This window comes from Scomber japonicus, chromosome 18, assembly GCF_027409825.1.
Source record: "Scomber japonicus isolate fScoJap1 chromosome 18, fScoJap1.pri, whole genome shotgun sequence".
NCBI lineage: Eukaryota > Metazoa > Chordata > Actinopteri > Scombriformes > Scombridae > Scomber > Scomber japonicus.
In genome coordinates, this window is record NC_070595.1 from 8,997,747 (window position 1) to 9,099,020 (window position 101,274).

Here is a 101,274-nt window from a genome sequence, read left to right on the forward strand (position 1 = left end):
AACCACCACAGCTTATAAAACCATATTGCACCAGTGTTGCACGTTGTAGGAGGATATTTCAACAAATACACCGGCCATTTTATTACGTAGACTTGTGCAATCTGATGCAATCCAATACAAAAGCTCTGTCATAAATTCTACTTTATACTATATTCATTATTGAGGTCATAGTGGGTGGTGATGGTGATGTACTGGAGTGTATTATATTGAAAAGTGTTCCTAATATTATGTAAAAAGTGAAAGGAATCACATCTCTGACCCCTGAATGTATTTCTTATAAGTATGTAGGCCATGTATAATGTATATAGATATGTTTGAAACAAAACAACAGGGCCACAGAAAATCTTGCAGCAGAGGTGGCGATATCCTAACTGTATATATGGGTCAGTTGCTCCAAAAATGCTGGACGCCATAATCCCATATGGTGACTCTATAGTGTCTTTCATCTAAGCTAATTAACCCTGATGGTATCAGGTTACAGTATTTATTTTTGCTTTTGAAAGCTCCTCCACAGCCATTGATGATGTTATATAACTGTATAACTGCTCTCACAGGCTGAACACACTGAACTTCATGTGTAAAATCTATGGTGTGCCTATTTAACACTGGAAGTATATTTCCATATACTGTTAAAGGAAAACATCAACTCAAGGTCCACTTACTTGCTTGTTTAGAGTCTTTGACTATAGCACCATCTTCATCAGTACATAGAGTTTTCTCAGGTGTCATTGAACTGTAGATGTTCAAGCATTATTCCATTACTTTAATCCACTATTCTGAGCACTTTGAGGACTTGTACCACCATGTATCACCATGTATTCAGCTTGAATGTTCATTCTTTATCTTTCTGTTGACAAAATAACCACATGCAGCTCAAGGCCTTCTTGCTGGTTCTGGGGCTTTACAGCACAATATCAAGCTGAGCTTGTAAGACTACATGGACAAGAAGTCCTAAAAGTGCTCATTATGGAGTCCTTAAATCACATACCACATAACTTTGTGGCCTGTCTCTCTATATTTTCAACTGTCAAATTAAAGCAAAAAATAATCTTAGAGTGATGAAAGGTTTGGACACCTACAGTTCTGTTGTTTTGTCAGCTGCTGCTTGTTAAGTCAAGAATGAACTGCTGTGCTGGACAGAAAACATACATTTTTTTGGCCATTATCCATACTGATTCTGAGTTGTGTGTGGTGTTATTGACAAAGAAAAAAGACAGAATGAAATTGAACAGATGGAATAGGTCAAAGGAGAGTCCGTATCGATCATATTTTGGTGCGTGTGGTTCTCTGCCACATGGGTGCACTGTTGGATTTCACATTTGACCACATCAGGTGAAAATGCCTGAACTCCAGGCTTATACTTCCAGTTAACTGTTTTAATGATTGGGACCATGTCACATGAGAGGCCTTTGAGTGAGTTCTGAATTTGAGGTCCTTGAAGAGGGTCCCTTTAAGAAAATCTAATTTTAAGACATTCATAATTTCCTTCTCGTGCTTATATGCTGTATATTTCCAAATCCATTTGTCCATCCATCAAATTACTACGTAGTAACCGTGGAGGCAGGTAATACCACAGCATAGATAAACTATACACTTACAGACCTCTGAGTGTTTATTTCCATGCCACTCAGAAATAATAAACTTCCAGACCATCTATTACAGCAAGAAAACACAAAGATGAGTTAGTGAAAAATACAAGACATTTCCATTTGTTTACTCACACAAATGTAACTTTCTCTGACAGAGGGCACAGTATTTGTTGTGTTTGATCATGCCCATGATGTGAGTGACTCAGACACAGTGACTCACAGCACAGTAAACAACAGAGATTATAGTTGTTACTCTCACTGCTGATGCACAACCCACTCCTCTGTTTACACTGGCAGAGATGATACAGTCCTGCCCATTACACAAAACCATATGTGGCTTATGTGGGGAGATCATAAAAGAGTCCAAATGCAGGTGGTGGCACAGATGGCATCATTTCCTTCAAGAACATTTTTAATTTTTATTACATGTGAGGTTTTACGCAAAGTGCTATCTGACCAGAGTTCATTGTTCCGTCTTCCTGCACAAATGAGGGTGAGTCAGGTGTCCAGTTCACCTGCAGTTACATTTCTTTCATCATCTATTGAGAAATGGTTGCATATTCATGTATCTTTATTATTATTTTAATATTTATTACGTATAAAAGTTACATGTACTGTGAGGTAGTCCTGCAGCATGGTTGCAACCACTGTGCCTTGTCTGTCTTACCTCAAAGGTTGCTATGCTACTGTAGTAGTGTGATGTGGATATTATTACAGATGCCTGGCATTAATTACTATTATTATTTAGAGGAGTGCATTCCTGGTTATTTTAGTACAAGTGTTAATAGTGTCCATAATAAGTCTTAACTCACAGAGAGAACTTGGACTATTGTTGCTAATGGTTCTCAGTCAAACCTCACTTGACCAACCATCTCAATCCCCATGCCTAAACCTAACCAACACAACCAATGAAGGAAGCAAGTATATTGGGGGGAAAGGCACTCGTGATGTTTGACCTACTGTGTAATGGAATCATGGCTCATTGTGGCTAACCCAAACCAATGGGAAAACGCCATATTTTTAGTGGGGCAGAAGAGTAAACTGGTGCACTGTGTATGGAGGAGATGACCATATATAGAAATCTGTCACGGGCTGATGTCAGTTTGGGCTGAAAGTAGAAAAAACTATCAGAAACCAAGTCTTCAGAGCAGTCTGTAGCCAGTGCTTTTTGTGTACATTTACTTCATTATTTGAGACATTTAATATGAAAATCTGACACTGTAAAATTAAAAGAAAAATATAATAAGAAATTTAAGATATTATCATGTTTATAGTCGAAGTCAAACAGGTATTCATATTATTATTTTGCTATTATCATCTTTTCAGGGGTATCAATAAAAGTATTCTTAGTATCCAATGCACAACATAGGCAGATGTAAATTTTGTGCTGTTGAAATGTCTCAGACATCACTGTCAATTTAATACCAACATCAACTCAGGACATAAATGGATATCTTACTATTCAGAAGCATGTCACTGTCTGACAAATCCTATTCTTTCTTCTGCAGAAAATGAATGAACCAATTTGGCCCGAGCCCTTTGCTGTGAGAGGCTGGAAGACATGTTGATACTACTCATATATGTTTTCAATATAATATTTTATTTTATAATTTGAGTTTGGGTTTTTTTCTGAGGAACCTTCTCATTGAATCATTAATATTGATCCAATTTCTCACTGCAACTACCTAATAAGTCCCCAAAAAGTCAATGATGGCCATTTGAAAGACATTAATGTAAGAGAGTGTGAGTTTGAAATTGCTGTATAAAACAACACTTGTGAAAACCGCTATAGACACCTTGCAGATTTCCTCTCCGCCACCTTTCTGCTTCATTGCCATCCCTCACTTCCTCCCATCCGTGTCAACCTTTTATCACTCTATTTTCTTCCCTTTCACAACTCTCAGTAGCTGACATGTACACACAAAAAGATCTCTCATTTAATATCCCCGGAGTAAATGTCAGAGGCAATTGCCAGGGGTGGGGGGGGGACAAAACATAAACTGCCAGAGGTCTATGCAGCCTTACATACACAGAAAATACCATCATTTGATTGGTCTGCTTCAAAACTGAGTCTGGATTTATTAAAACTTTTCAGAGGAAATGTAGAGTCAAAGCTATTAAAAAAAAAAGAAAGAGAGAAAACTGGCGAGGCATGATATCACCTTTCCAGGGACCATTTAATGTCTCAGCCAACGCTGCATACAAGAACAAGCAGCTTTTTCACAAGCCTCCAATTAGAGTGGGTTGGCAGTAACTTGTCTATATTCACACTATGTAGCCCCCTGATTAGTCTTCTCAGCCTGCAAATTAAATACAGTGCAGAGTGTTGCTAGCCTGTGCACAGGTCTGTTAATCTCAAACCAACTGTGACGGCCTTTATCAGCTGCCATGAGAATGAAACCACAAAACAGACCACATTATTGAAGGAAAAGAGTCTTGGGTAAAAGCAGTGTGGGCTTTCTTTATAGTGAAAGGCAGCAGCACAGCGTGTACACTCATCTACATATATATGATCTGTCAGTGCTCCATTAAACAGAATTTATGAAAAGACTATAAGTATAACTAAATGTCTTTTTTGTGATGAAATAAAAGTGTTTTATATTTAATATTGAAAGAAGCTAAAAACATGCACTAAATTTAGCTTCGTCACATGTGCATATTTTCTATTAAAATGCAGTATTCTATGTAGTATTCTTCAGACAAAATACTCCATCAGGAACATTTATATGACTATGGAAAGATAGTGGTCTTGCTATTGGATGCCAAACACATCTACGTCCACTGTATGAGTCATCTGTGACTGCAGTGTGTATGTGTGTGTGCGTGTGCGTGTGTGTGTGTGAAATATTGTGAGAGGTGGAAGATGGCAGCTGAGGTGACTTATGTAGAGCTGAAACCATCTGGTTTTCTCCTCACCACACTGAACAATTATGACTCCCCTCTCCTCAGCACCATCATCACCACACACACACACACACACACACACACACACACACACACACACACACACACATACACTCCACCAGCTCCTTCCGTTGTCATGGCAGTAACACACAAGATGGTAGCACAAGGCTAAGTCATGGCTTCCTTTCATTTCTGGTGACAAGCTGAGACATACTGTAGTTAAGCATTAAATTGGAAGTAAAAGACCACCTGATGTGGCCGTAGAGCTTACAGGAAATGAAGTTTAACTGTTTTTTAAGTCCTACAAGTTCAAATAAAGCATCTGGTCAATAGAATTTTAATTGTTCCACTTTTATTGTAGAGGTTTCTGAAAGCCTTGGAAGAAAGCTCCCTGGAGACTAATTTTGTGGATCAGCTGGAAGAAAACATCTCTAATTTGAAAAAAAAAACAGCCTCTCCACCACAGTAATGCTGCATGTACGTCATCTGCAGCCAAGTTGACATTCTGACTAAGAAGGTCAGAGAAAAAAAAGGTGAGGAAAAACAACCTCTTTGAACATGAAAATGAACTTGAAAATAAGTAATTATAATTTGAAAATAATGAACTTGAAAATGAGTCATTTAAATGTTTCTAATTGACAATAAAAACAGTGTGTACACCTGGAGGATAATCTCAGCTACAGAGAGCACAAGACCAACATCAGCTGGGAAATGTGAGAGTTACAAGCATTCTGTCAGCGTTGCACAGAAATGGTGGGCATTGCATTTTATTCATAACACTCAGATGTCTCTGAAGTGTGTGTGTGTATGTGTGTGTGTGTGTGTGTGTGTGTGTGTGTGTGTGTGTGCGTGCGTGTGTGCGTGCATGTATTTCTATCTATGAAAGAACCCAGTTGAAAACCAGCATTGTGGGGACATTTAGGCCAGTCCTCAAAACTTCAAAGGGCAACTTGAGTGTTAAGACTTGGTTTTAAATTTCATGTTAGAATTGGGTTTGAGTTCAGTTTAGGCTAATGGTTGGGTTTAGACATTTAGTTATGATGGTTAAGGTTAGGTTAAGGGGCTGGGGAATGCATTATGCCAATGAGGGTCCTCACTAGGATATAAAAACAAACGTGTGTGTGTGTGTGTGTGTGAGAGAGAGAGAGAATTCTTGCAAAACTAATTGCACTGCAAGGTACTACAATGTACTGTGTGCCTGTTATTAGTTAAAGACAAAAAGCACTGAGAAAGGAAGAGCATTAAAAGTCTTTATTATAACTGCAGTGTAAAGATGATCATTTCCATAGTCAGTCACACACAATTATACAACATTGTATGTGTGAAAATGCTTTGTACAAAACACACTATAAGGCATAGTACTAATTACATGCAGCTCACACAAAGACTTTGGTTTAAGTTGTGGACTGATGAATCACTGAGTAGCAGCTAGCAGATGATTTCAATCACATGTACTATATTTGGAACAGGAAAGCAGGATGCAACAAGGATTTCTGCATTTTTCACAAAGTGTCCTGAATATACTGCATCATCTCTTCTACATTTTAAGGCTACTCTTAAACAAACCCCATCTCAAGACTGGCAATATTTCTAGATATCCTTCATATAAATATTAAATAATGATGTGTAGATTCAAATGATGATGGATTAATCATTTACAGTCTTATTAATCAAAATGATCCAATTGTTTTCTCAACTGTGGTGATTTGTTGCTTTTTGCAGGTTTATATTATTGTTTAATTATGTGGGGTAATGGGCTTATGAGCTTTATCAAATGATTGTTGATTGAGTAATAAAAAACAGATTAATCAATAATCAAAATGATCACTAGTTGCACCCCTAAAGTGTTATTATAATAATCATCTCCCCTCAGCAAGTGGCAAAGGAAGATAAACAAGTATAGTTTGTTCTCTGAGGGATGTCTAAACTCACTGTGTCTCATACATCACAAATGGATAATTGTAGTGCCAGAGCAGCTGTTATAATATGTAATTACCTTAATGTGACAGGAAGCATTAGTATATCAACACGCTAGTTAGCTTCCCCACTGCAAGACATACAAACACTGTATTTCACAGTAGCAAATCACATAAAGTATAGTAATACACATCCATTACATGATGAGCACACACACACACACACACACACACACACACACACACACACACACACACACACACACACACACACACACACACACACATTTTCAGGTAGAATCCAGTTTTCGTCTGGGCAGCGTGTTACATGATGGAGCAGGTGAAGCCGCAGCAGTCTTTCAGTAGTGTAAGTCCAGTTTTAGTGATGAATGGAGTTGACATCTGCTGAGATTTGGACGCCGCCTTTTGATCTTGCAAAGCACCTGATTGACAAGGAGACGCAACTGTAAACTCTTATTAATCACAGCATGTTCACAAGCTAGTATGAACCAAGGTTATTATAGTTTTGAAATGTTCTTTAGTTTTTATTTTTATTTAGTTTTTCAGTTTGCTTTTTTTATTTCAGTTTAGTTTTAGTTAGTTCAACAAGTGATTTAGTAGTTTTAGTTTAGTTTTTATTTTGAGGGAATTGACTAGTTTCAGTTTTTATTTAGCTTTAGTCTTAGTCTTAGTTTTTCAGGTATTAAGAGAAAGCCTTGACTTGTAGAAGATGAAAAGGATGAAAGAATGAGTGACACCAAATATGGTTTATCATCAAGTCCTTTTTAATTTCATTCTTTAACCACGAAGCATAGCGGCTGCTGCAGGACAGGAAGTAATCGAAGCTGAATTTATCTGCAATTCAGTTTAGTTTTAGTTAGTTTTACATTGTTCATTGTAGTTTTTATTTAGTTTTCGTTTTTGTTTTAATTGTAGTTTTTATTTTAATTTCAGTTAACTAAATTATTTTTTCATTGCTAGTCTTAGTTTCCGTTAAATATAATAACCCTGGTATGAACAAGACCAGGACCCTGAAACTGAAGCGGCTAAATGGAATTCAGTCATCATTCATTTTATTATTAACATCTGGCCAATATTAAAGTCAAATATTGAAGTTTCAGCTGCAGAAAATATAGTCATTTGCAATGAACTTAAATAAATATCCCTCTGTAAGTTACAGTAGGAATCTCTTCAAGGCGAGTATGGACTAGAGGAACAATTACAGTTACTCATAAACCTCTATGTGAGTATTGTGTTAAGATAGACTTGAAAAATGACCATTTAACTTCACTCATCATCAGGACCTTTGGTTGGAGTACACAGCTAATTCAAGGATGACACCTGAACAACCAGAAGCAGTCGGCTCCATGTCCCAACTGTCTTCATCCTCTTACATACTAATATAAATGTCATGAGTGTTTTCTTGGACTGTTTATTGCAAATGACAGCCTCGTGGTTAGACTCACCTTTCATAGCCGAGGTCTTTGGAAATCTGGACTCTAAGAAGGCTGCCATTTCTCTGTCTTCCTCTCTTTCCCTGAGAAGTAGAAGATTTCCTTATTTTTAAAAATGTGTTAAATGTCAGCAGACAGCAGTGACTAGTCCTCAGAAGAGTATTTTAATCATCTGTGCATGATGTGCGACGTCTCTTCATTCATTTTTCACGTCCACAATGTATAATAAAGGAAGGTGGCCTCTCACATCCCCTGCAGCTTTTTCTGAGAACAATCAAAACGTCAATAATGTGAATTTCTTCATAATAACAAGAGACGAGGCCATTTGTCCAGCTGATCCTGTCACATGGCTGATTCAGACAGCAGAGGTACTGAAAAGTGACTCAAAAGGTGAAGCATCAATAAAGTGTGAGGGGTGTAACATCATGCTAAAAGCTGTAGATTTAAGCCTTTAGAATTAGTCTTAATGAAAACCCATTGTCTTATCAACACACAGCACTGTAATGTCCGCATGGGGCCTGTGAGTCAGTATAATACCACTTAGTCAAAGTAATTTTCCATCAATTGATTTAATGACCTCACCTCAGCCTCTCAAACTCCACGTCATCCACGAGGAAGTCTCTGGTCTCCACCAGCTTGTTGATCTGCTGCAGCACGTCCTCTTCCCTCTCTCTGTCCTCCTTGGACTTGTCTTTGTCTGTTCAAAAAAAATCACATGAAAAGACTTCAAATGTAACCCTGAGTGTTAAAATGATAAATCTTACATTTTAGGACCATAAAACAGTCACTACTATAGCCACAATATACATTCTGTGGTGTTTTGCTGTTGGAAGGTCTTTATATGTCTCTTCAATGAAAATACAGCAAATAAAAACAGTATATATACCAACCAAAAGTCTGCAAAATGTGTGCAGGTTTAACAGCTGGTGACAAACACCACAAAGGAAGGCAGTGACTGCTTTTTATCTTACCTGGAATTGAGACAAGTTTCTGCAGCTCTTTCTTAAGCTTTGTGATTTCTTTGCAGAGCTGAATGTCATCCATCCTACATGCAAAGAAACAAAGGGGGAAAAGTCCTCTAAAACCATGATACTTCACAGGAAATCAGCTTATTCTACTGTAAAAATGATATATTACTGAAGGAATACATTTTTTTCTTGATATAGCTGATTTTCTCTGGAACGTGACATGTTTTTCTCACGCATCAGTGTCTGAAAAATGGGGAAAATATATTTCTACTGTCTTATTTAGTATTTTTATGGATAATTAGGACTAGAGAAGATGCACTTCAAAGGAAAACATACAACATCAATAAATATAACCTACAGTATCAAACTTCCTATGCTTTTGTATTGAGGAGTATTTGAAGCAAAAGCATTCACATTAAATTTACAGCATCTCCATCTGTGTATTTTTTTTTTTACCAGGATCGTGTTGTTCCACTGTCAAAGAAATCCCTCCAGGCAGCAGCAGCATAATCTGATGAATGTTAAGTGGCATCAGTTTGACAGACTGACACTGGTAGCTGTCAGTCATGAGCACAATGACACAAACAACCCTTTGACTGGAGCTGCTTTCCCTGCAAGCAGCCATAGAGTAAGGCATGATTTTCTACCCATCTCACTGTCAAAATGACATAGTAACTTACAATTAAGTGGTCATTAATATAACCTCATTATTAAATAAGGAAAGCACAAAAAGGCTTTCAGATAAGAAAGTTCTGGACAGACAGAGACATTAATGGAAATAAAGATAGTGTCTCTTCAAGAGGCGTAAAAATGTCGACTGTACTTTGCATTATAGTAACAAACTAATTTCCTTTGTACCTTTAGAAATGACAGTGTGAATGTGCTTATCAAACAGAACATCACTGGACTCAGATGTTTGGCTCAGATGACTGTGAGATCCCTGAGTTTATTAGCTGAAATAATGCCGCTACGCTGCCCTCCGTGAATGAATCACACCTGACAGTATCAGATCTCATTTCACCGTCTGACTCTGATGCGGATTTCAAAACATCAGGAGCCTGTCAGACGAGTGTTTGTCTGTGTGTGTGTGTGTGTGTTTAAGTGTGTGGAGGAGCTGCTGTTACAGTGATGGCAAAAAAGAGGAAAATGACTCTGATAGAAATAGATACTCTGAGCTGTTGATTTAATAAAATGTGTTTCACTTGAGTGTACTTCAGCAGTTTAGATTTCAGGATGAGTCATATGCTCCCACCCAGCAGTGTTTATTCCAAATGTGAAAATATGAAAGAAGTTTTGTTCATGTCATAATCAGCTTAAAGGATGGCGCTGCATCAATCACCAAAGTAGGGCTGGTAAATATATTGATATTATATCATAATATGAGAATAGACATCATCTTAGATTTATATATTGTAATAGTAATAGTAAAATAATGTCATTTTCTGAACTCAACAGACTGTTTTTGCTGCTTTTTACCCACTTATTCTTTATATCCACATTACTTATGATTATTTATCCAGAATTCTCATTGTGTAAATATTTAGTGAAAGCACCAGAAACCATCCCTACAATACTGCTGCAATACTGATATCAAGGTATTTGGTCAAAAATATTGCGATATTTGATTTTGTCCATATCATCCAGCCTTATCCTTACAACAGCAGTGGTAGAAAAAAAAAAAAAACACTAATAATTTTTTAACAGTGGAAAAAAAATGAACTCAAATATTTCCCATCATTTCTAAAAAGTATTGTCAAACATGTCTGGAATTGAGTTTTTGAAGTGTTTCGTGCCCAACTCTTCAAAGTCATCAAACTTTTGACCAAAGCAAATAAACGTATTTCCCAAAGTTTCAAACCAATCAGATCTGACTGTAATTATTATTACTATAATTACTATTTCAAATTCTACCTCAGGAATGGAAGAGTCATTAGTTTCCACATTGTAGAGTTTTGTTGTTTTGTTCTTTTATCAAATGCCCCTCACCCCATGATATCTGCAATTACTGTCTGTGCTGCAGAGTTCATATCATACATACCAACACATGCACAGCTGGATCAGGTGGGATCAGGTGGGATTGTGCCTCACCTTTCACCGTCTAGATAAAAGATAAGCTGCTATATGTTGTCATGAACCACAACACTTTGATTTGATTGTAGAGGCTTAGATTAGTCATTTTGAAGGCTTGAGCAGCGATACCCCAAGCAAAAGTCATTATCCTCTACTTCTCCGATTCATCACCACGCTACATTATGCAGTGCTGGTCGCCCCCACCTCCATCCTCACAGAAAGAGTGAAATAATTAAAAGCAAGGATGAGAGAGAAAGAAGAAAAGGGCATCTTTTTAGATCTGAAAAAAAAAAACAGTGGATATGTATGTGTGTGTATGTGTGTGTGTGCAAGAAGACCTTAAATAGCACTCCTTTTTATGTTTTCTTCACACACTTTTTGCCATCATGCACATGGCTGCTCTCAGTCTTGGTGTCTGACAGTTGTGGCGCATCTTCTCATATTCCTGAGGGACTGCTAACAGTATCTCTACGCATTCAGATCCCTGTACAGCAGAGCTTTGCTGTATGTGTGGGTGCAGAGGACCAAACAGTGGAACATCACATGACAGAAGAGGAGCATGTATTATCCCCTTGGGGTCTAATGCCATCACTCAGAATGTGAAAAAAACCCTTCTCAAAAAAAGCCAGCTCCTCCAAAAACACCATTTGGGAACATTTAAAAAAAAAATAAAAAATTGATATGATCTGTAGTTATGTTGTTTGTTGTGTTTTGAGATGCATTTAAATCTTGAAGAAGGACACCTTACATGTATCTCAGCTCTGATTCTCTCCGCACGAGGATGTCTCGTATCCGCTCGATTTTGAACAGCTCTCCTTCAATGTCCCCGATTGTAATTGTGGAGTCGGCCATCGAAATGACATCTTCAGCTGAAAGACAGACACATTCATTGGAGTCTGATGATGGGAAATTTATAATGCTAAATGTAAAGAAACCCATACAGTGTGCAGTAGAGTGATTTCAGATGAAGTTGAGACTGGCAGTTCCTCCTGTCATGTGACCTGCAGCTGTTTTACAAGAACTGTCACTTTATCAATAGCAGAGCGTTTGTAATATCAGCTGTCATCTGTTTAAATCTGTTGCCTGTGACATGCCATAGTAACTCTATCAGAATGTGGCGACTGCACAAACAAATAAATAAAACACCTGTTATCCTCAGGAGTCCTTAGGAGAGCAAAGATACATTTCCATTAAGGGATCAGTGATGGCATGTGAGCAGGGAGGATACCAGGATCAATATAAGCTCCATCTCAACATAATGAACTGCAGAACAACAACAAACACTTGGTCATTGAATCACAGGACAAGCCCAGGTTTAAGTAATAACCTTTATAACGACATTAAATGGTTCAGTTCCAGGCCCTCTTATTTTGCATGTTGGCTCACTAGCATTACATATCAGGCCATTTAAAGGAGCTGAACCATCATTAATCAAATTAGTAACACCTGTGCTTGTGCTGCAACGACAGGTTAAAATGTCTGCTGTTAAAAGGATCTATTGGCCTCTCAGTTCCACCAGCAGCAGTAGCAGCACCACCACCCAGGAGGGTTCTGTACACTTTTTGGTCAAATATCAGTTAATTGCTCTTAAAGAACAGATTTTCAATAATAGGCAGAAAAAAACTGACATTAGTATGTATTACACAGTGGCATAATGATTGAATACAATAGGTCAATATTTTACAGGAGTTCTCATTTCTTGAGTTAGATGAGAAGATTGAAGTAGTATTGATACTCTCATCTAACTGTTAGGAAGAAAGTGAGTGAGTGTATTTCACATAAAGAACTATAGAAAACTAATTTATTGCATTCAATATGTTCAATAAAGCACCTGTGTTGTTTATCAAGGCTCTCAAGAGACTCTTGACATTTTGAAAACTTCCTAAATATCTACAGGTAATCCCAAAATGAATGAAATTCAGAATTTATCAGTCCGATGATCCTTGTTCAGCTCTACACATTAACACTGTGGATCAAATGCACCACCCTGCAATGATTAGATCTGAGCTCTGAGGATACTTCCCCCTCCTATGATTCTTAGAGCATTTCAGCGTCACTGAATAACTGCACTGCCAAACCCCCCTCCTCCCCTCCCCCCTGCAGCCTCCCACTCCTCACCAGGAGCGATGAGTCATCCAGCAGCTCGGATTGGCTTTTAATTACCTGACCTTGTATGAAAAGACATTACAATTATACAAAGTGAATCACTGGAGATATCAGAGCTGCACAAACACACAACCTGCCAAACCCACACAAGTGTCTAGTGATGCCACAACTTTATTTGTCCACATGTGTATTACTACACACCCATTAATTATCGCTGGTTGACTTGGTATTTCTGGCAGTGCTGAAACAGTCTACATGTGTTCCTGTTTGCATTATTCACTCCAAACCTTTCAACAGGCTCTAAGACATTTGTCAAATTTGTCCTTGGCTTTAAATATCATGCTGACACTTATTAATATACTTATTCTACATCAGGTTTGTGTAAATACATAATTCTGTTTTTCACTAGCTGGGTGTTTCACTTTTTAAATGCCTGCGTATCATTTTGACAGAATATAATAATAGTAATACTGTCACACCCTTAAGGCATCCAGCAGTGTGATGTATAACAGAAAACAATTGAATAAAATTAATTTGTGCTTATGTGTATTCTTGTAACTAAATATTGCTCATGTGATATTATAGAGAAGAAGCTTGTTTAATAAACAGGGAATCAAGAATGGAGCCTTGAGGCATCCCAAAAATAAAATCTCACAAAATAGAAATAAGAAGTGTCTCCATTAAGTGTTAGAGACAATCCTGTGACACCATGTTGTTTTTAGATGTCATTCCCTTTGTGCTTCAAGATGTCTCTAAATAACATTAAACTGATGCCAGTATCAGGGACAGTTTAACACTTTGTTGTCTGTGTCTACCATCTCTAGGTTATTTCTTAAATTTTCTTTTTATATTCTCAACTATCTGCATGAATGTTTGTCCATTTTCATTTTAAAGATTGACAGACATGCAATGAGTTTGAGTGGCCAAAATAACCTAAAAATGTACTGTTATATTTTGTATGTAGTGTTATATTTTTGGATAACATGAATACAGTGAGTCACAAAGAGATATAATAATAATAATAATAATAATAATGATAAGTATATATTTTTATAGGATACATTAATATAGATGAGCTCAGGAGAAATTAATGATCAATACACCCTCTATATGTATGTGAGTTATACCCTGATGTTTCCCGTGGATTTTGTAACTTGATTTTAACACCCATGGGTTTAATGTTCCGAAAAGTTTCCTAGTGGTTTTCTGGGGATTATTTATCTGGCACCAATGGTAGGTATATTGAAATATATTAAGAAAAAAAAACTGAATTTTAAATAAATATTCAATTTTTTTTCATTTATTACTAGAATTTTGCTTGCCTTTCGACACATTTCACACTTTTGTATATTCAGCTGACCTGCTGTGCAGTGACTAAAATATTTGAATCTAGCAATTAATTTGAATTAATCAGTCCATTGAACACTATCTCTGATTGTACCAAATAACAAATATTCTCAGAAATCTTCTTCTGGTCTATAATTTAGAAATGATAGACCTGGTTGCCTATTCTGACTCAAATAAGGCAAGAAAAGTAAATTAATTAAAATGATGCCATTATTGCAATTGCATCCCTGACACTGTGAGAGGCCACTAATAGGCTACATATAGATTGTATTGAAGAAAGTCTTTACTTCATAACATATTGGACACACTAGGGGCAACAAGTCTAAACCCCCCAGTGGGATGTGTATAATCCTCCTGACTACAGCCCTGCTGACAGGTGACTTCTACATGGTGACAGTGTAGATCTGCAGGGACCTGCAGCCTTATTGCTCTCTGCTGAAAGTTGGTGCTACGTTATTCAGTAACACTATTAAGCATGCATCCACTTCAATTTATACACAACACATCTGTAGTGGACGCCACTCAAAACTCACCTGGTTTCTCCGTCGCTGCGTCCACTTGGGTATTTTCCAAAGAACCGTATTGTTTAGAGGATTTTCTCTCTTTTTCCATATTTCTTCAGAAAATACTGTCCCTTTCAGACACTCTGCACAAAACAAGTTTAAACTGACTGTTGCCTAAAAATAAATATTACAACGTATTGACTGAGAGTCCATGCAGCATTGTCGTTACATGTGAGGGAGAGCAGGCAGAGCTGCCAGCAGATGCTGAATCAAACCCACAGTGGTGGATCTTATTCTCAGTACTAAGGACCTGATGCAGCTGACCACCGCTCCGAGGCGCCACCTGCTGGCTGACACAGGTTATAACACGCCCGATGATTACTTACAGAAAGTAAGAAACGTGGAAAACTACACTTGAATCCATTAAATCCTACACGAATCCATGAAAACTGCTGACTTCTCATGGCTGAAATGTCTGGGATCAAATCAGTGGATACAAGATTTTGAGTTTGTGAAGCTGACTTTAGTGAGATTAAGTCTGTAATCTGTGAACCTGGAAAACACTCTGTATAAGAATTGTAGTTTGTGAATGTGGAGAATGTTGAGTGTAGAAAAAAATGTGTGCAGATAAAATGTGAGCACAAATCATATCAACAGTGGTTACACAAAGAGAAAAAACATGAAGCACTTTTTGAACATCTGAGTGCAGATTGAAAGAAAAGCAAGAAAGTGCACATGAAATTCAGAAATCAATCATTGTGGACATTTATTCAGTCTCTTCCCCCATATGCTTAACAAACAACATCACGGACAGAATGATTGAAATGACACACATCTGCCATTTTAATGGTCTGCTGCGCTCTAACCACTACAGCAGCACTCTCCACGGGAGAATCAAGGCTGTCTTTCATCATGAGTTTCACATCACGCCTGAGTTTAGCTTTTAACGACATATTGGGGATGACTTGATTTTATGCAGCTGAGCTCCTACAGGGGCCAGACAGATGTTCGGGGAGCGCAGCGTGCATCTGTCTGCATGCGGGGGCTGTCGCTGTGCCACAGGTAGCACTGTCCCACACCTGGGAGAAGCGTTCATTCATTCATTTACTCAACAGCTGTGTGTAAACTGACAGTCAGATAATTCTCACCACTGCCAGAAACTCATATCATTCAAATTATATGACAGAACAATAATATTACAAGATACAGACTCACTATTGTTCCTATATTGGGTGAGCAATGTGTGTTTAAAGCAGAGGGAGGTTCAGGAATGAGGATATCTTTCTGGAATCACATGATTTGGATGGAAAGCAAACATTTATTTTGGCTGCTGGTTGCAATTTCATGTGAAGTCAGCGACCGCTTGATTATCTATTGATTGCAAATATTCAAGGGAGATCATGTTAGAGTCACACACCAACATTTACTAACATCTTTCAGATGTAATACATTTTGATATTTGCAGCAACAAGAACATACATCATTCTTTGAGCATATTAGTTTACTCTTTACAGTATCCATGTTAGCAACAGCTTCAATTCAACCTGTTTTTTAAATAATTCAGTGAACCCTCATTTGAAACTTTATGGGCAAAGGAAAATAACCTGAATAACATTACTACTATATATATTTAACAGAGATACATAGTAATTACAGGTATAACATTTCTAACTCAATACAACTGTGTCAAAAGTGCTATCTTGTTTCCTAACAAGTCAAAATTAACCTATTGACACAAGGTATGTTTAATACTAACTCAAATACAGGTTAGACAAAGCTTTTCTGTCACATATTTGCAAACACTGATGCCCTCTAAATGTTCTACATACAGTACCGGTCAAAAGTTTAGATGCTTTCTAATTCAAGAGAATGGGAAAGGTGTGTCCAACCAACTTTTGACTGGTACTACACATCTGCACACGACTGCATAACACAACAATCTGAACACTCAGATGTCGGTTTGAATGTGCTGCAGGTAAATACACATCATTGAAAGCAAATTGTTTAATCATTTTATTAGGCCACACACGAGTGACTTTAGAGAAAGATAAACCGACTGTGGGTGTGGTGAGGATACCTAGTGTAGTCTAGCCTCACCTTGTGCATACGTCTTGTATTTACACTCCCTGTAAAAGGATTCAGTGTTCTTATTGTCATGATGAGCTGTTGACTTGCCTGGTGGTACTGAGTCCTCCTTCTGCCCACCTATAATCCTACTCCCTTGTTTGCTTTATAAAGAATGACTGCTTATGCAAATGTTAATTTGTAAGAGCTCAGGAGACTCAGGAGGCTCAGAGATGAATCCCAAAATCCATCAGTGAGTCTGTCACTTGCAGGCTGATGAAACACCAAGACAGACGGATGAGATGCCACGACATTTAATTCTAATGTAAAAGATGATGTAATGAGAGTTAAAAGTCAGCATGAACCTGTCAGGGAAAGGAAATCGATTGTCCCACTTTTATTAAGAGTGACATGTCTATAAGTGAGTGAGTGCAAACCTTTCCTGACTCCATGTTGACACAATTTATCTATGAAGTTAAATCCCTTCCATCTACTGTAGTAAATACTGCATAATTTAATGCTGTCACACTGTGGAGTTCAGTGGTTTATCCTCCTTCCATAGTTGTTATTGCTTTTGTCATCTTCCATTGCTTTATCCAGCCAGTCTCTCTCCTGTTCAGACTCAGAGTCGCTGGCTTCACTTGCATCAGCGGCCAAAAGGCGAGAATAGTTAATCCTGCGTTGGCGAGGAGCTTTCCACTGGAGCAGAGGCAGACACACACACCACACCATCAGACCCACTGCAACTCCTCTGAACAGCCACTCCAGCCCAAACCTCTGGACCACGAACCCTCCAGCAAAGCTCCCCAGCCCACTTCCCAGCTCTAGAGAGAGTGTACTATAGACCCTCCTCACACTCCTCTCAGCCCCCGGTGTGGCAACTTCTTCACACTGGATGCTCACAGCCCACCAGAAGGCCCCGCTGCTGAAACAGCTCAAAACCTGAGCAGGCAACGCAGCCCACGGCCCCCACAGGAAGGAGTAATAGAAGCACTGCAACCCCAGACATGCAGCCCCCACTGCGAGCACCCGTCCTGGACTGAGGAGCTTGGACAGTCGGCCCACCAGTAGAGGAAAGGCGGCCTGAGAGAGCAGAGCGACGGCTAAAGACAATCCCATGTGCAGCTCACTGCTCCCATGATCCTGCATCTGCCACAAGAGGAAGTTATCCACGGCCGAGCTTGCCATTCCAGCCAACAGAGTAGTGACGGTACAGAGCAGAGCACGGGGGGAGGCACGCACCAGCTGCACAGCTTTAAGTAGCCCGTTGGCCTTGTCCCGCTTCTTGTTTAGGTAGAGAGGCAGGAAGGTCGCCACAGGCAGAGCCAGAGCTGCCACACCAGCATAGCAGAAGAAATGTACGGTGCTCCTGGAGATCTGACCTGCTATGAGACAGTTTAACTGGCTAACCAGCGACCCCACTCCCACAACCCCACATGCTGCTCCCAGTAAACCCCACACCCTGGTGCTGCTGTATCGGTCCGAGGCATCTGCGAAATCGAGATATTCATACAGGCCGTCATCTGCCGTCCATTCTAGAGGGGCTGAAACAAACTCCCACATGGACACAGTGATGAGTAACAAAAAGAAGAGTTTGTGTTGAGCGTACATCACCTTTAACCTGCTCATAAAGTCAAAATGATTCTCTTTGTCCTGCTCTGGTTGTTCCTCTGATTTGAACTGGGATCGTTTATTCCTCTCTAATGTTGCCAGAGGGCTGGTGGTATGAAACACGACAGAGGTGCTGATGTTTGGCTCTCTAAGACTGTTGTTGACCACCTCAGATAACTGAGGATGAGGCGTTTTATTATCATGCTGTGAAGTTTTGTTCATCACAACAGGAGCAGATTCATTATCACCAGGTGTCTTCGCAGGAAAAGTGACACCAGTGTGAGAATTGGCAGTTGTGTTGATTTTTGGGCTGGTTCCACTGGTTCCAGTCGATAACGTTGTGGGTCCTACACTACTCATGAGCCTGTGATCACCCGCACCTTGAGTTGGACCGTTATTCCGATCAGACACATTGCAGGCGGCGCTTAGTGTGTTTACATCCGCGGGGGGGATGAAAAGCAGAGCCAGAGCGACTGCTGCCGAACACACCAGACAGCCGATGATCACCGCTCGCCTCTTGTTGTAGTGCTTGGACAGCAGGCTCGTCACAGGGCACCACACCAACGTTATGAGGTGCTTGGTCCCCATGACAACGCCGGTCATTGCAGGAGTCAGGCCCTGCTGTCTAAAGTACAGGGTGAGGAAGGGAAGCAGGCAGGCTTTGGCACAGGAGCACAGGAAGGTGAAGGTGCCTGCCAGAGCGAGGGCGCGCTTGACGTCTATCTGCTTGTTCCTCTTCATGATTGTCCTCCTGGTGAGCTCACAGTGTATCCAAATAGGTTTCACATGGAGCGGCTGATTGGATGCAAGCTGAGAGACACACATGGACAGACAAAGAGATACACAGGTAACATTTGGTGTTAATGGCATTAGGCTCAACTTTCTCTAAACTTGAGGGTATTAGTTCAGTAGGGGCAAAGTTCTCAAAGTTTATACTACAGGAAGAATACAATCGACCTAAAACATTTATTTCAGTTCATTTTAAGTGTTAATTATCAAACAGCACTTGATGATACAGATAAATGTCAATGTGAAGTCAAGTGTGAACTCCAAAAATAAAAAGAGACAAACTATACATTTTAAACTCACCCTCCATGAAGGCCTACACACAAATGTAGGAAAAACACCTGTGTGAAACAATATCTGAATGCACCTGGGCCTTCACTCAGTGTTTATACCATAACACACACACACACACACACACACACACACACACACACACACACACACACACACACACACACTCTCTCTCTCTATAAATGCTATGCAGTGCTTAATCCAAGTTAATGGTACACAGGTTTTGCCAACCCAAAATATTTTAGAAATTTGGCAGAAGTACCAGCGAAATGTGTATAATATAATTTTGCCCAAAGCACAATAAGCCTTATTTCCTGCTCTGAGTCGACTATCCAGTGGGAGGAAATTTTCATAATTGATTTACGGTTTGTTTGAAGACTCTTTACTTAACTTCGTGTTACTGTGTGCTTGCCATGTTCTAATAGACTGCCTTTATACATACAGTACCAACTAACATGTGAATACCAAGCTTCAGCATATCACATTTGGAAAAAAACCCCAAAACTGTGAAAGACATTGATTATTTTTTGTTTGTTTTTAGCAGATGTAAAGTAGTTACAGTTATAAAAGTACATTTTGATGCTTTCTGCACTTAATATTGAACTAATGAACAGAGCCTGGTGATGCAGGAGTCCCTGAAGCCCTCCGCTCATATTATTTTGACTTAGTTTGAATTTATCTGTAGGCTATTCGTGTATATATGCATATATAAAGAGTAAAATAAATAAGTAAATTGAACATTGTTTTGTTGACTCATTCTGCATTATTAATTTCTTGATACTCTTCCTTGATTTACTCAGAAGCAGAGTTGAGGACAGAGGAAGTATTGCACCATCAGTTATTTTATTGTCACGTTAGTCCTTAGTATTTGCTTACAGTTATTTGTATCAGCACAGGTGAAACAAACATACAAAGTATACAAATATGCTATACAAATAAAAAGTGCAGTATTATTCTACAGAGACAAACAGATAAAGTAACAGGAACAGCTCAGTTAGTAACACCTGTCAGGCTGGATGTACCTGCTGGATATCAAGATGTAGAGTCCACTAGTCCACGTCACGTCCATTTTTTCCACATAATTAAATAAAAGAGAGACAATGTTTAAGATTTACCTTTTGACCTCGGCCCCAACAAAGTTCCTTAAACTTCCCTACTGGTCATTCTCCATCATTTTCTCGGTTTTCTGCATCAAATATGTAGTCTTTTTTGTGTTTTGAGAGGAGCGCACCTGTCGCCGTCTGGACGGTGAAAGCGCTCAACTGTACGAGTAAGTTTACACCTGGAGAGCAGTTTCCATGACTACAGCGCCTCCTACTGGTGTGGATGCCTCTGCGCCACACAGAGATAGAAAACAGCTTCCAATAATTTCTTGAGGTACTGAAACGCACATTTTAACCATTTGAGATATTCTGGATAGGTTGGGCTCACTAAAGGATATACATTGCTTACACATTCCCAGTAAAGCCCTTAACTTTGCTTTTACATATCAACCAGTAATTTGTTAGACAATGGATCATAGTGTGGGAACCTTGAAATGGAAATCCTTGTTTAACCAGTGGCTTCAATTCAAATGTTTGAAAAGCTCTCAAAAAGTGTACTACATTTTCGTGATGAGTGATAAATTTAGTGTCATATCCCTATATATATTTAATGGTATAAGTGTGCTAAGTGTGATGTTTGAATGAAAAGTTATTAAGCATTAAAAAATATTTTCAGGTGTGAGGGTGTGAAAATGCTACAGGTGTGATGCTGATAAAGAGCATGTTAACTTTCCCTGTGCAAATGAGAGAAGAATTATTTAATGTGAGCGAACTGTAGTCAGCTGAGAGTCAGTTTATTTACCAAATTTTCACATTTGAGAGGAATCAACACACATCATGATTTTATGTCACATGGTTTTGATGTTCTTATTCTCCCAGCGCTCCACAGTAGTTATCCTTTTATTGGAATCATTCAAAGCACATTGTAATTATCATGGGCTGTGTAGTAAAATAAAGGTAACACACAGGTACAAATGAATATAATGAAAACTAATACACTGAATATTATGCAACACACAGTTTGGTTTGACAGAGCATTATGTACAGCAGTATGCGATGTCTGTATACATGGAATACGGGCAGGGGGATGTCCTTCAGTAGGTCATACCAGTGAAGGTGTTGATGGGAAGTGACAGGACTTTGTCTAGATATTTGATCAGTGGTGGCTCCTCCTCATTGCTGGATTGGATGCTGCATCCTGGGTCCAAGCATGGGGAAATCTCTATTCTGTGATTAAAGTGTGACATTAAAGTGTATCAACTTCCTTGTGGTGGAACAGAAAAAACAGTTTAAAAAAAAGAGATGCTGTCTTGCCATAAATTACCTTTGGACATCAGTATATGTCCTGCGAGAGTCCTTGTCCAGACACACAGAGAGTGTTTGTTCCATCGTTTTGATGCTGATTTTTTGGGTTTGGATCTTCCATAGAAAGGTTTAGAACATTTAACAACTTGCATCATAGATTCATGTACATAGATAAATGGTACCACAAATAATAGTAATAATAATTGATGAAATTAGTAGTATCATTTCTTACTGTGTTGCTTTTTGAGTCCACACTGTAAAAACTTACAGCAAGGTAATCCTCACCTAGGCAAGATGAAGAAGATTATTCTTACTAATGGGATGATAAAGGTAATCTTACCAATCTTTGAAGGCTTCTTGTTACATTGAATAAAGTTGTTAACAAAATGTGAATCCATACAAAAGACCAACCTGATGTTACAGCTGCCAGCTCTGATTTCATCACCATGCCACATGTTGTGTGTGCCTCTCCCTTTACAACTTTTCGTTTGCTTAAAGAGATCTGTTGAGGATGTAAAATAAAGATAGCCTTAGTTAGCCCAAGTAAGAATGTTGAAGATAATACTAAAGATGAAACCTTGCACTATTAATTATGGCTTTTTATAAAGAGGAGTGTACCTTTGTGTAACTGATTGAGATGACTGCGCCAAAAACTCCCACTGCTGATTTCCTTCGGCATTGAGATGGTTCTTCTGTCAAAGACAACACCTCACTTTACTGCATGTAACTATCATGTTAACACAGTTATTTCAGTATCCACATCCACACACACAAAAAAGAGAAAGACATTCAGAAACATACTTGAAAACCTTTCTTTAAGGTGTCTGAACTCTGGGATGTCAGCCTCCAGATGGGACGCAAACACCTCCTCCACCACAGAGCTGGAGCAGGTCATCTAAACACATACTGTACTCAGTCAAACTAGAAACTACTTCTGTAGCATCATTAACTTATTTTCACACACACTTTGAAACAAGACCTGTGGCAGTACCCTTTAAGTGATGCTGCAATGTATACTGTGTTTTGTCCAGTAATGGAAAAGATATTTAAATTCTATACTTAATTGACCAGTGTGTATGATTTAGTGATATCTAGTGGTGAGTTTGCAGATTGCATCTAACTGAAAAACAATTCTCTACAGGTTCATCACTACAAGCAGCCCCCTAATTTATACTAATTAGTGGCTATAAGTAAAACTAGCAATAACTCAATAAATAAATATCCCATTACACTAAATGCTTCTAATATTGTACTAATGTGGAACTTCTACTGCTTCTGTTAAAATATGTAAAGATGTCTTTGCTATCTACCTCTGACATTTACATTCACACGACTTTGAATATCTACAGTATACAAATGAGAGCTGAACTGTACCTTAACAGAATAGAGTGGTAGGTTAACTGGCTGGAACCCACAGCGAAGGTAGTAACACAGGGTGTCCAGTAGGAAGAGGTTTCGCTTCAATGACTTGCTGTGATTAGAGTCCTGCAGTAGAGAGATCAAAGAAGAAAGAAGGTATCAGCTGCAACCATGGATGTGGACTGTTGTTTTAATCTATTTCTGCCTCATGTGGTCTTTTGCCTATTTTTGCATCTATTTCATCCTTTAATCCCCAAAGTACACATCAACAATCTGCATGCGGCTAATGAGATATCATTTCTACAACAAGTTACCATTTTGGCAAGTGTCGGGATTGCAGCTCCCAGACTGTTGATGTTGCTGTTGTACCATGGGTCCACTTTTCCCAGTAAGGAGGCAACAGACAATCTGCCTTCATCCTGAAATGGGAGAAATAAGTTGCAGGGTCATATATAGTTTTCTAAATTCACACTGGGCAGTCAGTATTGCTTTCAGTGACTCACAGGGGAACTGAGTGGAGGCTTCATATCAGCAACTGGGATGTAATACAACTGTAGGTTCAGTCTCTTGGTCAAAAGGAGACGTTTTGACTCTCTTTCTCTGTGGGGAAATGTATGCAAACAAGTAGAGAAAAGCTGAATATACTAATGGTAATACAGAAAATGTCTGAAATACATAGACATATGAATATTTTTCCACAGCAATATTTGGAAGAGGGTATTCACCGGATGGAGTGATAAGCCCAGGTAAGCCTTCCCAGCACCCGATCGTCCCCCATTACCACTACCCGTGCTGTGTGACGCCGCTCTTCTTTAAGCATGGGAGAGCTTCCAGGAAATGCTTCTATCTTCTCCCTCATTAGGCTCAGTTGATCTGGCGGCTTTGTGCTCTTTATGGCATTTCTCCGTGTGAATACTGGAAAAGAATTTCTGTCTGTGGGCTGCTCTGTGTCATCAAAGTCACTCTCCTTTAGATCTCTCTCTATCCCGCTGTCTTCAGACTGAACTGAGTCTCTTTTGTCTTTCTCTTCTTCGTCAACACTCAACGTAATGCAGGCACCCAGGGTAAAGTTTGTCAGAAGATTCCCTAAAGGGAAGATACATTGAATTTGCATTTCAACTGCAACAGTCTCTGTGACACTGACATTTATTTACTTGTGGATGTCATATGAACAGAAATATATGGTAATGGAATATTTTGTTTATCTGCTGGACTCACAAAGATCCTCTTCATTGTTCCACAAAAGGAAGTTGATCTCCGGAAAGGGCATTGCAGTGTTGCATACAGAGCTGCAATCTACCTTGGTTAGTTCTAGGAAAATAGGGTAAAGATAGCACAAAAATCCTGTCAAAATGTTATTTTCTCTACTCATAGTAATGCAATAGAGTGCAGAACACACACCTTCATTAGAGGCAGTCAAGATATCTCTGTAAATGTCTTGTAGTCTGTTGAGATAGTCTGCACGACCACCTGCTCCGTGCTTTATGCTCTGCTCCACAGCTAGGACCACTTCCTGGAAATATTTCTCTACCATATGGTCCTCCATAGCCTGGAATACACAAAAGACATTTGCCTGGACAAGGAACAAGGAAATACTGATAACAATACACAAATATGTGCAGGTTGACCCAAAGTCTACACAGCCTTGCTAGCAACTCTGAAGCACTAGTGATTAGGGTTAAATGTGAGGCATGTTAATGGCCTATGTCTATGATGTTCAGCAGGCATACTTTTTAGCCATGTTTGGCATATGTCTTATTCACTTTCTTGCTGAGAGGCAGATGTAAACATTGATAGCTCCACCCAGAAGTAACAACATCTGCCTAGCAGCATTTTTAAAGCTCACTAATTTATATCTTGTTTGCTCAAAAAATGTGTAAAATGACTATTTGTGGAGTAGAATCAACACACATCATAAATTCATATAAATATCTTTCTTATGAATGTATCAACTAAGTCAACTCATTCTTTATAAGAATCATTCCAGTTAATTGTGTAAAATGTGGTAACATTTGCTTATTAGCTGCACTGTGTAGGATTTAAGAGGATCTAGGACTGGGTGAATCCCGGTATAGGTAATTTCATATCCCTGTATTAATACCTATCCCAATATAGAACTTTTTATTTTGATGAATAAATAATTGGTCTAGGGGATTCACCAAAGTTACTACATTCATCCTAAAGGGGGCATGAATGTCTGTACCAAATCCATCCAATAGTTGTTGACATTTTACTTAAAACCACAACTCAAAACCTCTAAGTGAAAATATTTTTGAGATATTTCAGTCTAGACCAAAGTGAATGATGCACATGAGCCATGTCCAAAGTCCATAAGCCTTCCTACCCCAAGAGCCTTAGCCAGTCTGGAGCTTTGGGATGCTGTCTCCAATGCCGTCTGTAATGCACGAAACACCAAATTTTTCTCCTGAGTTAATGTGTCCCTTAGCAGGCCAGATGCCTCCAATTCTGCTCTTACTGTTGCTTCCAGTGGAGCAGAAAACACAGCTGGGTCTGCAAGCACAAACACCCTGGAAGAAACCAGCAAACAGGGAATCAGAATGATTGTAAGAAAGAAAAACTTTATCCGGTCTTAAACTGTGCTTCAAAGTCACTCAAAGTATATATACTCACTTTTCCTGCATAGCGAAATGTTTGCTCTTCAAGTTCTGCTCTGCAATTACTCTCCTCTGATATAAGGAGGCTGTTGAGTGAAGGATTGTCCTGTCAAGAGTGTTTATTTGTATGCATGGTATTGTGTGTGTCTGATGTAAGCTGTCTGAAAATGTGCTCATTCATGCATAATACCTGGTGTGGTTATTTCCATCTTGATGCTCTGCAGAATGCTCAGGGTCACAGCAGCGTAAGGCAATGGGAAGATGAGCAGTTTCATCAAACACTCGGACGCTCGCCGATGAAGCTTGTTAGGAATCATGTCACCTGACTGGAATAAAGAAAAGCAAACTAGTAAAAGAGAAACTACTGATGGTAATACCACATACCATCTACACACTATTTATAACTGTAAAAAGCTCTGCCACCAGAAGTATGAAGCCAAATAAAAAAATACATCCCTCATCTACATAGACAGAAACACTCACATTTTTACAAACTGAGTTTCAAACGTGACCAATCTCAAAGTAGAACTGAGGGATGAACATTGCCTACCCTATGTAGCATCTTCTCCAGCTCTTTGAGCAGCACTTTGATCAGTAAAACGCTGCAGGATGGATGAGTCTCCATCTTCTTCTGAAGATTCCACCTCAGCATTCCTGCAGACAGACAGTTTAATATATATTTGATTTTGCACAACACACAGTGTGTTAAGTGAAACAAGATTGGCCATTAATCTTGAGGCAGTCTAGTGTTGATCATTTTTATTATTACTATAATTCTTTATTACTACAAATCCAACAATATTATCATTTTCATAAAGTGACATCAGTTTGATAATATATAGAGATTTGACCTTGAAACAAGCTGAAGCCAGTTAAGGTTTTACAAGTTCTACACAACATTTTATTTTTTGTCTTATTAATCTGCAAAATCTTGGTTAAATTGTGTTGTTGCTGAGAGTTAGATGAAAATATTGATGCCACTCTTATTTGTTTTTTAGTTGAGCTTAGTTACAGAGTTGAAACAGGTAACCTGGTTCAGTCCTGAGAAAAAAACAAAACCCACCTGGCAGCCGTTCTAAAACACGCTAATTAACACATTATATCCTGTTTATTTATGTAAAAGTGTGTTGTAATAAAATATGTATGTAAGTGGTTTTATGAGGAGATATTTCTTGTCTCTCAGCAGCAGTTACTAGGTAACCAGTGGAATCTTACTGCTCCTACCAAAGAAATGGTTTGGTAGTGGTTGGTAATTCCCTCATAAAACAGTGAATTGTCATTTTCACATTTTGGTTTTTGTAAGAATCAATGAAATTAGACAACATGTTTAAATTAGTGAACCTTAGAGTTTCTGATAGGCACATTTAGTCACATGGACTGAGCCAGACAAGTTTGTCCAGTTTTGCTGTGTGCTGGTGGTAGCTAGACATGAGAAGGGTATCAATCCTCTCATAACTCGCTGCCAGAAAGTTAATAAGAATATTTCCCAAAATACTAAACCTTGTTTTAAAGTATTGGCACCAGTAAATGTTGATAATAAAGTGACAATAAATGATCTATTCTATTCTATTCTAATCAAACTTTTTTTCCTTTAGGTGCCTTATTCAGTTGTTGTTACCTGTCTGGGAAGCACTTCCGCTGTCTGTCTCTCTGAGGAGAGCCTGGACATTGTTGTACAAGCTGGACTTCACAGTTGAGGAGAGAGCCACATCACCTAGAAATGCTATCAATATCATCAACATGGTTAGTACATTCCACCACTCACCAGCTTCAAGCTTTAACCAGCACAACAAGTTTATTGGAACATAATAATGAAAGCACCTACCTGTGGCATCAACCATTGTGTGTTCAGCAACTTGGGCTCCAACCATGAAAACCAAGAAAAGCTGCCATATTCACTTTCAACAGATGTCAGGTATCCCCTGTCAGTAAAAGTTCAACAATGACCATGTTGCATTTGTTGACCAATGATTACAAACACAGCATCTTCGCAAGTCTTAGGCAGACAATAGAAACATCATCTGATACACCACTGTGCAATGTCTGAACACACTTTCTCTTTCAAATGAATGGCAAAGTGTGTCCACATTTTTGACTGGTACTGTATATATGGATATATATGGTATAACCATTTAAGGCAGGAGTGGAAAATGAGATTTAAAAAAAAATGTTATTACTATATATTCCCTCATTATTCCCTGGTCACATACTAGTTTCTAAACTGATTTTTATCATTTCTATCACAGTATAGGCCACATGCTTCAGTTCAGCTCTACCAAATTGTGGCACATACACCTTAACCAACAGAGTGTTAAAGAGTCTCCTGGTGCACATTACCTTTTTAAGGGTTAAATGATACAATGAATAACCAGTCAAATACGCTTTATGTAAGTAATACTGTCTGCAACAGTGCAAACTTACCATTTGAGCTTCTTTCCTTATAATTGTCCAAAGAGGAAATTGTAGATGAATGACAATCGTCTGCTGCTGCTACATGTGGGTAAAATAACTGGTTAATGACAGGCAGCATTTACTGTTTGAGTGAAACAGGGTGTGTGTTACTGTTACTGTAAGAGGAAGTTCAGGAAAGGCATTCACTCTCTACATGGTGACAAAATAATAAACAAACATAGCTGATTGCAATACGATTTTATTGCTGTCGTGTGTCAAACGTTATAAAAACATGATAAAATGTATATTTTCTGAATCGTATAAAAACAGGTTTTCAATGCTTTCACCACAAAATAAATAGTTTATTTTATTACACATTTCTAAAAAAAAAAGGTTTTACTGTTACAGCTCAACAGAACGTACACAATAGTAATCAAGTAATGAGTTTCATGTTGTTGTCAGCAGATCATTTTTAAGAGACAAACTGTCTCTCAAAGCCCTGCAGAGACCTTGACAACCTGTGAACACAGACATTTAATACTTGATAAATGCAATACCTGAGGAAGAGAAAGACCAATCTGAAACACATGAAGCATTATTATACACTCTATATTTTACACAGCTGAAGTTCACTACATCCTCGTCTGGATGGGTGAAATAGCTGGAGGCTGGACAAAATTATTTAAACATACCTCACATACACTCCCACCAGTAACAATGTAAGACACCTCTATGTGGGCTACAGGACGAACCGAACTCAGATAATGTCACACTTATCATAATTTGCTCCCTGCTTTGTTTTTCAGTATATGTCTGCACCATATCAAGTGTCCATCCTGTGTAAATGATATATAACGTCCATGGTTTGATGAAGTGCAGTATGAAGTGTGTCAGGGACATGAGCCGGAGAAAGATGTGATGGGAAGGCAGAGCAGGGAGCAATAGGATGGGTGCAAAGGCTGGACTTGGCCTGGCGAGGGCTTGTAGGACCTCCAGTCTGAACTGCTTCCTGGTTTACAGCACAAAAACACTTCACACCTGCAGACAAGACAGAGCATCACATGTCTGATGAATGCATGCAGAGACTATGACTCACATGTAACATTTTCGATCTGGAGTGGTGAGTGGTAACCAAGTACATTTGTTAAAGTACTGTGCTGAAGTACAATTTCAAGCTAATTGAATATTTCCTTTTTATGCCACTCTATACTTCTAATCCATGTCTACTACATCTCAGAAGGACATAGTGTACTTTTTACTCTCCTACATTTATCTGACAGCTGTGGTTTCTAGTTATTTTTCAGATAAAACTTTACTCACAAAGCATAACATACAACACATTTGCAGAAAGTAAAGCTGTCTACCTTTTTAGCTTGTGACCCTTCACAAAAAAACAGAGTCGTTTGGGCCCCTTGTCACATTTCAGATGACTATGGTTGTTACACCACACCTAGATTGGGAACCAATGACACTGCCTAACTACTGTATATATAACATAGTTTAAACTAGCCCCACCTTAACCATTTTGATGAATTCAGTACTTTGACTTGGGTCCATTTTTAAATGAGGGACGTTTACTTGTAATGGAGTATTTTCACATTGTGGTATTGCTATATACCTTACCAATATGCTTATACTAAATAAATACTTCCTCCACCAATGGAAACATGAAGTGTTGAAATGATGAAATGATATGACCGTCAGTGATAATGCTTTGTTGTACCTGGTGACACTTTGGATGAACTTCTTTTCATCCTGATCCAGACACACAGAAAAAGTTGTTCCGTCACCTCTGCCATTCACCTGCACCTTGTCCACCTTCACCTCTGACGTCAAGATGTGCTGCCAGAGGAAAGTTGGAGAAAGAAGAAGTGTGAGGAGGGGGTGTTTCAGATGGAGAGTGTGCGTGAGATTGTGGATAGTTTGAAAATGTAAAACCGCCCTTCACCTGGTTGTAGCTCTTTTTAGACTGCCTCTTCAGAACTTCTGTCATCGTCAGCTGCAGGCTTTCTATTCTTGAATCTAAACCACAATGCAGACAAACCAAATGTAAGGTAAACAAAAAAGTCACCACAAAATTCAATTAAAATCTGGCATGTGATGAAAAGAATGTGACAAACCTAGCTGCTCAGGTTTCCTGCAGGCTTTATAAAGATTGATAGATGTGCAAACCATCTCTGTTTGTGTCCACTGGCTCCTCCCACTAACAGCCACCTGTTATCATATGTAGACACAGCACATTTAACAATAGCTGTGGCCGTGAGGTTTTTATATGTTCATGTTTGTGTTGCAGGAAATCTGTGGGTGTCAAAGCACAAACAATACCTTGTTGTAGGCAACACTTAGTGTTAAAGGAACAGCCTCTCGTTCTCGATCAATCCCAAACCTTTTGCTGGCAGCACCTGCAAAAAGAATAAACAACACATTAGACTATGAATGTGTCTGCTTTTGGGGACACATTTCAGACCTAGGTTAAAATTGAGACCCATTAATCAGGGACAACTTGTCTAACTGGGGACAAAAGCTCCATCCCCAATTGGAAAAGCAGATTTTTGGGTCAATAGTCAAGATAAGGGTTACAATAGGTTAAGGTTAGGGTAAGTCTCCAAGAAATAAATGTAAGTCTATGTAATGTCTCAAAAAGCGATCATGGTCTGATGTGTGTGTGTATGTGTGTGTGTGGCGGCTGTCTGGTTACGTCTGTCAGTGTGTGACTCACCCATAGCCTTAACAGCTCTGGTTCCAGCGGTGTGCCCAAGCTCCAGAGAGTGAATAAACACTTCCTTTCTCTTCTCTCCTCCAGCCAGAGTCAGCTGAGCGGCAGGAGAAAAAAAAAGGATTCTATAAGCAAGTGAGGATTTGATACTAATATGTTTTTAATTAATAATCATTGTGTCCTTTCACATTTGCATTAACTGTATTGAGAGACTCTTTGTGTGTGTGTGTGTGTGGTGCTCCTCTGACCTCAGCCTGGTAGAGCTGCACCAGAACAGGCTGATCTGCATTTCTGCAGTAATAAAGCACCATGTCGGCCAGCAGGGGAATACGCTCCATGTTGCCATTACTCACTGAGACATCACCTTCCTTAGCCTGGGTGACAGGGAACACACTTGTGAATTTACATATGAATTTCAGTGAATACAGCATATAAACTATTACAACTATGTACGAGATGTATGATTTGTGGTAATGTTGAATTATTTGGTACAATGCAACAGCAGCATTATGAGTCTAAGTTAAATTTCCCTCTGGGGCAATAAAAATCTGAATCTTATCTTGAGTATCTTAAGTAAATATTAACCAATTTCTCCAACCCACAGCCATTGAAAGATCTTCCAGTCGTTTAATATTTCCCCTCAACAAAGTTGGTGGACTTGTGAGAGACACAACAAATTACAGAACAGTCTAATTTGATGTATCAGAGGCGTAGATATCACGACTTTTAGTCAACATTTTGAATCAAGCACTAAAAACACTGAATCTATCATCTCCTATAAGGCAGCTTGAAAGGCCCTTTTTTTACTCACTGGTCTCTTGACTTGAGCTATTGCCTTGTCTTGTTGTGTTAATTTACAGAACAGAGTGGATGGTGGAGGTGATACCAGTGTGGAAGGTACCTGACAAAGGACGCCTGAGGTCAGACTGATCAGACTGAGGACATTCCGCTCATACCAAGGATCCATCATGCCCAACATCCTGGCTATATCAACTGTACTGTCCTCCTGTACGCTGTCATTAGACTCCTGTCACAATGAGAGAATAAAACATTTCTTTTTCATGTAATTACAGTATGCTATTAGAGTATGGAAACAAAGCTGTGTGTGACACGATATTGCAGTATTATGTATTAACATTTTCTAATGAGACACCATTTATATAAGGTGTAACAGTAAGTTACAATGACCTGATTATGAGTTAATACACCATTTACTAAACATTTATAATCCATTAATTTAAAAAAATTGGGTTGACCCCTGACCTTCTAGAGAAGTGCTGCGGTGGCATTTAGACCCCTTTTCTTGAGAGATTATTGAAACATACAGGGGGTTTCTGTGATAATCCTCACTAACTTTTGTAATTATACATCTCAGACAAACTTGGTCTTATTAGACAGTGGTAATGCACTATCTATTCATGTATATATTACAATATACAAGTCAAGGACTGAGTTGACCATGATCTATCAGTGACAGATGTTCTCACCACAGCTTTAGTTGAACTTCCTGTCTGCCCCTCAGTTGGTGTGTTTCCTCCTGTCGGGCTTCCTGTAGTTCTCCTTTTTGTGGGAACAAAGTAAAACTGCAGTCTGCAGGTTTTTGTGAGCCGGGGACGTTTGCTCTCTTTCTGCTGCAGGTCTCTGTATGCTCTGGCCAACCTACCAGCCTCCTTATCACCTCCAAACACAACCACCCGCACCAGGGTAACTACGTCTGCCACATCGCCCTCATCGCAGCTCAGAATTGGCCTCCTGCGGATGCACATGTGCTTCTTGGGGGAGAGAGGATCTAAAGTAGATGCACTGGGTGCCTGCATAGGCCAAATCTGCTTGAACGGGGACTTGGCAGATTTGTGGTGTGAACCAGTTCTATGAATTTCTTTGTGCAAGTCACCATGGAAGCCCATGCTCTGCGCACGGCGGCAAAGACTAGGACTGCGGGGAGCCTTGAAAAGCATGGAGATGCGCTCAACCCCTAAGAGGGACCTGGACTTCTTTTTAGGTTTCTTTCTGAGCTTTGGTTGGCTATCTTGTTGTTCAGTAGTGTCCTCATGTCCCGTGTCCTCGCTGAAGTCGCTCTCTACACCTGATGAGCCAGACGGCGTAGAGGCCATAGTCCAGCTGTCCCTTGAAGAGGAGGATGTGGTGGAGATGCGGTGGTTTTTAATGTCGAGATCTGTTTTGTTTCCCTCCACCTCGTCTTCCTCGTCCACACTGGTGTCAATATTATTATTATCATCATCCTCTTCCATTGTTGTATTGAGGAAACAGTCTGAAGATGAATCGAGGTCGTACTCTCTTGTGAGGATGTCATTCAGAATATCTGGATCAACATAAAGAGCTTAATTAGAGTAGAAAGACATGAGGATGTACTCAAGTATGAAAAACGATAGGAGTGAATTTTAAGTGGAAAAAACTTGATCTTGAGGTCTGAAAAGCGACCTTGGGTTTCATGAAAGGCGCTATACAAAATAAAGTTATTATTATTATTATTATTAATATATCTGTGTTGAGTGGTTCAAACTTGACTACTTACCAAAGTTATCATTTTCCCAGGAGCATGTGTGACATTTGGGGAAGGGCAGCATGAAAGTCTCAACAGCTCCTAATGAGAGGAGGTGATGCTGAGGTTAAGGAAGCACTGCTGTTTGAGTTCAATCTTGAAAAACAGGTTAAGCAAACAAACTCTGTCCCAACAGGAAATAAGCACCTTTCCTCGTTACAACAGCCTGGACATGACATTAACCTAGTTTATCCTTGGCATTTTAGATTTGTGTTTTCCCTCCTACCAGTGTATGAGCGGCTGTCAGCAGAAGCAGGAACGGTGAGGCTTTCTCTGAGCCTCTCCATGCTTCGTTGTAGACCTTGTTTAGCTGTGCTGAGATCTGCTGTGGAGGCTGCCTTCTCCATACTGTCAGCCATTACCTCCAGGAGCTGCTCCAGCTCTTCGGACTTCTTTGCCTGGAGGATAATTGCAGAGTTTGTTTTAGGGTTAGGGTTAGGGTTATGTATGTATGTATGTATATGTAGAAGAAACATAATAAATAGAAGACACATAAAAGAGAGGCACTTGGTGTTGGTTGTTCACCTGCAGGGCAACACGGAGCTCATTCAGGTCATATTTGGTGCCCAGTGCAGATTGAAAGCCCTGCAGGATGAGGGTGATAGTGACGTCTCTGTCGGACTGTTTGGTGCTACTCAGCTGCTCGGAGACTGACTGGACTTCTTGGGGTATGTCCTCATCTGGGCTCAATAAAAGAACCGTCCTAATGGAACACACACATGCACCCGTATCATTGGTAAAAGTAACAGAAAGCTTGTGTGCATCCTGTGCTTGATATGAAAGAAGGACGCATGACAAGCAAAACATTTATTTGGGTCAGACAACTTATTGGATCATGTTTAAAAAGACGTGTGCAAATTGTTCTACATGCACTGGTTTGTGATAGTAAAGAAGAGTGATGTAATGATATATAGACTAAGCCAAACTGCCTACAATTAGCATGACAAAATAATAGAGATTTATCTTGTAAATCACTGTCAATTACAGCTGAGATCTGACATTTTACCACTTTCACCACAATATTTTGTTTATTCAGATAAAAACAAAGACTGAATTGGCTATTCACAAATAAAACATTTAAAGTTAGTGGTTAAAAGTTTAAATTAGCTAAAGTTAAGCCAGTCAGTGATGTCTTGTAATTTCATGTGAGATTGGTTAGGGTTAGGGTTAGGGTTAGGGTTTGACTAACTACAGACACACAGAAGGAGAGCAATGAATGAGTCTAATGAAAGAAGGAAGGAACTTACATGGTTTTAGAGCAGGGGATCTCAGGGGAAACCCCCTGCTCAGTTCTCACCAGTCTTTGAAAAGAAATACCTACAACAAAAATAGAGACAACTTAATATATCTCTGTGGGTAAACATCGCCCCCATATGGACAAAGTCATACATGAACAGTGTCAGCTACAGGAGCAACAACAAAACCTCCCTTTCTTGAAGGGAAGCAATGAGATGGCATTCAGCCTTTTTTTCAGTGCTACCTGGTGCTCTGAGCTCCTGGTAGATGATATTCAGCAGGCGTTTACTAGCAGAGCAGCATGGGTCAGGCCAGGACAGGAAACTATGAAACAGCAGGTAGGCCTCCTGCAGCACATTGCAATCTGGAGCCACGTAAGGAGCCTGCACGAGTCAGAAAGGAAACAACTCAGTTCAAAATGACACACATTTAATTGCACAGTTAATATTGAGAGCCTCTCCCTAAAATCTGAATTGGGAAGTGTCTGTGCTTGTTCCTCTACTATAAGTTAAAATGACTTACTTTTAGGAGAGTTGAAGAGAACAGGAGAGTCAGAGGCACCACCTGTTCATATCGACACTGCTCTAGCACCTGTAAAAGAAAAGAAAAGAAAGAAAATGAATGCTGAACTGAAACACACTGTCCTTTCTCATATTGTATGGATAATGACGTTGGTGTTGTTTCTTTACCTCTTTTGTTTTCCTCAGAATTTTCTGCAGTAGTATGGGGAAGTTGTGAGGATCTCTCTTCACCAGTTCCTCCAAACACCAGCGGTTTATACACAGTCCGGCTAGTCAGAGAGACAAAAAAAACAACCACTTTATTTCTCCTTTTAGGTTTCATTCTGATGAAAGGAAGTAAAACATATACTATTTCGATAATAAACATGTAAAAACCTTATTTTCAGAAAGGTACTAAATGGCAGCAACAGGATTACATCACAGTCTCTGAAACTTTTTCAGTAAATATTTCAAAACTGATCTTGACCATGAACCAGCATGAAAGTTCCTTATGCGGTCCGTCACTCTATCACTCATTCTGTGTCACTACTTTCAATTCCTATTTGACTGTACACGATGAACAGTTTGTTCCCTAATTGTTTGCTGGTTGTGTGTTTTTATGAGTTAACTGTCTTATTTTTACATTAAACTGTTTATGTTCTGTTGTGATATTATATTATCTGATTTAGCTTATATGTTGTCCTTTCACAGAAGTTCCAGGACTATAAGGACTCTAACACCATATTTGGAGCATTGTTTTTTGGGTTACAGATAAAAGCAGGTCTTGAAATTGGGTCTTACCATTCCAGAGTTGTTTGTCAGGCGTGTTGAGACCGAGGTCACACAGGCAGCGTTCAAGAACATGCTCAATACGATCCTCTGTGCATGAGCTCTGCTCCATCTTATGGCTTGTCTTCTGCAGAGGCATCACAACATCAATTGAAAAACGCAGATGATAAACCAACAGGAAGGAAGAATTACACCCTATTTTTGTGTTCTGGTAAAAAATATATATTATCTGTCGTCAGTAGTCCAAACTTCCTGTTAGTGCTGCTACCAATGCGTTATATTCATTATTCCTCCTTTCCAAAAAGAAGCAAGTGCAGTCAAGAGCAAAAGGCTCACTCGCATTAACACAGATGCAACTGCAATAGTCTACAGCCAGAGTGTCAGTGCCCAGAATAAAGACTGCCACTTCCTACCAAAACTAGTGACTCACAGACTGTGTGAGTGAACCGGACATGAGCCAGTAGAAAAAAGCAGTCACAACTTCTACTTTTTCATTCAAAAAAATCACCAGCTGAGTCTAGATTTTATATGACTCAAACTTGGCATGGAAATTACTCTTACCAAAGGACAACTTCCTATTTGATTGTTTTTTTGTTTTATTGAATGTAAATGTCACTCAAGGTACAAAAGCCAATCAATTAGACTCCAACAATTATAAACAGAACATTACACTTGTGGTTAGAGTGCACATGCATTTGATGTACAAACAACTAAAACCACACTGACCACACAATGAAATGGAAGTTTTTAGAAATGAAAACATCTCATTGGGGTATTTAAAGTTTTTCCAGGGCAGGGCCTGCCACAGTCCCTTTTGACATTATTTCAATAACTTTTAGCTCATACTCAGACTGCCATGAGTTACTCCTCTCAATATTAATATTTCCCTGAGGACTCCTCAGTCTATTTCACCTCCGGGATGTTGTTGTGTATATGGAAGCTGTAATTGTCCTCAGCTGTGGCAGATGTGTCACTGACCAGTGACAAATGTGAGAAGTAGCACAACTGGAAAACTGGGGTCACCTGTGCCCATCAAAACAGGAAAGGGCCTTCCTGAAACCATTGATGCAAGATAACATAAATTAAACTGATCCTTTAACATATTTCTTAAGACAGGACAGGGTGACAAACTGAACGCTTCTCTGGCTGAAATAAACTGCTGATTGGTTAAAGAGTGTGCACAGTATTGTGACCGACCAGTGGTTTCAAGCATTTTGGTTTACTGTAGATATGAACTAGCAGCCTTATCAGATGAACTCAAGTACCCCTTCATCAACACACTCACACAGATGTGTTCATTTGAATGATTTTTAAACTGGTAATTATTTAGCACTATTAACTATAACAGTGGGTATTGTTATAAGATTTGTTTCCATACAATTGAACTGGAATGTTACATATGTACTACAGTACCAGTGGCTGGAGTTAGATGTTTCAACTATTCATCTATGACTTTTAGCCTACAACCTTAACTATGTATCCTTTACCTTTAACTAACAATTTCAACCATTTATCCTTTACCTTTATCTAACCACTTGAGCCATTTATCCATTACCTTCAGCTAACCATTTCAATCATTACATGAACCATTTATCCTTTACCTTTAGCCACCTCAACCATTTATCCATTGCCTTTAGCTGACCATTTCAAACATTTATCCTTTACTGTTAGCTAACCATTTCACCCATTTATCCACTAAATCAGCAATTAATCCTTATCTTGAACTAGCCATTTTAATCATTTAATCCATTACCATTAGCTAAACATTTCAAACACTTAACCATGCCTTTATCTAAAGAGTTCAACCTTTTTATCCATTAACTTTAACTAATTATTTCAACATTCATCTATTATCTATAGCTATTTACTCCTTACTTTCTCCTGATTATTTCAACTGTTTATCAGTTAGCCATCTGTTTCAACCATTTCCTTTCAGCTTTTTTAGTCACTTTCAGTGTCTTTTTAACTGGCTGTAAGTGATATTTAATCAAGATTGTTATGTTAGTCTAAAAGGTCAATAGAGTTTGAACTCCCTATCTGTAAAACAAATAAATGACAACATGCATACAGTACACTAAACAATGTAGACAGACATATGGTATGTATCTTAGGGCAACACAGACAGCAGCTACCTGGCATACCCAGGGTCAACATGTTACCCTGACAATTGTCTACTGAGGAAGCAGGTGTTTGCTCCATTGTATACAGTCAGGCAGTATTGTCCTACACTGGCAATGCAGAGTGTTACCACCACAATGTTAAAATGGTGATCTCTACAGGAGCTTGTTGAAATATTGGCATTACTGTAATGTAAGTTTTGCTTTAATTGCACATGTTAAAGTGTTCAGTTCAGTTCAGTTGCTTTTATTGTCCTCTAAGGGAAACTTGACAGAGAATTTAAGACTGTGAATCAGTATTGTGCAAATTTAGCAGGGTTATGGCTCTGGGGACCAAGGAGTTTCTGGTCCTGTTACATTTGTAAAATGAAACTCTAAATCTCCGGCCAGAGGGGAGAGCCTCAAAGTTGTAGTAGCAGCTGCAGTTGAGTTGAGAGTTGTTGTGTTGCAAAGAAGGAAAGATGAAGAAGGGGAATTAGAGGTGACATAGGTATGATGCTCAAAGTGGATGACATACAGTTACCCACTTGACTTTAAAAACACCTTAGTCATAATCATTCATTTTGCTTTCAATAAGGTAAAAAAAATAATAACATTAGAATAGAATTCAAACTGTTTGAGGAACTTCTTTTGGTTCCTCAGTGATCATTTAATACTTCACCAAACTTATTGAGTAATAATACGCGCACTGACAATAGCTTTCAGCAGTTTATAAGAAGGGGAACAGGAAATCTGCAGTGGTTGAATAACACTTTGCAGTAACAGTATATCTGATGCAAGTGGTGGAAGAGAGGCTTGTTCCTACTAGAGATAATATATGAAATGGTAAAATATATGACATAGCCTATCTGTTTTATAACAAGCATGAGACATCTGACACAGAAACATGGAGCATACTGTACATAAGTAGAAATATGCAACATAAGCAAATTAAAGAACGGATTAGCAGAGAGAGTCTTACCTATAGCTGCACGTATCAGTGACCTAGATCATCCTTAATCAACTACAGCTGAAGCACGCCAGTGAGGGGAAACAATACAAAGACCACATCCTCCTGTGTTGATGACTTTCAAAAATAGACCCCCTAACTGCAGAGGCAAAAGAACATGTGCTGCAAAACAGGAACTCAATGAGTCTTTATACAGAGGTGCTTGACATAAGACTTTGTGCTCATGTTGTAGGAGGAGTCTTTTGTGTGACAGACCTGGTTTGACACAGTAGAGCGTGTTTAGAACAGTATGCCTTGTCTGGATTTGATGGTGCAGTGCAGAGAAATACTTCACTTACAGGAAAGAAAAGCTATTTTTTGTTATGTTGAAATCATTTCTTTCATCATTTTTCTTTCAAGATCATTTGAAGAAAAAAAAAACAACTGACCTCTTGACCTGAGACAAAACTACAGTATACTAAACATTTTGTATCGTGGGAGATATTGAAATGTTTTAAGGGTGTCGGTTTTAGAGGGTGAGGGAGTTTAAGAGCTGGGGGAGTTGACTATGAGATCAACTCTATACAGTTTTTTAATTCAAAATACCCACTTTGATGGAAAACAACACTAATGCTTAAGGAAGTGCTGATAAGATATTTTGGGTTGTTTAAAACAAAATATGTTGTTGTTGTTTTTTTGGACCAACGGTTTACATTGATCAGTATCCCCAATGATGCATTGCCCAAAATTAAGTATAAAGAACAAAGATTCTCAGCCAGGAAATCAATGACTATATGAGCGAATTAATTCAATTTAAATAAAGTTTCAGAATAACTGATTCCTAGATTATTGGTGCAATCAATTGATCTATTCAGGAAGTTCCTGTTCTCATATGGCAGATGATAGGTCACACCAAAACAGGAATTATATACAATACTAAGGAAGAAAGTAGAAACAAAATCAGTGAAAACTGACATTTGAGAACAGGTATGTAAAAGAAAAATGAAAGGTTCACTCAATAGTTCATTGGAAATGTACAAAACTGACAGTCTTCTTCAGTGAATAGAAGTCCAATACACTGGCAAATGGACCTCTGAGCTTAGTTTATATTGTCCAGCAACATGCATATCAAACATTTTGAGTAAAAGTTATTGAAGTGATCTGAAGCACTTGAGCAATATTTGTAGAGCTGTGTGTGTGCTATCAGTGCAGTTCAAGGAAATGTTGCTAGATGTTGCTTTACAGTAAATACATGTCATACAGTAAATGTTAATTAGTCTTGACTCAGAACCTTTCAGAGACATATAAAATGACTTGTGCTTTGGATAATAATTTGCATCTTATTTGGTTTTTCCACAAAAACAAACATTATCTTGTGTGTGGGTCTAATTTTTAGACTCCTCCTACCTCATTGAAAAATACAGAATATATGTGTTGTTAATTTCAAAAGTTTATTCTGCAACTTCACTGAAAGCCCATGTTCAGTGTAAATGCACAATGAGGTTGCACACTTGACTTTTAGTGTCAAACTCTTCACATACAGTATATCACACACTCTTCACAGTGAAGCTCACACATCTAAATGAAGCAAAACACATTTTGAGTGGAGGCCAACTTGCTTTTCAGGAAATACATTTACTTCCTGCAAAAGCTGCAAAATGACAAGCACATACACATGATTTTGTAAATAATAGTTGAGGGCCAATTAGTTGAAGCCACCATGAAGATTTCCTCTTTGAGCTGACAAGTCAGAAGCCGATTTCCTTTGCACACACCAGCTGATCATAGATAATCAAGATAAGGCTTGATGATTTATGCAAAACATGAAAAACCTGCAGTCAATTAGGTAACTGACAATCATGTCTTTTTTCACAATTCATCAATGACACATTTTTTGGGGCTATTAATAAATGTGCAGTTCTAGCTCTTTTGCATGTTCCAATCACAATATTTAATTGCAGCATATCTATCTTCAGTGGCTGCGCAAGGCAAACTAAAACGGTGCATTTTTTTTAAACATGTAGTACCACTAAAGTACCAGAAGATGTCGCTGCTCCCTGTCCCTCGGCAGAGACGCCCAAAAGGCTCCATCTCCTCTCCTCTGCATGAGCGGACCCCCTTTTTTCTATTATAACAGAGAGGGAATGGGACAGACAGAGATAGAGGTGAGCAGAGGTGTGACTGAGTGGACAGACAGAGGCAGGGAGACTCAGAGCCAGCTGGGCATTTGCCATATTTTTTATTTTTATTTGGGCATTTCAAAGAAAGGGGGAGAAAGAAAAGCTGAACCATAGCAGTAGTTTTTCGTGCGTAAAGGGGATAGGTTGTTCTCCAAATTCTTAGGAGTTCTGCTACACTTTCAGACTGTGGAGTTTATTTCGAGGTAGTGTCCTGGGTGGAGTTTTCTTTGCCTCGTAAGAATTGTTCACACACATTTAGTAGCTATGTTACACGCTTCACTAGTGCGTCCAAGTTTTCCATCTCTCTCTCTGAGCATAATTTAAGTGTGTTCTTGTTTTGTGCTTTCTTTATTATTGTCACTAATAATTGATTTTTATTCATTCTGATTATTTTAATGGTCTTTTTTGTCTTCATTACATTTCAGCGCAAGAGTCACTGCCGTGCACGGATTACAATGCAAAGGATTTTGGAGGTTTGGGTCACCTTGGTGACAGTTTCTGCGCTGACCGAGGGTGTTTTTGGAGGATACGGGCTGAGCATGTTTGCTGCACAGTCCTCTCCTCCAGACCCCTGCTATGATGAGAACGGGAATCCTCGGAGATGCATCCCCGATTTCGTGAACTCAGCCTTTGGTAAGGATGTGCGCGTATCCAGCACCTGTGGCACCCCGGCCGCCAGGTACTGTGTAGTGACCGAGAAGGGAGAGGAGAGGACGAGGGACTGTCACACGTGCGACGCCGGGGATCCCAAGAAGACCCATCCACCTGCGTATTTAACAGATCTCAACAACCCTCACAACCTCACCTGCTGGCAGTCTGAAAACTACGTGCAGTATCCGCAGAACGTCACCCTCACCTTGACGCTCGGAAAAAAGTTTGAGGTCACCTATGTGAGCCTGCAGTTTTGCTCACCTAGACCTGAGTCCATGGCAATCTACAAGTCCATGGACTATGGTAAATCCTGGGTGCCGTTTCAGTATTATTCGACTCAGTGCAAGAAAATGTACAACAGACAGAATAAGGCGACAATTACCAAGCAGAACGAGCAAGAAGCCATCTGCACGGACTCCCACACGGACATACACCCTTTGACAGGTGGGCTCATCGCCTTCAGCACGCTGGACGGCAGACCGTCGGCGCACGACTTCGATAACTCCCCGGTGCTGCAGGACTGGGTGACGGCAACAGACATCAAGGTGATCTTCAGCCGGCTTCACACTTTCGGAGACGAAAACGAGGACGATTCGGAGCTGGCCCGAGACTCCTACTTTTACGCCGTGTCGGACCTGCAGGTAGGAGGAAGGTGCAAGTGCAACGGACACGCTTCAAAGTGCGTAAAGGACAGAGAGGGGAATCTGGTTTGTGAGTGCAAACACAACACGGCGGGACCGGAGTGCGACAGGTGCAAACCTTTCCACTATGATCGACCCTGGCAGCGCGCCACGGCCAGAGAAGCCAACGAGTGCGTCGGTAAGACATCCCCTCTTATGTCATTTAACTGTGGAATCATTTTTAGCATTTGAAATAATCTTTACTAATTATATTATTTAATTCATGTTCATACATGCTCTTAAAATAAATCAAATTTAGTGGTCATAATTATCCTGCAGTTAGGCGCAAAATGTCGCACCAGCCAATGATTGATTCGTTCACGTGAATTTATTATTTATATATTTTTCTCACAGGGAATCAAACGCACAATTAACTCTCTTAAAAAAAGATACATTTATTGAATTTCAAAAGTCTTTTTTCCCAAATAAATGTTTGTCCTTTAACCACAGGCCGAGATTAAGACTTGGTGACCTTAAATTAGAGTATAATTTATTTGATTGTGGTTAAATAAATGAGATACAGAGAGAGGAAGGCCTCGACCGTCAAGCGTGGGCTGAAATCTCATGACCTAAATGATAAAAAAAACATCCTGCTTTTTAAATTGAAACCAGAGTTTAATTGTTATTTTAGGTTCACATTATGGGCTACTATAAGATCTTTGATTGAATTACTTCGCAAGTTAATCCATTTTTTTGCTGGTAATATTAGAATTTGTGTAATTACAAAACAAAGAAAACTTGTGTTGCTATAAGCACAATAAACCAAACATAACCATGTAAGAACATCTACAAAATTCTGTTGAATTTAGGCCTAAAAATTGCAAGTAGTATAAATGAATTCTTATATATGATCTTTATCAAAATTGAAACACATTTTAAAAGATACTAAACTAAATACACACAATTCTTTTTATATACACTGTTTGAACAGTGTACTCTAAAGTGCCATATTTCCTGCCTGTTTTGAAAAATAAGACATTTCAAGTGTAGTTTCTCGAACTGGCAGGCTTTATGATTTGTTAAATAACATCACTGTGTTCACTTTGTTGACCTCAGATTTTTATCAACATCCTGACTAAATTCCCCAGTAGAAAAAAAGAAAAGGCAGGAAGTCATTTTAACAAACAAGTGCGCCTGTCCGAATGCGTAATTACGCTTTGACCGGTGTTTCCGACTGTAGTAGCGGTTTAATAGGAAGGAAACATTGCAGCTGGAGAGATAGACTGCAGGGGCGTGTTGTGTTTCCATAAGCAGGTGCTATTACAGATTGGATGGGTGATTAAGGCGTTTTTATTGACATTTTTGGCACGTAGAGTATAAACTGCCACTTTAGAGCTTTTCAGGGAGGAGGACAAAGCGCGAGGTAATTTGAAGCCAGATCCAAGTTTTTAATCGGAGCGAGTGTATTAGCTGTGATGCTTATTTTCAACACAGCAAGGGTGGGGGGTGGCTTATATCAACAGCTCAAGCCCCCCTGAGCTCCAGAGAACCAAACCTGGAAAAGTAACAAGTTGCGACAATGCCACGGTTTGCTCAACCAAACGGAACAAGTGAACAAGTTGTTCCCCTTGGCCTCCGCCTTTCGCCCCTGCAAAGCCAGCATGTGAGTGTATTTTACTAAAACAAAAGGTTGTCACTTGTGGCATCCATCTCGCTGTCAGTGGGAGGCCCCCCTTTCACCATCTCCCTTTTTGTGTGTGTGTGTGTGTGTGTGTGAGCGGTGTCATCAGATAAAACCAGACTGAGCTTGTCTTCCAAAAGGGAAATAATAAGGGTGGCCTGACACCTTAGCATGAAAGAGGACCCAGGGGAGGGGTTGTTTCCATTAAGCAGTGGGTCCATATGGTCTGGCAGTGGGGATGCAGAGTGGTCAATGCTAATGATCTGTCTGGATTTCTCCTCTCTGCTCTAAGATATTTGGAGAGGAGTGAGCGTGTGAGGTGTTATGGGAGAGTAGTTGGTTTCACTCACGGGCAGCAGGCATTAAGGAAGTAAGACAAAGTCAATTTCCCATGGCTTTATATGCAGGGTTGCCATCATTTTGTCTAAAGGCATTTGTGTTGGCAGCAGCAGCCCTCACATTCCGATCAGCTGTTGCTGCATGACTTACAAATATGTTCACGAAACATGCAAACGAAAAGCAGTAGGCTTGTTAAACACGATGACACATGATCATGTCTGACCTGTTGAGCCATAATTATTTATATGAAGGTATGAGAAAAGTTAAGAAACACACATATGGCCACACGTCAGGCCCTCCTGTCCTAGGCAGCTGCTTCATATTCTCTCCATGTTCAGCGTAGCACTGACCCCTGACAGTCAGGCCCCCTCTCCTCTCCGGCCTGACTGATGGGCTGTGAAGGGAACTGTGGGAAACTTTTGCTTGCCAAGTGGGTTTTGAGGCGAGTTTCAAATGGTAGCCTCGGTCGCTCATACATGTAATTTTGCACTTGTTCAATTTCAACTTTGTTTTTGCTGTCGCCCTGCCATGCCATGTCCTGTTTTATAATGGCGGCGAGTCAGCTGGAGGTGAAATCGCTCTTGTTTCTTTAACGCTTTTGATGTGCTTTCAGAGTGGAGCCCCTCCTCGTGTCTGTTCTCGCCGGCTGGCAGCCTTTTATCTGGCCTGAGTGCAATCTGTATGTGATAAGAAAACCATTTTGACAGAGAAAACTTGTAATTTCAGCAAGCCATCTTGTCTTGTAGGTTAGAAAATCTGTGCATCTTTCATCAGAGTGTGTACCGTTTATTAAACCTACAGAGAAATAGTTGTGAGGAAGAGCTGACATGTTTGCCACCCACGAGGTAGCTGAATTAGGATATGATTGTATCAATTGCCTACTGGCCCTGCTCCCAGTCTGTGCAGCACATACTCCAACGACTCTAAATATAGAGAGAGAGTGCAGAATATAAAAAATCGTCAAAGAACCGAAAGGTTTTTTAATAAATACGGTGGAAGAGATGGGAAAGTGTGAACACATGGGGGCATTTTTAAAATCAAGCCACGTATAAGCCTTGTAATGAGTCTAGACACATCATCTGCCATTGCAAGACTGCCTTTAGAAAACAGTTTATTTTTCTTTTTATTCTACAACCCAATTGCATGACAGCAGCTTAGCGAGAGGAAACACAGGCAGGAAGAAACCAGACCCTTATAGTACAAGACACCACATTTTTACAAAACCTCTCCACATCTAAGGTCAGTGTTTCTGTTTGCTTTACGATGGAGCCACCATGATGATTTGAAGATGTAGACTGGCAGCGTCTCTGTGCTGGACGTTTCTTTGTCCATGTAGCTGACTTTGACCACTGACACTGTCTTCTGCTGCTGACGGTGATTGTACCTCGGCCGCCTCCCCCTGGGTTGCCAAGTTGGGCCAGGCCAGTCCTGCTCACCATCTGGGTCTCATTTCAGCTCCGCGGCAGCAGCAGCGCATGTGACGGCAGAGAGGAATTTCTGTAAAGCATGATGTCATAGATATTCTTGTAATAGAAGTCGGACTGTCTCGCTCATTCTTTGGTGTACCGGCTCCTTCATTGTGGTCCCTCTCTCCTCCTGTTTCCCGCTCTCCTTTGTCATTCTGTGTCCCATCGCTGTGTGCCAATGCCAGGGGGTAGGGGCAGCCATTTCTATTTAATTTGCAAGCTGAGACATATTTGAGGGTTTTTGATTTTTTCACATGAATTTAGTCAACAATAGCCAGAGGATACCGCTATTTCTAGGGCTGTTTTTATTATGTTGGCTTCTGTTTTGATGGGTTTCTTTGTTTAAATTCACCACCATAATATATTCTACAATGTAATATTGAAAACAGCCTGTGTGTGCAAAGTTAATATGTCTTAACCAAGAGTTATAATGAAGATGCTCCGAGGTGGTTTGGTGACAAAACTGATTATGGCAGAATCCTCACCAGCTTAACAGGGCTCTGATATTTAACTCCACTCTGGTAGGCAAAGAAAAAGTTTTTCATGGAGGATGAATAAAGCAGAACATACCCAAATTCACTAAAATCCAGTAGTAAACATATAAAGACTTTGGTCACGCAGGGGAAAAAAACTCATCTGAAAGGAATATTTCCCTGAATGAGAGAAAACACAAAAATGAAAACAAATAAATGTGATTATAAGCGTCTTGCTCTTGTTATGGGTTGTTTGTTTGGATCTCCGCTAGTGATAAACAGGGTAACAGTCATTTTCCCCGATAGCTTCACAACAATCTTAATATAACAAATTTCAGATGTGCAGTGCAAACAGTCTAAATAAGACCGGATCACAACACAGCAAATTGCATTTCATAAAGATTACAAGGAAATAATAGTTGAAGAAGTGAAGAGGAAAATAGGAATAAACACAAATATGTGAAAAAAGTAGATACTAGGTTAAAACAACCTGGAGCTGTTAATAGGAAACAGGTGTGTTGCAGGTTAGGAAACATTCAGGAACATTTTTGGCACTACAGTACAGCAGCGTGGAAAGTCCGACGCCTTTGAAAATCCCTTTTGGAGCACAGTACCAGTTAGATGGACTGATGAGTTTCAGTCATCTAGAACATGTCAGCGCTTGAGTACAGCTCAGGGACGCTGGGGTGGGAAATTCAAATGGTTTGACCGATGAGAGTTTAGAGAAAGTAAGTGCAAGACAGGACGTAGTTATACCCTGAAGACAAAATATATTAAACCAATCAGTTTCAGTCTGCAAAATCAAGTGTAAAGCAGACTCATGTGCTTTTTCTTATAAATATGAAAATAGTATAAAACTTTAACTTTAAACTATGAAGACTCGCGTGACAGCCTCATCTGGAGGCCAGCAATGGCAAACTGGAGACGCATTTTATTGAAACTGTTACAAAAAACGACTGTTGCTCTCAGAGGTCGAGGCCATTTTTGTCGTCACTAATCGCATTCTTACACAGAACAACTTTTCAACTTTTACTGTTGCAAATTTACAATGTCAGAATGAAATCGTGAGAGTTTTGCTAGGCTTGACGTCTTGACATTCCGATAAAATCAAACATGTTTAATATTTCGGAAGTTGGGAAGTATATCGGAAGTTCTTAGTCTTGCCTCGTGCAAATAGTGAAGTTCAATGATGTGAACATTGTCATCAACCAATAGGTGCACTCTCTCCAACTGGGTGGATAGTAGACATGGCGGGGACTCCGTGGAGGCACATCCTTGCAGTCCCCGTTCTCTCAACCACGGTTGTGTCCACATTCTGCGGTGACTTCTTTATTTTCTTTTTGGAGGGTTTTTCAGAGCAAACCACTGCACACACAAGGGCAGCTGTGGCCAAAATCTGCTTCTGTTTCTGCTCCATTGTTCAACAGTTTTTCTTCTTGTAAATTTCCACCAGGAGCAGGATGGGAAATAATCTCAGTCTTTCTCAATCCCTAGTCTTTGCAAAACATCCAGTTCATGTTCACAAAGACACACAGATGGACTGAGATTTGTAAGAATAAAGAATTAGATTTTGCATAGTTTTACAGTTAACTATAAAGCTGTTTGTATTAGTGTTGACCTTTTGCAAACATTAACATTTTAGATAAAGTTTGAAACTACCAGTTTTGTGTCTTTGTGTATTCCTGCAGTTTCATGCACCCGGTCTTTCCCTTTTGAATGTGTTATGGGACGCTTCAATACCTCAGTTTTTAATGCCAAAAATAACCAAATTCAAATTACTTTTACTCTAAGTATTCATTCATTGTTTGTTTTGTCTCATATGGCATGATATGTGAGTAAAATGCCTTAGGGACTGTCTGAAAATTATTGATGTGGTTGTTTGACTTAAAAAAGTCCCTCCCCTTGACTTACAAAGTAACTGAACACACTCTCCCTAACATGTCAATGTAATACAGCAGTATTGGATTTGTTCAAAGGGTTAGAGCACACAAAATATAAGATGGCCAGCACCAATTTATATCATAATATAGTAATGGAGAAATCATTTTCATATGGCCACCAATCAAGCAATAAAAACTGAGATAGCACTTGTCAAATTTATGGAAAACATAACAAAACTGTGAATGTTCCAGACATTTTTTAATATAAAGCTGCTGAACAAACATTTATCACTGACACAGAATGAGAGAACTGGGTACATCCTTAACTTGAATTATATCAGCTTTATTATGACGCATTTAACATTTTTTCCCTTTTGGGAATTTGGAATGACTGTTGGGGGATATAATGTTTTAATAACATTCCAGTGCATTCTGTGTTTTTCAAAACAGACATACTGCCCCTGTGAGCTACCGGTAGATTAGGACTGAACATTAATAAAAAATTAGACCCTCCTCCCATCATCAAGAAAGAGATCATCCGTTTTTCTTTTTTTAAAAACCCATTTTCCCTTCTAATAACTTTTAAATTGTCCTTTTACATAGCAAATAGTTGTTTGCTGACATCTAGTGGGGCTGAATGTCGTATATTGCCCCTTTAAATGAGTGTTGGCCGCCTGGATGGCAGGAAATTAATCTTAAAACTTACAGTGTGTTTTGGAACAAGGTTAGTAATAATACAAAATATACACAATTTGCAGTTAATGGGCTAAAACATGCGCAAAGCACCATGCATTCCTTTAAAGACATGAAATAATGGACTTCACAGAGCCCTTTGGGTCTTTGGCCCTCCTCCATTGTGAGAGCAGCTTAAAAACATGACAGCTAGACATGAGGGATTCAATGTCTTGCTTAATAGTACTTCAACATGAACAATGTTACAGGGATTCTGGTCCAGTTGGGTATTGATTTCCCGACATTTTCCTTACATTTAAAAAACTTTGCAAAAACATAATACAGTTCTATGATTAAGAGATAGATTGATGTTCACTTACACTAATAACAGCATCCGTCATTGTAGGAAAAATCCTAAAACCTCCTTTAACTCTGTCACAATGTGTCACAAATGGAGAAAAATACTTCTAAAATTACTCTGTCCCCTCCACTCTTTCTTACAACACAAGCCTACGTGACTTGGGTAAGAGGTTTCTCTGTATACAACCAGACCGTAAAACAAAGAGATGTATTTTGGGGATCTCAAAAAAAAAATCTTATGCTCTGCTACAATCCAATGTCCTCTGGGTAAAGACTGCATGTTTTGAGGATTTTGTTTTGTTGAGCTCATAATTCAAGACAGACATGAGCCATTTGAGCCAGAAAGGTTTCACTCAGGCTTTTAAGAGCATACTGAAAAACCTTGTTCTGCTGTGTTGTGGATGGCGGTTTGGAGAGGTGACTCACTGTTTTGAGAGGAGAGCGTTAGCTTTGATTTAATGTCCTTCATGCATGGGCTGTTGGACATCATAGTGCGAATGCTGACCAGTGTGGGACATATGCAGAAAACAGCCAGTTTATTCGACACATACACATCAATTAACATTTGATTTTAACATGAAAGCTATCTGCTGGCTTGAGACACACATGCTTTATGACAGATTTTGTCTACTGATGCCCTTATTGTGTCATCATTATTCACACAGTGAATAGAAGCATTGATGCATGTTGTGTCATTACCAGCGATATGAATATGAATAAATAATTCAGATATGAATGATTAACAGAGTGAGGTTCATCTTCAATATGTTTTCATCAGATTTCTTCAGATGTGCAGTGCAGGATTAAGCTTGATCGATGTTGCACAGGTGTTATTTTTACTTCATGATTGGATATTGAAGCCTGATATCTTGTGAACTTGACAGTTGAGTGAAACTGATGAGCTGAAGTTAGGGACCGTCTTAAAAGTGCACACACAATGGGCAAGAAAACTTTTCAGATTTTGTCAATGGCTTTCTGAACTTTTTGAAGAAGCTTTGAACCACCTTTATTTTAATGTGGGACTCTTCCAATTGCATGTACATCCTCCATTTAAAGTTAACATGTTGAATTATTACTCAGTGAGCTATAATGACATGTTTTTTGTAAGTAGCTTACAGTCCTTAGTTATCATTTGTAATCACAGACATGGAAGACCATATATGCATTCAAGTGGTCCTCCTTCCGGTATAAACACAACCTCAGTTGTCAACAATCATGAAATATGGCCCACTGTTACCTTCAACTATTCATTTCCACCCAGAACATTTTACATTTATACACTTTTTCTTGAGATTCACTTACATCTGACTTTTTTATATGCTTTAGTTGAGGTTCAAATACACATTTTGTTTGATTAATTTAGTTTAAATGTAATGGGGGTTTTTTTTTTATCTTTGAGAGCAGCTAAACTTATACATACAGTACATGTATGGGAAATGAGGCAGCAAAAACACTGTAATATACAGAAAATGAAGCCAGTCAGTTTTTAACCACTTTGGGTGGAGGCACCTCCCATCCCTGCAATAAATCTGAAAAAAGATACAAATACAGATTTTTGTATGACTTTAACAGATACAGCAAGTAGCCCTGTGTTTCAGTCCTACTCACTGATGTACTTATTTAGTTTAAGTGACCTAAAATGTGACCAAAAGTACAATGCAATTATTTGGGCATCAACTCTGTTTGTCTGTACACACTTAGATACCACAGACAACACTGTATGATGCACTAAGTGGATCCTGAATGCCTGGGACAGCTCAAATTGTTTGTTTTCTTGGCTGTTTATTTTGATTTGTTCGTGGGGCGCCGCATTGTGGCCACTGCCAAGATGAAATGGATGCACATGCTTGTGCGTATGTGTGGATGCTCAATCTTTTGTGTCCACCGTCTGTCTACATGCAAGAGACAGGGGGCTTCCAGGGTGGCATCAGGACCACCTAGTGCGTGCGCATCGAGCCCCTTTGAGGCGCTCAAGCAGGGCAGGCTGGGAATGATTAATGGGCCAGCGGAGTGACACGCTCCACAGCTCTGCTTCAGACCCCCAGCCAGATCCCCTGCTGCGCTGCCACCCGACACAGCCAGCTCAGTGACAGCACACAACACACGTCCTCAGTGTCACTTACCCAACTTACCCCCGGTGCCACTTACCCCTCTCCCCCCAAAAAGCATTAAGGAACTCATGCAGTGGAGGCATAGCTAAGCCTCTTTGGCTGTGGTACTATCCTCCCTGCTGCGCTGTCCACACAGGGGTCTTTTTACTAGGAGACAAAGACAACAACTGACAACTGGATCAATTATAGCAGAATAAAGTCTTGATCCTTATTAGGATGATACTTACAGTGTGTCTGCTGGAGCAATCTTACAGTTTTAGGTCAATATTTAACAGTTTGAAGCCTTGCGTGTGCTTTTTTTTGTATCCCATCCATCCGTATTAACTCAGTAACATTATTTAAATCAAATGTGACTGCTGTTTAATCCTCCACCAAGCATCAGGAATGTCAGCTGCTAATTACTGCACTTCTCTTTACATTAACGGCCACTTATCTCCAGAACTCTTTAAAACAAACAAAGTGTAGACATAATAAGTCTGCCTTGAAAAGGAAATGGAGTTGTTGGTTTCCGTTTCATATTTATTTTTCCATATAATTTCTTCTTGGGCCTCTCCAGTAGTCTCTCTTTCTCCATAATGGATTTCTACATCCCGTTGTGCTCTGCCTCCATCTCTCACATACCCCAGCGACCAATTCTTCTTTTAGAGAGAATGAGGAACCACTTATTGGATTTAAGGGGATATCCAGCAGGATGGATAGAGGAGAAGGGAGCACGCTGGCTACCAGACATCGGTCCCTACACGACTATAAATATCCTGGGGTTCCACGTCTGCTCAAAGGAGGGAAAACCTGGGGATTCATCAATTGCAATCCTCCCTTTGCACACAGTGTGTTTGTGTGTATGTGATTGAGGCAGACTGGGAACATGGAATCATCTACCGGCAGGAGGATTAAACCGCCTTCCAGTCTTCCATAACTCTTCCAGTCATGAGTGGGCATGTAGACAGAGCGGTCCGCCTGTTCCCATCCTCTCCTCATTGCTTGTCTAGGTCACCACGGCTACTGTGGAGCAGATGGCGCACAACACCTTCACTCGCCCACACCAAACAGTGGAAAGTGACTTCCTTCCTCTCCCGATCGTCGGAGCTCTATCAGAGACATGCAGCATATCAGACGGTTTCCTCCCTTAAAGCCTTGGGTGCTGACTGTGTGGTGTAAACTCAGGGAATGTGAAACAGCTCGTATCACGCACACATCTGTGTATATGTGTGTGTGTTGTGTATGTGACATGTGGTTTATTTACACAGACAGTGAGGCTCAATTTCTCATGATAGCAAGTCGGAGATAGCACGGTGTATCTGGTTCCCACTTTGGCAGGCAGCTGGGAAAAAGAATGACCTCAGAGCAGTGAGCCCAAAGACCATGTTAGATTACGCTGTGATGTACAACAGTCCTGGAGTGCCTGGGCTCTGTTAAAGCAGGTTTTTATGTTCTGAAGTGACAGGAACAGATCTGAAAACACCTAAACAATGGACCAGTCACACTGAGCAGGTATGGTAGAAGATACAGATGTGAATGCAATATTTGGCTAAATATGGACATTTTTGGACAAATTTGTATTTTCCATTTCTATAACAGTGATTTATCAGTTCACTTTTATAATGTTGGGGGGCATGTGACAGATTGATTAAATGAAGGATAGTTGAAAAGATACAGCTGAGGCCATGACATCCTGACTTGGTGCCTAAAACTTTGGATCATACAATTCCAACAATGTAACTGCATAGTGCCATTTGTTAACCCTGATTAATGCCCACGTCTTTCAAATTCTTGCCCCAGACTGACTTTTAAATCTTATAAGTAAGCCTAAACTGAAATCCCCTCTCTTGGAACTTGGAAAAGCTCTCTTCGGAGACGCAGATGACATCATACAACTGTTTTCACCAGCTGAGTAGTACTCCCCAGGATGAGTAACCTGAGTATGATGTGAATTAGTGAGGTGACCCTTTAAATGAAAGTGAGATGAATTAGACGGTTTGATTGACAGCAGAGGCCACTCATACTGGATGTGTTTATTAATCTGAGGCTCTGCACAGCATTTGTTTTACTCTTTAATCATATAGTTGAAGGTTCACTGGGTTCCTCCTAAGATTGCCAGCGGTTTGTGTGTTTCAGGAAGAACCAAGCCTTTTCCTCTTCAACTCAATACCATGTCCTGGAAGCCACCTAGCAACCAGCACAAACTTTGGGATAAAAATGAGCGCGGTGGTATAAAAACCTTTTGCAATGTCCTCTCAGTGTTTCCATAAAAACAATCATTAACTATTAATTCCCTAACTTTTTCCTACCTATCTGGAGAAAATATGACCATCATGTGCCGTTTTTTCCTGAGGTGTTCCTCAGACTTTCTCTGTTAAGTCACATTATGAGCTTAACACCTGCTTTGATTTGTGTAGAGAGCACACCCCATATTAATGCAAGGAGTCTCACATCTAACTGTATGTAATGTTAGTCACTATAATTGAATATTGCAAGAGCTGCCTGTCCTTTGTTCTGCCTGCCCTCTTTCCATTTACACCTTAGTGAATATATATCGGGGGGAAAAAACTCATTCTTGTTTAGATATAGGGTTAATGTTGATGCAGTCTCACAGAGGAGAGATATTTTTGACATGGGGATGTGGCTTGTTATAAATAGGTCCTTGGAGAAAAGAGGAGAAAAGCACAATAAACATGCCGCAAGAACGATGGATTGTCACCTCAGCTTCATGATTTACAGCCTAGTGGCTTCCTGCCTCTTTCCCTTAGTCCCACTGCATGGGCGAACACAACAGCGAATGCGCGTGCCGGAGTGTTAAAATAACCTTCCTGCTCTGTGGGGAAGATTTGGACCTCAGCCTAACATCGGCCAGCAAAGTCCCACAGCAACCTGGCCCTGTTTAGATGTTTAGTACAGGTTTAGTCTGGAGAGCGTACCTCCTGACCACAAGCTCAATCATACTGCTTTTATGCTATGTCAGGTTTACTGTTAATCATTCAGGTCAGCCTCAAGGTAATTACAGTAAGGATAAGTGGGTTATTTTCAAATGTCTCTCAAGTGTATCAACACTCAAACCAAAATTGTCTGAATGTACTCATAAGATACAACAAGTAAGACATTTAGAGTAATTTAGATGATTTGTTTCAAAGGCTGCAACTGAAATTATACAGTGCCACCAAAGACAGAACTACCCACACATTTTGTGTTGTTCTATCCACCTACTAACCTTGTTTTTCATGCTAAGTAAACTTGCATTAAGAGCTCCTGCCAATTTCACAGCACAAATACTTGTTAATGTCCAGCCTGTACCCTAAATGTTAAAGTGATAGACAGTTATGAAGATCTTAGCAGGGATTTCAACAGAAGAAATGTTTGTGTTACAGTATGTTCGATGTCATGAATGCATAGGAATCTAGGTGGAGTAAATTAAAATGTATGTAAAGAAATGGCTAGCTAATAAAATTACATTTAACATGCTAATATCATTGTGCATATAGACTTTAAACTGAAAGTGCTACTAGCAAGCAAACAGACAAGTCTAAACAGTTAGCTAAAAGTAATGGATAAATGGTTGAAATAGATAGCTTGAAGTAATGAATTAAGATCTCAAATAGTTAGCTAAAATATGTGGTTCTTACTAGCTAAAAGTACTGGTAACTCACAAAAAGTTGAAATAGTAATGGAAAATGGTTGAAATGCTAGCTAAAAGATACGGATAAAGAGATCAAATAGCTAGCTGTTGAATAAATGGTGAAATAGAGCCACTGTTTCAGAAAGTGCTTTCTCATTATATATTCTCATTTCAGGTTTTTCAATGATATACAAATGTTACTCATCATAGAAACATGGGACTCACCCAGATAATGTAACAATCCTTTAGGTTTATGTTAGAGACAAGTTCGGCATGACTGATGGGTCTGATTACTATAATACCCGCCTTTACTATGGAGAGGAAGTCAGAGTGGTGTATCAGAGGGGTAGCAAATTCAAAATGTTTCATTGTTAAATGAATGAACAAAAAACTGATTGCTAAAGATTTTATGGCCAGTTTTCTCAATATTTTTGCTTCTGCTGGCCATGGGGCACCTAAAACTGAATTTTAAGCTTGGTGATTGGATGTTCCTTGCCAAAATGCACCTAGTTTACCTCCCCCTCAAAGAATTTACGCATACAAGCTTTATGTTCAACATTTTATCAAAGAACCTGGTATTTTCTAATGCGGTTGTTCATGTTTTGTTTGGATGATTCAGTTGGGAGAGTTTCATGCAGGCTCAAGCCGTAGAAGTCCTCCAACTGTGAGTCATATCACATAACTCAACTTTTACTTTCTGAACTAGGGCTGCCTGAAATAGTACCGCCCACTTTGCAACTCTAGAGCTAAAAGTAATGGATGGTTGGAGCGGTTAGCTTCTGCCACTAGCGGTACGAAAGAAAATTTGGCCAGATGAACATATTTGGAACAATGACAGGTGGTGATAAAGGAGCACATGAGGTCATATGACAGGGCTGTGAGGATATGACTGAAAAAAGAAAGGCTAGGGCCAACTGCTTTAAAAAACATATTAGTATCCATGCAATACGCCTGTACACATACAGCAAGAACTTCCTTTAGAAATAGAATAGAGGGAACAGAATCTGCTTATCAAGCCTAATGACCGTGGACCTTTTCATCACCTTTCCCATAACATTGAGGAAATAAAGTTGGAGGAAGGAAAGGAGCAGCACTCCTATCATCCTGTTTCCACACCTACAATGTTGGAGCACTCCGGTTCATTCATGAAAATATACAAAGCATCAAACATAAATACACAGATATATCAGAAATTAATAAGCTATTATGAATTTATTACTCAAGAGGATATTTTAACAACAGTCACAGCAGGCATGACGCAGTTGCACGTCTGTTCACACACACACACACACACACACACACACACACACACACACACACACACACACACACGGAGTAAAGAGGAAGTATTCTCCAGTTAACGCTCCATGCTCCTGCCAACCAGTGACAGCAGGATGTTCCTCCACCAATCCATCAGCTTTATGCTTTAATTGGTCATTTTAAGTCCAGTCTTGTTTCCTTCAGTGGTCACTCAGGAAGCAAACCTCACATTTGATAAATGAACTTGAAAATGAATGTTACATATAAACACATGACTTCGGATGCTGGGAGGATCAGGTGTGAGAGAGACCTTGAGAACAGGCGTGGACATCTGAGGAAAAGCTAAGTAAAAAATAACTCTAATAACAACATGAAAGTACATGCTCCCCGTTACACGCCCTTCCTTCTTTGTGCCATTCTTTCTAATTTTCTCATGGTATTGTTGCTTTATTACCAAGTTTACAGTATAGAAAAACAAGACAAATGGCTGATAGAAAACGGGTGACATGCAACAAAGGTCCCAGGCGAGTTTTTTCAACTGGATTGATGCAATTACACGGCATACGTTCCAGCAAACTGAACCAGCAGTACGCCCACTCCCGCCTCTCCTGGACCGCTCCCAACCCTGCAACAAGAGGATAAATGGGCTGAGATATGCTGGCCATTATGCATTATTATTCATAAGAGAGGGTGTGTTGTCGTTGGCACCACCTCGGAAGGACTGTTTAGAAAGAGGAGTGAATAACTCTGGTCATTACTGATTGCACAATTACACAATGTTGCTGCTAGAAAATGTCAGGTCTTTTGTCTTGTTTGTAAAAGGATTCATGGTAGGCTCACATGCTGTGTAGAGTGTGTGACATGTTTTGACTGTACTTGTTGCATATGCAGTACATTATGAAGGTATCTAATACTTATGCAATACAATATAACTCAGATAAATGTTGTTGTGTGTAGCACTGAGCCTATACATTTAGTATGCAGATCAACTTCATCATTAAAGCCTACTGTTCTTGCTAGAGTCATCACTAACAGGTCATTACCGTGGCCCACACACAGCTATTACCAGCTAATCTTAAATTTCATTTTCTAATGGTGCATTGCGTGAGTTGATGTCACATTGCATTACCTAATGACATATACTGCACTGTGAACGAGCTCGGAGTGCTACTTTGGCCAGGCTGACTTGGGTGGCTGTTTATGTTGAGGCAGTGCATTCCCCGTTCGCCAGGCAACCGAACGGTTTACGAGCAGTTACTCACACAAAAGCACGGGGCGGGCTGATTGCTCAGCTAATTGATCTCCACCAGAGATCACAGGGCTGTGCTCGTAAAGAAAGGGAACGCCTCCCATGACATCAGCGCATGCTGCCTGGCAAGACAATCCGTGCAAGTTAGTGGAGCAACTTATTCCCACAGTGAGAGAGAGAAAGTCTGCAGAGAGAGTCTCATGGAAAGCACACATAAACACACACTCATATATGCAACTATTAATCAAGAGTTATTTGGTTTTGTGCTACTGGATGAGAGGGGTTGGTGGCTTTTAGAGATCAGAGAAATAAAATAACATAAATATGAGCTTCAGTTTGCAATGGCAGTGGAATCTTAAAGGAAGTTGCAAACTAAAGTTTAGATTATTCTTTATACCTGCAGGGGAATTCCATTAGAGGTCAGAGGTCAGACTAACCAAGCTCTTAGCAAGCTGATAGGTATTTATTGTTTTCCTCAAGGACACAAGAGTGATGTGACCTAAGATGAGAGCTTGAGCTCAGGTTGTCCAGTTAAAGAGCTAAACACTTTGCCCCTTGATATCCTTCTTACAACAGACTAAATCATATGTGGTGGAATAATTTATACTTCATTATATTTCATTTATGTTTCATATTGTATTGGAGCCATAAACTTGTTGTGGCAGGGATTAAGAACAATTTGAAGTTTTCAGGTACTATTTTCGATCACTTCTACACACAAATAAGTAACTTTTCCCTTGAATTAATAATCATACCCTCAATTAATAAACTTACCTTGATATTTGCCTGGCTCAGCAGATTTGTGAAATAAGAACACAATTTTTCATTTGATATAATTTTCTAAAAAAATATTTCATGTTTCTTTTCAGCCTGACTTCTGGTATCTTACAGATGGCAGATGGAAGGACGATTTTATACCTATACTAGAGCTAAAACCAAACAAACAGATTTTTACACAGATGTAGGAACGTGCTTCAGGCTTGGGTGAAGTGGAAGATTGAGATGGTTTCAGATAGCCTTTCATCACCTTCATCATTAGCTCAGCTTATACCTTTTCATTTCTTATCTGGTCTTGGGGCACAAAGTGCACTCTTGTGTGGTTTGGCAGCTCCTCAGAGGTGAAAGGTGAGCTGAGTGATGGGTCATTATGTTTCTCTGTTGGCTGTTATGGTACCAGAACGGACACAACTCCCCATAGGGAACTGAGGTGTTGCTGCCAGATTGGCCATGATGGCATCATTAGATTGATAGCATCTGTCTTTATACAAACAGGCAGATGCAACTAAACTGCTCTGTTAGCCTCTGCCCCCGACACCACTTCTGAAGAGGACAGTAATAATGAGTTTTTCTGTCTTGCCTCAGACAGTAGAAAAATCAATCTGATGTCACCTAAAGATTTCTGAAAGGATGTTTTGAAGCTTTGGCTTTATTGCTCGCTACATCTGGTCACTGGTTTCTGTTTAACATAAATAAGCTCAGGTTGAAAAAAATTGCATTACCATCATGCTTGCATATTAACTGCCAGACTTAAGATGAGTAATGTGCCAGTGACAAGTCTGTTTGTTGACACCCTAAACTAGCCAGAGTGCTGCTAAATGGAGCAGATTTTCACCCCAAATCATCCCAAACTGATACAGTTAATTTGAGTGGGCTGGCTACCTCAATGGGCAATGTGGTCAAGGTTAGAAACAAATGAATCCGATAGCCTTAGACACCTGTCAGTCAAGCATACTTGCCCTCATGTTTGAGCTTTGACATCTTTGACACCGATTGAGTATTCATTTTAAGCATCACCACCACCTGAGATGAAAAATAAAAGAAACCAAATAATCTCGACATGCAAATTTGTTATTGACTTTGTATCTTAGTGACCTGAATATCGGATATTTTTTCTTGAAATTGCTTTTGAAAAGGTTTTGGTGGTATTTTATTTGAGGACTATACATTTACATATTCACTACATTAGATATTCTTTATGGCTAGAGAAAAATATGTTACACTTGCTCCTACAGAGAATCTTGCACTGTTGGGTGTTTGTAGCCTTGATGTTGCTAGGCTAGAGAGCTTCTTATACACACTGTTTATACTGAGTGTTTAGTTTTTCTGAAGGCTCCTGTAAAATACTTGTGTGCCTTGAAGGAAATACATTCCCAACAAGTGAAAAAGGGTTGAAAAGTCATTGATATTTTGACTGAATCATCTGTCGTGCAGCCAAAAATTACCACTAGGACAGAATGTGATGGATAGGAATGCTAATTCCTGAAAAATGCTAATAGTCTGATTTTTTTTATTGGCTCTTAAAGTGTGTGACAGGACAGAATGCATGTTAGCAACTCAGGGAAACTTTCTTCTACTATCTTCATGAACTATTTCTGCAGATACAGGTGTTGCAAGCTACTGTCTAGTCACTTCAATCCAGTCTGAGATTTTCTTGAAGCCACCATCTAGTGGCCATTAAAGGATCTGCATCATAAGATGCCTGGAAGACATCCCGGCTTCAACTTTCAATTGTTATTCACTTGCCACATTGACTTCACTGTATCCTTCCTCTGGTTTTGTCCTCGGCAATAACTATAAACTCTTAGCACTATTGACTAGTTTTACCTAAAATATCTACAGGCATGATGTCAAGCCATGATTGAGGGCTATGATTTTGCAACTCTTCATTCCTACCAAAGACTAAAGCAGCTTTTCATGATTACCTTCAACCAGAACAGAGGAACCAGTATTTGATGTTGTCGTTGGTTGGAATGGAAATCAGCATAAACTTGGCGCTCTGCAGCACATGGTTGTGTGTTCCTGTCCTAGAGGGACAACAGGAGCAATCTGAAGTAAACTGAATGGGATGGCGTGATAAAAAGGTCTCGTCCACAAAGCTCTGGCATCAGTCCTGTTCAGCAAAGGGGCAGGTGCACCAAAGTGAACCCAGTAATCTCCTTTTTCAAACATCCTCCTGCATCTAATGTGTGTCTCATTAGGGCCACGTCACATATACTAACTCCTCATGTTCCCTCTCACTTGTTTGTCACAGCCATGCCATCTCCTCTTTGACTTGATCAAAGAGGATCTTAAAATCTTTCTCATATTGGCACACTGTTTCGATGCATTGCTCATATGACACCGAGGTGATGGGGTTTGCAATTGATGAAGCGGTTCTCAAGGGTCATTGTGTAAACCTGTTCTGTTCTGTGCGAGATAGAAATCTCCCTGTAACAGCTCCAATGGTTTTTCTTTCACTGTTTACATTTTTGCCTCAATTGAAATCATCAAAAGCAGTCCGGAAACTTGTAAAAGTATACATCATCTGGGGAAGCTTGTTGCTCCTTTGTTGTTGTCCTCGCCCTCATCCAAATCACAGCTGCTGCAGTGATGTGTGATTGAAATATTTATTGTGGGAAACGTGCGTCGGGTGGAAGCAGCCTGGAAGCAGCTGAGGGTGACGGATCATGGCACTTGCTCTTTATGTTTGTGCAATACCGAGTCAAACGTGCTTCTTCAGAAATTCCATCAATGTGTGTGACAGAAAAGCTTGTTTGTTAGAGTATTGGCTCCAGTAAAGATTAGTCTTACTGCACCCTTTTAGAGTTTATGACTGAGAAATACTAAACCTTCACAGCGGACATTATTTATGATTTATTTCCACCCTTTCAACTATTACAACTATAGTGTGCCATGTGTTTTATGCAGTATGATGTGATCGGTGACTCTCAGTGATGGTTTTATAATCCTAGAAAGTAACTACTTCCAGGGAATAAAGCATCACTTAGTCATGGATACAGCATCTCAGTTTCAAGTTAGCCATGACTTCATCAATTAAAGCTACATTAATGTTCAGCTTTTTGGCAACAGTTAAGATTTCAGCCTGCAAATTACAGTGCAATTATTTAGCATATTAAGGAGAAGTTTGTTGATATTGCAATGAAATTAATTGTCATATAATGTATTTTAAAAATCATGATATGCTTATAAAATACTTCGTAATACTTACTTCTATAAAATAGTTCTATGTATGTATTAAATGATGTTATAATACTGGGGAACATTAATGTACTTTAGACTAGACTACTACAAGGATAAAGCATTCAAAATGTGTGAAAAGCTCCCTTATTATAGTATGAGTGGCATAAAATAAAAAAACCCTTAGTTTAATAATTTCCTGTTAGTATTTCAATCATACCCCATACTGACAGATTACCAACACTGTAATCTAAACCATTACCTGTTTTTTTAATACTGCAACAAAAAAGGACATCACCCACATATACTAGACAGGTGTTATGCAAGTATTGTATAATCTCTACATGCTGTGAAGTGACACCTCAGAATCAGGTATATTTGGTACAACATCAGCAGTATATATGTATGAGAGCTCAGTCAAGATGCGTAGTGGAAAATCGACATCCCTCCGAAGGAACACGTGATACTAACTCATAGATGCAGTTAGTGCATGTACGCACCTCTGAAATATCCAACCACTAAACCAACTGCTGACATAAAAACATAGTGCTGTAATCTGTTAAGTGTTGTCTTTACCCATGATCACAGCCTGCGATGAGAAGTGAACCTTGTTTGATGTGGCACACGTCATCCACTCATGATATGAGTGACTGTACAGGATTACACACAATGAGAGAGTAATTGGTCCTGCATAAACAACAGTTGTACTGGAATTTAATCCTTCTCCGTCTCTGAGAAAGCAGGACATTCTTCTCAATGCATATCACACACAAACCCTGCACACACATCGTATGGTAAAAATCTGACACCTGTTGACAGGGTTGGCGAATTTCTACCGCTGCGGTGCCCCGTTCTTCTAACCACCCATAACTAAATTTCATCAGTGATCATCATGTACAGACGTGATTGTTTTTGAAGTGTGCTCTCCTCTGTAGACGGAGCGAAAAACCGCCTCCACCGAGCTGTGGGATGCGTAATTTCCATCCAATATGCACACCCACCACGAGCGCCTCCTTCGCTAAGCCTGATAGATGGCACTTGAACATAAATAGATTGGAATAGCATAGCTCTAAGTAGGCCCTCAAAACCAAATGAAAGCAGACCCAGAAAAGACACCTTGCTACTCTGGATATCCACTGCAAAATCAGACTAAGCAGCTAGTTTGCAGTAATCATCCCTTTGTAAACTCACTTCATAGTTGGAATTTCAATGTTGTTTTTCCACCAATATACTGACATTTAAGAAAAAGTGTAATTATTAACATTTGTATTTTTGCACTCATTGTTATTTGTCTGCTATATGTGGTGTAACAATGACTTTCCTTGGATTTCCTATTGTTATAGTTCTTCTATTTTGCTTTGTCTCTTCACCACTAATATTTATTCCAAACAGATGGCTGCTGCCAAAAACCCATTATTTCCTGTGATCCAGATACATTTACCTACTGGCACAGAGTGTAAGAAACATACATAGAAATGGTAAAGGATTTCACATTACACATTGACTGAATTGTTTTTGTGAGTTATCATTAGAGAGAAACATGAAAATGTCACACATTATTTGTTGTATTTTGTAATACCATTTTAGGATTTTTTATTATTAAAAGACACTCAAGAGGACAGACCTTAAATAAAGAGCTTGTTGTTGAACAGATGTTCACATTCTGGAAATTCTGGCTCATCATTCAGTAATTCCACATACATATTTCAGTACATATTTTCAGTCTTTATTCAGAGTTTTTAAAAAATAAGTATTAAATAAGTTATTGAAGAACAAAACCAGAGAATATTACCTGCCTTGACTTGTTTCATATATTTAGTTATTTGTCTGACAGATGCCGTGAGCTGGCATTAGCAGTCTGCTCCTTTAAACACGGCTTATCAGCGCTCAAGCTATTGTCAATGCTGGACAAGTAAAGCGGTGGCTGTGTGAGCAGAGCGGGGATGTGTGAATGAGATAGCACAGTGCTCATTAGAAGGGCCTGGGGACAGCTTTGGAGATAGCGTTTATTAATCTCATGACACTGTCACACACACAGAAGGCAGTATATTTTTACCTGTGAGACAGACCAGTCTGCAAAGAGACAGATTCAGATTGAAATTCTTCATTGCTTGTTTGTCTGCGCTGGATTGAAACATGAGAAAAAGAAATTAGGATGTATAGCCCACTTTTCTTTTCTTTTTAATCTCGGGCTGTCATTTAAAAAGTTATTGTGTTCTTTGAAGTGAGAGCTGCACTGTTACAATAAACACATCTGTTTCTGGATATCTGGGGAGATTAAAGTACAGTACCAGCATCGTCTTCCTTCAGCGCCGAAACCTAAGAGCATTCCAATTCCTATTCATGAAATAGCCCCCTTGCATTTTTCCTCACACTTCCCTTAAGTGGAGATAACATCTGGGATAAGAAAGCAGCAAAGAGCAAGAGGGAAAGGGAGGAGGGAGTGTGTGTGTGTGTGTGTGTGTGTGTGTGTGTGTGTGTGTGTGTGTGTGTGTGTGTTTGTGTGTGTGTGTGTGTGTGTGTTTGTGTGTGTGTGTGTGTGTGTGTGTGTGTGTGTGTGTGTGTGTGTGTGTGTGAGTCGTTCAAAGCTTAGTGTAGTGTGCAGTGTGTTCGATCAGCCCTGGGGAGGGAAGTGTGGGAGATAAGCCTGTGAAAGCTGCCAAACACCTCTGTGTGTGTGTGTGTGTGTGTGTGTGTGTGTGTGTGTGTGTGTGTGTGTTTGTGTGTGCGTCTGGGCCCCCCATTCAGAAGGGTGTTTCTGAATCCCAACCACCTGCCAGCTTCGGTCGCTCATGGCAGGTGTGAGTCAGTTCGTACGTGATTCAGACCACTGGTGATCGAGGAGCATATGTGACAGTCTTATCGCCTACATCTCCCAGTAATAACATTAAGACGGGCGCATTGATGGGGAGATTACCGAAATGTGAGCAACTGTGAGGGCTGCCCATATGAGTAGAACGTGCATGACTCAGCCTAATAATGGAAAAAAGTGACCTACAAGATAAAACTTTACTTGCAAGGAGTAAAACTTCACTTAGAGTCCCAAAGAAGTCAATATGAAAAGTACTTATAAAATAGATAATCACATAAATTGTTTAAAATATATAAATTAATGGTTAATTTAGAAATGTTAAAAATTATTTTGGAAATGATTAAAACTCAACTTATTATCAACAATTAGTTCATTTTCATTTAATCATAGAGATATTGATATCAATATTCCCCTTTTTAAAAGTCTGGCTTTTTTTTATATCTCTGTGACAGTTTAATATCATGTCACTGATGTAAGTAAACACAATACACAGTGTGTTTGTGTCACAGTGAAAAGCCAGTGTTACTGACATCAGCTAGCTGGTTCATTCAGAGTTACTTGGACATATTTGGATTGAAAGATATGAAGATGAATCCTCAGAGGAAGACACACAACTCTGAGAAGACTTTAATTACATCAGCAGCCTCTAGTTGATTGACTCAGTATTTCTTTGACATTGTTGTTGCCCTAGCTAACAGGACCTAGCTGGCTAAATTTGGTAGCGTTTGTTGGGTTAGCTATCTTAAGAGAGGCAGAGAGCATATGATTGGCTTAGGTAAGATGAGGGGCGGGCACTGCTGACAACACCAGTGTCATGAAAAGTGAACAGACTTTCTGATATATATAAAATGTTGTATTATATGAATGATAAAATAACATTTCACAATAATGAATGACGTATAAATAACTTCCTCCAGTAATACAGAAATTAATTGATATATTTTACACTACTTATTTACATGTATGATTATTTATTTATTTTATTTCATATTGATGCTACGGGTTCCATAAGAGAAAGCTTGGTAAAGGCCTAAAATCATTTCAGTGCATCAATGTTTGAGGATTATGAACTTAAGGGTCAATATTAAAGCGCGAAAATGGGAATAACTATAAATCACAGAATACACCAGCCTCTAAGATGTGTGGGAGAGCGGAAGAGAGTTTTCCTGCCTGACATCACCACAGTTCAGAGGTTAAATTCACAAGCAGGTGGCCAAGCGAAAGAGAGCCTGAACCAGGACGTTTCCTTTAGAGGCTGCATTATCCTCAAGCCAGACCAAAGCAGGCCGAGCCACGCCACCTGTTCCTATAACCTGTTGTCTGAAAATTACAAACTCATACCAGAAGATTGAGACTTTGCGATGTCTTTCAAGTAAATGCGTGTTCCCAGGATCCCTATTGACTGCATTTGGCTCCGCACTTTCGTAATGGAACGTGTAAACATGGTGTGTTGAGCTCATAATTGTCAGATAATAAGCTCTTATTTCCCAAAATGTCGACTTTTCAGGAGTTATGAAAAGCAGTGCTGTTTTTCAGCTTGATGACACTGAATTTGGTTTTATGAGAAGGGTTTTGAGTTTCTCAGCTGACAGGGGACTATGTAACCACGCAACTGGAGGGAAAACATGAAATCAGCAAAACTGGTTTTCACATCACAACAGTGCCACATGGGATTGTTTAAAATGAGCTGTTATGAGTACCCGAGCTGCAAAATGTCAAAGTAAGAGTTATTATAAGAGCGTTCATCATCTCTCTCCCTCTTTCTATCTGCTCAGCTTGTCACTGTAACCTGCACGCCCGCCGCTGTCGTTTCAACATGGAGTTGTACAAGCTGTCGGGCCGGAGAAGTGGTGGAGTCTGTCTCAACTGTCGTCACAACACAGCGGGACGCCATTGCCACTACTGCAAGGAGGGTTACTACAGAGACATGACGAAGTCCATCTCACACCGGAGAGCTTGTAAAGGTAACAGGACACGACAAAGGCTGCACAGTCGCCCGTATTTATATAGTTAAAGAATTAACATTCAGTTCGACACTTTCCTTTAAAGTTAGGGTTGGGAGAATTGTTTTTATACACATACCATTCACATGCTTGATTTCACACTTCAGGTATTAAAGGAATTCTTTCAAAAGTGCGAAGAAAAGTACCCACCTGCCTCAGTGTCAGTGAACTGAGCCGTGCAGCGCCCAAGTTATTCGGGGTCTTCTGTGGATCCCTGACAAGACAAACATAACAAACAGAACAGAGGTGTGAGCTGATCCACTGAACAGAGCAGTGGAAACAACTAGCTAATCATCCCTCACCCCTATTCATACTTACACACGTACAACACATACATCCAGGTGTGAACACATACGTCAAGTTTGAGACCAAGCTGTCAAGGATTAATGTGGAGTGAGACTAAATCTGAGCTCCTTCTGTCTCGCAGCATGGAGGGGAGGAAAGACAGGCTCCTGAGGCCCTATGCAAACAAACTGCTGTCACTCAGTCACTCTGGATAAACACTCACAGGCAAAATATCCCATAGATGCACAAAATACCTGTCTCTGTATATGTGACAGAAAGCGGCACACATATGCACAGACATGTACAGTACGCTTGCCTGCAAACACTGACAAACAATGATGTTAATGTCTTCCTGGTTGTTTGTGAGTGTGTGTACTGTTTTTCTCCTAAATTTGATGTTTTATGATTATGTTTTTAAGAGGGAAACTTCTGTGATGTTAGTAGTAAAAATGGACAAAAAACTTTTAAAATGTTACTGTTTTATGGCAGTTTCTTTTGCACGCATGCGGCTTTTGAACAATATTACTGAATGCCATTGTACATTTACATCCCAGTCTCTTCCCACATACTAATAACAAATGAGTAACTTTGGGCAGATGCAAACATTGCTGTATTCAGCCACATCCATTGCTGAGCTGTGACTGGCTGGTGAGATGCCTATCCTCCCCCCTCCTCCATGTCCTCAAGCTATTTGAACACAGGAACAACAACATGATACTGACTGTGTGCCACGACTGTCAACTCTTAATTCACTCTGACTCCCTCAGCTCAAAGCTAAGGCACAAGCAGCAGGGCCTTTTCAAAGTTTGTCTTTGTGTATTTTATGTCAAAAACAGTAAGGGATCCTTATTAAACAGAGCACATGTGGTAGTGTTGTGCTGAACATAAGCCTGATAGATCATCTGCACTTGAGCAGCTCAAAAAATGACAAATGGTTCTTGGCAGCATTGTTTCACTCTGCCAGCCTAAACATTTTCACAAGCTATATTTGGGGAGGAGTTGGGTTCAGTCGGGTGAAGCTGGGAGCAGGTCAGTGTAACAGAGGTTCTCACTTTGCCTAATGATGTAGCAACATCCATAGATCTCTGCAAAGTCTTTCCAAACAGCTGGATCAGTAACCTGAATACCTCAAGCCCCTCTCCCCAACCCTACATATACCAAGCTTAGTGCTCTGGGATCAAACCCAAACAGCCTGATTGCTGCCTTTCACCTCAGGTGACAAAAACAGGCCTATGTGACATCAGTTAGAAACCACTATATTTATTGTTCAAATCAGCCAACCATCCCACTCTGCTGTTGTTGGACAGGAAATACAGAGCTGCGCCAACACAGCCAGGGGGAAGTCTGCTTTCATTCCCCATTCCTTAACACCCCCCCTTCATCCTTTCCTCACCAACACTCCACATCTCAACTAAATTTCCTTTCAACGATTTTTCTTAATAGATGAAACTTAAGTTTAAAAAAAAAAAAAAAAAAAATTAAAAAAAGTGCACTGTACAACGCCTACATCTCCAGTGGCAGCGTGGAATGCCTCATGCTTTATTTCCCAGATTAACAACTTCACCCCTCATCAAGCGCAGTGTAAACATGGCTCTTGGAGAACCACAGTGCACGCCCCCTGCCCCTAACAGTTTGTTTTTTTCCCCGTCCCCTCGTACGTTTGGCAGCCTAAGCCTTTAACTAGGCACAGCGAGTCCACAGAGATGAAGTTGGTACATGGTTCACTGCACCGCACTCCCCCGAACCCCCTCAACAACCATTCAGCTCCACAGGCCCCCCACTGCATGTTGAAATTAATTACTGCCTCTAGTTTGTAGTCACCCCCTGTAAAGGCAGCAAGGGTGCGGTTTTGCATTGGGGGGGGTACACTCGAGACTGTAGTTGAAATATGTCAATCTAGCTGTTATTACATTGCCCTATAAACCTTACTCACTTTTTAAATGTAAAGTAAAACGGTATTTGCAGCTTTGAGTTGCTTGACGTATTGGCAGTAGGCCTCTTGCTGAAAGTTGAGATGAGAGATGACAAGGTTGATACCAACTACTGTCTGGAGACACGAGCGCTACCACCAATGGTCAATTAGTTCAGTTTAGAATGAAGGATGAAAACAGAGAGAAATAGCTAGCCCGGCTAACCTCTAAGCTTCACTCATTAACATTGTATATGTCATTCATTCTATCTTTGTCCAAATGAGTAAAAATCACAAGTTGTGGTTTTACGGACATTATGACTAAGAGCAGAATGCTAAGCTAAGCTAACAGCTGCTTGCTAGCTTTGTGTGAAAAACTGAAGTTTTCATGTCATGTCCAGACTAGCTTCTTTTCCACTAGCTACTGTAACTCTAACTCTCATTCACCATTTCTTTAAGCTGTCCTTCTGCAAAAAGAAAAAGAAAAATCCTAGGTTTTACGGTCCATATTCTAAGACAAACATCATCCACAGCCACATGTGCAACTATTAGTTGAAACCTTTGTGATTTAAGTTATGATCAAAGTTGGGATTAAAGATGAATTTATTAGCATACAAAAAACAACAGCTGCTATAATGATTTACCTGCACTGTGGCAGAGATTGGCATCATTGAACTTCCATATCGATAATATTTAAAACACTCTCTTCAACTTTATTCTGTCAACTTTTTCGTTGTAAACTCTGCTTTTCAAAGTCATATACAAAGCCCATCCTCACAAGAAAAAAAACAGTATAGGTCTAAAATTCAGGCTGGTGAAAACAAGCAGTGGTTATAATTATAAGATGATTTTGGTTGGGTGGATGGCCAGATAGTTAGATGGCAAAATGTAGACTTTGCTGGACTGTCTGTTTCATGTTTCTAACCATCCAACCATGATGATGAAGGTTGCAAAACTTTAATAAAGTAGCTATAAATTATGTTTCGAGTGGTCATTTTAACTCAAACCATAATCTTTCCCTAACCCTGACCAAGTGGTTTTTTGCCTAACTCTAACCTAAACCACAGCATTGTCACATCATAAACATCATTATTTTGTAACAGTTTTGGAAAGCAGCATATTATGGTCATATGGCTCATTCTAGATTGCATTACAACTGCCGCTAGATGGCATTAACATAACTACTGCTTGTTTTTTGCCAGCTGAATTATAGACCTATACTGTCATTTAATTATGAGGATGTGTTTCATTTACATCTTTTGATCCTGTGTGTCCTGTAGTTATTGCAGACATGTCTGAACTAGCTGTGACCCCTTAACTTTCCAATGGACTTTTCAATGGCCTCCTCTACAAGCTGTGGCATTTAACCTGCAATGGTCTAATGAGAAGTAATGTTCATTAAAGGCTGCTAAAAAAAGAAATGTTGAGTAAAAAAACATACTAGATTTTTTTCCACATCTAGACATATTTAATGAAGCTGAGTCAGATTAGGCAATACTTTTAGTAATATGTGTTATTACAAATGTTAATGTTCAGTTTCACTTAAAACCCCTACGTACTGGACAGAAAGCCAAAGAGTATCAATCATGTATTACATTTTAGCCCTTGAAACTTTTATAAAAAATTTGAAAAATAAAAAACATGCCCAAGAAAACACAAGTATTAATTTTTTAGATTTTCTTTTTCATTGGTTTTTGGTGCGATCATCATACAGTAGCAGCCAAGAGAAAACCTTATTGGCAGAAATGGTTAGAGTGAATAAAACATCTCTCCATGATGTCATGGTTAATTTTTTTTATAGTAAACTACGTTATGTGATGATGATTTTATTGCATATGTAGTTTCCATTAAATAGCCCTCCGTCATTTTTATGCAAAGAACAAAGTCATGATGAAATCTCTTAGGGAACGAACTGAATCCTTCAAATATTTGATTTAAATTTAAAAAATACACATGGCAGAAACTTTTATGATACAAATCAAGAAGAAAAAGTTAGACCCTTTAAAAAAAATGTTTTTTATAAGCATCTCGTTATATTCATGAAGCTTCATAAATTCCAACTAAAAGCAACTCCAACCTCTGCTGGACCACTTCAAGCAAATTTCAAATTACTTTGCTGGTACATAACACATGCAGAGCTAATAGGGAGGCTGGGCTTCCACTTCAAACACTGGCTTTATGGTAAACGTTTGGCAGAGCGCACACACACACACACACACACACACACACACACACACACAGAGCAAATTTCTCACATTTAACGTGCGATCCTCCCAACTAACAGCTTAAACAGACTTTGAAGTGCGTTCCACTCGTCCATTAATGGGAAACATTATTCAGGCAGTGTTTGCAAGGAACTCTTTGCCAAAAAGCTTTACATTGGAAACTCAATCTGAAGAGCACACAGTCTGTCTGATCAGAACGCTGCAGAAGACACAAAGCCTGCTCTCAAGAAGCTTTAAGACACGCACATGCCTTACACATACCCACATATATTCCCTCTCAAAAGTGCACACAGTAGACCGATATCGTGCTGTGAGAGTGAAATACTACAATTAATCAAGTTATTTACTCTTCTGCGTGCCTCTGAGAGCAGACTTAATGAAGAGTCCTATGGTCATTATGGGTGCAGGGAAGCAGTGTAATTTGATTGAGGTTTTATGCTGGTCCAAGGCCCAGTTCCCCATCTGTGATGGTCTGGAAGGAAAACACAGTCTGCTCTAATGTGAATGATTTCTCACTAGGTTTTAGTGCTAAGATTACTTTTTATTGTATGGAATATGTAGAGTCAGCAGAGGACAGGCCAGAGACATACTGTAGTCATTTGAAAGACGATATTTGTTTTGTAATAGTGTTGGTCTTGTAAACCACTCACGCTTTTTGTTTTTTCAGTTCACATGTTGTTTACTTGGGTACAGTAGTGTTTGATGTTTTTGTCCCACCACCCCCTCTTTTTTTTTCTCTCCCTCCTTTCCTACCATAGCATGCGATTGCCATCCAGTTGGAGCAGCAGGGAAAACATGTAACCAGACAACAGGCCAATGCCCCTGCAAGGACGGAGTGACGGGAATCACCTGTAACCGCTGCGCCAAGGGTTACCAGCAGAGCCGCTCTCCCATCGCCCCCTGCATCAGTAAGGCCTATTTCTACCACCTTTGCACACACTGTTGCAATTATTTTCACTGTCTATTCATCTGATGATTAGTTTTTGATTGTTTATAGTCTATGCAATGTTACAAAAAATTAAAAAAAAAAACAAAAAAAAACTCCATCACAACTTCCCAGAAGTCAAGATGATCTTCAGAGCTTCAGAAGTCCAACATCCCAAAGATATTCAGTTTACAATACAGAAGCTGGAACCAGAGTTTTTGCTCATTCTTGCTTAAAAGATGACAAACGATTAATTGATTATTCAAATGGTTGTCAATTATTTTTCTGTGGATCAACTATTTGATTAATCAGCTAATCATTTCAGCACAACTGCAACTCCTTTTAGGGAATCTCGTACCACTTTATTAATGAGGGATACTTTGTACTGTAGTTTATAAATCTTTAACTGACAACTTTATTACTGATAAACACATAATTTAAATATGCTTTAATGATCAATAATAAGTCATTCATAAGAAAATATTTGGGTTGCAATATGGTTGATTAACTAGTACTTAAGTCATTTACTAGATTAATTAATGAGCTCTTTGCCTCATCATGCATGAAGAGTGATGTAAATCCAAATATGGACATCCCACAGTCAATATAGTTCAACTGCACACCTGATTGGTTATTATAAAGAGATTGAGACATGACATTTGATTAGTGACTTAATTACCTTCTAACAAGCAATCAGGTCTGTGGAAATGTTTATTTTTTTGTAAGTAAATGGTTGTGGGTTCCTAACAGTAAAACCAGTTAGAGAATAGTTATTTTTTATTATATATTATGTATAGAGTAACAATTTATGAATTTATTTACTGTTAATACAATCATTAACTTAAACTTAAAAACTATGAATAAACTATAAAATTCATCTTAATAAAAGGTTAAAAAAAAGTTGATCATGCTCAGTTGCTTATCCACACTACGCCAAGTTAGTTCAGCCAAATCCTACAGTACTGGATATCTACACTCCATCAGCGATAGCAAATCCTGATGTGATGAAGATCCTGATCCTGAAGTACCCCAGGACAAGACCCGAAAAGGACAGGACAGGCTTGTTATGCATAAATTCATTGCTCACACTCATCTCGTGTTATTTTTATACCCCTGTTCCATTATTTTGGATAGATATTTGGCTGTTTAAACCAGAGCCTGGATAAACAGACCATTACAGCTCGCCTAACATGGCCTTGTGTGCCTTGAACACTGTTAACGGTCCGTCTAGCAATAAATCCCCAGAACGAGTCCAAGGGAATGATGGCTGATATGTTTATTGGCTGTATCTGCTGCCTGCAGATTCCAGGCCCTCGGCAATAAACGCCAACGCCTCAGAGAAACAGAGATGGGTCGCTAGTAGCTGCTTTAGCTAGGAGCATCAAGTAGCTGGCTGTCATGAACAGATAAGACGTCTGGGAGGACATGTGGACACTAACAAATGGCCACTATGTTACTGAGGTTGACATTTCTGATAAAGTCATGTGTGGAAATTGGACAAGGTCTCTGTGGACCAAGAATCAGAATGATACGTTTGGCCAGAGTCCACAGCGATAATTTAAACCGGTGAACGGGCTGGAAAAGGATTTCTTTAATTTTGTGGGGAAGGTTACAAATGTGGTGTAAAACTTGGAGGAAATTGGGTTCTTGAAGAGTAGAATATATTTGGTGTCTCATATATTTTTTGAGATAATGTCTTTTGGTTTTAATAGTGTGATATTAAATTTTTGTGATATCTAACTCCCTGCCAGCTCTGACTTTAACAAGACCGGCGGCCTTGGCTCTCTGTATCTACAGCATACCACAATCAGGAGGGAGCAGAGCATTAATAGGAACCTCACGCTCTCTCTACACACTTTTCAGCACATCTGTGTGTCTGAATCAGCTGTCATGAACAAGACATCCCATTAAATATTTTCCTAAGTGTATTTATTATATGCTCTGAGGTACAATTCCGTTCTGAGGGGAATGACTAGGAAATTGAGCTCTGTGTATTTTATTATAGACGTAAAATCGTAAGTTTTATTGTTTGCATTGTAAAATGATGCCAATCTGAAATGTGCATATATTCCTCTCCATCACAGAGATCCCAGTTGCATCTCCTACAGCAACTTACAGCAGCTACGAGGAGCCATCGGGTGAGTAACACATCTCTGGGATTGAAGTCATATTTTCTACGACACCATCTGTTTTCAGGATCTCAAGCACAATTTCGTCTTATTGCTGTTTTAGTGATTTTTATTATGTTATTTATCATTTTTTAATCACTATGCAGCTAAATGAAACCAACTGCTGCTTCGTGCATGCAATTAAAAGTATTTCTAGTTTTTCCATCAATCCTCTTCAACAACAACATAGCCTTACTCCTCAACCAAACACTCGTCAGTGAGGACTGCCTCTGATGTAAACTCCAGATATTTTGTCAGTGCTCCCTGTGGCCTCATTGCCGGTATGCCCAGCAGCCTCCCTTGGGTTTCAGCCCTAATCTGATTACATGCTTCATTTGCAACAGTTTGTATTTCAATCAAGGCTGGCTGCGCAGGCAGTGAAGCCCTGCCCGACTGCATTGTTCATGTGCTCTGACAGGGGTCTCCATGTTGGAGTGCTGACATTAGACGATGTGCCATGGTAATGTGTAGCTTTAAGTTTTGGGGTGTGTCCTTTACTGGCTGATTAGGACGGCTATTCTTCAATGTACTGAGTAGAAGCAAACAGTCTCTGAACTTGTTGCCTCAGCTGTTTAGATATTTCATAAATTACAGCATATTTATTAGTTTTACAATTATACAGGATTTGTTGAATAGGCTGAGTCACTTCTAATCACCAATCAGTATGTGACGAGAGTGGCGCCACTGACTTCATTGAGCTTTGTTGTGAGCCCAACTTCCTACTATAGTGACTGCCGAGGCTGTGTGGAGTTTGGATTCCTGTCAGAAACTCTACACAGACACCACCCTCCAAATTAGGAGCAGTGTGGTCCCCAGGGACCCCGCAGAATGAACGTGGCACTGCCGCAGAGATACACAAAGGGGGCGTTTGTCCTCGCAGCAGGAGATTGGACCTTAATGAGAGTGGTGGGTGTAAGGCCCAGACAGTGCAGCGATTGCGTTAAGGGGCTAATGGGCAACGTCAGTTATCAAAGGGAGGTATGATGAAGGCCCCCAGGGGCCAGAGGGAGATAAAGAGGCCCCCCGCCCTCACCACTTCATTTACATGGAAATCAGGCATGCTCGATATGGACTCGTCAAATTCATTTACTTTGGGATTTCCTCTTTTCTTGTTTCTCCCGCCACCCCAGAAAGCAGCTAGGCATTTCACCAGAAATGCTTTCTCTACATACATGAATTCGATCCTCATCCCACATCCCAAACCGCTCTTTTTTTTTTTTTTTTTGAGAGAGGGAGGAGAGGGGCGTTTTTTTCTTCCTCCATCATTACCCAGGCAACCTCATTCACACAGAGTATAATGGGGAAGAAAGGGGAAGACTGGACAGAGGGCTGGAAGAAATAATGAAGTTTGTCCATATTCAGGCAAGCTGAAAGGTTCCCTCTCTCTCTCAACTGCCCCCTCCTTTTACTTCAGACTGCCCAGCCCAGCTTTCCCACCCCCCCAGAAAAGAGCACAAGGCTTATTGCTCTGGGAGAGGCAGAGTGGGGGTGGGAGGGGGGCAACACTAGGAGATGATCTGGTTCCAATTTGTGTCAGTCAGTGGAAAATGGAGAAAACAAATGATTTCAATTTTCGGTTTGGCCTCTAGTCCCACCACCAGTTTCCTCATTACAAAAGGTACCTGGCAGAGTGACAGCGCGATGGCAGCACCCATCGATTAAAGCCCTGTGGCACCCAAAGGCAGGTACACATAAACTAGTGTAAAAGGGATATCACTGGATTCCTAAGACATTAATCATAAGTCTGTGTGCTTCTTTTTCGTTGCTGTTCTTCTCTGCGGCAAGCTCTTCTCTTTTCACGGGGCCACAGGACATTTAGCCCCTGCCTGTGTCAGAGTTTTCACTTTCTAGCCTCATGTGGCTCAGACGCTCCTAAGGGTCCCTGCTAATTTTTTGTAGGTCACTAGCTAATTTCGCTCTGTGACCTTCTTTTGTGCGGGGTGACCTCAGTAGCCCTCAGAGCTCACACAATGCATGCCAGGACACTGACGAGGGAGCAGGCTGGAGTGGAAAAGTTGTGAGGAGTATAGTAGGAGTGTGTTGACCGACACAGGAGGATCTGTGTAAGCTTTAATCCGTTTCACAGTGGCACTTTAAAGCCATCTTTAAGACCCTGGGGACACAAACAATGTGACGCAAGGGACCACATGTAAAAGTCCATCCAGCTGCAGTGTCTCCTGATGACTAAAACACATTTTTTGATGTTATAGGACTAACGTTTATTCATTCTGTCTCTTCCACCTCTGTTCCCTAGATTGTGAATCTCACTGTAAAGCCTCCAAGGGAAAGATGAAGATCACCATGAAGAAGTACTGTAAAAAAGACTATGGTGAGTGAGTCTAATAATGCAGGAATGTGTGCCGCCAGACGTCAGCCAGCAGTCAATAGGTCAGATGTCTCAATTATTCAGCAAGGCCAATCCACACCCTGGTGCTGCTCTCTGTGTTGCGGTGATGGCTTACTTACATAGCCTTAGGTCATGTCCGCTAATGCTAATTAATCTGAAACCATATCTTTTTTTCTCTGTTGTGGGCTTCCATACATACTAAGCTGCTGTTTCCCATCGCTGGGTTTTCAGCGTAAAAAAAAGTATCCAGAGTGGAACACTTTCTAGTGTGGACAGGAAAAACTGAGCCTTTCAAGATGTGTCAATCTCAGCCAACCTTCTGTCAATTGCAGTTGCTAATTTTGTAAGCTGATAGAGTTGATTTGATCATACTTTACAGGTGTTATCATTCACATGTCTTTCTTTTTCTGTTGTCTGGAATCAAAATAGTGATTAAAATGGAAAGTCTTAATGCAAATATGCAGAAATTGCCGTTAGCATAAGGCAGCTAGTAGCATATCATTATGTAGCATGTATCTTGTAGAAATGTAAAGACAGACCAGTCAAGATGTTCTGAAAATGCAAGTATGGATACTGGTTTGTCATGTAAATAATTTAATTTGATTTATTTGATCCAATTTTGTGTCGACCAGGCTTTCCTTAAAGGAATAGTTATACATTTAGGAAATACACCTATTGATTTTTTGATATTTATACCACTCCCACACCTTTATGGTAAATATGTAACTTTAGCAAGCAGCTGGTTAGCTTAGCTTAGCACAAAGACTGGAAACAGGGCGAAACAGCTAGCCTGGCTCTGTAACAAAATCGGCCACTAGAACCTCTAAAGTTCACTAACACAATACATTTGTTAAATATGTACAAAAATGGAACTATAACTGCAGTTCACCATTTTATGAGCCTGAATATTTCTTGACTGGGAGCAGTGACTTCTTCTGATTGTATGGCAACTGCCAAGAAAAAAAAAGTAATATAACATATTAATTAATGAGCTTTAGGGGTGCTTGTTATGTTAACATTGGACAGAGCCAGCCTAGCTGTTTCCAGTGTTTATGCTAAGCTAAGCTAACTGGCTGCCATATTTTGTAGATCTGAACGTGGTGTTGATTTTCTTGCCTAGCTCTTGACAAGAAAATGAATAAATGTATTTCCTCAAACTATTCAAACTGTTCCTTTAACTGGTGTACAGGGGAGTAGCATCAATTGGGGTACTTGAAAATGGCGCTGACAAGTTTTTGCTTAAAATAAAAACCAATAAGTGATTAAGTGGACCATTAGATAGAGTTATAATGTGTAAATGCAAGTAGTGCCTAGACTCCTCTCGCCCTACAACACCTCTGCTCTGGCCAGTTGTAAAACCGTCAAAGTGCGGATGTTTGAACTATAGTAAAAGTATGGTAGACTTGCACCCTGTAGACCCTGTAGAGGCTGTCGAAGAGGAACAGACCGCACAAGCACTGTGGACAACAACAGTTCGTCCAGCCCAGTCAGCCTGAGGCTTTTGGCAAAACTTTCAGGCATTTTAGAGCAAATCCCAAACTGATAAGAGAGGCCAAAACACACAGCAATCACATTATGTTGTCAATGAATCTACAGAACAAGTGGTCCAGCTGAAACACATCTAAAATTATAGTGCTAGGTGGAAAAATATCACATTACCGGGTCTGAAATCATATGTTAAAACACAGTACCACTAGAGTACGCCGAAGACAGCTGTGCCTCACAAATTTAATTGCCACAACAACTTGAAACTAGGAGGAAATTTGACATTTTTATGTTTTGATGATTGATGATACGGGTCCATTTTCCGTCAACCAAAACCACAGCAATGGAAGAGCATCATACCTGTAATTCCAACACAGGGGGATATGTGTATATAACACATTGCACTATCCCACTGCGTAGCTCTATACTCACCCACATGGCAAATGATCCACTCCACCCTTTGAATTTTCCACACCATTAATCATTGCAATTTAATGGTTTATCTGTTATCGGTGGATTCACATCTGTAAGCCACACAGAGATTTAAAAAAAAAAACCTTTGAGGTAGATCCAGTGTTACACAGAATATGCTCTCCTTCTCAGCCAAGTCTTTGCAAGTGTTGTATGCTTTAAAAACACTCCTGCTCGAGTGTGCTTGCTACATTTCTCTTCTCACTAAAACGAGCTGTATAATCAGTACCTTCTCCCTTATATCTCCCTTTTGTTGACCAGCATATCAGTCATTCCAATTACTGTGAACAGTTAATGTAAATTTGTACGACTATTTGTAATAAATGTTCATCACTGTTAGTCCTGCAAGCACGCTTTCATCTCCCCTGATGTTGATCACTTTCAGAGATGACTCACTTGTCTTTCAGTCAAAGTCATCATCAGTCTGTCAGAAACAATTTTATATACTTTAAACGATATCCAACTGAAAAATGTCCAACTATACTCAATTCCCCTTGCAGTTGAGTAGACAGTAATTCAGGCCATTTGTTGCATTTGCCAGGAAGCCAAACGCAGCCATTATTCATATTTCCATTGATTTAAATCTTAATCATCAGAGCTGAGACCCACCCTGCATCTATAAATCAGTCAGGCTGATTCAAGCAAAGCAGGCGGTTCCTGTTGGTTTTCTTTGAAGTTCCTCAGAAAAGTCTGGAAGCAGATGATTCTGTCTGAACCGCGCTCAGGCGGTATGGCAGACATCATCGCTTAGCATGCATTCCCTTTGCCTAATTCATTTCTCAGGCCTGTCGCCGTGCTTTTGTGGGGCTTCAGAGTCTCTCTCTGTTCTTCGGGGGGCCACAACCCCCATGTGTGAGTGGTGATGCAGGCCCCCGGGGGTCACGGGAAGGGGCCCTCTGTTTAAACACAGTTGTGCGCTCTGCCGGCACCGAGCATTCCTCAGGGCACAAACAGGTGGTAAATTAGGCAGACGGTGACGGATTGCCACCCCGGAGAGAAAGAAATATGTTTTGTTTATTCAATTTTTGTTTTTCATCACTGGCGTAGCTACGGAGACGGCGGACACAAAGGGATTATATTCTCGCCTGACACCCTCCTCTGCACACACGTACCCTCCCTCTCCCTGCCACCAGGATAACAATGAATCAAAGGGCCGCCTGTTTACCGACGCTCCGGGATAGTGCTCAAAGGCAGGGCCTCCCAGCCTCCCCGGCCACCCCTCTGTGCTCACCCAAGGGCAGTGACGGACTGGGATAAAAAAACGGCCCTGGCATTTGCACCCACAAGCGGCCCAACTCGCAGATGCAGACCCAACGCACGGAAAGAGAAGCATTTTTGATAGCCCCAATGATGGTGCAGATAAACTCCTATACTTTCAACAACTGCATAAGAAAATTGTCATATCAATGCACAAATAAACCATTATGAATAGATTGTTAGAGCCAGCCGCTCCATAATAAAAACATTTGTCTTACCGTCATGCAGTTAACAAATTGCGAAGGAGCCTGCTCTTTTCCGCAACAAAAAAATTAATCCAATTTGGCGCATTTTTCACCCTCAAACAGCAGCGCTTTTTTGATCTTGTCTCTCTTTTTCTCCGCTCCCCCTTTCTGTCGCTTAGTGCCTCTATTCATTTTTTCTAACCAGTTAATCGTATAATCACCACCACAACCAATCTACTGAATGACTTGACCACCATTAGTCCAACTTCCAACACACAAATGCGCAGACGGATTTACTACACTTTTTTACTTTTTTACGCGATTTACTACACTGCCATGAAATTCCCAGAAGGCATTGCTTCATTTTAATTTTCTCAAACAATCAAATACAAAATACCAGTAGATTTGTTTTATTTCAAACCATGGACATTTTTTAAAATCCTAACAAGAAATTTCCTTTCAAAAGTAAAGCAGGCTGATGTAAAACTTGAAATACACCATGACTATGATGTATACAGGTATGTGTGGTATAAATACCAATCAGGTCAACACTGTCAAGTACTGCATGCAAAGTCATAAGAGATATGAAACCTGGACACGCGTTGAGAACTTGTTCAGCATGCAAGAGAGAGTGGGCCGCGTCAGTGCCACTAGGGGCCGCTGTGATCCATTTAGCGTGCTCGGCCGGTCTAGACCTCTGCACGGCCATTCTGGCATCTGCCTAATTGCCAGACCGCCCAGTCCGTCCCTGCACCGGCCCAAATAGCACGTCGGCCCACCGGGCATTTGCCCGGTATGCCAGATTACCAGTCCGTGCCTGCCCAAGGGTAACAGGTCCCTGATCATTCACTCAGCTGATAACCAGAGGGGACAGGCGCCTCTGTGCTGTAATTAAGCGAGTTCTAATTTCATTAGCCCTTGCTTTTTGGTGGCGTGCAGTGTCAAGCTGCAGCACACTGCCCAAAGAAGATAAACCCAGTGGGAAGTTTGGCTATGAGGAGAGGCTCACTTGGCAGCTATTGTGCAAGCGCAGGACCATCTCGCACTTATCTCTTCCTCTCACAAAACTGCTGCTTTTCTCCCTCACTGTCTGTCTCACCACAGTGTCAGCATGCACTATTTTGTAATAGATTGTTTGACCCCGTGCGCCCATTCTTTCTGTGCCGACTATTTAGCTCAAACCAAGCGGCAGAAGGTGTGTGCGTGTGGATTTGTGTGTGTTTAAATACACTGCACAGACTGAGAACATACTTGAGAGAGAAAGAACGAGAGGCAGACACTGTGCCCGGATGCTGTAACTGAGTCTACTCCAGTGAGTTCATCACAGCAGCTCGTTAGAGGAGAGCGCTATCTCCGCTGGATTCTCACGCTGTGAAGTTGGATGGGGCTCTGGGAGCAGAACCCGGATAGCTCATGAGGTCGGAACATATCCCGATTCTCCTGGAACTTTTTTCTGTGGCTGGGAAGACAAATAGTGGCCCCTCCTCCCCCCCCTCCTCACACACCCTTTATGTGTCTGGATGAAGGAGAGGGCTGCAATGAATGGCAGGGCTGTGAGAGCTAGCTCTACTCAGCCCAACAAACCTTCTTTCTTCTGAAATTGTGTGCAATTTGCTCACACCATGCACCGACACACACACACTCAAACACACTACTCCTCCCGTTCATTCTTGGCAGTGATAGGTAACGATAAATGAACGCCGAAAGTGATAGTGTTCAGCCAGAAACGTAAAGAAAAGGCTAACTTTTTTATAAGTGAAATGCCTTCAACAACCCCACAATTTGTACAACAAAACGTTAAATGAGTTGGAAATGGAAGATAAATAAATCCAAGAAATGTTACATGCATTTACAGATTTCTTGAGTGCATCTTGAGTGTTTCCCATCATCTAAACCAATCCTCACCAGATTAGATTAATTCTCACAATTGCAAGCGAACCCCCACACGCACTTAACATTAATAGCACATTCCAAGCTAAACCCACGGTGTAAAGCACTTCACTTCAAGCACAGATTAGCTCCAGCGCTGTCGAGCTGTTTGCCTCTTGTTGCAATCAAAGTGATGAAGTAATAGTCGCTCTGTCTGACAGAGAATCCGGGCAGGGGAGCTCCTGCGAACGGAGGTTTTACTAATTTGCTGGTATGAAAATCTCTGCTGCAAGTGGTGCTCCAATAGTTGCCAGGTTCAGTTTGACGTAGCCTGAGGTTCTCAGTGTTCAGATGTTCAGACTCCAGCTTAACACCTGATAGCACAATTGTTTCAGAAGTTATATTGTTAGCAGATGTGGCATTTTTCTATAAAAATTCTCTGTTGGCCATTTATTTATTGCAAAATAGAACCCAGTATCCGCCTCTTCCTCTCTAAACCCTCCTGAAGGAAGTGTTTCACTGCCCCTCATATGGAAGTGTGCTTTCAGATGTTCTCCGCCAGCAACCATTGTGCTTGCGCAGGGACTGCTATGGCAACTATTGCTGTAATAGGAAGCATGTTCAGGAGGAGCACAACAAGGAGAGGTCATAGGTCAGGGATGAAGGGGGGGGGGGGGAGGGGGGGGGGTAATGTGGCAGCAGCTGATATGCAGCAAAAGTCAGTCATTTCTGGGTCATGTTTAAACAACGGCTTTGAGCAGACCTATTATGAAATGTGATATGTGTAAATAAAGGTATTAAAGTTGTCAGTGGTTCCCAAAGTTTTCTAATGTACCCTCACAGTCTTTTCAAATGAATCCAAGTTCCCCTTAATCACCTTATGTTCAAATTGTGTTCATTTTATTTTATTTAAAACTGAATGTTATTTAAAACGAAATAAGTGGACATTAGTTCATTTTTAATTGAACTGCTAATGAAGTCAGTTTACTTTGCATTCATACCACTAAAACTTTGACTCCTGAAGTTTTTCCCCTGTCCATTACTTTTAGTTAATTACTTCAAACATTTCCTTTACGTATAGCTAACCATTACAACATTTTAGCTAACTGCTTTTAATGTTTTATCCATTACTTGAAGCTTACTATTACAACTCTCCATCTGTTACTTTTAGCAGTTTACTTTTAACTAACCATTACAACCTTTCAGCTAACTACTTCAACTTTGTATCTATTACATTTCTATTACAACTGTTCCCCTGCTACTTTTAGCAATTTATTTCTATATTTGTTTTAGCTGTCTATTTGAACCTCATTTCTCTGTTACTTTTAGCTAGCTACTTCAACCATTTCCTTTACTTTTAGCTAACCATTACAAACTTTTAGCTAACTGCTTCAACTTTGTATCTATTACATTTCAATTACAACTGTTCATCTGCTACTTTATTTCCACATTTTCAATTGTTTTAGCTGTCTATTTGAACCTCATTTGAGCTAACTGCTAAAGGTTTAGTTAACTGGTCTGGAGCTAGACTTCTCTTTGCTTGCTTGTTGCTATGAATCACTTATTGTTGCAGCTGATTTATCTCCGTTTTTTCTCTTCTCCTCCACCAGCTGTCCAAGTACACGTTCTAAAAGGGGACAAGGCTGGAGAATGGTGGAAGTTCACCGTCAACATCATTTCTGTCTACAAACAAGGTGAGCATCGCATCCGCCGTGGAGACCAGCTGCTGTGGGTGCGCGCCAAGGATGTGGCCTGCAAATGCCCTAAGATCAAACCTGGAAGGAAGTACATGCTTCTGGGTACAGATGACGACTCTCCCGGACAGAGCGGTGTGGTGGCGGACAAGGGGAGCCTGCTCATCCCTTGGAAGGACCTGTGGGGCCGCCGACTGAGGAAGTTCCAACAGCGCGACAAGAGGGGAAAGTGCTAAAAGTAGCTGGAGAGAAAAGAGAGAGAAAGAGAGTTATTGAGGGAGAGGTGGAGGCAAAATAACGTCTCCACTGGGATGAATGCAAGGAGGAAGAGAGGATGAATTTAAAAAAAATAAATGAATAAACTGGAAGAATAAAAGATAGAGAGACACAGGTGAAAAGTAGGAGGGATGGGGGAATGACGGAGTGCTGCTGCTCTGAGTTGGAGCGAAGAGATTAGTGTTTTTTTAGGAACTTTTTGAAGGAGCTCATTCTATGGTTGTTCTGTTTCTGTTTGTCTTTCAAGGTTTGTTTTATGTGTAATTGCAGAGTTTGCACCTAACAGATATGTCACACCCCGACGATTTTACTCATGATGCCATTGTTTTTTAAAGTCCCTTGTTCAGTTGTTTTAAGGAGCAATGCATCTACTGTATCAGACTTTTGTATGTTCAGAGGATCTATTTCCACTGTGCTGTGTAAAGCATGATCGAGTTAAACGAAGACATTGCATGGCATTGAGGGATTCCACTCATGTATGATAAGTTACCCTGATAACCTGCCAAACTATTGATAAACTTTTACCACAGCTGAAAGTGAAAATATTGTGAAAGTGTTCGTAACTGTGGTATGAGAGTGAAAAGTAAAAACCTAACAGGTGCCATTATTCCTGAGAGCTCCCTGCTCATATGCGAGTTTTACCTCAGAGAAACAAACTGCCATAACGATCCTCTTCTCACTCTGCACACATACATCTCATTACAAGCAAGTCTTTGCTCAGCGCTTATTGATATATCGCCAGTATGTTGTAGTTGTGACCTCTGCAATGTAAAGTAACCATATGTGCATACATAGACATTATGTTTTGTAGATGATGCCTTAGCATCAACTAGATGTAGAGTAGATGTGTCAACCATGCACTTATTTTTACTAGTCAAAAGTTTTAGAACATATGAGATATGTTCACATTTTTAGAGTGGCATCCAAAAAGAAAAAAAAAATCCCGTATTGTACCATATGATGCAAAAAAAAAAAGAAGCTGTATACTTTAAACCCCACTTGCCCCAGTGGGCTGATTCATCTGGCTGACAATAACATCCCTATTCAAATTCATCACAACTTCAGAGGACTCAGAGTTTAGTGTTTATTCTCTAATACAGGACTAAATGTAACTGGATACCCCCAAAAAATTTAGCAGCTGGTTTGAAAATGAATGGAACTAATTTACATCTGACTGTCAAAGCATTAAAAGAGAATATTGCCCTATCAAGCAACCCTCAATACCACTGACATAATGCATGCTCTCTATTTACTGTAGCTGACTGATAGCTAACAATGATTGTGAATTATGTACACGTTTTATTTGTATACAGTACTCAATGTTGTGGGGAAAAATAACCTGTGGAGTGATAAAATATCACAGATGTTTATTGTACAGTGCATTTAGCACGCCGTGTCAAATGTTTCGTCACCTCAAAGCGATTTTTTGAGGACTGGATTCCATTATCAAGACTTGGTACTCGACAAAAAGGCATGACCAATTGTCTACATGTTATATAGCTGTATAGTATTACTTTGTTTTGTTGTTGTTGATGTTTTATTTTTTTGTTTTTTTTTAAACATTAACTAGCTCTATCTCCATGTGAACTTAACCAGAGTTTTAAATACTAGAGATTTAATAAATGGAAAGACAAATAAATGAATGTCGGACAAACTTCTTATGTTTATCTGAGTGTGTGCACCCAGAGGATCTCTCACACACTGAGAGAGAGACTATGACTGCGTTTACACATACACAAGTACATACTACACACATGCAGGGCCACATCCAAATACAAACGTACAACTACACACACACACATACACACACAGATATACAAATACACGGGTACACCTCAGTACTCTGTGCATCATACTGTATGTATTTGAAAATTAAAAACATGCATATAAAGTCTCTGCCAACACATTTTTACCGACACATTTACATTGACTCATTTTGCAGGCATTTGCAGAAAAGGTACTCCCTACCAGACTTCTGCTCTCCATAAATATTATATCTGAATAATTATCTGCTTATGTTTATACATTGGCTTGTAAATGTTGTTTAGCAGTGTCCATTGCAAATGGTTGTGTAATGTCTTGTAATACTAATATATTATGTTTATCACAAATGAATATATTTAATGACACATGAATCAATGTGGCTTTTGTGGTTTTTATTTTTGGTCTTTTTTTTTATGTTTACTTTGGTTACTTTTTTTGCATTGAATTGTAGATGGCTGTAATGAAAAGTATTAAATGTTTGGCTATTGAACAGCCTGATAGAAATGACAATTAATTCATCTGAAATAAAGCTGTGTTTTAAAAAAAAAAAAAAAAGGATGATCCAGCTGAGATTACATTTTTAGTTCGTTGCTCCTCATATAATCAAAAAGGTTCAATCTTTTCATTAAAATTGCAACACACCAGACATATGCAGACAATTTTAAGACACCAGTGCTTTTTGCTCTTTTATTCTGTCACTTTTAATTGGGTAAGATTTAGCAGAAGAGAAAAAAGAATAGCATATGAATTGTTAGACCTACCACATTATAATAACTCAAATGAAATAAAACAATTATTTATAGGCTCCCATAAATATATACTGAAGGATGTTCTCTGCTGAAATGCAAGAAATGTAACTGTTAAACATGTTTCTTTTCAAACTAACACATTTCATAGTAAATGCTACAGAAAAAAAGCAGAACTTTAACTTTTGATGTAGCAGCATCCTGATGTAATGTTAATCTTGACCCTCTCTCAACTTGGGCTGATAAGTGAATTCTCTTAAGGATGTTGCCAGCGTGACAGAAAACTTGTGAAGCCAATAGTTAAGCATGAGAAGTAAACAAATTCAAACATTAGGCTGCCAGAGAACTTCAGCTACGTCCTGCAGCGTTGATCACCATTTGTGTTGGATCCTGTGCCTTTTATAAACTTCATAGACAATAAGGACTGGCTGTAAGATTGCTATAATGCAGGCATATTACTAAAAGGGGTGATATCACCAATGTGCCTAATCCAAACCGCAGATGTTATTGTTGTAGCCGGGAGGCTTTGGCATCAGTGGAGGCTCTTAACTTATTCCTAGGGGAATTTTACACAAAAACACAAAATTCTGAACTTGCTCCAAACGAGAGTCCATCTGTCTTGGCTTGTGGACAGGGTATTGATATACTGCTCCTGCAATGCCCAGTGCAAAAATACTCCAAAGGGGCCAACCAATTATACAGTCACTGCTGAAAGTTTAAGCTGCGTTCTGCATTAATATAAGGCCACCAGGATTACTGGCTGTAAAATGGCCCTCGACTGTTGGTAAATGAAAAGAAAGAGAGGGATAAAGAGGTCAGTGCATGATCATCCTAGAGAAAAGACATCTTATGTTTTGCTGTTAGAGGTATGTTTAACATGTCAGTTCAGGCTCCCTGGATTCTGGACATAAACAGATTCACCTCAGCTTATTAAAGGCATCTATTGCACAAGATCACTACAGGAACATGACTGTGATTTCTCTCATGATTTGGGCGGGATGGGAGAGTTGAAAAGAGATCTGGGTGTGTGTGAACTTCCCTCTCAGTGTGCACAAAGATGAAGCTGTAACAACAAACACACAGACAGACATGAAAACGACCGTAGCTTTTTTGGCATGGGGAGGACATTCATAGTGGACTGAATGCGAGGGGTCAGGTTTCCATCACGTCTCTGCAGCAGCGACTCGGAACTTTCCGCACAGATAAATCCCCCCAAGTTGCACCAGTGCCATTGTGTCCGTGTTAACAGTGAGAGTAACCCCCTCGGAAAACAAAGGTCTGGTAGGGCGGCGCTGATGATGCGACACGCTGAGGTTGTCCTATGTTTGGTGGCTGGGTGGCCCCTCTGCCCTTCAATTGTATGCTGTGCTGACAGCTGCCAGGAAATGGAAACAGCAAGTGGTTGAGTGACATGGCTTAACTCCCAAAGCACATCTATACGTCTGATTGGACAAGATGGAGAAGACCTTGATTTCTTTGTCAGATTGAGCCCATAAAAATTGAATTTGTTGCCCATACCTTATTGTTTTCCTGAAAGGTAAGCATACGTGTTACAAGGCCGCTGTGGCCTTGCAAAGGTGAAACAACTTCCCATCAGGGATTATGTGACTCTCATGCGTTTTATAATTCTGTAGAGACACATCCAGTATGCTCCAATGTCCTTGGACCCTAATGGCCCTAAACTTGTAAACCAAATTTAGACAGAAAATGTTAAAAAAGTATAGCTTCATTTATTGATATTGCTTCTCTTTGAAACAAAAATGCAACTCCTATTTCCTTTACACAGAAATATATGGACAAATTTTAATTAAATGAACCCAAAGCTCCTCCATTGAGAAAAGTGATCACCATGTTGGGACAGGAAGCGTCACAGCAGCCTAATCCCATTCACAGACCCTCATCAACAGGCCTGATAGAGCATTCAGTAGGAGAGAAAAACAGAAAGAGGGCGTATTCAAATTGTCCAATAACAATCTAATTAGCAAGTAATTACAGTGTATTGACAAGACATTCATTAACTTCAGTGTAAATGAACAATGTTTTAATGACTATTATTGGTGTTTTTTTGCGCATGGCGGGAGAAAACTAATTATTGCGTCCGCCCCAAATGAGTTTGAGTAGAGTGCTGAGAGGCCTGTGATACTTAAGTGGATTAGTTGTTTGGGAAGCAGGAGGAACACCGGAGATGATCACAGAGACTGATTTGCATCACCCAGCAAGCCATAAACCTTTAGCGCCACCATTTCTAATCTCTATTCATAGAACGGCCCTGCACCTCAGGGGAAGTGACTGCCGGGTAAGGACTTCATTTAACTTCACTTTACGAGTGCCACCACGTTTTCGTTTTAGTCACAACAATTTCTATCATTTCAGTCAAGCCCAACAAGTCTGATTTTATGCATGAGATCTCTACTACCCCACTTTGAGCTGGAAAACTATATGCAATCACAGTCTTTTGTTTTTTCTGAAACCCACTTGGCCTCCTGCTCCTTCTTCTTAACCCTCCGTAAAACCAGAGCTGCACCACAGATGCTGTTTTGTTTGCTCCTAAGCACCCAACTAAACAGAGAACAATAACACACTGTGTTTTCTCAGCTGACTAAATGTATTTCCAAGCCCTGTTTGGTTCTCTTGAGGATGGGAAAACAATCATGATTTTCAAATTTGGAGCGATTTCAATTTTTAATTAAGAAAATTGCCAAAACATATCAAATAAACCATCAATACTATGAAAATAAACCTCAGGAATTTGGCTTGACGAGAGTTTTTTTCGAGGAAAAATATTTAACATAATGTGAGACACCAAGACGCTTCCCTTTCTTCAGTGCTGAATGCTTTTCACTTGTCACCTATTTGACTGCAATCTATAAACACAACCAGGTGGTGTGCTGAATTTTCCACTCTCCCCCCTTTTTTTGTTTTTAGCACAGACTTCCATCCTGTGACGGCCACTCTTTTGCTTCCCAGCCCTCATTCAAAGTCAGGATGAAGCGGAGTGGGGGAATGAGGCTCCATGAAACAAAGAACGAAGCACCTTTGGAGATGGAAGGAGGGCTTAAAGAGGTACTTGATATCAGCCCAGTGTGTGACCACCACACACACACACTCACACATGGGGGCACACACAGGCAAAAACACACAAAAAACATATATATGCGCGCACACACACAAGCAGACACACACATACACACACACACACACACACACACACACACACATACATCCAAATCTATTACACCCTCTGCATTTGACACTAACACCTTTAGTGCCCTCCCAACCCCCCACCCCTTCAATCACTTATTCACTCTCTCCCAAACTCCCTCTCCATTTCTCTCTTTCTTTCAATGCACACAGTTCAAAAGCTGTATTTCTGGCTTACTAGATTGGAGCACAAAGGCTCTTCTTATGCATCCTGGAGAAGCCCCACTAGAGAGGCCTCGATCCCATCCTGGACAGGAGAACGCACACAGACAGTGTTAGTCCTCTTTTTTTCTCATTACCATTTCCATACAGGATTAAGCCACTTGGCTTTTGGATGGTGTGTACTATATTTTCTAGCCACCCCATCCCCCTCCTGTATTCTCAAGGTTCGAGTTAAATGATCGGTAAGACAATCAGCTCATAAACTAGCTCTTTTTAATGTCTATTCACGCACACTGCCGGGTCCAGAGTATGCCAGAGTGGATGGATCTCATTGGAGTCTGCGCCGTGAGGAGAGTCCTTCAGTTGCCTCACAGTAGCGCCCTGTTTTCACCCTCCAGGCTTTAACGGGGACACCAAACCAAGTTTAACAGACACTAAAAGAAATTAAATGCCATTGAAAAACAACCATTCTAGGATTGAGGATTACTTGTTATTGCTAATAATCCTTGCTGTCAGAATTTTTAATATGAATTATAGAATTCAATTTTGTCGCAAATAATATCAATGAAACATTCAGTAAGTTATGTGAAAACTTATGACTAATGTTCAAAGAGCCAAAGATGATTCTTCTGTTTAGACTTCTATTTCAACAGAGGAAATTAGACAAAATATGAAAAAGGGACAGTGGAAATCTGGAATTTTCCTCCTCACTACTTGGCCTCCTTTCTCTCTTCCGCCCCCCCCCCCCCCCCATTCCTTCTCATCCGAATACATTAATATCTGAAAGTGTTGGCTCGGACCAAAAATACTCATGGACTAAACAAAGTCCAGAGTGACTTCAGGGTCTGGGATCTTCAAATAAACCCTGCCTGGGTGTCATGGGGACCAGGAAGTGGAATTAACTGCTATATTAGCTGACCTTCATCTTGTTGTTTGTCCCAACCTGCCTGGCTGGGCCCCGGTCTGGCCCGTAACCACGGTCTCCAGGCCCAACAATGCGGGCATTTCCCTCAGCGAAAAAACACAGGCCTCGGGGGTTTACTGAGCAAACAATATGAGCCCTGCCAAACACTCCTCGCTCCCACATTTCACAATCACTTCTTCTATCGCCATTTTTCCCTCTTTGCTCTTGCCCATCCATGGAGCTCTGAGAAGCTACCAGACAGTTCTGGGTCGAGTGTGAAACAGAAAATGTAGGAAAACAGAGCACTGACCTATGTTGAGATTTAGTGTTAGAAAAACCATTCATGTCGGCGGGGTAGACCTATAACTCTCAGGATGTCTTGCCTAAGTTTCCAGAGTAATTGGAAAACTTTTTTTCTCATAAACGACAATCAGAAAAGGTTCCCTCTTTACGACTTACACTTGACTCACTGGTCAAGACATCAGGAAATGACGAGGGAGTGGTACGGGCTGTGAAAAGTGAAGCCAATGCGGAAGTGCCTGCATACCTGCGTTATTTCTAATGGCCAGCAGGGGGAGACTCCACTGGCTGCAAAACAATTGTAATATAGAAGAATTGTTTTAGAGGTCTATGAGAAAATGACTCTACTTCTTACTTGATTTATTATCTCAGTAAACAATTTCCACATTTTTTGATGACTTCAATCACAAGTTTCATGTCCTCTCCAATACAGTATGATGTTCAATTTGTAAATTATGGCCCCATTTGGAGTAAAATAGATGATAAAGCAGGATATTCTAAGATTTAAGCAGATTCTATCAGTATATAGCTCTCTGAGAACAGTCGATAATTTCCAGTTTTCAGGTTTTTAAAGTTAATTGTAACATTTTGGTTGCCTAAAAAAGTCTTGTTCAGTGTTTGGTTGTACTATGAAACCCTATTAGGAGCTGTTGAATTTTCTGTTAAGTACATTTTTGTTTTAAGCCAGTTTTTCATTTGCCAAAATTAACATCCCAATTAATATTGCAGTTTATGTTAAATAAGGATGCACCTTGCTAACCAAGCTAGCTAGCTAAGGTTAACTCCACCCTCTTTTCCAAATATGGTCATGCCTGGCTCCAAAACACCAATCACTACGATTGCCAATTTCTAATTTTTTAAAATTTTGGTTATTGTTGTTGTTGTTGTTGTTATATTTTGTCTTTTGTTTTAATGTATTCTGTTTGTCTTATTTATTATTATTAATTTGTTTTGTTCTTTTCTTTTCTAATGCCTTTGCTGTGGTGTATTTTGTTCAGGACCCCCTCGAAAACGAGATGGTACATCTCAAGGGGTTATCATAATAAAACATTTCAAAGAAAATGCCAAACTCAAGTCTTCAGTATGGTAGTCCACTAACCAATGGGTGACATCATGGAGGCTATGTCCACATCTTTTATACAGTCAATAGGAAATCAATATTCATACTTTAGGAAAACGTCCAGAACATGAGTAAAATCCCTGTACAATAAATCATGTTTAATGAAAACTTAATTACACACTGCAACTATATGACCACAAACTGTTGAATTTCATTTCAACACAGTGTTTGCTTTAGAGGTTTGGGTCTGCTTTTGCCATTAGCCAGCATGTTGTTCCATACAGAACCTAACATAAAAGCAGAAAGTGAAGTGGTCCTGCGTTGCTAGTAAATCAGGCTCCTCGCTTGCTCAGATTAATACAGGAAGACATCAAACAGTCAGGAAACAGAAATGTGGTATAAAAAGCAGTGGAGAGCTTCAGTGCAGAAAAAAACGCTCTTGTTGCATGGCCATGACTTTTTGTATTTCCTGTGATTAAAAAAAAGCATGGTGTAGTGTATCAATTGGTCTCAGAGGAAGACAAATCTATGTCAACAGGAATAAAAAATATAGTTAGATACTAAAATATGATATTTCTGAGGTTTGTGAGGTTTATAGTCCAAGTCCTGCCTCACAGGGTATTAAATAGTGGATGTAGACTGTCAGCAAGATGACAAATATCAGCGCTCAGGATCAAAGCAAGAATAGGGGAAAAAGCACCTCCTGTTTAGAGACGGGGTCTGATGGTGCTGTTTGGTCAACTGTGTCTATGTGCTGCCTACCTGTGCGTGCTTGCATGCGGGTGTGTGATTCACAGAGGGTGGTTGGATTCAATTTTATCGTGGCATCAAAGTGGGGCGGCAATCAAAAGCCCAGCATCAATGCATGGATCAAACACATCTCAGTCACAGCAATCATCCACAGGGTTACAAGAGGAGGACTAGGGTCAGACCGCCTGCCAGGAGGAAATCCATTTACAGATACCTGGACTTAAAGCGATCAGACACACACACACACACACACACACACACACACAGATTCACCTTCAGGATGTTGACCTTGGACTTCTTGCTATATGATTATGAGGATTTTTATTTGAATATTTTGATGGATATTTTCAAAGAACGATCAACAGAGGTCCAGTAAACCAGGAAATATTTCAGTTTACTGTTATGTATCCATTTGCAATATAAACCAAGTTTCATATCTTACCCTTTATTACATTTTTGTTCTATAAAAGTGTTGAAATATCTAAGTGTACACTGACATATATGACATATTGTAGAGCACCAGTGGGGCTGGACGATGTAACCTACAATCTATCATGTTAAAGTCAAACATTGATCACAAATGTAAAAACACAGACAACAAACATCCTGTTAAATAAATGTTCTCTATCTCGTTGATCAGGTGATGGGCTTTGATTGGAAATTTCTTGAGTATGAAAAACTTATTAGATGCTGATTCTATTGGTGATTGAATATCATTTATTGTCCAGAACAATCAGGCAGGGCAGTAATGCCATTGCATTTTTAGTGTCCATCACAACCTCTTGACTTTGCATTAACGTTCTTTTAGAAATTAACAATGTAGTCCAAAGTCAAGGGGCTGTCTTTTGTAGCACAGCAAGCTAGTGAATCTTTGTAAACTGAACTGTGTTCCTGCACATACATAATGATGTCTGCCATACAAGGAAATACTCTCCAGAGACTGAAAACATGGTCGCTATTATTAGTCTTTGGAGTGACCATAACCTCTGTGGCAAAGAAACATGTCACCCAGTTTTACAATGTGACTCTGTTTGTAATACTTTTTGGAAAACAACAAAGGTCTACAGCACAGACTAATATGACATATCAGATTCTAGATATACACACAATACTTTGTTGGTTGGTTGGTTCTGAACATATAGGAAATCACCGGCTGATCCACTGTGGTGCTTTGAGCATAATCTGTCAGCAAGCTCACAATGGCAATCCTAACATGTTTAACAGGTATAGTAATATGCTCATTATCTTAATTTACCAAAGTAACCAAACCAAAGTAATGGACAAACTGTAATTTTGACCAGCTAATGCACCAAATTGTATGGAAATCAACAGTTGTCATTACATTTCACTCAAAACCACAAATGTAAAATGATGGTGCCACTAGAGGAAAAAGTGGGATTTATGCTCTGGGGGCCATGACATTGCCATCATTGTTCACTTATGCTTTCAACTACAGCACTTAACAGCCACAAAGTTTTAGTGTCATCAGGTGGACTATTTCATTTCAGGTCAGGCTTCTCCTAACACTTGTTGCACTGTGCACAGGATTAAATGTGCAATAAGGGATCTTTCAACATAAGAATAAAAAATTCCTTCAGGCCTATCTAAGGGAAAGTACTATTATCCCCACTGTGAGCAACTGACCAGAGGCAGAGACCGTCCAACCTTTGGCATTACATTCATCCTCTGTGGCCAGGAAAGCAAAACAGCTCATCTTGAGTCACACTCACTGCTCATCCAATCCTGTTTGAGATTCCTGAGTGATGTGGGCTGTCTGTCTGCTTCCATCTGGACAACAGCTCCGTTTTCCATGATGAAAGACTGGACTGAATGCGATAAAAGTGCATGGGAAATCAATGGTTTAGTTTTTTTTTTGTTGGTTGGTTTTTTATCAAAAAAGACACCAGTGACACCAGACAACTGTGAAAAACTACAACAGGCGGTCATGTCTAATGCGAGACCTGCCACACAAGCTTGCAGTGCATGCTCACTCAAGATAACTAACCATGCCCGTAAATCAACAGGTTCCAAATTTGTTTTGCTTGGGAAAACAAGCACTCCACGTCCAGACCAATTTAGCAGCTCATGCGGTTGAAGGAAACGTTGATAAACCGAGTACTTCTAATGACACGAACCTATTACCAGAGTGTGTCACTGCATATCAATGCATGCACATCCCACAGGGGGAGGTGCGAATCTTTTAGCACCCTAATAAGCAGTGTCTAGACGCATATGTCCATCAAATTACTCTCAATTAATATATTAAGTAAATAAAAGAAGCTTTTGATTATATCAGTGAAACAATATAGTGTTTAATGCAGATATATCAGTTAAACTCTTGTCTGATTTGTTCTCTTCTAAACACCCTGATATTCACCAAATGTGTATCTAACTACTCTCATATGGAGCTTGAAGTTATATGGTTAGTCTTGCAAACAATGGATTAAGATGGAGACACATTTTATTACTTATGTTCTTGTCATTCTGACTCATTCTCACCTCTGTCTTTGTTATTAAGTGATCATTACAGAGGCCTTGCTGACCTCTTCCTTCACTTCTGCTTGTTTTTCCTCATGCAGAGAGCCTCCATCTCTGTCAAGTGCGAAGAAATCACTCTCTGACACCGAGGTGGCCTCCAGACACACAATCTCTGGGGTTTACTGAGGATGTCTGCGATCAGTCTCTGCTTTGATCCAGGCCGAGCTCTAGGATGTTATACACAAGCAAGGAAAAGGGTGGCGTCGCATTATCTGTGTTCTCTGGACTGCGCCAGTCTTCCGGTTTGGACTGGACAGAACAGCATGGGGACTAGTGACAGACACATTCCCCCTGAAAAAAAACACCTTTCACATAGAGTTTTCTCACCACATCACCACTTCACACTGCAGTGTGTCTACCAGGATGAGAAAGCAAAAAGGAGCTTACATTGGCCAGCCCTGTCATGATATCTAGCTTTTTAAAGCTTATAATATATCTTTTATTGTGTCTCTAGCCACTTGACAGCATCAATGCTTGTGGAGTTATTGAGTGTTGCTCATTTTGTGTGAGATTTACAAGGTGGCTATTAACACTTACTTCTCATAAGCCTGAGTCTATAAATGAAACGTACATGTTGCTTGCTGACACAATAAAAATATGAGTTCTCTTTGTTATGACAACAATACAACAAATGAAAAAGAATGAATGCTGTGCAAGACATTTACAGTATACCCTTGTCTCCTTGATCCTGCTGCTCATCTAGGCTTCAAATCCATATCATGGTAGTAGATTTGAAAACAAGAATTTCTCCTTTGTAATGATGCTGATGTTATATGAGATTTGACAGATGAGCTAATGACTGGCCATTCTGTGTCAATTTGGAGGAACAGTCGAGGTCAAAACAATGTCCAGACCTTGACATACACAGGAACAATCCTTCTGATGGAGCAGGGAGGGATTACCGGTGCGACAGCTGAATCACATTGAAAGATGGTAATCATTAACCACTTTGAATAAGACGTCAGATCGGAGAGGTCAAGATTGCGTCAATAATACATCGAACCGCAGGCACCAAAGTCTGTACGTGACTTTTACTGGGGCAGGCAGATCATATGGAATAGATAGATGTGAGCCACAGATCCCTTTTATTAGAGTATTTCACCTTGCGTGCCACATCAATGAGAGGGAGTGAAAACAGTCTCCATGTAGACTCAACAATCTAAAGGTGTCTGTGTGTGTGTTAGAGAGCATTCCTGCCTGTATAAAACCAAATGAACATGTGTATCTGTATACACTCATTTCTATGTCTAGCATGCGTGTCAAGCTTGACTGGGTTCCTCTCTCTTCTCTCCAGGGGAGGTGTTGTGGAAAACTGGTTGGACGTCTCTCTTCCCAGCATCTGGCTCTTAGAAGTGTCTGCGAACACATGGGCCCATTAGTTCCACCTCCGGGTGGACTCCCGCCTGATCCACACTGATGTGATCTCACAGGGGCCCGGGCCAGCCCTCCCTGGGGACCCATAACCACCCAGGCACCAGAACAAATAGCTCAGCGCTTACGCACACTTCTTTATGGCAGGTGATTCCTTGCCCTGTTTCCAGAGCATGCAGGAACTTCAAAGTCTTGCAGTCAGACCGTTGTTCTCACCCTTGGCTTCCCCATCTCTAACCTGCCACGTAGTTGGATTCTTGGCCGCAGCCTGGGTGAGGCATACACGGGGTGAGGTCACTGAAGTAGGTGTCTAGGTGTGCTTTGAAGCTAAAGAAAGGGCTTAAATAATCACAGTCAGTTCAAATGTACTTTGGGATTCATTCTCATCTTGTGTGTTCTAACCAGTGGTGCGACACAGAGATAAATTCTTTCATATCGCTCATGAAAAAAGTATAAGTAAACGTCAGTTGTGCATGTCACAAAATCTAACTCAAGCTAGACCAAATGAATGTTTCAGCGAATAGTTTGTCATTTTCAGAATTACGCTCAGTCTACCATAGTTAGATGAAGATGGATACCTCTAATGTCTGTGTGTTAAACATGAAGCTATCGCCTGCAGCTGACTAGCTTAGCTTGACACAAAGAGTGGAAACAGGGGGAACAGCCCGTCTATATGTCATAATCTGTATTTTGTTTAAAAAATGGATTAAACAGGGTAACAGTGTATAAATAACACGTGTAGTTGTACATTTTGGAAAATACTGGACGCTTCCTGGAGTCTTGTTGTTGCTGTGAGGTTGCCAGGCAACCACTGGAGACTCCAACTTCTGGAACCCTGTGCTCTGCCAAGAAATCGTCCGGCACATAACTTTCCTAACAGAAATTTATACTAATAGTTTTCTCACAGAAAATTTGTTGTGTCTGTTGATGGCTTTACCTCCTCTCAAACATTGTCTATATATGGGATGCCGCATGGCTCTATTCTAGGACCAATTTTATTTTCTCTTTATTTACTCCTTATGGACCACATTATCGAATAGCATGGTATTTAATTTCTATGCAGATGATACCCAGCTGTACTTGTTCTGCAAACCAAATCAACCAAATCTCAATCAGTTAAGTTATTTTACCTGCATAAATACTTTGCTGTGGTTTAGGATTGGATGGCAGTAAATTTCTTTCAGCTTAACTCATGGCCAACTTCTGCCTGCTCTTGGATCTCTATCTCAGCATGTGGTACCCACTGTTAAAAAGAGTTATTTTAAACCAGAACCTCACTCTCAAGTCCCATGTTAAAAGGTTAGCTCAGTCGTGTTTTTCCACTTAAGAAATATCTGTAGAATTAGATCTTTTATTACTTTTAATGATCTTCAACGAGTGATTCATGCTTTTATCACTTCTTGTCTGGATTATTGTAATGCAGTGTTTACACGCCCTGGCCAAAACGTGATTGCACAGCTCCAGGGTGTCCAAAATGCAGCCGCCAGACTTTTAACCAAATTATGAAAGCATGACCTTATCCCCCCCTATTGTAGCTTCCCTTCGCTGGCTGCCCTTTCCGTTTTAGAATTGATTTAAAAATGTTTCTTTTGACTTTTAAGGCCATGAACTGTATGGCCCCAAACTGCCTGGCTGAGCCTCCAAATCATTACTCACCAGCCCGTAGCTTGATCCTTGATCTTGATCTTCTGATAAGACCCCGTTAAGCTATTTCCCAGTCAAGACTGTAGACCAAGGGTGACAGGGCTTTTGCTGTTAGGGCTCCAACCCTTTGGAATAGCTTTCTTGAAGAACGCAGACTAGAAAATTCACTGCTTCCTTGTATGTCTTCTGTCTACTGTATGGCTTTTGCTTAATTATTTGACCTTATTTTATCTGTTAATTTTATGTTTATTGTATCCATAAATTTAACATGACCTTTAACTGAATTACTAGTTACTACTAGTATTTTTATTATTTAAAATGGTACATGTGCAGTTTGTATTGATAAACTACGGCAACACTCAAAATTGTAAGTAATTTTTTAAAACAAAGTGTCCTTCATTTCATACAGAGTTGGACAAAATCAGGCTTCTCATTGCTTGATGTTTCATTGCCGTCTGAAGTGACATTTTTCTCTGGCAGATTTTTGCTGGCTTGAGCTCCTTGATTTTTCTGAAAATGCTGTCTCTTCACATTTTAATGTGTCAAGCTGACTTGACAGAGAATCTTGGAAAAGGGATCTTTAATATGTGCTTGATGGCTTCACACATATTGTTGTAAAAGACTGTCCCAGGCATCAGTCAGCATCCTCACCAGACGATGATGACAGCATTTAGGACTCGCTTCCTCAGAGTGGGGAAACACTTAACAGTGGATGTGCTGGTCATGAACAGAGCTTTTTAAACATAATCTACAAACTGATGTAGTTAGCTCATGATGGGCTTCTTCAACACTGTTGATAAGTTAAGAATGAATTTTTCTTTCCTGTCCATCATGTTTTGACTTAAGCACATAGTGAAAACTGTTTGCCATGGTCATATTAACTGGCAATTCAAGTGCTGAAAGATGGGCCAGTAGGAGGCAGACAGGAGGAAATGGATGGCAGAGGGAGAGATGCGTGAGGAGTGGAGGTTATCCACCAGCTGAGGAAACATGACGGCTGGCGGGTGCAAGCTTTTTGTGGTGAAAATCAGCTCTGAGGCCAATGAAAATGTTTGTGTAGAAATGTTTTAAACATCCACACAGGAAATAAGAAGACTACTCTTCACTGACAGGAAACATACATCCTCTTACACACACATTATACAGACGCAGCAAAGGACAAATTCTTCCTGACATCATGGGTAGGACTCGGTTGTGAATTTGCTGCCATTACAAAGATGTGGCAGAGTGGCAGGGTTAGCAGTTGAAATCTGTACATATTGCAGTGCATTATGATTGTCAAGTTGGCCTCCACTGTTTTCTTTTTTATCACCTATGTACTCCACTGAAGCCCTAAGGAGACCACTAATTTAAATGCCAATTACAAGACCAAGAGTCTACAGCATAACTCTGTAAGGCTGTATTTAAGAACTTTTATTGTTAGCATGCTACCATGCTCACAATAAACATGCAAACGTGCTTTTAACATGTTAGGATGAGATTAAACATCTCTCATTTTACTATGATCATTATCTTTATTTTGTGTGTTAGCATGCTAACATTTGCTATCTAGCACTAAACACAAGGTACAGCTGAGGCTGGTCATTAGTTTTTCTTAAGTATTGGACAAATGTGAAGTTTTCAGCCTGATGGTGACACTAGATGAAAGGTCAGTGGATCACCAAAGTAACTTCATCTTGGGGGTGGAATGAATGTCTGTACCACATTTCAATGCAATGACTATTAAGGCATTTCACACAAAACAGGTGTGAACCTCATGATGGTACTAGAAGAAAAGTCAGGGAGGTTCAGGAAGTCATTGGGATCCTCTGGAAACCATGAATGTCAGTATAAAATCTCACAGCAATCCAGTAAACACTTGTCAAGACATTTCACTGAAAAAACAAAAACGCCAAACCTGCTGGTGGCAGTGGAGGAAAGTAAGGATTCATCATCTGCAGATGATGACTGTCTGTACAAAATGTCATGGCAATGCATCTAACAGTTGTTGAGATCTTTCAGTCTAGACCAAAGTGGTGGACTGACAAACAGACCAACTGATGCTCTTTGTACTCTTGGTAACTTGTTGCCACTGTGGTCCTGAAAATCAACAACCATCCATTTCTTTAAAGAGTCTACTTCACTCCAAGTCTCTGTTCTCAATTCAGCCTGCTATGAGCTGCCATCTTTGCCAGGGCAGAGAAAGGCATGTCATTTCATTTGTTGGGCTAATAAACATGTCACTATAAGGCCAGCAATTCCAAATCTCCTGAGGCATGAGTGGTATTACTGCTAATGGAATTACAGGCACATGTTACAGAGGAGCATTAAGTTTATATGCACTCCTTTCCCTTTTTTAAGATCAGCTGTGAAGCCTTGTAAGGCCTGAACTGGACACCAAACAAGGGAAAATGTGTCTCAGGGTAGAAGCCCCAAGAGATTCAGGTCTGTTGAACCTTCACATATAATGGAGGTGAAACAAACAAAACTGTGAACCTGGAGATGACATCACCAGCCAAGGCTCTGTTGCCAGACGCTCAGTGTAGAGAAGATCTTTTTTCCAACACTTGGCAAGGGAAACATGTACACTCCAATCCCCTTTTATTGCTATTTACCTCTTTGCCAAGCTTTGTCGAAAGCACATAGTTTCACAAGATGAATGTGAACAGCAAGGCTTCTATAGACAGGTTTCAGCTCTTTGTGTTGATTCTTCCCACCTATAAAGAATTTCTGCAGGGGTGTACACTACACTTTTAGTGTTGCATCTCATTAAGCAGCCAGAGAGGTACAGCAACATCACAACAGATAGCTCAGGCGGTCTGACCCACAACCGAACAGCACTCAGCCACCCCACACTTTTTCTAAATATGTACACAAGTGCACAGGAGAGCGCCAGTGAGCCCAGAGGAGTCTGTGCTGGCTCTCGCTGCTACACCCGCGGATCATAAATCCACCATCGGACAGGCAGGCTGAGCCGGAACGTTTAGACACCGTGGGCCAGGTGATTTATGGATCAATGTAACCTCTGGAGTTTAAAAATAACAAGAGCAAATCACTCTTGGGATGGAATACCTCTGCACTTCACTGATACTGTAAAACCACTTTAAAGACATTTAATCCACTGAACAGGAAAGTGTGAGTTAGAAAAATTGGATGAGTTATGTTATAGAGAGGGTTATATATAATAAAAGACCCCCTACCCTTATATTTTAATAAAATGCTGAAATGTGTGCCGGTGTAATGCAGGGAGCTTATAGCCTCTTT

The 101,274-nt window shown here is 40.0% G+C and overlaps 5 protein-coding genes across 5 annotated transcripts; 1 reads left to right on the plus strand and 4 right to left on the minus strand.

Annotated features, from left to right (window-relative positions):
- Positions 1-6,733: 6,733 nt before the first annotated feature.
- Positions 6,734-14,966, minus strand: zgc:171844 (uncharacterized protein LOC100151763 homolog). The gene is made up of 6 exons (XM_053338662.1): positions 14,888-14,966; positions 11,650-11,770; positions 8,835-8,908; positions 8,446-8,560; positions 7,876-7,946; positions 6,734-6,852 (listed from the first exon to the last, which is right to left on the minus strand). The coding sequence occupies exons 1-6, from the start codon at positions 14,964-14,966 to the stop codon at positions 6,734-6,736; spliced, it is 579 nt and encodes a 192-aa protein (XP_053194637.1).
- Positions 14,967-17,406: 2,440 nt separating this feature from the next.
- mfsd6l (major facilitator superfamily domain containing 6-like) lies at positions 17,407-20,846 on the minus strand. The gene is made up of 2 exons (XM_053338606.1): positions 20,725-20,846; positions 17,407-19,342 (listed from the first exon to the last, which is right to left on the minus strand). Exon 2 carries the CDS (start codon positions 19,271-19,273, stop codon positions 17,459-17,461), a length of 1,815 nt encoding a protein of 604 aa, XP_053194581.1. The 5' UTR covers positions 19,274-19,342; positions 20,725-20,846; the 3' UTR covers positions 17,407-17,458.
- Positions 20,847-20,885: 39 nt separating this feature from the next.
- pik3r6b (phosphoinositide-3-kinase, regulatory subunit 6b) lies at positions 20,886-27,772 on the minus strand. Its single transcript, XM_053338839.1, has 19 exons — positions 27,757-27,772; positions 27,550-27,645; positions 26,482-26,585; positions 26,122-26,257; positions 25,948-26,017; positions 25,661-25,844; positions 24,718-24,865; positions 24,535-24,627; positions 24,042-24,402; positions 23,820-23,916; positions 23,631-23,735; positions 23,332-23,442; positions 22,767-22,852; positions 22,576-22,627; positions 22,369-22,459; positions 22,190-22,242; positions 21,977-22,071; positions 21,761-21,879; positions 20,886-20,941 (listed from the first exon to the last, which is right to left on the minus strand). Exons 1-19 carry the CDS (start codon positions 27,770-27,772, stop codon positions 20,886-20,888), a joined length of 2,073 nt encoding a protein of 690 aa, XP_053194814.1.
- A 1,296-nt stretch (positions 27,773-29,068) lies between these two features.
- LOC128378658 (phosphoinositide 3-kinase regulatory subunit 5-like) lies at positions 29,069-39,264 on the minus strand. Its single transcript, XM_053338222.1, has 18 exons — positions 39,205-39,264; positions 36,139-36,253; positions 35,527-35,627; positions 35,360-35,428; positions 35,082-35,220; positions 34,849-34,918; positions 34,127-34,304; positions 33,828-33,999; positions 33,575-33,643; positions 32,526-33,361; positions 31,940-32,065; positions 31,287-31,412; positions 31,042-31,135; positions 30,648-30,724; positions 30,443-30,536; positions 30,271-30,344; positions 30,046-30,164; positions 29,069-29,360 (listed from the first exon to the last, which is right to left on the minus strand). The coding sequence occupies exons 2-18, from the start codon at positions 36,236-36,238 to the stop codon at positions 29,213-29,215; spliced, it is 2,592 nt and encodes an 863-aa protein (XP_053194197.1). The 5' UTR covers positions 36,239-36,253; positions 39,205-39,264; the 3' UTR covers positions 29,069-29,212.
- A 2,521-nt stretch (positions 39,265-41,785) lies between these two features.
- Positions 41,786-83,551, plus strand: ntn1b (netrin 1b). Its single transcript, XM_053338473.1, has 6 exons — positions 41,786-42,821; positions 66,268-66,456; positions 71,673-71,822; positions 73,924-73,977; positions 76,262-76,336; positions 83,232-83,551. The coding sequence occupies exons 1-6, from the start codon at positions 41,807-41,809 to the stop codon at positions 83,549-83,551; spliced, it is 1,803 nt and encodes a 600-aa protein (XP_053194448.1). The 5' UTR covers positions 41,786-41,806.
- Positions 83,552-101,274: the final 17,723 nt, after the last annotated feature.

Excerpts from the sequence above, each read along its gene's own strand:
- LOC128378658 (XM_053338222.1), bottom strand. The coding sequence starts at position 36,238 with ATGGAGCAGAGCTCATGCACAGAGGATCGTATTGAGCATGTTCTTGAA. Across the intron at positions 34,919-35,081 it reads CCAGGAGCTCAGAGCACCAG|GTATTTCTTTTCAAAGACTG; the intron begins GTAGCACTGAAA and ends TTTTTGTTGTAG. Across the intron at positions 31,136-31,286 it reads TGCAGCTCTACCAGGCTGAG|CTGACTCTGGCTGGAGGAGA; the intron begins GTCAGAGGAGCA and ends CCTGCCGCTCAG.
- pik3r6b (XM_053338839.1), bottom strand. Across the intron at positions 22,243-22,368 it reads GCTGGCAGCTGTAACATCAG|GTGAGGATTACCTTGCTGTA; the intron begins GTTGGTCTTTTG and ends CATCTTGCCTAG. Across the intron at positions 20,942-21,760 it reads TCCCATCAACACCTTCACTG|AGGCATCCACACCAGTAGGA; the intron begins GTATGACCTACT and ends TGTGTGGCGCAG.
- ntn1b (XM_053338473.1), top strand. The coding sequence starts at position 41,807 with ATGCAAAGGATTTTGGAGGTTTGGGTCACCTTGGTGACAGTTTCTGCG. Across the intron at positions 66,457-71,672 it reads ACACCGGAGAGCTTGTAAAG|CATGCGATTGCCATCCAGTT; the intron begins GTAACAGGACAC and ends TTCCTACCATAG. Across the intron at positions 73,978-76,261 it reads CAGCTACGAGGAGCCATCGG|ATTGTGAATCTCACTGTAAA; the intron begins GTGAGTAACACA and ends TCTGTTCCCTAG.
- mfsd6l (XM_053338606.1), bottom strand. The coding sequence starts at position 19,273 with ATGAAGAGGAACAAGCAGATAGACGTCAAGCGCGCCCTCGCTCTGGCA.
- zgc:171844 (XM_053338662.1), bottom strand. The coding sequence starts at position 14,966 with ATGGAAAAAGAGAGAAAATCCTCTAAACAATACGGTTCTTTGGAAAAT. Across the intron at positions 8,909-11,649 it reads GAATCAGAGCTGAGATACAT|GATGGATGACATTCAGCTCT; the intron begins GTAAGGTGTCCT and ends CTTTGCATGTAG. Across the intron at positions 6,853-7,875 it reads AAAGACCTCGGCTATGAAAG|GTGCTTTGCAAGATCAAAAG; the intron begins GTGAGTCTAACC and ends CTTGTCAATCAG.